The sequence below is a fragment of the Bos indicus x Bos taurus genome, chromosome 2 (genome assembly GCF_003369695.1).
Source record: "Bos indicus x Bos taurus breed Angus x Brahman F1 hybrid chromosome 2, Bos_hybrid_MaternalHap_v2.0, whole genome shotgun sequence".
NCBI lineage: Eukaryota > Metazoa > Chordata > Mammalia > Artiodactyla > Bovidae > Bos > Bos indicus x Bos taurus.
In genome coordinates this window covers 71,148,624-71,262,053 of record NC_040077.1, presented here as the reverse complement: position 1 = coordinate 71,262,053, position 113,430 = coordinate 71,148,624, and the positions used below count along the sequence as shown (strand labels likewise).

At 46.8% G+C, this 113,430-nt stretch overlaps 2 protein-coding genes across 2 annotated transcripts; one reads left to right on the top strand and one right to left on the bottom strand.

The window, feature by feature from the left end:
- Positions 1–16,638: 16,638 nt before the first annotated feature.
- On the top strand, positions 16,639–91,634 carry SCTR (secretin receptor). The gene is made up of 13 exons (XM_027562406.1): positions 16,639–16,979; positions 32,178–32,283; positions 53,723–53,830; positions 58,302–58,405; positions 64,214–64,311; positions 65,520–65,652; positions 67,699–67,852; positions 77,611–77,671; positions 78,839–78,908; positions 82,334–82,425; positions 84,320–84,446; positions 90,082–90,123; positions 91,228–91,634. The coding sequence occupies exons 1-13, from the start codon at positions 16,920–16,922 to the stop codon at positions 91,375–91,377; spliced, it is 1,305 nt and encodes a 434-aa protein (XP_027418207.1). The 5' UTR covers positions 16,639–16,919; the 3' UTR covers positions 91,378–91,634.
- A 2,376-nt stretch (positions 91,635–94,010) lies between these two features.
- Positions 94,011–100,153, bottom strand: TMEM37 (transmembrane protein 37). Its single transcript, XM_027562391.1, has 2 exons — positions 100,004–100,153; positions 94,011–94,985 (listed from the first exon to the last, which is right to left on the bottom strand). The coding sequence occupies exons 1-2, from the start codon at positions 100,022–100,024 to the stop codon at positions 94,395–94,397; spliced, it is 612 nt and encodes a 203-aa protein (XP_027418192.1). The 5' UTR covers positions 100,025–100,153; the 3' UTR covers positions 94,011–94,394.
- Between the last annotated feature and the right edge of the window lie 13,277 nt (positions 100,154–113,430).

Below are 113,430 nucleotides of genomic sequence, written 5' to 3'. Positions count from 1 at the left end.
AAAACATTATGTAATTTCTTAGTAACTTCAAATACTTGGTACTCAATTTTCATAAACGTATTTTTTGAGTTTGAATCACAGTTCAAATAAAATCCACACATTATAATAAACTGATGTGTCCTTTAGGTCTCTTTTTATCAGTAGATTCTCCCTCCATATCTTTTTATTGTTGTTGCAATTTATTCATTGAAGAAACTGTTTCTGTCCTGATAATGATACTTAGGGATGATAAACCATGAAACTGGACCAGCTCCCCAGACCTCCTGCTCTGTTTACTTCGCTCTGCTCACCCACGGACATTATTCCTTACACTGATAGCTCAGGTTTCTCTTCCTAGGATCGGTCCTTGTCTTGCTCCCTCCATGTATGAGGTGTCACTTGCTCGATGTTATTTGTTGCTTCATGGTGATACGAGATTGTCATACGAATCCAATAAGGATACCTGCCTTTCCCACACCTTCATCACCGTGCTGCATGTGCTTTTGTCCCAACCTCCAATATTCACCTTTCCCATCTTCCCATTCTCCAGCTCCTCCCTTCTACCTTCCATCATCCCTGATTAAAAATAAAAAAATCTACCCATCTTTCAGGGCTCTCACTAGAGATGGTGTATCTGCTATTGGCCCCTTAACCCTCCAGACCAGAAGGGCTGTTTCCTTTCTCTGGGCTCCCATTCAGTTTGTTCTGTCATTCTTGTCGCATTTTTTATATGCTAAACCCATCATTATATATGTGTTTTAAGCTCCAAAATTCTTAAGAGGAGAAGACCATGCCTTATCTTTGCATCTCCCACAGCCCTTAGAGCAGGCCTTTGTTCATAGTGATTACCCAGTAACTGTTGGCTAAGTGGGTAAAAAAAAATTCACTTGCTTATGTTGTAGATTGCTTTAGTTCTTTCTGTTTTGTTGCCCCCAAAAGGTTGTCAGTTTCAGAACAAGTATTGTTTCCCATATCCTTAACTTTTCCACCTGAGTTCATCAAATGCTTATCTTCATACACTTTTAAAAATATATATTTATTTTTTTGGCTGTGTCGGGTTTTAGTTGTGGCACATGGCATCTTTCATTTTAGCAGGTGGGCTTCTCTCCCGTTGTGGCGCACAGCCTTAGTTGCCCTGTGGTATGTGGGATCTTAGTTCCCCCACCAGGGATTGTACCCTCATCCCTTGCATTGGAAGGCAGATTCTTAACCACTGAGCCACCAGCAAACTCCCTCTATATACTTTTTAATGAGTATTGGATAACATTTTTTAAATTTCCCCTTGTTTTTAAATAAATTTGCCAAATTCTCTATTTTTTATGTTAAGATAGCTAGATGCAGATGTAGATATAACATATATTCTCTCTACAGTCAATTAGCCAAACTGCATATTATTGTGTAGTATTTACTACTGGTCATCTGCCTCCACTGTCTTAAAATCAGAACCCCAGCTTTGCTAAGGCTTCTCCTTAATCCCTACTTCCCTAGATCCCACTTAGATTCTTTTATTTTATTTTGTAATAAATTTATTATTATTATAATTTTTTTACTTTACAATATTGTATTGGTTTTGCCATACATCAACATGCATCCGCCACGGGTGTACACGTGTTCTCCATCCTGAACCCCCCTCCCACCTCCCTCCCCATACCATCCCTCTGGGTCATCCCAGTGCACCAGCCCCAAGCTTCCTGTATCCTACATTGAACCTGGACTGATGATTCATTTCTTATATGATATTATACATCTTTTAATGCCATTATCCCAAATCGTCCCCCCTTCCCTCTCCCACAGAGTCCAAAAGACTGTTCTATACATCTGTGTCTCTTTTGCTGTCCCACTTAGATTCTGATTAGTCTACACCAATCATGGAATTCCCAGTCCTCTTGCCCACGATTGATTTACGGTTGAAAATGTAACTCAATTCTGGCCACAGAGACATCAGGGGAGGGCTTCTGGGGGACTTTGGAAGAAGACATCGTTTCTCCTAAGAAAAGAGACATACAGCACCTTTCTCTTTCTGGACAGTGTGGTGTCCAGAAGTGAGTCCTTAGAAGTGCAGCAGCTTTGGGGCCATATGGAACCCGCACATGAGGGTGACAGTGAAGGTGGCGAGGAAGACAGCGGAATCGGAAGAAGAGAGTAAGACACCATGTGGAGGACATCATCTCATCTCTTGACCATTTGGCAACCAAATCACACTACTTTCTTTCCTTTTTTTAAAAAAGTTAATTCATTCATTTATTTTTGGCCACGCTGGATCTTCCTTGCTGCACGTAGGCTTTCTCTAGCTGTGGCGAGCCGGGCTACTCTTCAGTTGTAGTTGCGCAGGCTTCTCATGGTGGCAGCTTCTTTTGCAGCACAGTGTGGGCTCAGTAGTTGTGAGGCATGGGCTTAGTTGCCTTGCAGCATGTTGAAGCTTCCTGGACCAGGGATCAAACCGGCGTTTCCTGCATAGGCAGGCAGATAACCACTGGACCACCAGGGAGGTCCCCATTACCTCTTTCAGCTAAAAACATTCTGACACAATGATTTCTAAACACTCACTATTCAAAAGTGTAAGCAATAGCACAGAAACTTCCTAGAAATGCAGACTTTCAGGTCACCTCAGACCTTCCAAATCAGAATCTGCATTGTAATAAGACCCCCCCACCCACCCCGTGCCAAGAGATTCATGGACACATTCAAGTCTGAGAATCACTGAACTGATGCCCTACAATGCTGGCTTTTCTAGATCATCAATTATATAGTCAATTCATTTATGTGTTTCACATTTATTTCACTTAGCATTTGCAATGAGCAGAATACAAAGGTATCCCAGCCTCTGCCAAACTTGTTCAGTCGTTCAGTCGTTTAGCTGTGTCTGACTCTGTGACCCCATGGACTGCAACACACCAAGCCTCCCTGTCCTTCACAATCTCCTGGAGCTTGCTTAAACTCATGCAATGGAATAGGTATGACAGGAGGCACGGAAGATTTTGCACAGGGGAGCCATGAATTTCCTTTCCTGAAACTCCTTGGTGGCTTCACATTGTACAGAAAATAAAACTCAAAATCCTTAACACAAACTTCGAGGTTCTGCAGGCCCTAACTGCTCAGTCCAGTCCTGCCTGAATTTCTGACCTCAAAGTTCATAAAAACAGAATAAAATGGTTGTTGTTTCAAGCCTGCAAGCTCTGGAATGGATCAAGGTGCAGCAATAAATAGTCAAAAACTTGCTCAGTCCTGCTCAGCCTGAGAATCCCTTCCTTAGAGGGAGCTAAGCCAGCTTTTCCTGGCTTCCCTCACTTAATCAGGTCCCACCCCACCATCCTGTCTATCAGCTCAGGGCCTCCCTTCAGTGTTTTTCATAGTGTGTGATTCTAGACTGATGACTTTCCATTTCTGACATCTGTCTTCCTAGACGATAAGTTCAGTGAAGTTTGACTTGTTCACGACTGTATACTCATCACTTTGCACACTACCTGGTATATGGTGGGACCTCCACAATATTCAGAGAATTAAGTAATTAATGAGTTATGCCAAGAGAGTTCTAAACTTATATATAATATTCATTTAGAGCATACATATATGTTCGGAATATAGGCAATATATTCTTATGGTTCAAAATTCAAAAAATAAAAAATGTCCCTCTTACTCCTGTCCTTAAGCTACCAGTTTCCCTTTTCTAGAGGTAATCCATATTGCCAGATTCTTATTTATCTGTCAAGGCACATGCTATGCACGCATGCATGCTCAGTCACTCCGTTGTGTCTGACCTTTTGCTACCCTATGGACTGTAATCTGCCAGGCTCCTCCATCCATGGAATTTTCCAGGCAAGAATACTGGCACAGGTTGCCATTGCCTACACCAGGGGATCTTCTTGATCCAGGGATCGAACACGCGTCTCCTGAGTCTCCTGCATTAGCAGGCAGATTCTGTTCTACTGAGCCACCTGGGAAGCCCATGCTATGCATACACAACCAGTTATATGTATGCTTGTATTTGTAAGCAGTTCATTCCCTATTGAGAAGCCAAATTACTCATTCTTCTGTTTCCTTTTTTCCCCATTTACAAATAAATCTGAGTGATCATGAAACTGTATGCCACAGAGTTCGCAGAAGTTGATAAGTAACAGAAATCCTTGAACTTGTCTTACAGAACAACAGATAAGGGAACAGTCTGTTAAAACACTTTGCTTCTGCCTTCGTTATAATCAGCCTTCATTGTTTCTGTTTGCTTTAGTTTCTTTTTTTCTTCCTCCTCCTCTTTCTTCCTTCCTTCCCTTCTTCCCTCCCTTGCCTCCTCTTCCTTCCTCCCTTCCTTCCTTCCTCTCTTTAATCACCTGCATTCTCAGTGTCACTGCCGCAGTTACTGTACAAGACCTTGGAGTCAGCTCCTGTCCTGTGTGAGCCAGCTGGGGCTGCTTGGGACCACTGATCCTAAAACTGGGCCTGTGCAGATGTCCTATGAATGGCCTTTTGTTTCTTAATAAGTGTTGCAAAAAATTTCAGCCACTTGTCATTTGACTTTGCTGTTAATGGTTTTTGGTTTGAAGAATTAAAAAAAAATTTTTTTTATCTTGTATTCATTATGTATTGTGCATGAGTGCTAAGTCACCTCAGAAGTGTTAGATGTGGTAGTCACTTAAGTTGTGTCCAGCTCTGTGCGACCCCATGGACTGTAGCCTGCCAGGTTCCCCTGTCCATGGGATTCTCCAGGCAAGAATACTGGAGTGGGTTGCCATGCCCTCCTGCAGGGGATCTTCCCAACTCAGGGATTAAACCTGTGTCTCCTACAGGTCCTGTATTGGCTGGAGGGTTTTTACCACTAGCACCACTTGGGAAGCCCGCCATTAGATATTGCTCCATAACAAATTACCCCCAAACTTAGTGACTTAAAATAACTACAATCACTTACAATCTCTCATGATTTCTGTGGGATGGGAGTTTAGACAGGGCATAGCAGAGATGACTTGTTTTCTGCTCCATAAAGTCTGGGACTTCTGGAAGACCCCGAAATTGGGGAGGTGGAACAGTTGGAAGGCATCAGCTGGCAGTTGATGCTACAGCTGCCAGCTGCAAGGGTAGATGAGGATCTTGGCCATTATACCCACAAGTGGCCTTAACTTCCTCATGATACGGTCTCTGGATTCCAAGGGCATGTATCCCAAGAGAAAGCCAGGTTTAAGCTGTATTTCCTTTTAAAAACTTTAAAAATTGAAGTATAGTTAATTTACAATGTGTTAATTCAAGTGTATAGCACAGCAACTCAGATATATATGTGTATATATTATATACATACAGGCTTCCCAGGTTTCCCTGATAGCTCAGCTGGTAAAGAATCCACTTGCAATGCAGGAGACCCCAGTTCAATTCCTGGGTTGGGAAGATCCCCAGGAGAAGGGAAGGGCTACCCACTCCAGTATTCTTGGGCTTCCTTGGTGGCTCAGACAGTAAAAAATCCATCTGCAATGTGAGAGACCTGGATTCAGTCCCTGGGTTGGGAAGATCCCTTGGAGGAGGGCAACCCACTCTAGTATTCTTGCCTGGAGTATCCCCATGGACAGAGGGGCCTGAGGGGCTACAGTCCACCGGGTTGCAAAGAGTTGGACACGACTGAGCAACTACGCACAGCACAGTATAGGCTTCCCAGGTGGCGCTAGTGGTAAAGAACCACCTGCCAGTGTAGGAGATGTAAGAGACACAGTTTTGATCCCTGGGTCAGTAAGATCCCTGGAGGAGGACATGACAGCCCACTCCAGTACTCTTTTCTGGAGAATCCAATGGACAGGAACCTGGCAGGCTATAGTCCATTGGGTTGCAAAGAGTCAGACATGACTGAAGTGACTTAGCATACATATATAAAGAATGCTGCTGCTGATGCTAAGTCACTTAAGTCGTGTCCGAGTCTGTGTGACACCATAGACAGCAGCCCACCAGGCTCCCCTGTCCCTGGGATTCTCCAGGCAAGAACACTGGAGTGGGTTGCCATTTCCTTCTCCAATGCACGAACGTGAAAAGTGAAAGTGAAGTCGCTCAGTCGTGTCCAACTCTTTGCGACCCCATGGACTGCAGCCTACCAGGCTCCTCCACCCATGGGATTTTCCAGGCAAGAGTACCGGAGTGGGGTGCCATCGCCTTCTCCCATATAAAGAATATACATATATACATACTTTTTTAGATTTTTTTTCCTTATAGGTTATTACAATATATTGAGTATACTTCTCTGTACTATACAGTAGGTTCTTGTTGGTTATCTGTTTTATATTTAGTATCATATTTACTTTAATCTCAAATTCCTCATTTATCTATCCCCCACTCACTAGCCTTTTTGGTTACTATGTTTGTTTTCTATGTGGGTTTGTTTCTCTTTTGTAAATATGTTCATTTGTATCATTTTTTCATGTTCTGCATATGAGTGATATCATATGATATTTGCTTTTCTCTGACTTACTTCATTTAGCATGATTATCTCTAGGTCTATCCATATTGCTGTAAATGGCATTATTTCATTTTTTATGGCTAAATAATATTCCTCTATGTGTATATGTGTGTGTATATTTCACATCTTCTTTCTTCATTCATCTGTCAATGGATATTTAGATTGCTTCCATGTCTTGGCTATCATAAACAGTCCTGCAATGAACATAGGGGAGCATGTATATTTTCATTTTAATTTTGTCCAGATATATGCCCAGCAGTGAAATTTCTGGATCATATGGCAACTCTATTTTTAGCTTTTTTTTTTTACAGTAATTTAAAACCTTCAACTTTATTTTGAACAAAATACAAACAAAATTTATCAAAATCTTTTGCAGAAAGTTCAATACCATTGTACAACACACAGGTTGATTTTCAAAGGTTCGAGCAAACATGAACTATGGCTTATAGCTGGCAGCCGAGAGAGAAAGCATGTTTGATCATCTAAAATATTGTTTCATATTCATCAAATGCATCATTTTTTGATGAACACACACACAAAAATACTTTACCACAAAAATTTTGTCACTCAATTACAACAACTCTGATAATGTATAAATATTTGTAAATTTTGACAACTACGTCTTCTGTTTTGATTAGTAAGATATTACAGCTTATTTGGATGAAATTATAAAATATATGTGCATCACAATCAATCACAAATATGCTTATGCTCCATAAGCATCTTAATTTACTAAAAGCATTGTTCTTACATTACTTGGCCCCACCACAATTTGTATTTGTCATTAACACCATAAAAATAAAGCATTTTTCTCTAATGTTAAACATACATCTGAATTTATAATAGCATTAACAATCATGTTCCCTTCAACAGAATGAACTTCTAAAACCTTCATTTTAATACCATGGAGCAGATGAAAAAACACACACACTATTGGAAGTGATTTGTTTGAGGACTCTCATGCCATTAATATGAATCCATCTTTACTTAACTGTTTATGAATTTCCTCCAATACTGGCCGAAGATATCAACAGCTATTATTTCACTATCCATAAATAAAGAAGAAAATTTGAAATTGAAAATGAGCAAAATTCATTTAGAATAATAGTTATTTGATCTAAATGATAAGTCATGATTGGCAGAGTGATGTGTAGAAGCACCACCTACAGCTGCAGATGTTAGCTCATCATCTTCAATGGTCTTCTTTTTTTAATCAATTGTTTATTAGAGTTTAGGTGATTTACAATGTTGTGTTAGCTCCTGCTACACAGCAAAGTGAGTCAGCCATTCATATACATACAGCCACTCTCTTCTAGACTCCATTCCCATATAGGTCACTGCTGCTGCTAAGTCGCTTCAGTCGTGTCTGACTCTGTGCAGCACCATAGACAGCAGCCCACCAGGCTCCCCCGTCCCTGGGATTCTCCAGGCAAGAACACTGGAGTGGGTTGCCATTTCCTTCTCCAATGCATGCAAGTGAAAAGTGAAAGTGAAGTCGCTCAGTCGTGTCTGACTCTTAGCGACCCCATGGACTGCAGCCTACCAGGCTCCTCTCTCTGTCCATGGGATTCTCCAGGCAAGAGTACTGGAGTGGGTATATAGGTCACTACAGAGCACTAAATAGAATTCCCTGTGCTATACAATAGGTTCTTGCTAGTTATCTTTTATATATTTGTTGTTGTCATTGTTTAGTCGATAAGTTGTGTCCAACTCTTTGCAACCCCATGGACTGTAGCCCGCCAGGCTCCTCTGTCCATGGGATTTACCAGCCAAGAATACTGGAGTGGGTTGCCATTTCCTTCTCCTATTTTTAGCTTTTAAAGGAACCTTCATGCTGTTCTCCACAGTAGCTGCATCAATTTACATTCCCATCAACCATGTAGGAGGGTTCCCTTTTCTCCACACCCTCTCTAACATTTTTTATTAATAGATGTTTTAATGATGGCTATTCTGACTGGTATGAGGTGGTACTTCACTGTAGTTTTGATTTGCATTTCTCCAACAATTAGCCACATTGTATTTCCTTTTATGACCCAGCCTTGAAAGTTGTTCAGCATCACCTCCTTATTCTGTTGAGTCCATTACCAAGGTGCATTCAGGTAAGAAGAGGGAACATAGGTCGCCCCTTTCCATGGAGATGGACCAGCATCTTAAGATCATTCTCTGTTCCTCTGGCCGCAAATGTGAATATTAGCCTATAGAACTACTGCAGCTGGCTTGCTACCAGCTTGAGGTTTTCCAGATTAGAAGAGGGCAAAGCCAAGAGAACCACAGGCAAACAGAACCTGAGCAAGATTTGGTCCACCCTGAAGCAGGCCCTGTCTCTGAACTCAGTCATGGGAGCCAATACCCAGTCTTATTGCTGCTTTAGCCCCTTTGACCTGGTTTGACTATTATCTGCAGCCACATGCATCTTAATTGGTTGGTACATCTAGACAATTTAATTGTGCTGAACTATTTTCAACCTCATGGCAATGCTGAAAGATTGGTATTATTTTTTCCATGATACAAATGAGGAAATTGAGGCTTAAAGTGCTCAAGTAACTTGCCCAAGGTCACCCAGCTAATTGATGACTAAGTCAGGATTTGAATCCAAGTTTGTCTGTTGCCAACATTTTTTTTCTGTGTGCCAAGCCAAATTGCCTTAGTAGGCAGAAAAGTGGGGAAGCCTCTGGGAGGCCAGGTGTACCTGACCTTTATTCCATCCAGTGAAGATAAGGCTTGAAGAGCACTAGCAACACTGTCTTTCAGATGCGGTTTTATTTGTTCTCTTTTATTTGATCTGTTTTAATGCTAATATTTCATACAAATATTTAAAAGGATGCTGACAAATGGAGGAGGAAAACAAAAGTAAAGTAAAAACAGCTTTCTTGAAAAAGCCAGCCCCCATTTCCAGAGTAAACAATGAACCTGAGTCATAAAAACCTCATTAAAAAGTCAGTGTTATACCTTTGTACTTCAGCACTGAATAGGAAATCATGCTGGCCCCATTATTTATGGCTCATCAATAATGCATTAGCTTGACTCTCAGAAGAGCTCACACGCAGAAGAGAACAGACCTTTTTGTTTGGTTTATTGAGCAGCTGAAGGGGCAGAGCAAGTTAGTTTCATTGGTGTAGTCATTAGGGAAGGCTTAAACCTGGACCCCCAGGCGTAGTCAACTCCTCACCCTCTCATCCCACCCTCACCCCCGCCCCCAAAGCAGTCCTTGCAACTCATGCATCACATCCCTGGGAAGCTGCCATAAGTCCATGCAGGGCTCTTTTTGTTACAAGTGACAGAAAATAATTTAAAGGTTAAAGAAAGATTTTAAAAAATTATCCATCTAAGAGAACTACACTCAATACCCTGTGACAAACCAAAATGGAAAAGAATATGAAAAAGAAACTGAGTCACTTTGTTGTATAGCAGAGATTAACACAATATAAGTCAACTGTATTTCAATAAAATTTTAAAAATTAATGAAAATTATCTATGTAGCTCTCTATCTGCCTATCTGCTCATCTCTCTCTCTCTAGTTACCTATCTGTAATATTTATCTGTCTGCCTATCTATCTATGTATCTATTTATCTATCTGCATGTCTATCTATCCATTGAGGCTCCCATCATGGCTGCATGCATGCACAACAGGATGGTTTCTTTTTCCTTGGATCTCTTCACAACATTTGAAAGTCTGCCATCATGCCATGAGCTTCAGCATCTTCTGCCGTCATGTAAGTTTTGCTGGTGCCACTCCTAGTGGCCCCTCTTCAGTTGTGTGCCCATCCGCCAACCATTCACTGTGGTTAATTGGTGGGGGTGACTCTCTGGCCTGGGTCTGGGTCATGTGCTCACACCTGAGCTGTTGGTGGTGAAAGCCCCACCCAAACCACATGGTCTGAGTGGGGATAGATAAGGGAGCTCTTTGTCTCAGAAGAAGAGGTAATGGTGGCTGACCATATATAACCATAGGGTGAACCTTGTAAAATCATCAATATCCAAATGTATTGATAATTTACCTACAAAAATGATGACCGAAGGACTCGGCCTAATACATTAACCCTCAAGGCTTACTCTAGTCCCTGAGTATAGGCTCCCATAGAATTACCCCAATAGACCAAACCTACCATACATACGGACACAACTGAGTGACTGAGTAACAACAACCATGCAGTCTATGGTCGCTTACTTCAGTCAACCAGTAGGTTTGTTAAATGTGTGCTTGGGCGAACTTCTGAAGTCTTGACCACCTCAGTTGTCTTTCTGGGCCTCCTGGGAGGGGTGCAATCACAGGGCTTCATGCAAGCAATTTCCACAGGCCTGTATGGGTCCGGCATAGCACCTGAAACAGAGCAGGTGCTCAATAAATAAGCACTGAATGGATGTGCTTAATTACTTTCTCCAACAAGTGTTTATTGCTATTGGCAACATGCAGGTGATTATATATATATATGTATCCTAATTTCTTGTTGAAGTAGTAAACAATGTCTCCAGCCAACCAGGTAACCCCTCTCCACAAAATGAAAAAACTAATAATCAGTGTTTTTATTGAGTGTGCATGAAACCAGACTCTGATACACATCACTGGCTTCCGATGGCAAAGACAAGTAGAAATTTTACCCTTTCAGCCAGAAGCACACACAATCATTCACACACATGCTAATTGTCTTTACCAAAGGAAAAACAAAACTTCTCTGATCTTTTTGACAAGCTGGAAAATTACAACTTGGAGTCAAGCATATTGGCTGAACTCCCACAGTATTAGGAAGACAGGGCACCATTCTCCTGGACAATCATGTTTCAAAGAGGTTTCAAGATCTTCAAGAAAGACGGTCCTGGGATGCAAAACTGGCAAGAGGCTTATTTAGGTTTTATAAAGATTTACATACATTTCAGAGACAGAGGGGATTTACAAGTTTTCTAAGGGAAAAGCTGAAGGAAAAGGGAGAGAAGAAATGCTTTCTTTCTCTTTTGACACTAGGGAGATTTTTATATTTCATTTTGATGTGGGGTGGGGGAAAAATCTTATTCTTTCTCCTCTTCCAGGTTCAATGGCTGAAGCCTGAAATCAATCTGACAAGACAGATTAACAAGAGAAAAAGTTTTAATTGCCCAGATAGACACAAAATTTCACATGGAAATTTCACAGAGCCCAGGAAGCAGCAAATGACTGAGGTTTCTACACTGTTTTAGGCTAACAAAGGAGAAGTGGTTTGGGGGCTTCTGGGTGGGGGAGGCGAGCTGGAAAGGAGATGGGGGAGCTGGGTGGTAAAAGGGCTCCCCTTGTGTCCTGCTGTGCAGGTTAGACTCTCGAAGGTATAAAGAGCAGTTCTCTTCCTCTCCTCTCCTGTACAAATGAGTCCTTTTGTAAAGGAAATTTTCATTTCTTAAAAGTCTCCTTTACAAAGGGGCACTTTTGTACTTTACATTTTGGCATCTCTGGGGAGGTGAAGAGCTTTTCCTGTATCTGCTGGTTCTCAGTTGCCTTTGGCTCAAAACAATACTTATGCCAAAGTGGCATCTTTTGGCTAACATTCAGTATTTAGCCATATATTCTGCCTCTCTGGGGTGATAAAGACTATCTGTATGAAGCAGTAGAGAACAAGTTACCCTGGAACCAAATACATGATCTCTCATCCTTAAGGTAACTTAAAGTTTTTTATTGAAGTATAGTCCTGAATATTCATTGGAAGGGCTGATGCTGAAGCTGAAGCTCCAATACTTTGGCCACCTGATGCGAAGAACTGACTCAGGGGAAGACCCTGATGCTGGGAAAGATTGAGGGCAGGAGGAGAAGGGGACGACAGAGGATGAGATGGTTGGATGGCATTACCAACTCAATGGACACGAGTTTGAGCAAGCTCTGGGAGTTGGTGATGGACAGGGAAGCCTGGCATGCTGCAGTCCATGGGGTCACAAAGAGTCAGACACTGAGCGACTGAACCGAACTGATAGTTGATTTACAATGCTGTGTTATTAAACAGTTGCAAGTGTATACAAGGTGATTCAGCTGCATATATATATGTGTGTATATATATATATATAGTAGTTTGTATTTGCTAACCCCGAACTCCTAATTTATCCCTCCCCTACCGCTCTTTCCTTTTAGTAATCTTAAATTTGTTCTCTGTGTATGTGAGCCTTGTTTCTATTTTGTAAATAAGTTCATTTGTTTCATTTTTTTAGATGCCACATATAGTGATATCATATGATATTTGTCTTTCTCTGTTTGACTTATTTCACTTGGCATGATAATGTCTAGGTCCATCCATGTTGCTGCAAATGGCATTATTTCATTCTTCTTATGGTTGAGTAACATCCCATTATGTATATGTACCATATCGTCTTTATCCAATCCTTTGTCGATGGACATTTAGGATGCTTTCACATCTTTGCTATTGTGAATAGTGTTGCTGTGAGCATTAGGGTGCATTATCTTTTTGAATTAAAGTTTCAGGGTAACTTTTAAGTTACTGTTGTGAGGACATGACTTAGTGTTTGGGGATGGTCATGACTTAGGTTCCTATGCCCCACTACACCTACCTCTCCAGGGTAACTTGGAGAAAGGAATGAGGCTCAAGATCTGGAAAAGCATCAAAATCAAAGAGACACCCCTCTCTGTTGCTCCTGGGAGTTATAATGAATTTAGAGGGTGGACATAAAGTATTTCCCCACAGCCCCACTAACAGTACTGGTATTAGTACTAGTACTACTAGTACTAGGGGCCTCACGAGCTCCTCCGGATCTTCCTACTCTCTGTCAAGAGGCAGAGTCTATGTTGCCTCCCTTAGAGCCGGGACTCTTTTATGATTATCTGGACAACAAAAAGCAGTAGAAGCAGACGAGGCTGGGTCATAAATCACAGTGCGCCTTCCACCTGCTCTCTCTCAGGATAAGCACCTTTGGGATCACAGTTTAAGAAGCCCAGGCACCCTGAAGCTCCCTGGAGCTAGGGCCATGTGGAGCAAGCCCAGCCCCAGTCATCCAAGAGAGCATGTCTCCGGGGGACTCTGACGGCCACCACGTGAGATGTGCTAAACCAGGAGCTGTTGGCCGAGCCCAGCCAGCCCCCAGGACTGTGAAGTGATAGTAAATCACTGCTCTGATTTTCCAGGACTAGTTTCAGGTGTAACAGTCATAAGCATGATGGAGAACTCAGGCTGGGAATCAAAAAACCAGAGTTTCAGTGCAAACAGTCCTGTGTGATCTGCAGTTCAGGCCCCACCCATCTTCATCTGTTCAGGTTTCTTCATCTGTTAAATGGGTAGAATGATATATCCTAGTGGGGTTATTCTCCTTTTGCCTCATCCCTCTCAAATCTCTTTTCTGCCTTCTCCACCCAGGAGGGAGGTTAAACTCTATGGACGTAGAGAAATGCTATGGACAGTTTCTCCCCAATCGGTCTGTCTTGTCTCTGGCTTTGGGTTGGGTTCAGCCAATGGAAGACATAGCCAGGAGATTCAGAGGGCAGAAGAGAGGTCAGGGTATTTATCCCAAAACCTGACAGTTTTTTCATTTGTTTGGTTTTGGTTGTACTATGTAGCATGTGGGATCTTGGTTCCTAAACCAGGGATGGAACCTGCACCCTCTGCAGCGAAAACACAGAGTCTTAACCACTGGACCACCAGGGAAGTCCCAGACTGTGGTTTTGACAGAGGCTGCATTCCCCTCTTGTTAAGATCCTGTGGGTGGCTCCACTCCCAAGGATAGCTCTTGCCTGCTTCGGGAGACACTGCTTTCTCTCTTTGCTCCTTGTTAAAGGAAAATTATCCTAACACTTATTAAAATGGTAAAGAAGCCTTCATTCAAGACTGTTACAACAGGGGTGTTGCAATAGAGGAGAGACCCAGGGCTCAACTCAGAATATAACAAGAAACAAAGGGGATTCATAGCTATGGAGCACAGTGAGGGCGGCCATGGATGGACGATTACTAAGAGGAGACATCAAGACAGGGAGATTTCTGCTAAACTGACTTAACATCCTTCTTGCTGAAGGCAGGACAGGATTAGACATCAAAGGTGGGAGAGACAAGGAACTTGATGAGATATCAAGGGGGAAGATTCTCACTAACCCATGGCAGGAGTCTTGCTGAGGCAGGCCAAAGACAGGTGGGGCCAAGGTCAAAGCAGAAGAGGCACAGGGGAGTCTGACCAGGCCTATCGCTGCTGACCCGGGCACCTGCATGTCCTCTGCTGGTTCCCTGAGCCCCACCCACACCTCTGCATGGTATCTTCTCATTAAACTTTCAATGAAACCATGTGAGCAATGGAGTCTCCCTCTCCTGCAGCCCCTGATCGCCAGTCCTACAGACCCCATGGAGCTGTTTCAAGGATCAAATGAAATGCTGCATGCAAAAGAGCTTTGGAAAGACTGAGAGTAAGAACGTCATCTTCAGGATTGAGAGAAGTTCTAGTGCATGCAAAGGACATGGGCCTGGGCTTTGGACTCAGTCCTGGGTTCAATCCAGGCCCTGCCCCTTGTTGAGGCAAATGGTTACCTTTCCCAAGCTTCAAGTTCCCATCTGATTCATCAAGGAAAGTCAGTGTCTCTCAGACAGTCTTTGGAGGATTGTCTATGATGATACATCCAATTATTAAAAAACTCCCCAGCACATGGTGGGTATTAAATACATGGTTAGTTCCCCACATGCTCCCTTCCACCCTATTCTGAAACTGTGTTCTCAGGCAGGTTCTACAAAGCCATTGACGGCATCCATGGCTTTCCACAGAGCATTTCAGATCCTTTCCTCAATATTCTGAGAGACAGAGCCTCCTATTTAAGGAACAATGGCTTTCCACAGGCCAGAAATTGATTGAATTGCCCAGAACAAATGTCATTTTGCTTTTTCACTGGTGATCACGAGGCTCTAGTATAGACCACAGATTGCATTTTGGATTATTTTCTTTTTTTGTCTTTCCATCAAAAAAGCAATACATCCAGTCATTACAGAAACTATTCATGCAACACAAAAGTCTATATAGTAAAAACGGCATATCCTTACCGCATGCACTTTTTCTAAGGCACATTTATGATGTCAGAGAAACCAGTTCATAACATTTTTCCAGCCTGAATCTTGAACCAATTGAGAAATACAAGGAAGACAATGGGACCCAATATCACTTTTGTTGGTGATAATGGTCTCAAAGAATGTGATTTATACTTGTGGACCAGAGGGGAGAAACCACCACCTGCCACTGACCACACTTGATCAAGGCAGTCAATACCTTGACTTCCAAGGACAGCCTGGGCCAGGGCAATCCAGTTACTGGCTCTCGGCTGGTGGGGATGCTATGAAAGGAAAGGGGGTGTGTGTGTGTGTGTGTGTGTGTGTGTGTGCGTGTGCGCACACACACGCACATGCATGCACATATACATGTGCTCAGAATCTCATGCCAGTCCTTACCGCCAAAGACAGCAATCAGGTAGAGCTCAGCTCACTTTCATGTGTGGGGAAGAGGGTGAGCGAGAGGAGAAGTCAATGAGCTGACGGACTCCAAGTCCCTGAGAAAAAGATCTAGATAGAAGGAGACACAAAAGGAAAGGGGATGTGCACCAGAGAAGAAAAAGAAAAAACTGGGTCTACAAAAACCCTCTGAGGGTGCCTTGTACTGTACTGAGAGGCCAAAAGCCAACCTTCAGGAGAGCCGATGAAGATGGAAATGGCAACCCTTGCCAGTATTCTTGCCTGGAGAATCCCATGAACTGAGGAGCCTGGTGGGCTACAGTCCATGGCGTCACAAGGAGTTGTACACGACTGAGTGACTAAACAACAAGGAGATCTAAGCCCTCAGACTCAGGATGAGCAGCTGCTGGGCACACCTGCCTAATACTGAAATAGCTCCCGGGGGAACCAGAAAGCTCAAACGCTCCAGCACAGCCCCAAACGCTGGGGTGCCTCGATGGTCCTCCTTGGTCTCACCTGATCATCAAAGGCTTCTCAGTGTGATGGAACTCATGTGTGTGCAACTTTCTGGAAGGAGCATTAAATATCTAATAAGAAAGAAAAAAAAAAGTGGAAATGGAATAGCTGAAAGAAGGCAGGTATTTTTAGATGTACTGTTCGGATGAGAACGCTGAGGCTCCAAAAGGTGGCCTCCTGCCCACCCTCACGCAGCGCGGCGGTGTCGGCACTGACCCGGACCTTGGGGAGGGCTCTTTTAGTCCGTGGGGGTGTGGCAGCGGGGCCTGCAGACCGTAGCCTGCGGGAGCCTCTCTAGGCCTCGCGTCCTCCCTCCACCTCCTCCGCAGCTGGTCTCCGCGCTGGCCCCCGCGCTGGCCCCCGCCAGCCGGCCAGGCAGCAGGGGTGGGTGGAGGAGCGCACGCCGCGCCGCGTCCTTATCAACCGGCGGGGCGGCGTGGTACGGGGCCACCCTGTCAGGGGAGGCGCAGTCCCTGGGCCGCCGCGGGTGGGGCCATGGCTCCCCTGGGCGCGGCGGCCAGCCGGGGTCCGAGAGGCGGCAGGGAGCGCTGAGTGCTGAGCCGCGGTGCGCGCGGGCAGGCGGCCGTCGGGGCGCCAGGGGAGCGCACGCGGTACCATGCGCCCCCGCCTGCCGCCACTGCCCGGGCTGCTGCTGCTAGCCTGCGCCGTGCACGCGGTGAGTACGCGCCCTTCCGCGGGTCCCTCTAGGGGTGAGGGGTGGAGGGGCCCCACAAGATCTTCTGCTGGGCAGTGGGAGGCGTTTCTCACCATCCTTTCCCCGCAATTATGATTTTTGTCTGCTCCTCTCCGGAGGGTCCTCTCCTCCGAAATAAAGTCTGTATGTGCCCGGGCGCAGGCAGCGCTGAGATAACCCACCTTGCCCTTCGCCCAACCCGGGCGCTCCTGGGCGGAAATTGGGGAGCCGCCCCTGGCCGTGCCTTTTGTGTGCGGGCACTTTTCCTGCAGTATTTCCTTGAAACCTCATCATCGACTTTCGAAGTTGCTATTTTCACCCTCACTTTGCGGACAAGGAAAGCGAGACTTGTAAAGATCAAAAAAACTTGCCCCGAGAAAAGACAGCTGGAACCCAGCCTGCCTGCCCCAGAGCCTTGCCATTTGCACAGACAGCGGCTGCGGATGGGGAGACCTCCGAAAGCTTTGGCCGTAACTGCCGAAGCTGTAATGCCAGCGTTTGCAGCTTCCTCCTTGGTCTAGTGGGTTTGGCTCCGCAATGTCGGTGGGTCTGGGGACTTCTGGGAGCAGCTGGTCTCCCCAAACCAGGTCCAGGGAGGAACTGGCAGAGAAAAGGGAAGGCAGCAGAGTGAGTGGCTTATGTTGTTTTCTCACAAACTCCAGGGAGTCCTGGCCTCTGTCTGTGGGGTTTGTGAAAGAGGGTGGCTGCGCCCCGTGGGGAGAAGGAGCGGTAAGGAAGGGGCGCACAGATTCCAGAACTTCCCCTTTCCACCATCATTCCAAACAGGCCCCCCACCGCCTCTGTCCCAAGAAACTCCCCAGGGAAAGCACTTGGGAACTCAATTCTGAGCCTGAAGTCTCCGCCCTGGGCAAACCCTTCCTGCAGACCCATCAGTGGCCCTCCGGTGGTCCTCTCCTGGTTGGCTATAAGAAAGACCTGCTTCTGGAGCTGGTTGGGAGTGTTGACACGCAGGAGGCACAGCTCCTGTGGTATCCAGAGTGGGGTTTTCGGCTCTCCTGTGCAGCTCCCTCCTGTTAATAACTTGGAGCCTCCTGTCCTCAGCGCTGCAGTTGGAAGGGGCTAGGGCAACAGCACCTGCTTGCAATTCTGAGCTCCCGCTTTGGGGAAATGCCATCTGAGACATGGGGACAGTTCAAAGCCAAATTCAGCCTCCAAGTGTGTTGTTATTTGGTGCCTAGAGCTGGGAGGCAGCCCTTTTGGTGACCTCGCCCCATCCCCCGCCCGCCGCCAGCCTCCTTTTTAAGTACCTGCAGGAACACTACTGTTGTCAGAAGAAATCAACAAGTGGCTGGGTCTTCAGGACTAAGGTTCAACATACATTTTTAATCTCCAGCGTCATTTTAGGAATAAGCCCAGGGGAAAATGAGAACCTTCCCTTGGTTCAGGTCTTCTGTGTGCCTTGGAAGGATGCTTTATTATGCTCTGGTCCACTTTCCTCCTTTTACAGGGGAGCAAACTGATACCCACAGAGAGCAGGGACCTGCTCCTTATCAGTAAGTTTGTGGCAGCTCTGGGACTGGAGCCCAGATCTCACCTTTCTCAACTGCCCAGGGCTCTGTCTGGCTTGTCGCTTGTCTTTGCTCGCATCTTCATCTCCTCACACACTTTATGTTCCTGCCGGGTGGTTTCCTGTGTGCAAGTCTTGGCTCTCTGGTGGTTTTATGGGCTTATCCAGATCTGAGGTTCACACTTCTTGGCAGAGAACTCCTTCAACAAGGGATGGAATTGCCTGGCTTCAGTTGGAGGATTTCCCAGCCTATGGAACCCTGCTTTTTTTCTGTTTGAGTGGTCAGACATTTGATTTTGAAACTGAAGGGCATTCAAACAATTCCTTATTCATTTCATGCTTTGTCTTGAGGGAAATCATAGGCATCTTCCTAATTGGTGGTGGTGGGGGATTACTAAGGCTAAATTGCTTATTACTACTCCCCTCAACTCCCCACCTTTTCATACAGAGATGTAGGGAGGGTCCCTTGCAAGTGGACTGAAAAGTGCCGGTGGCTTGTGGGGCAGTTTTTTGAGACCCCCCATAAGAAACTCTGGCTTCACCTCCCCTTACTGTCCCCACCCATGTCTCTCATGAGGATTTTTACCTGGAACAGTATTGTCATTATTTACCAGCACACCTGACCTTCCTGTCCTCCCCAATACGTTCACTTAGAGCTTGAACCTTGAGACTTAGTCACACTCATTCTTTATCCTTAGAGCCTGTCATATCAGAAGAAAGAGTCAATGACTGTGTGTGGGCTGAATGAATGAATGAAGTGATGGTGCTATCCATAGTGGCTGCCCTCATGTGGGACACTTTCATATAACAACAGGTAGTGAAGAATGACATCTTACAAGCAATCATTGCTTACAAAATTGTGCATAAATCTGCCAGGCAAAGGTGTAGTCTCTCAGGGGAGGGCTTTTAAATCCAGGGCATCTGGCCAACTGCCCACCTGAGAACCTGAGTGAGTTAAGTGGGGTACAAGGGGCTACCTTTTCCTTCAAGCAGGGTTTCTTAACTTTGACACTGTAATTCTGGATATTAAATCTGAGCTTTCCACATGGGATGCTGGGACAAGAGCTAGGCCCTCCCCTGGCATGGGAGGGAACGAGAGGGTGGAGATAATGGTTAGAGAGAGGGGAGCAGGGGGTGGGGGGTGTCCTGTGCATTGTATGCTGTCAGCAGCGTCCCTGTACTCTGCCTACCAGAAGCTAGTATCGTCTCTCCAAGTTGTGCCAACAGAAAGTGTCTCCAGACATTACCAACTGTCCTCTGGGAGCAGGCAGGGCAAAACTGCCCTGGTTGAGAACTACTGCCTTAAAAGTTATTATGTCTCAGGGGAAATCTGTGAACAAGATTCGTAATAGGTGTCACTGGATGTTGGATTCAGGGTAGTGGGGTTGGTGACAGGGAATCTGAGCTGGAGACAGAAGAAGGTATACCAGTGAAAACCCATCTCTGGATGAAAAGACCTCTATAGAGCATGGGTTCCTTTGGCTTCTCCACCCTCCCTTCCCACTCCCCCATGTCTCTCTTCATTTCTTCTCGGCTCAGAAACACAAAAACTCTAAGGCGGGGGTCTGGCATGTGGTGGTCCCCACCCCTTTCTGGACTGCATCTGGACCCAGAGGTTGACAAGCTGGGTGAGCAGAATTTTAGGAAGGCCTGCAAGGTCACCAGAGGATCTGACTACTGATGCCTCTTAGAGAAAAGTCACTGGGAACTTTGTTTCCTTGAACAATATTCCGAGGTAGTATTGTAGATTTCTTTTTGAGTTTTTGCTGTTCCTAAAATTCATGTGACTGATGACCATGATAATGATGATGGTGAAGGCTTCCCTCACCGAGTGCCTACTTCACACCAGATACTCTGCTAAACTGTGCCTGGCACTACGTGACTTCTCCCACCAACAATCATTATCCTCACTGTGCATGTGAAGAAACTGACTCAGAAAGAGGTGAAACCATTGGTCAAGTCACCCAGCTGGGCATGATGGTATAAGGACCCAAACCCAGCTGTTCTTAGCCAGCACGTGCATCTGTTTCCAAAGAGAGGCCGCTCTGGTTTCTGGCTCCCAAGGCGCTGTCATGAAATCTTTCTCAAACCACAAAATGACAATAACTACAGTTTAATCTAATCACTTTATAAAAGACAAACCAAATATGGAATTACACACAGCATTTTATTGAGGGTGGCCAGAGATGAGCTTGGGGCCACAAATTCAAAAAAACAGGAGAGATGCTTCCTACACTGTTTAGGGGAGTCCTTTCAACTTTGGCACCCCCTTTAGGAATTGCTACAGAGCTCCCTTCCTGTCCCATCCCCCAAATCCCCTCCCTTGACACTGGAGGGCACAGGTCTCTTCCTGGCACCCCTTGTTGAAAGCCCAGATTCCACAACCAGGATTAGAGCTCTGCCCCCAGAGTGGCCTCTGGTTTGGCCCCTGCATCCCTGCCCTTAGCAAGCTGAGGTCACCATTGACCTTTGCTCGGGCTCTGGAACAACCTGCAGCCCCAGATAAGACCCACAACACTCAGATTCTATCTACTTGCTTACATGACAGAGTATGTAAGTATTCATGAGGATATGAGAAAGCAGGGATCTCTTGGGGCCCACCCAGCTTCAATATTCGATGTCTGAGAGAGTCCAAGTGGCGTCTGGGAAAGGGACCTCCCTGGTGGGTCATCTCCTGGTGGTTGTGCTTCCAGGATTCCCGAGTTTTCCAGATTTCTCCAGAATCACTGCATGCCCCACATCACTTCCCTCTCTCTTGGCTCCCCGAGGCTCCCCTTGGTGTTTTCTGAGATTTCTGACCTTACCACTGCCTTTCATTTTCAATAGATGGGTTTACCTCCTGTATCCTGAGAGTCGGAGAATGAACATCCTTTGAGCAGCATCTTGCCCTCATAGATGAATCTAAGTTGTACCCTCCTGTTCCTGTCCTCCTGCCCTCCCTTGAACATCATGCTGGGCTTGAACCGTGGAAATTTATCTTCTCGTAGGCCTGGAGGCTGGATATCCCAGATCATGGTTGGATTCTGGGAAGACCTCCATCCCTGGCTTGCTGTTGGCTGCCTGGTCCTCATGTAACCTTTCCTCTGACTTCTGAGAGAGTGAGTTCACTGATATCTCTTGTAAGGACGTTAATCCTATCAGATTTGGGCCCCCTATGACCTTATTTGACCTTAATGAACTCCTTCTGGGCCCTGTCTCCTAACAGAGCCACACCTGGGGTTAGGGAGTCAATGTATTCTTTGAGGGACACAGACATTCAGTCTGCATCACACCTGAGTGGAATAGAGGCTTTGCTCCAGCCCCATGCTCCTGATCTCTTCCCCCCACCATGCTCAGTGACTTTTGTCCTGAGATGACACAGAGGTAGCCTTCATCCTGCTCCTCTTGACTGGATTTTCCATCAGCTAGTCAACCTGCCCAAGCCCATCCAGCCAAGTGGCAAAGGAACTCTACAGCTCTGGCCGTGGTTCCTCTGCTACTGCTCATGGCCAGCATTTTGGCAGATGCATCTATAATCCCTGCCTCCACCTCTGTCTGTTCCTCAGCCTGCAGCACCCTGGCTCCCACCCGTTCCCCACTCGAATCAGTCTCACCAGGCCCTGCATTATCCCACTTTCCCTAGACACGGCGTGGTCTCTGTCCCACCCAAGGGGAACACATGGCTGATGAGAGTTTGGACGTTATGACTAATGACATCAAGGCAGTGAGCACACACCCTGACTGTTCTGGGCAAGATGGGCAGGGCACCCACGGGACTCCAGCCTTTTAGAGACATTTGATGCTGGGACACTCTGTCCCTCCCCCTCTTCCTCACCTTGGAGCCTCCCTTTCACAGGCTCGTGGTTCCCATTGCACCTCAGATGAGGTTTTCACTCTTTTGAGGTTTCCCCGTGTCACATAGTTCCTTCCTCTTGTGTGATCCCTCCTCTCGCGTGGTCCCTCCTTTTGCTCATCTTCCCAGCCTGTGAGGGTCACGGTCTCAGGCACTGTCTCTGGCCCTTGCTCTCCTTATGCTTGCTGCTCTCTCTTACTATGTGAGTTTCCTTGGCCATCTTAAGGTGACATAAGTCCAGCCTTAACAATGCTTATCTCACTTCAGCTGCTGCCAAACTCACATCTTTTGTCCTTGTTTTCCCTGCTGTTGGAGTTATTGAGGTACTCAAAGCAGAGACATAGGAACCACGCTGGCCCTGTCCTCAACTGGCCCTCAGCCCCTGCTGGCCCCTGTCACATCTGTGCACATCCCCTCTGCTATGGGGATGACTTCTCGCCTACGCAGTGCAGTGCCTCCCAGGGGTTTCCTGCCACTGCTTGTGGTCTATGGTGACCTGGCCACTACCTTCCCCACATGCTCCTGCCACAGGCGCCTCTGGACCCCTTGGAGCCTGTGAGCTACGGCAATAAGATCTGTGTCTGCTCACCTTCGATTGCTGGGCATCCTAGGGACCCAGTAAGTGTTAGATGACATTTTGGGTTTGGAACTGGTTGTAAGATCGAGTTCCCTCTTTATTTCTCACTGTATAAACTAGACTAATATCTCTCTTTTTTCCCCTGTGAAACTATTCTTTTCCAGTCTCAGGTTGGCAGTTGATGAGCAAAGTGTGTTGAGTTTCTTCCCCTCCTTTGGAATTCAGTAGTTTTTCACTGGAGAACCCACTCCAGTACTCTTGCCTGGAAAATCCCATGGACAGAGGAGCCTGGTAGGCTGCAGTCCATGGGGTCGCTTAGAGTCGGACATGACTGAGCGACTTCCCTTTCACTTTTCACTTTCATGCATTGGGGAAGGAAATGGCAACCCACTCCAGTGTTCTTGCCTGGAGAATCCCAGGGACAGGGGAGCCTGGTGGGCTGCCATCTATGGGGTTGCACACAGTCGGCCACGACTGAAGCGACTTAGCAGCAGCAGCAGGTGAATAAAAGCTTTTTCACCTGAAAAGATTCAAAAGTTGACCTCATTATATATGCTTTCCCAGGAAGTTACTGTAGAATGTGCTTCTGAAGAACAAGAAAGCAAAGCCAAGAAAAAACAGGGAATATAGGAAATGGAACTGTGACTGGGGGAGCTGGGGAGAGGCCCCCTAAAAGCACAGCCAGGTGTCAGGCCCCATTGGCAGAGGTCTGTGGGAGAGAGGGCTCCAAGGATTGAAAGAATAGACTGCTTGATAAATATCTATCAGGGCTGTTGGAGCATTTGGATAAATTAATCCTATCTACCTAGACAAACTAATCAAATGAAAACGCAAAGTAAATTGTTGACCACAGGAAAAACAAAATGTACAAGAAGAGACATAATCGTTTTACATGGCTAAACTCAGCAGTGAACAATATTTCATAGTCAAAGTAAGTCATTATATATACAGACCATTCATTTAACTAAAAATTAAGAGAAGGCTGTGTCAATATATTATATGGGGGGAGGGAAGTAAATGTAGGGAGGTTTAAAAACTTCTAAATCTTTCTCTTCCATAATAAAGAGCTTTGGATAATGTCTCAATTAGATAAACCAAGAAATAACAATATGAGATACTTTTGAAAGACAGAGATAAAATGAAAATATACATCTAAAGAAAAGGAAAGTGGTTTTCTCTGGAGAGCAGGAAAGGTTAAGTAAGGGAACTGCTGTTTTTTTGCTATAAGCACTTTAGTACTAGGATAAGTAAAAGAAAAAAAAATTACCTATCCAAACTTGATTTTTAAAAACTATTAAAAGGGACCTTTTCAAGACTAATAGCTCTTGCTTTAAGGAGTATTTTATATAAATTTTAGCAATACTTTCACCTTCACTTGTTTCTCCTGTGAATTTAGAGGAAAATTTTAAAGGGGTGCACTATATGACACCACCCTTATGGCAGAAAGTGAAGAGGAACTAAAAAGCCTCTTGATGAAAGTGAAAGTGGAGAGTGAAAAAGTGGGCTTAAAGCTCAACATTCAGAAAACGAAGATCATGGCATCCGGTCCCACCACTTCATGGGAAATAGATGGGGAAACAGTGGAAACAGTGTCAGACTTTATTTTTCTGGGCTCCAAAATCACTACAGATGGTGACTGCAGCCAAGAAATTAAAAGACGCTTACTCCTTGGAAGGAAAGTTATGACCAACCTAGATAGCATATTCAAAAGCAGAGACATTACTTTGCCAACAAAGGTTCGTCTAGTCAAGGCTATGGTTTTTTCTGTGGTCATGTATGGATGTGAGAGTTGGACTGTGAAGAAGGCTGAGCGCTGAAGAATTGATGCTTTTGAACTGTGGTATTGGAGAAGACTCTTGAGAGTCCCTTGGACTGCAAGGAGATCCAACCAGTCCATTCTGAAGGAGATCAGCCCTGGGATTTCTTTGGAAGGAATGATGCTAAAGCTGAAACTCCAGTACTTTGGCCACCTCATGCGAAGAGTTGACTCATTGGAAAAGACCCTGATGCTGGGAGGGATTGGGGGCAGGAGGAAAAGGGGACGACAGAGGATGAGATGGCTGGATGGCATCGCTGACTCGATGGATGTGAGTCTGAGTGAACTCCGGAAGTTGGTGATGGACAGGGAGGCCTGGCGTGCTGCGATTCATGGGGTTGCAAAGAGTTGGACACGACCGAGCGACTGATCTGATCTGATCTGATAGAGCATAGTCCATCTTTGTCTTAAAAAGATTTTTTTGGCTGTGCTGTCCAGCTTGTTCAATCTCTGACTAGGATTGAACCTGCCCATGCCCTTGGCAGTGAAAACACAGAGTCCTAAGCACTGGATTGCCAGGAAATTCCCAATATTTCTAAATTTATTGATTATATGGAAACATGCACAAGCATACATACATTTGACTTCTAAATATCAGCCTCTTTTTTCCTCTAGGAAAACTTAGATGATAAGGGGGCTTTTTTCCCCTTCATTCTCCCTCTGAAGCATCTAACAAACTGTTGCTCCATGAACACAATCTTCCCAGCCACTCCCAGCTACCCTAATGGCCCCACTCTGTCACTGAGACCACTGTCTGCAGGCTGCAGACTCATCCACAGACTCAGCCCTTTCAACAGAATACTGTTGCTGTCATACAAACAGTGGATGCATACGTTCCTGCAATTGACATGCCACCACACAAAATGATCTTGGTTTATTCAGTTTTAATGAAAGAATTAAGGGTGAAAGAAATGTGGAATGATCTACTTCACACCCACTAAGAAAGATATTGGAACTTGCCAGGTTACGCTAGTGGTAAAGAACCTGCCTGCCAATGCAGGAGATGGAAAAGATGAAGGTTTGATCCCCGGGATGGTAAGATCCCCCGGAGGAGGAAAAGGCAACCCATTCCAGTATTCTTGCCTGGAAAATCCCATGGACAGAGGAGCCTGTCAGGCTACAGTCCATAGGGTTGCAGAGAGTCAGACATGACTAAAATGACTTAGCACTGCATGGCACAGATATTATTAAAACAGAAGAATAAGGGTTGAGGATGAGGACGTAGAGAAATTAGAACTCTGTGCATTGTTGGCAGGAAGGTAAAATGGTACAGCTGATGTGGAAAACAGTGTGGTGATCCCTTAAAAAAGTAAACATAGAATTACCATATGATCCACCTTTTCCCTTCTGGATATGTACCTGCTGCTGCTAAGTCACTTCAGTCGTGTCCGACTCTGTCCAACTCCAGAGACGGCAGCCCACCAGGCTCCCCTGTCCCTGGGATTCTCCAGGCAAGAGTACTGGAGTGGGGTGCTATTGCCTTCTCTGGGATATGTACCTAGAAGAATTGAAAGTAGGGACTCGAAGAGATACTTGTACACCTCTGTTCTTGGCTGCATTATTCACAAAAGCCAAGAGGTGGAAACATCCAAGTGATGAGTAGATGAACAAAGTGTGATCTGTCCATACAATGGAATAGTATTCATCCATATAAAGGAATGAAATTCCAATAGATGCTACAACATGGATGTGAAATGAGACAGAGAAGAGCAAATATTGTATGATGGCACTTACCTGAAGTATCTAGAACAGACATATTCACAGAGTCAGGAAGTAGGACAGAGGTTGCTGTTTAATTGGTACAGAGTTTCTGTTGGGATGTAGAAGTCCTGGAAATGGATAGGAGTGATCACTGTACAACTTTTCATTTAATACCTCTGAATTGTACACTTAAACATGATTGAAATGGCAAATGGTATGTATATTTTGCTACAACTTAAGAAATTTAGAATTAAAAGAAGCTAAACTATCCTCTCGGAGAAGGCAATGGCACCCCACTCCAGTACTCTTGCCTGGAAAATCCCATGGACGGAGGAGCCTGGTAGGCTGCAGTCCATGGGGTCACTAACAGTCGGGCAGGACTTCACTTTCACTTTTCACTTTTATGCATTGGAGAAGGAAATGGCAACCCACTCCAGTGTTCTTGCCTGGAGAATCCGAGGGATGGGGGAGCCTGGTGGGCTGCCGTCTATGGGGTCTCACAGAGTTGGACATGACTGAAGCGACTTAGCAGCAAACTATCCTCTAATGATTATTTTTCCATTGTTGTTTAGTTGCTAAGTCACATCTGACTCTTTGTGACCCCATGGACTGCAGCGTCCTAGGCTTCCCTGTCCTTCACTATCTCCTGGAGTTTGCTCAAGCTTATATCCATTGAGTCAATGATGCTATTCAACCATCTTATCTTCTGTCACCCCCTTCTCCTCCTTCCCTCAATCTTTCACAGCCTCAGGGTCTTTTCCTGTGAGTCGGCTCTTCCAATCAGATGGCCAAAGCATTGGAGCTTCATCATCAGTCCTTCTGATGAATATTCAGGGTTGATTTCCTTTAAGGTTGACTGATTTGATCTCTTTGCTGTCCAAGGGACTCTCAAGAATCTTCTCCAGTACCACAATTTGAGGCACCAGCCTTTGGCGCTCAGCATTCTTTATGGTCCAATTCTCACATCTCACATCTAGTCAAAAACCATAGCTTTGACTAGACAGACTTTTGTTGGCAAAGTGATGTCTCTGCTTTTTAATACACTGTCTAGGTTTGCCATAGCTTTCCTTTTAAGGAGCAAGCATCTTTTAACTTCATGGCTGCAGTTACCATCTACAATGATTTTGGAGCCCAAGAAAAAACAAAATCTGTCACTGCTTCTGCTTTTTTCCCATCTATTTGCCATGAAGTGATGGAACTGGGTGCCATAATCTTAGTTTTTTGAATGTTAAGTTTTAAGCCAGCATTTTCACTCTCCTCTTTCACCCTCATCAAGAAGCTCTTTAGTTCCTCTTTACTTTCTGTCATTAGATTGTTATCATCTGCATATCTGAGATTGTTGATATTTCTCCCTGCAATCTTGATTCCAGCTTGTGATTCATTCAGCCCAGCATTGTGAGTGATATACTCTGCATAGAAGTTAAAAATAAGCAGGGTGACAATATACAGCCTTGATGTACTCCTTTCCCAATTTGGAACCAGTCTATTGTTCCCGAATGTCCAGTTCTAACAGTTGCTTCTTGACCTGCATATAGATTTCTCAGGAAACAGGTAAGGTGGTCTGGTATTCCCATCTCTAAGAATTTTCCAGTTTGTTGTGATCCACACAGTCAAAGGCTTTATTGTAGCCAGTGAAACAGAAATAGATGTTTTTCTGGAATTCCCTTGCTTTTTCGATCCAGTGAATGTTGGCAATTTGATCTGTGGTTCCCCTGCCTTTTCTAAATCTAGCTTGTGCATCTGGAAGTTCTTGGTTCATGTACTGCTGAAGCCTAGCTTGAAGGAGTTTGAGCATAACAACCTTGCTAGCATGTGAAATGAGTGCATATTTTCCCATAGTCCTAGGGAAAACCATGAAGGAAGTTGAACCTTTCTTGGAGAGGATTCCCACTGTAGGTGTTCCCCCATTCCTCATCTTGCTCCATCGCTTACAAGAGCCCTCTGTGCTAGAGTGCTGCTTTCTTCAACCTCTAAGAATGCACATCACCACCCACTTTCAGGAAATGCCACCCCCACCCAGTCATCTATGCTGTGTAACAATCACAAGAACTCAGTGGCATGTAGCAATGCATGTTTCTTCCTTTCTTGGTGTTTGCAAGTGAGCTAGGGCTTGACTGACCGACTATGATACTGACATTGATCCAGACACTGTGCGGAACAAGTCTGCGACCCTGAAGACCCATCATGGTGCACTGTTACAGTCATACCTTTCTCCCTCCCACCCTCAGCTTTCCTTCTCAGCTGACACATTAATGTCTCAAGCTCTACAATTTTACCACTGCAAGAATGTTATGTAAATGATGTGGAATCTAAAAAATCATGCAAGTGAATGTATTTACAGGACAGAAACAGACTCACAGACATAGAAAACAAACTTATGGTTACCAAAGGGGAAATGTTGGTAGTGGTGGGGGTGATAATTAAGAATTTGGGATTAAAATATACACACTACCATATATAAAATAGATAATCAATGAGGACCTACTGTGTAGCACAGGGAACTGTACTTAATACTGTGTTGTAGTAACCATATGGGAAAAGAATCAGAAAAATAATGGATACAGGTATATGGATAATGGAATCACTTTGCTGTATACCTGAAACTAACACAACATTGTAAATCAGCTATACTCCAATATAAAATAAAAATTAAATTTAAAAAGAACATTATATAAAGGAAATCATACTGTAACTGTTTGGGATGGGCTTTTTTTCACTGAGCATACTTCTCTGGAGATTCATATAGGCTGGTCCATTTATCACCACTTTGTTCCTTTTTATTGCTGAGGGCTTCCCTGCTGGCTCAGATGGTAAAAGAATCCTCCTGCAATGTGGGAGACCTGGGTTTGATCCCTGGGTTCCCTTGGAGGAGGGCATGGCAACCCACTCCAGTATTCTTGCTTAGAGAATCCTCAGGGACAGAGGAGCCTGGCAGGCTACAGTCCATGGGGTCACAAAGAGTCGGACCTGACTGAGAGACTAAGCACAGAATTTCATGGTATGGATGAAATAGCTCACCACTTACACATTGAAAGGCATCTGGATTGTTTTAGTTTTGAGGTATTAGGAATAAAGCTACTGTAAATATTAGTATACAGATATTTGTGTGTGTGTGAACATAAGCTTTCACTTCTCCAGGATAAATGCCCAGGAGTGCAATGGTTGGGTCACGTAATACTAATAGTTGCATGTTTAGCTTTTCTTAAGACCCTGCCAACTTGTTTTCCAGAATGGTTGTCTCATTTTACAATCCCACCAGCAATATGTGAGTGACCTAGTTTCACCACAGCCTTGCCATTGTTGTTGTGATTTTTTATTTTAGATCTTCTAATAAGCATGTAATGATATCACATTGCGATTTCAGTTTGCATTTACAATCAACTGTGGAAAATTCTGAAAGAGATGGGAATACCAGACCACCTGATCTGCCTCTTGAGAAATCTGTATGCAGGTTAGGAAGCAACAGTTAGAACTGGACATGGAACAACAGACTGGTTCCAAATAGGAAAAGGAGTACGTCAAGGCTGTGTATTGTCATCCTGCTTATTTAACTTATATGCAGAGTACATCATGGAAAACGCTGGACTGGAAGAAACACAAGCTGGAATCAAGATTGCCAGGAGAAATATCAATAACCTTAGACATGCAGATGACACCACCCTTATGGCAGAAAGTGAAGAGGAACTCAAAAGCCTCTTGATGAAAGTGAAAGTGGAGAGTGAAAAAGTGGGCTTAAAGCTCAACATTCAGAAAACGAAGATCATGGCATCCGGTCCCATCACTTCATGGGAAATAGATAGGGAAACAGCAGAAACAGTGTCAGACTTTATTTTTTTGGACTCCAAAATCACTGCAGACAGTGATTGCAGCTATGAAATTAAAAGACGCTTACTCCTTGGAAGGAAAGTTATGACCAACCTAGATAGCATATTCAAAAGCAGAGACATTACTTTGCCAACAAAGATTCGTCTAGTCAAGGCTATGGTTTTTCCTGTGGTCATGTATGGATGTGAGAGTTGGACTGTGAAGAAGGCTGAGTGCCGAAGAATTGATGCTTTTGAACTGTGGTGTTGGAGAAGACTCTTGAGAGTCCCTTGGACTGCAAGGAGATCCAACCAGTCCATTCTGAAGGAGATCAGCCCTGGGATTTCTTTGGAGGGAATGATGCTGAAGCTGAAACTCCAGTACTTTGGCCACCTCATGCAAAGAGTTGACTCATTGGAAAAGACTCTGATGCTGAGAGGGATTGGGGGCAGGAGGAGAAGGGGACGCCAGAGGATGAGATGGCTGGATGGCATCACTGACTCGATGGACTTGAGTCTGAGTGAACTCCGGAAGTTGGTGCTGGACAGGGAGGCCTGGCGTGCTGTGATTCATGGGGTCGCAAAGAGGTGGACATGACTGAGCGACTGAACTGAACTGAACTGAATAGCTAATAATGTTGAACAGCTTTTCATGTTCTTGTTTGCCATCTGTATATCTTCTTCTGTGAAATGTCTCTTCATGCATTTTTCCTATCTTCTAGTTAGATTTTTAAAATTTGTTTACTATTAGGTTTTGAATATTCTTTATATATTCTAGATGTTAATCCTAATTTGTTAATTGCAGATATTTTCTCCTAGTCTATAGCTTGTCTTTTCATCCTCTTAACATGGTTTTTCATGGAGCAAAAGTTTTTAGTTTTGATAAAGTCCAGTTTATCAGTTTTTCTTTTTATGGATCTTGCTTTTGGTGTCAAGTATAAAGAATCTTTATCTTGCTCTGCATTTTGAAGGTGTTCTCCTGTGTTTTTTCTAAAAGTTTTAGTTGAATTTTTTGCACTCAAGTCCATCATTATTTTGAGGTAATTTTTATATTAGGTATGAGTCTTAGGTTTATTTTGTTATCTATAGATGTCCAATTATTATAACACTGTTGCCTATTCTTCTGCTAATACCAAGTTCTTTTGACTACTATAGCTATGCATCAAGTCTTTAAATTAGGTGAACTGATTTCTCCCAGTTATTTTTTTAATTAATAGAACTTATTTTGTTGAGAGGACTTAAGTTTATAGAAAAATTGTGCAGAAACAAAGAATGACCACATAGCCCTCTCAATCCCTCCTCCCCAGTGTCTCTTGTTATTAATGTTTTGCATTAATTAAAGTGGCACATTGATTACAGTTGCTGTACCAATATTGATACATTAACTAAAGTCTATAGCTTAAATTACTTTTTCTTTCAAGTCTATTGTTATTGAAGTATGGTTGATGTATAATATTATATAGGTTACAGATGTATACAATTAGTGAGTCACAATTTTTAAAGGTTATGCTCCACTTACAGTTATTATAAAATATGGGCTATATTCCCTGTGTTGTACAATGTATCCTTGTGGCTTATTTATACCTAACAACTTGTGCTCTTACTCCCCTGCCCCTATTTTGTCCATCTCCCATTCCCTCTTCCCACTGGTAACTACTAGTTTGTTTCTGTATCTGTGGGACTTCCTTGATAGCTCAGTTGGTAAAGAACCCACCTGCAATGCAGGACACCCGGGTTCGATTCCTGGGTCAGGAAGATCCCCTGGAGAAGGGATAGAAGTCCGCTTCTTTTTTATTACTTTCGCTATTCTGTCTTCCTCCTTTTGAATCTCTGCTGTCTGGCCCCAGTCTTGCCACAGAGAGGCCTTATGTGCTAGAATCAGCTTTGTGATGCTGACTAGTGCTCTTGGCTTTGGCTTTTCAGGTTGGTACCCCCCCTCGACTGTGTGATGTGCTGCGGGTGCTGCGGGTGGAGAGGGACCAGTGCCTGCAGGAGCTCTCCCGGGAGAGCGTGGAGCATCCAGCCCCAGGTACGTGCCTACCTGCATCCACTCTGGGATATGCTCATGTCCAGGTCCAGTGGGTTGGTGGGAGGTAGGGGCTGGGCCAGCTGTATTTTTTCAGAGAATAAGCAGAGGGGAAGGGTCTAGAGTGACCCTGGTGAGCTGTCTACACGTGCTGAAAACCACATCATCACCCCTCTTTGTTTCTCTGAGTTTATGGGTACAACCAGGGTTTTTGAATCATTAGCTTCTGCATGATGACTTCACCCAGGTGAGTGTTTTGGTGAGAGTTACTTGTCTTGGTGGTGTACCTCTTATCCATTCTGTCACCTCCATTGCTAGTATGACGGGGGAGGTAACAGAAAGGCAGTGTGGGGTCTGGGAAACTCAGGGTCCATTGCTGGCTGACCCTCACTGGCTGTGTGAATGTGAACAAATTATTTAATGTTCTGAGCCTCACTGTCCTGATCTATAAAACAGAGGTGATAAAGTATATTAGAATTATAAATATATGTAAGATAAAGATGTTAAATATAGGTGCTTCTTAAAGATTATTAATTTAAATATTAATTATTATTATTAGTCAAGACAGTCAATATTATTAATTTGCTCTTTACATATTAATTTTATTTCTACTCCCTTCCTTCACTTATCTTCTTAGCTTTTACTCATCTAAAGGTAGCGGAGGATGTGGCATTAAGAAAAGAATCCTTCACAAATAGTCAAACAAAGATTTGTACAGACGAGGTCTTCACTGTACTGGCTACAGTTACCGACAGGTAGAAACAACCCAAGTGTCTGTCAGCTGATGAAAGATGAAGATGTGGTCTGTACATACAATAGAATAGTGTTCAGCCTTAAAAAGGAGTGAAGTACTGGTACATGCAGCAATGTGGATAAATCTTAGGTGGTGCTATTGGTAAAGAATCTGCCTGCCAGTATAGGAGAGGCAAGAGACAAGGGGTTTGACCCCGAGTTGGAAGATCCCTTGGAGTAGGAAATGGCAACCAACTCCAGTATCCTTGCCTGGGAAATTCCATGTACAGAGGAACCTGGTGGGCTACAGTCCATGGGGCTCCAAAGAGTCAGACACGACTGAGTGACCAAGCACACACGCACATGATATGATTCTACTTATAGGAAACGTCTAGATCAGACAAATTCACAGAGACAAAAGTTAGATCAGTGGCTGTCAGGGGCCCAGGGGAAAGGGCACGCGGAGCACCTGTGTAGGCACTGCCTCTTGGTGGCGGCGAAATGTGTACAACTAGGTAGAGGTGCTGGCCACACACGACTGTCCTAAATGCCACTGACTACATTTTAAAATGCTTTCACTTTCCTGCACTGGAGAAGGAAATGGCAACCCACTCCAGTGTTCTTGCCTGGAGAATCCCAGGGACGGGGGAGCCTGGTGGGCTGCTGTCTATGAGGTTGCACAGAGTCAGACATGACTGAAGCAACTTAGCAGCAGCAGCAGCAGTGGTTAATTTTATGTTATATGAATTTCTTTTCAATAGACTTTATTGAAAAGTCTCTTCCAAGTGTCTGCACCATTTAAATTTCTACCAGCGATGAATGATCATTCCTGTTGTTGTGTATCCTCGCCAGCATTTGATATTGTCAGTGTTTTGTTTTTTTAATTGTAGTAAAATACCTACAACAAATTTTACTATTTTAACCATTTTCATCTATTTATTTTTCTTCCAGTTTTATTGAGATATAGTTGACATACAGCATTGCAAAAGTTTAAGGTATATAGCATAATGATTTGACTTACATACATAATGAAAGTATTATCACCATAAGTTAAGTGAACATCTGTCATCTTATATAGGTACAAAGTTAAGAAATGGAAAAAAATTGTATGATGCGAACTCTTCGGATTATTCTAACAATTTTCATACATACCATACAGCAGTGTTAATTGTCTTTATCATGGTATACATTACATCCCTAGTACTTATAACTGGAAGTTTGTACCTTTTGACCACGTTCATCCAATTCTCCCTAACTCTGCCTCTGGTAACCACAAATCTGATCTCTTTTTCTATGAATTTGTTTTTGATGTACAATTGACCTATAAAACTATTTAATTTCTGTTACACAATTAGTAATTTAATATTCTATACATTTCAGAATGATCACCATTGATGAATCTAGTTATGATATGTGACCATACAAAGATACTACATAGTTATTAACTATGATACTACATAGTTATTAACTATATTCCCCTCTCTGTACATTTCATACCTGTTCAGTTCAGTCAGTTCAGTCGCTCAGTTGTGTCTGACTCTTTGTGACCCCATGAATCACAGCACGCTAGGGCTCCCTGTCCATCACCAGCTCCCAGAGTTCACCCAAACTCATGTCCGTCGAGTCGGTGATGCCACCCAGCCATCTCATCCTCCGTCGTCGCCTTCTCCTCTTGCCTCCAATCCCTCCCAGCATCCGAGTCTTTTCCAATGAGTCAACTCTTTGCATGAGGTGGCCAAAGTACTGGTGTTTCAGCTTTAGCATCATTCCTTCCAAAGAAATCCCAGGGCTGATCTCCTTCAGAATGGACTGGTTGGATCTCCTTGCAGTCCAAGGGACTCTCAAGAGTCTTCTCCAACACCACAGTTCAAAAGCATCAATTCTTCAGCGCTCAGCTTTCTTCACAGTCCAACTCTCACATCCATACATGACTACTGGAAAAACCATAGCCTTGACTAGACGGACCTTTGTTGGCAAAGTAATGTCTCTGCTTTTCAATATGCTGTCTAGGTTGGTCATAACTTTCCTTCCAAGGAGTAAGTGTCTTTTAATTTCATGGTTGCAGTCACCATCTGCAGTGATTTTGGAGCCCCCCAAAAATAAAGTCTGACACTGTTTCCACTGTTTCCCTATCTATTTCCCATGGAGTGATGGGGCCAGATGCCATGATCTTCGTTTTCTGAATGTTGAGCTTTAAGCCCACTTTTTCACTCTCCACTTTCACTTTCATCAAGAGGCTTTTTAGTTCCTCTTCACTTTCTGCCATAAGGGTGGTGTCATCTGCATGTCTGAGGTTATTGATATTTCTCCCGGCAATCTTGATTCCAGCTTGTGCTTCTTCCAGTCCAGTGTTTCTCATGATGTACTCTGCATATAAGTTAAATAAGCAGGGTGACAATATTCAGCCTTGACGTACTCCTTTTCCTATTTGGAACCAGTCTGTTGTTCCATGTCCAGTTCTAACTGTTGCTTCCTGACCTGCATACAGGTTTCTCAAGAGGCAGGTCAGGTGGTCTGGTATTCCCATCTCTTTCAGAATTTTCCACAGTTTGTTGTGATCCACACAGTCAAAGGCTTTGGCATAGTCAATAAAGCAGAAAGAAATGTTTTTCTGGAACTCTCTTGCTTTTTCAACGATCCAGCGGGTGTTGGCAATTTGATCTCTGGTTCCTCTGCCTTTTCTAAAACCAGCTTGAACATCAGGAAGTTCACGGTTCACATATTGATGAAGCCTGGCTTGGAGAATTTTGAGCATTACTTTACTAGCATGTGAGATGAGTGCAATTGTGTGGTAGTTTGGGCATGCTTTGGCATTGCCTTTCTTTGGGATTGGAATGAAAACTGACGTTTTCCAGTCCTGTGGCCACTGCTGAGTTTTCCAAATTTGCTGGCATATTGAGTGCAGCACTTTCACAGCATCATCTTTCAGGATTTGAAATAGCTCAACTGGAATTCCATCACCTCCACTAGCTTTGTTCGTAGTGATGCTAAGATCCACTTGACTTCACATTCCAGAATGTCTGCCTCTAGGTGAGTGATCACACCATCGTTATTATCTTGGTCGTGAAGATCTTTTTTGTACAGTTCTGTGTATTCTTGCCACCTCTTTTCATACCTGTAGCTCATATATTTTTGCAACTGGAACATTTGTATCTCTTAATGTCCCTCATCTATTTCTTTCCTCCTCCACCCAACTTCCCTCTGGCAACTACCTGTTTGTTCTCTGTATCTGTAACTCTGTTTCTGTTTAGTTTTGTTTATTCATATGTTTTGTTTTAGAGATTTCACATATAAGTGAAGTCATACAGTATTTATCTTTATCTGACTTATTTCACTTATCATAATACCCTCTAGGTCCATGCATGTTGCCACAACTGTTAAGATTTCATTCTTTTATATGACTAATATTCCATTGTGTATATATACCACATCTGCTTTATCCATTCATCTACTGATGTGTACTTGAGTTGCTTCCATATCCTGACTATTGTAAATAATGCTCCAATGAACATTATCTTTTCTAATTAGTGTTTTTGTTTTCTTTGGATAAATACCCGGGAGTGGAATTGCTGGATCACGTGATAATTATATTTTTAACTTTTTGAGGACTTTCCGTAGTTTTTCCAGAGTGGCTGTACCAATCTACATTCCCACCAACAGTGCATGAGGGTTCCATTTTCTCCACATCTTTGTCAACACTTGTTATTTCTTGTCTTTTTGATAATTGTCATTCTGAGAGGTGTGAGATTACATCTCATTGTGGTTTTGATTTGCATTTGGCTGATGATTAGTGATGCTGAGCATCTTTTCATGTGCCTGTTGGCCATCTGTATGTTTACTTTAAAGAAATATAATCTAAAAAAATACATAAATTTCATCATCTTAACCATTTCTCAATGTGCAGTTGTGTTAAATTCACATTATTGAGCACCCAATCTCTAAAAACCTTTTATATTGCAGAACTGGAGCTCTGTACCCATTAAACAGAAACTGCTTTTCCCTCTTCCATTATCCACTGGGAACCATCATTCTACTTTATATTTCTATGAATGAAATGGTTCTAGGTACTTCAAATAACTGGAATCATACAGTTTTTGTCTTTTTGTGATTGCCTTATGGTATCTCATTGTGGTTTTGATCTTCATTTCATGATGATTAGTGATGTTAAGCATGTTTTCCTGTGTTTCTTGGCTATTTGTATGTCTTATTTAAAGAAATGTTCTCTCAAGTCCTTTGACCATTTTTAAGTAGGGTTGTTTAGTTTTTAATTATTGAGTTACAGGAGCTCTTTATATATTCTGGATATTAGCCCCTTATCAGTATATGATTTGAAAATAATTTCTGTCATTCTGTAGTTTACCTTTTCATTCTCTTGATTGTATCCTTTGATGCTGCTGCTGCTGCTGCTAAGTCGCTTCAGTTGTGTCCGACTCTGTGCGACCCCATAGATAGCAGCCCACCAGGCTCCCCCATCCCTGGGATTCTCCAGGCAAGAATACTGGAGTGGGTTGCTATTTCCTTCTCCAATGCATGAAAGTGAAAAGTGAAAGTGAAGCCGCTCAGTCGTGTCTGACTCTTTGCGACCCCATGGACTGCAGCCTACCAGGCTGCTCCATCCATGGGATTTGCCAGGCAAGAGTCCTTTGATGCACAAAAGTTTTAAAGTTTGACTTACTATAATCTACCTAATTTTACTTGTGTTATCAGATCTTTTGGTATCATAGCCAAGAAAGCATTGCCAAATCCAATCCCATAGAACTTTCTCCTAAGAATTTAAAAATTTTAGCTCTTACATTTAGGTTCTTGGTCCATTCCGGGACTTGGTGATGGACAGGGAGGCCTGACGTGCTGCGATTGGTGGGGTCGCGAAGAGTCGGACAGGACTGAGTGACTGAACTCAACTGAATCGTTCTTTTGCATTTAGACATTCAGTTTTCCCAGCACCATTTGTGGAAGGATAGTCTTTTTCTCATTGAATGGTCTTGGCATCTTGGTAAAAAAAATCACTTGACCATACATGTGAAGGTTTATCTGGGGGATGTTTATCCTATTCCATTGGCCTATTCTATATGTCTGTCTATATTCCATTGTCTATATTCTATATGTCTGTCTTTATGCCAGTACCACACTGTTTTGATTACTGTAGCTTTCAAATAGGTTTTGAAATCAGGAATTATGAGATCCTCAACTTTGTTGTTTCTCAAGATGGTTTTAACTATTCCAAGATCCTTGGATATTCCATTAGGAATTTTAGGATGAAAATTTCTATTTCTGAAAAGGAAAGTGTTAGTCACTCAGTCATGTCCAGTTCTTTGCAACCTCATGGACTGTAGCCTGCCAGGCTCCTCTGTCCATGGAATTCTCCAGGCAAGAATGCTAGAGTGGGTAACCATTCCCTTCTCCAGGGGATCTTCCCAATGCAGGGATGGAACCCAGACTCCTGCATTGCAGGCAGATTCTTTACTGTCTGAGCCACCAGGGAAGACTGATAATTTTAAATAAATTCTAAATAAATAAATATTAAAATATTTCTGTCATTTGGATTTTTTTTTTTTATGGCCATGCTATGTGGCTTGTAGGATCTCAGTTCCCTGACCTGGGCCCCTGAAGTGAAAGCAGTGGGTCCTTACCACTGGGCCACCAGGGAACTCCTTGTCATTGGAATTTTAATACAGATTGTATTAAATCTGTAGATCACTTAGGGTAGTATTGACATCTTAAAAATATTAAGTTATCCAATCCATGAACACAGAATGTCTTTCCATTTATTTGTGTTTTTAGTTTCTTTCAGCAACATTTGGTAGTTTTCAGTGTGTAAGTCTTTCATCTTGTTGGTTAGGTTTATTCCTAAGTATTTTATTCTTTTTAATGCTATTATAAATGGATTTGTTTCTTAATTTCCTTTGTAGGTTGTTTCTCATTAGTTCATAGGAATGCAACTAATTTTTGTGTGTTGATTTTTTAAAAAATTTTTACAATCTTGTGTTCACTTCCACCTCACAACAATGCAATCAGCTACAACTACACACATATCCCCTCTCTCTTGAGCCTCCCAACCCCACCCTACCTCTCTAGATCATCACAGAGCACCAGACTGAACTCCCTGTGTTATACAGGAACTTCTCACCAGCTATCCATTTTACACATGATAGTGTACATATGTTGATGCTAGTTTCTGCATTCATCCCCCTCTCTCCTTCCCCCACTGTGGCCACAAGTCCATTCTCTACATCTGCATCTCCATTCCTTCCCTGCAAATAGGTTCATCAGTACCACTTTTCTAGGTTCCATATGTGTGTATTAATATACAATATTTGTTTTACTTCATTCTATATAACAGGCTCTAGGTTCACCCACCTCAGAACTGACTTAAATTCATTCTTTTTATGGCTGAGTAATATTCCACTATATATATGTACCACATCTTCTTTATCCATTCATCTGTTGATGGACATCTAGGTTGCTTCCATTGTCTTGGCTGTTGTAAATAGTGCTGCAGTAAACACGGGGGTACAGGTGTATTTTAGAATTGTGGTTTTCTCAGGGTATATGCCCAGTAGTGGGTTTGCTGGATCGTATAGTAGAGTTATTCCTAGTTTTTTAAGGACTCTCCATACTGTTCTCCATAATGGCTATATCAGTTTATATTCCTACTAGCAGTGTAGGACGGTCCCCTTTTCCTCACACCCTCTCCAGCATTTATTGTTTGTAGATTTTTTGATGATGGCCATTCTGACTGGTGTGAGATGATGCCTCATTATAGTTTTGATTTGCATTTCTCTGATAATTAGTAATGTTTGTATATTGCTTTTATATCTGCCCTGTCACTTTGCTGAATCCACTTCAGAAATCATTAGGGCTTTCTACATGTAAGATCACATTGTCTAAAAACAGATAATTTTACTTTTTTCCTTCCTTCTTTTATTTATTTTTCTTGCCTAACTGTTGTAGACTAGAGCTTCCAGTGGGCTTCCCTGGTAGCTTAGCTGGTAAAAAATCCGCCTGCAATACAGGAGACCCTGGTTCAATTCCTGGGTTCAGGAAGATCCCCTGGAGAAGGCACAGACTTCCCACTCCAGATTCTTGGGCTTCCCTGGTGGCTCAGATGGTAAAGAATCCAACTGCAATGTGGGAGACCTGGGTTCAATCCCTGGGTTTGGAAGATCTCCTGGAGGGCATGGCAACCCACTCCAGTATTCTTGCCTGGAGAATCCCCATGGACAGAAGATCCTGGCGGGCTACAGTCCATGGGGTTGCAAGGAGTCGGACATGACTGAGCAGTTAAGCACAGCACAGTACAGGGCTTCCAGTACTACGCTGAATATAAGTGGCAAAAGTGAGTATCCTTGTCTTGTTCCTGATCTTACAGGAAAAGCTTTCGGGCTTCATCACTGAATGTGATGTTCACTGTGGCCTTTACATATATGACCTTTATTTTATTGAGATAGTTTCCTCCTATTTCTAGTTTAAGTGTTTCTATCATGAAAGGATGTTGATTCTTCACCGGTTGAGATGATAATGTGTTTTTTGTTCTTCTGTTAATGTGGTGCATCACACAAAGCAATCTTCATATGTTGAACCATCCTTGCATCCCAAAGATAGATCCCACTTGGTTATCGTGTATAATTCTTTTAATGTGCTGTTCAATTCAGTTGCTAGTATTTTGTTGAGAATTTTTGTATCATTGTTCATCAGGGATATTTGTCTGTAGTTTTCTTTTCTTGTAGAGTCTTTATGTGTGTTTGGTATCAGATAATCCTGGCCTCATAGAATGATTTTACAAGTGTTTCCTCCTTTTCAGTATCTTGGGAGTGTTTGATGAGGCTTGGTGTTAATTATTCTTTAAATGTTTGTTAGACTTCATGAGTGTGGCCATCTGGCCTTTCCTTTGTTGGGAGATTTTTTGTTACAGATTAAGTCTCCTGACTAGTTAGAGGTCTGTTCTGATTTTTGTTTGCTCCTGCCTCCGTCTTAGTAGTTTGAGTGTTTCTGGAAAATGATCCTTTTCATCTAACTTATTCACCAGGCATATTCTTTTGTAGTACTCTTCTCTCCAGGTCATGGTCTTTGTTCAGGAACTTCTTGAGCTGTTGGTTATCTGCTTTCTTGTTGTCCCCCGTGGCCAGGCCCGTGACCCCTTTCCCACCCAACCCCACACACTCCCAGGAACCAGCCACCACCCGAGCTGCTGTTCCTGCTGTGTTGTAGCCTCCTTGTCCTCTTAGCTGTGTCTGTGATGCTCCCCTCTCTTCTCCCTTCCTGTCTGCTTCCTTGCTCCAGGGAAGACAACTGTTTGACATCTAGTCTATTTGTGATGGTGGCTGTAAGGTGGAGGCAATCCCATCTATGTATGTGAATTTCATTTCAATTTTTGAAAGGAAAGAAAAAGGAAGAGGAGTGGAGGTGAGGAGAGGGGAAAGGAGAGGCCCAGGCTTTTAAATTAGACTGTGTGATCTTAAACAAGTCCTTAATGTCTCTGGACCTCAATTTCCACATCTGTTTTATGGGATTTGTGTGAAAATAAAAGCATTCATTCAAAAATATTTTTTTTTAATTTTATTTTATTTTTAAACTTTACATAATTGTATTAGTTTTGCCAAATATCAAAATGAATCCATCACAGGTATACATGTGCTCCCCATCCTGAACCCTCCTCCCTCCTCCCTCCCCACACCATCCCTCTGGGTCATCCCAGTGCACTAGCCCCAAGCATCCAGTATTGTGCATTGAACCTGGACTGGCATCTCATTTCATACATGATATTTTACATGTTTCAATGCCATTCTCCCAAATCTTCCCTCCCTCTCCTTCTCCCACAGAGTCCATAAGACTGTTCTATACATCAGTGTCTCTTTTGCTGTCTCGTACACTGGGTTATTGTTATCATCTTTCTAAATTCCATATATATGCATTAGTATACTGTATTGATGTTTTTCCTTCTGGCTTACTTCACTCTGTATAATAGGCTCCAGTTTCATCCACCTCATTAGAACTGATTCAAATGTATTCTTTTTAATGGCTGAGTAATACTCCATTGTGTATATGTACCACAGCTTTCTTATCCATTCATCTGCTGATGGACATCTAGGTTGCTTCCATGTCCTGGCTATTATAAACAGTGTTGCGATGAACATTGGGGTACAGGTGTCTCTTTCAGTTCTGGTTTCCTCAGTGTGTATGCCCAGCAGTGGGATTGCTGGATCATAAGGCAGTTCTATTTCCAGTTTTTTAAGGAATCTCCACACTGTTCTCCATAGTGGCTGTACTAGTTTGCATTCCCACCAACAGTGTAAGAGGGTTCCCTTTTCTCCACACCCTCTCCAACATTTATTGCTTGTAGACTTTTGGATCGCAGCCATTCTGACTGGTGTGAAGTGGTACCTCATAGTGGTCTTGATTTGCATTTCTCTGATAATGAGTGATGTTGAGTATCTTTTCATGTGTTTGTTAGCCATCTGTATGTCTTCTTTGGAGAAATGTCTATTTAGTTCTTTGGCCCATTTTTTGATTGGGTCATTTATTTTTCTGGAGTTGAGCTGTAGGAGTTGCTTGTATATTTTTGAGATTAGTTGTTTGTCAGTTGCTTCATTTGCTATTATTTTCTCCCATTCTGAAGGCTGTCTTTTCACCTTGCTTATAGTTTCCTTTGATGTGCAGAAGCTTTTAAGGTTAATTAGGTCCCATTTGTTTATTTTTGCTTTTATTTCCGATATTCTGGGAGGTGGGTCATAGAGGATCCTGCTGTGATGTATGTCAGAGAATGTTTTGCCTATGTTCTCCTCTAGGAGTTTTATAGTTTCTGGTCTTATGTTTAGATCTTTAATCCATTTTGAGTTTATTTTTGTGTATGGTGTTAGAAAGTGTTCTAGTTTCATTCTTTTACAAGTGGTTGACCAGTTTTCCCAGCACCACTTGTTAAAGAGATTGTCTTTAATCCATTGTATATTCTTGCCTCCTTTGTCAAAGATAAGATGTCCATATGTGTGTGGATTTATCTCTGGGCTTTCTATTTTGTTCCATTGATCTATATTTCTGTCTTTGTGGCAGTACCATACTGTCTTGATAACTGTGGCTTTGTAGTAGAGCCTGAAGTCAGGTAGGTTGACTCCTCCAGTTCCATTCTTCTTTCTCAAGATCGCTTTGGCTATTCGAGGTTTTTTGTATTTCCATACAAATTGTGAAATTATTTGTTCTAGCTCTGTGAAGAATACGGTTGGTAGCTTGATAGGGATTGCATTGAATCTATAAATTGCTTTGGGTAGTATACTCATTTTCACTATATTGATTCTTCCAATCCATGAACGTGGTATATTTCTCCATCTATTAGTGTCCTCTTTGATTTCTTTCACCAGTGTTTTATAGTTTTCTATATATAGGTCTTTAGTTTCTTTAGGTGGATATATTCCTAAGTATTTTATTCTTTCTGTTGCAATGGTGAATGGAATTGTTTCCTTAATTTCTCTTTCTGTTTTCTCATTATTAGTGTATAGGAATGCAAGGGATTTCTGTGTGTTGATTTTATATCCTGCAACTTTACTATAGTCATTGATTAGTTCTAGTAATTTTCTGGTGGAGTCTTTAGGGTTTTCTATGTAGAGGATCATGTCATCTGCAAATAGTGAGAGTTTTATTTCTTCTTTTCCAATTTGGATTCCTTTTATTTCTTTTTCTGCTCTGATTGCTGTGGCCAAAACTTCCAAAACTATGTCATTCAAAAATATTTAACACTTCTTGTTTTGAGATGAAAACGGTAAGATTGATGGCATGTAGACTCCTCTCTTATGGCTTAGGAATATGTTTTTGTACACTTGGCAGAGACTTGATATGCAAGCTTCATCATATAGGGGTTGCTTTTTCACACATCACAAAAGATCAAGAGCTCATGCAGAGTTCCTGGGTGTTATCAGATCCCATATTCCTCCTCTCTTTCTGCTCACTGTGTGACATGCACCGCCAGGTTGTAAGGTGGCTGCAGCACCTTACGAGGAGGGGAGAGTATTTTGGGCGAAGAGAGATGAAAATCATGAGTTCAGATCAAGACACACATAATGGAGACTTCAGAGGAGGATTGGGCTGGGGAACACTTTTCTTTGGGTGGCAACTGAGACTGAGGTTGTAGGAAGAGTGGCCTTGAGATCCCTGCACTTACCCACCAGGTGCAGTGGAGGCAGGAGGAAGATGGTGCCATGGGAAGCAGAGGTCAAGCAGTGTGGATGCTGTGATGTGCTCTGGCCAAGTTACTAGCCTCTGCATGAGGGATGGGCAGGATGAGAACTTCCTTCCCCTATGCTGGCTATGGAAGGTGCTTTGGGGGAACCAAACTGGGACCTTATGGCTCAGAGGGGGCCCACCATTGAGTCACAGCCTCCTGAATTCTGGGGCACCCTCTGCCACCCCAGGAACAGCAGCTGCCTGCATGTCCACAAGGAAAATGTCTAAAATTCCAGTGACAGAGTGTGGGACTTATATTCAGGCCTTAGGGATAAAGCCCAGAATGTCAGGCCCCTGGGAGAGATGATGGTAAACTTCAGCTCACATCAAGAAGTTACAGATGGTTATTTTAAAAATTAGCATCTGAAGTGTTTAAATATGCCATTGTTCCCCAGGGCTCCAGGATGAGGTTCAGCTCCTGACTTGGCCCTTGTTCATGCATCCACTCCAAATATTTCCACTTGGCTCAACCAAATTGCTTACAACTTTCTGACCATGTCAGTTCTCTCATGCTTCCAGGCGTTTGCACGTACTGATCCCTCTGCTTCGGCTCCATTTCCTCTTCTCCAGTCCTGTCAGCCACTCCTCCAGGAGATGATTTCTGCTGGCATAGCTGGCCACCCTGACTTCTGCAGGACCACCCCACCTCCACCCCCAACATTTCTTTCCCTCCTGGCACATCTGCACTGCATCATGGAGATGTGTTTGCTGGACTGGGACAGACTGTGTCACTTTCCTGTAAGACCGAGCACTTGGTGTGTGTTTGTTGACTGACTTACAAGGTGAATGAGTGCAGACCCTTGACTGAGAGTAGACAGAGGAGACCTGAAGGAGACAGAGGGACATGAGGCAGAGCCTTTGTGGTAGAGGATGTGGTTGCTCCCAGCTTGCCCAGCTCATCACAGACCAGCCGAGGTGAGTGGTGTGGCCACGTTGCCCATGGCAGGTGCTTCCCAGAGCCTGACCTGGCCCATCACCCTGTGGGCGCTGACCTCAGATTGCAGGACCTGGGAGGCTGTGAATATACCCAGGTTGACTGACTTGCAGCAGGTCTGACTGTCTTCTATTCCCAGAGTCCTACTTGGGCATCCAGGGCTGAGAGGGCTCATTAGGGACTCCCGCCAGGTTCTGCTGTGAGCTCTTGGGGAGACCTTGCTCTCTCCATGCAGTGAGGCCGTCCTTTACTCGCAGTGTTTGCCACTATGTCCTGCCAGGCTGGTGAGCGAAGGGCCCAGGCTGACCCCACCCTAGCACAAAGGCTCAGACCTCTTCGATCTCTTTTGCATTTTGGCCTTCTGCAACTTTTATTTAGGAAAAAGTGTCTGTTGCTCTGAAAACCTGGTTTAAAAGCCCCTGAGGCAGAAGATGTGTGAGGACCCAGCCTCCTGGGAAAGTTTTCAGGCCTTTTCTGCTCAGAGGTTGAGAAAGCTGAGCCAGAAAAGCCATCATGGAATTTAGAATGGATGTGGTGGCTGCAGGGGAAGATTCCCTCAAAGAAAGAAAACAGGAGAAACAGCAAAGCCATGGAACCCTTGGGTAGGCTCAGCCCCAGTATCCCCATCAGAACCTGGTGGGTGGAGGGGCTGGGCTGAGGCTGCCTGGATGTGGGTCCAACCCTGTAACTCTGTTCAGGAGCATGACTCCTGAAGGCCCTTCCATCCCCAGGAAGGATCTGTCTGGTGCCTGAGGCCAGAGAGGGCTGGCAGATTCTCTGCTGGGGGTACAGGGTTAATGGTTAAGCTGACTGGTCTTCCCTGGGGAGGAGGTTAATGTTTGAATGCTAAGAGAGGCACAGGAAACGCCACTCACCAAGCTGTCACCAAACTCGGCACACTTATCACAGATAAAAAATTAACTCCTCAGCTATTCTGGGCTAGGTGACCAAGGCCTTCCCAGCATTTCCTGGGAGCATTTCAGGGTCACCCTAATAGCTGCATGGCCTGCCTTACTGGGCTATTTATTACTCTGTTTTCAGAAGCTGATACCCCCTCAGAGCTGGCTGGTGGCAGGGCTCTGCCTCACCCTAGGGAGGAATGTTCCAGAGACAGAGGGGTGGCAGGAAAGGTGTGGGCTTAGTGGTTGGACAGACCTGGGCAGGTGCACTGCTCTGTCACTTAGGGGCTGTGTGACCTTGGGCAAGACCCTGATCCTCTCTGGGTCTTCATGTCCTTGCCTTCAGAGTGGGGACTCACCATCCCCTTTTCCTCTTCTCTTTGCCAGTGGGCTCCCCACTCCCAAAGAACATGGGCTGCCTTCTAAAGGGTTAGGGGGTCAGTGTGCCTTTTTATTGAGGTGAAATTCACATGATATTAACCGTCTTATTGAACAGTTCAATAGCATTTGGTGCATTCACAGGGCAACCACCACCTCTATATAGCCCCGAGCATTCTCATCTCATCACCCCAAAATAAAACCTGTACCCATCGCTCCTCATCTCCCTCCTCCCTCTGCCCTACCCCTGGCAACCGTACATCCACTCCCTGTCTCTGTGCATTCACTGACTCTGTTCATTGCGTACGAATGGAGTCCGTGACCTTTGAGTCTGTCTCCTTTCACTAATGTTTCCAAGGTTCATTCATGTAGTGGCATGTATCAGTGTGTCTTACATGCTGGCCTTTAATGCAGTTTCTCTAACAAACGTTCCAGGTCCTTTTCTGGATTCTCCTGGCCCCTGATGGCCTCTGGCAGACAAACACCCTGGGACAACCCTCACCCTACCCAGAGCTCACCTCTCCCTATCCTTTCTTTGCCACAGCTGACCTTGGCTCATTTTTCAGAAACAAGAAACTTAAATTTATGTAGCACTTTAGACATTTTTTTTTTTTTTTAGTTCTTAAAGCAACCCATGCAGTTAAGTATGATTACCATCCCACTTCACAGATGAGAAGTTGAGGCTCTTAGAGGCACAGGATCACCCAGTGCTGAAAGAGGACTCTCAGCCCACATCTTTTGACTGCAAATCCTGAGGATTGTTTATTTTGCGATCCAGACTGAACTGTGAGTGACTGATATTCTCACTCTCCCCAAGAAGATTTGCATTTGAGAAAAAAAAAGATAGAGGAAGAGAGAGACTGTTGGTGCCAATTAATGTCTAATTTGAGTGAGAGATAGCGTGAAAGGAAGCGTTTCAGCTGGAGGAGGAAGAGCTTGTGGGTGGTTGAGGAGGGCTCTGTGGGGCCAGTGCAGTCTGTACAGTCTGGGGAGGAGGAGGCTCAGGATCCGTGCTCACAAGCTCAGAAGCACTTGCTTGGGCAAGCCTCTTGGAGGGAGAAGAACCAACCTGCCCCAGGGAAGCAGCACCCAGCCTCCCACTCAGAGGGTCTGATTCTCATCCAGTGCAGCCTCCTAACTGCATGACCCTCTCTGCTTGGATTCTGCAGTAGTGGAGAGCTCACTACTCCCCAAGATAGTTCATCCCAAGGAACAAATAGCTTGTGCTTCTCGGTTTAAAGAGAAGCACCCCAGACACTCTGTTGTGCCTGCCTCCTGTGCTGTGCTTTTTAATGCCTTTGCCTCCTGGGCCTCCAGTTCCTCTGACCCCACCCTGACCACCTCTGTGTGTGGTCCAGCCATCACACGCAGGGCAAAACAGTTCCCGACCTAAATACTGTAGGTCAGGTCATTTGCACGGCCGAGGAGACCTCCTTAGGGTGCCCTTGGAGTGGGCTGAGGAAGGCAGAGGGAGCTTGATGAAGCCAGGAAACCGGCTGTTGGTTGTGCTTGTCTGGTTGTGTCCCCATAGCCATTTCCCCTCTGGGTTTTCCCACTGTCTGGGGCAAATGGGCAGCAGGGCCCTTGAGCCTCTTTCAGGAACCTTCTGTTCCCTTCTCATCACATCACTCTTGTCTCCCTAGTCTGAGTGAAGTCTTGCTCTGTTTCTGTTTTTTCAGAATTATGATTGCAAGGTTTTCTTGCAATCAAGAAAATCAAAATTATGATTTTCTCAAGAATTATGATTGCACCAGAATTCCTCTTTATCCTCCTGCCCTGGGGGCCCTTTGGAAACAGGTCAGGGAGATTGTAAGTTTTCCTCCTTCTGGGAGGCTGTGAACCAGTAGTCTGAGAAGGAAGGAGAGAAAAAAGGGAAAAAAATGCCAGGAGGAAAAAAAGATCCACTGCACACACACATCATTTACTTCCCACCAAAATTCTAAGGGGGCATTATTTTATAAATGAGACCAATTTTATAGATGACGAAGGTGGGGATCATACATGTAAGTGGTGTGTTCAGAGCTCACTCTATCCCCACCACACTTCACCTCAGCCCAGGACCCCACGCTCTGCCGCGGGCACTGGGCAGGCACCCCCTGCTGCCCACATGGCGTTAGTGGCCTGATGCTTTGTTTCCCTACTTGAACTTTCCCCAGTCTTCCCTCCCATCCCCTCCAGCCAGGTGGTCAGTGTTGACAGGTGACCTCAGAGATGGTAGAGGGTCAGGGGAGTCCCTGGGCCCTGCTTGCCTCACAGCAGCCCTGCCCTCCCTAGTGGCTCAGTGACAGTAGATCTACTTACAAAACTCCTCCATCTCTTACCTCATGGGTCTCCCTCAACCCCGACTCAGGCACTGAGCTTTGCAGCTCTGGGTCTAAAACTCCTAGCCCTCCCCTAACCCGGTGACCCCAGTTTTGTGCTAGAGCCCAGGGGAGGCCAGACCAGGATGCCATGCCACCTCTCTTTCATGCTCCACCTGTGCAGCCATCCCTCACTCGGAGCAGGAGCCTGTAGGGTGTGGGGTCCAAGGCCCTCCATTCACACCCTGGAGCAGTGCAAACGGGGTCCCTGCAAGCAGCCAGGAGGCCACTCTGTTCCCTGCTCCCCCGGCCATAGGCCTTCCAGCCCACCTGCACCAGGCACCATCTGTACTGTGGTCTCCATAGTATTTTTTTCCTTTATATCAATGGGTTGACTCTTTTTTTTCATCATGCTGTGCATTAGATCTTAGACTTACTCATCATATATGGCTTCCCTGGTGTCTCAGTCAGTAAAGAATCTGCCTGCAATGCAGGAGACCTGAGTTCAATCCCTGGGTCAGGAAGATCCCCTGGAGAAGGAAATGGCAACCCACTCCAGTGTTCTTGCTTGGAGAACTCCATGGATAGAAGAGCCTGGTAGGCTACGGTCCATGGGGGTTGCAAGAGTCAGACACGACTTAGCAACTAAACCACCACCATCATATATAACTCCAACTCTGTAATCTTTGACCAACCTCTCCGTCTTCCCCCCAGCACCCGCCCCTGGTAACCACCGGTTCTATTCTCTGCTTCTATGAGGTTAACTTTTTTGGATTCCGCATACCAGTGAGATGATAACAGTATTTGTCTTTCTGTGTCTAGCTTTTTTCACTGAGCACAATGTCTTCTAAGTTCATCTGTGTTTTCACACGTGGCAGGATTTCCTTTTTAAAGAATTTAAAATATTTCGGCTGAATGATATTTCATCGTGATTTTCTTTATCCGATTCATCCTTTGATGGGCACTAAGGTTGCTTCCATGCTTGGGCTGTGGCAACAGTGCTGCAGTGAACATGGGCTGCAGATAGCTCTTGAGACAGGGATTTCATTTCCTTCGGATGTGTATCCAGTAGTGAGATTGCTGGATCATTTGGTGGCTCTATTTTAATTTTTTTGAGGAAGCTCCACTGTTTTCCCCAGTGGCTATACCAACTTACATTCCCACCAACAGTGCATGAGGGTTCTCTTTTTTAAACTGACTTTTTTTTTTAACTTCAGTCAGTTCAGTTCAGTCGCTCAGTCGTGTCCGACTCTTTGCGACCCCATAAATCGCAGCGTGCCAGGCCTCCCTGTCCATCACCAACTCCCGGAGTTCACTCAAACTCACGTCCATTGAGTCGGTGATGCCATCCAGCCATCTCATCCTCTGGTGTCCCCTTCTCCTCCTGCCCCCAATCCCTCCCAGCATCAGAGTCTTTTCCAATGAGTCAACTCTTCGCATGAGGTGGCCAAAGTATTGGAGTTTCAGCTTTAGCATCAGTCCTTTCAATGAACACCCAGGACTGAACTTAGCCTCATCCTAAACAGCAATAACTACAAAATCATGGCTGTGATATACTTGTTGTATAACCTTTTAATGCATATTAACTTGTTTTTTAAAAGGTGTAACTATTAAAATTAAAAGTGTTCAACCGTGTACCAGCCACCAGAGCCTACCAGTGAGACGGGCTCCTCACATGTGGGACCAGGTCTGTTCCAGTGCTGAACCTGTCCTGACAGCAAGGCCAAGGCTGGGAGAGGATGGCCATGTCACAGGGCTTGGGACATGAGCAGTACCATGTGGAGTTAGCGTCCAGGCCTGCTGCCACCAACGGTCAGCCTGGAGGTGGGATCCTAGCTGCTGTCACCCTGTCTGTCACTTTGCCTCTTGGGGCCTGGGTTCCTCATCTCTGCTTTGGGGCAGTGACCCTACTTGACCCCTGCATTGTACAGCGCCAGCCTGGACAGCCCCTTCCCAGCCTTTTCTTCCCCCTGGCCAATAGGAAGGATATGGGCATAAGCCAGCTGTGGGGGGACCTGTGTCCCTCTCGCTCCACCCTCCCCCCCACCAGCTGCTCCTCCCTTGCTTTCTGTCAGCACCAGGCCATTGTCCCTGTGGGCCAGACCTGACATGACCCAGCTCAGGAAGCCTGCCAGATGCCCTGGCACCCTTCCCATCTGTCTGGCTAGCCGGACGTGGGTTGGGTTGTCCGGCCTCAGGGACTCGGGCCAGTTCCCTGGCTGACCTGATCAGCCTCAGTCCTGAAGCCACTTCTCCCAAAGGGAAGGAAGAGGCTCCTTCGTGTTCCCGCAGCGGGCAGCGCCCCCTGTGCTTCTAGGAGGAAGGGCGGCTGCGTTGTAATTCTGCAGAAGTCAGAATTTGGGCGGGGCTCACCCTCCAGCCTCCAGGTGCTGTGCCGGAGTGGAGGCACACCATGCCCCTCTGTCCAGGGCCTCTCAGGACCATGTCACTGTCCCAAGGGCATCTGGGGAGGTGAGAGTCACTCAGGGGCCTGGTGAGCCACGTCCATGGTGGGAACCTGGAGGACCGGTGCCCAGACAGTGCAGAACCTTCCTGTGTACCCTGGGGAGGTTCAAGAAGAAAGAAGGTCCAGCCCGCCCTCTTTCAGTGCACACTGTGAGAGTTGGGGTGAAGGCTCTGGAACATCCAGGGGGCGTTGATATGGCCCACTTTCCTCAAAAAACTCAGACACTGGTGCTTGGCCCCTGGAAGCTTCCACTGTCACTGTGGGAGCTCCATTAAGCCCCACTCAGTTCCTGTGGCATTCTCCTCCTCTGTCCTCTCCCCTCTTGCTCAGGGCCACAACCTCCCAGGGCTGCTCTGCCTCAGCCAGGCATCTTTCCCTAAGATACTGGGGCTGGTGCCTCTGGAGACAAGCAGGTAGGCAGAACCCATGAGGTGGCACCTGGGAGCCTGGCTGAACAGTTACCTCACAGCCCTTCCGTTTCCTGGCTGGGTGACTCCAGGTACCCACCTCCTTGCTTTATTGCTTCAGTTGTAAATGAGGGCAGATTTGGGTGCCTTGCAGCACTGTTGTGGGTTGAATGCTCTCCTGTGTGTACAGCACAGAGCGACTCCTGCTGGCATCAAGCAGAGCTGGCAAGCAGAGGATGTGGGATTCAGAAATCATGTGTGGCATCACAGCGAAAGCCCATTTACAAGGAGTGGGTGATGAGGAGGGGAACAGGGGCCAGAGACTTGGGCATTCATCCTTTCCTTAGACACTTGTTGAGTGCCTGTGCCTTGCGCAGTCCTTGTGGGCACAGGCCTCTGGCGGTCATGAATCAGACTGGATCCTGCTCTTTATATCAACTGCCTGGGGTGGGGAGCCATTTGCACCCAGGCACCAGGAGGAGCCCTGACCCCTCCAGCCATGACCTCCCCTGGCCTCTCACAATCATCTTGGATGGGTTCCCGGAGCCCAAGGCTGGTGTGAGCCCAGAAGAAGGGGCTTCTGCAGCAGGAAGGGAGGGATGCAGTATGAAGATTCTCAAAGCAAAGCCTAATGACCACGTACAGAACACCTGTAGGGAGGTCTTAGCCTGTAGATTCCTGGGACTCAGGACTACCAGAACCTCCCCAGTGACACAGATGTCCACTGCAGGATCAGTACCTCTAAAGTGGGGCAGATCGCCAGGGGGGCTTCACGTGGAGGGAACAAAAGTGTCCAGGAGGATGCTGGAACTTTGAGCCTGGTTTTATTCATGCCTGAAAAGAGACTCTTGCTCTTTATAAAAACTGGGAATTAGCCAGCTGGGTAATCCAGGGACCCCTTCAGACTGCACCTATCCGCCAGTCCCTGGAGCTAAAAATTGCCCTGCAGTTCAGAGGACCCAGCTGGGTCCCCCCTCCCAATGCCAGGATGAAACAGAAAAGGACTTGGTGAGGAAGAGGATTGGGGAGGATGGCGGGAGGGAGCTGCCATTCCCTGGCACCAGTGAGTGCCAGGCTTTCCACGTGGAGATTATCTCTTCCCCTGGACAACCTCAAAAGGAAGCCATCTGTTTCCCCAAAAGAGCTGAGGGCTTGGGCAGCGAGGTGTGGTGAGGAGGATTGGAACCCAGGTCTCTGGGACTCAAGAATCTTGAGTTCTTTCTGAAGGTTGTGGGCTCCAGGGTGGTGTGTTCTGCTTTGTGTTCCCCAAACTGGGTGCAAGGTGACTGCGGACCTCACGGTTCACCTCTCTTTCCAGTGTGCTCCAGACCTTCCTGGGTGATATCCTCCCAGGTGGCATGGGCCCCCAGAAGTCTGTCACAGGAGCAGTTTCTCTGATTTTCTTCCCCTGGGATCTACTGTGGAAGAATTGTTATGTTAAATGATAATTTTTAACAGAGTATACCTGCCAAGCATCGTACTTAAGTAATGAGAGAACCAGTAATACATTAACCACTGGTTCACAGGAGAATTCAAAGTACTGTATATATAAGGCAAATAGATGCAAAACTGGCTGAAAACAATTTCATTTAAATTTTAGAGAATTGATAGTCATGCAAATGCAAAGAAAATGACAGAAATGTGGATCCCAAATGCCTTTGGACAGGACTCATTAGCATGGCCATCAGTTAGCTACAATTTATAGAGTTGTGAAATAGCTCAAAGACACAAAAGGCCAGAGAACCTCAGAATCAGGTAAACCAGAAGGCCGTGCTTAAGACAGCGCCTAGTTTTGCATTATAGACATCCAGTAATTTTTTCACGTCAGAGTCTTTCAGTTACCTGAAGTGGGCCACTGATCTGGCTCTGAGCTTCCTAGCAGCCAAACAAAACAAAGAGGAAACAACCTCAAATTCAGTGTCTATAAGGACAGATATATACTAGCTGTTCACCATAAGTTCAGCTTTGTGTTGCATTGAGACCAGATTATCCTTGGGAGGGATGTGGGGGGGGGGGCGACACCAGGCACAGGTGCTGGGGATGTGCCAGGCTGTGGGGGTGGGGGGCTGTGTCCACGTTGAGACGCTGTCTGATGCTGCTGCTCTTCTCGGCAGGCTGCAGGGGGCTATGGGACAACACCAGCTGCTGGCCGTCCTCTGCACTGGGACAGACAGTGGAAGTGGCATGCCCGCGGTTCCTCTGGATGCTCGTGGGCAGGAATGGTAACAACTCAGCCCGGGGGCCCAACTGGGCAGCTGTGGGGCAGCCCTCCGGGTGGGCCTTGGCCTGGAGGCACCAGGCCAAGACATCTCTGGGGACGAGAGTGAAAGGAAGGATGGGAGTGGTCCTTGCTGGCGACTGGAAGCCTTGCTTGGGGGTGTGTGGGGTGGGCTGAGTTGTCAGTGCCAAGCAAGGGTCCAGGGGGCCAAGTACCAGGGAAGGGGTAAAGGGGGCCAGGCCTGTTCCTTTCTGCCCTGTGTTCCCATTGAGGGGCTACCCTCCTTCCTTGCACATTTCTGGTCCCTTAGCACCCAGGGCCTTCACTCCAGCCCTCGTGTCTGGGTCCCACTTAGCCTGGGCTAGCCTTCCAGGACACTTACTTCCTCTGTGCCCTCTCTACTAGGCTCTAATGATGAACTCTGCCCTCTCTGGAAGCTTCTGGTCTCCTGGGGGATCTCTCACCCGAGCAAAGCTGCAGTTTATAAGGATTTCCTTAATTTCAGACCAGGAAGTGAGGAAGTTGTCTCAGATACGGAACACTTAGGGACTAACAGGGACTAACGCTGGACAAAACCCTGTCATGTACTAGGCATTTTTACAGATTTAAACTTCAGTTGTCACAAAACCCCTGCAAACCACAGACCTTTTCTCTCCACTTGGCTTAAAGAGTGAGAATAACAAGGTCTGAGAGCAGTTTAGCCTTGGCTTCAGGTTCACAGCTGGGAGGCGGAGAGACAGGGGCTGCAGTTTCTTCTCTTGGCCACCCAGTGTCGCTGTGGGGCTGCAGGATCCTCCCACCTGCACGGTCTCACAGAGGCGCTGCCCCGAGTTCCATGCTAGGGAGCCAGGGCACGGTTGGGGGATGAGGGTCAGCAGGGATCATCTCAGCCTGGGGCCTACTGTGCTCGTACCCAGCTGCGGGCCCAGGGAATTGGCCAGCCCAGAACCATAGGTCAGGACCAGTCCAGCCTCAAGTTACCGAGAACATTTTGTCCTCTACCTGCTCTCTGCCCATAAATCCACCTTGGGTCTGGAGTCTGAAGAAAGTCTCTTCAATAGTGTCTCGAGGGTTCCAGGGCACCCCACCCCAAGAAAGGAAGGTGTCCAGTGAGAACAAGCTGGTGCTTCAGACTCTTCCTTTTGAAAGAAGAAAAAAAGTAGAATAAACAACTGTTTCTCAGGGCACCTAATACATGGGCCCAGGCAGAATGGGTGTCTGTGTGGCTGGGAAACCACAGGCTAGATTATGTACCCAGATACTTGTGTGTCTGTGCTGGAGCCTAGAATATTCCATCTAGGATGCATTCCTTTGATTCTTAAGAGGGCCCTGGTCTTCCAGTATTTCTTCTTTAAAAGCACACTTCCTGAGTGGGGTCAGGCCTTGGCTTTCTTTCCCTTCTGTCTTGATGGGGGATGGGAGCCTTATAGCAGCAGAGATTCCTAACCTGATGAGGCTTTTGAGAGTCAGATAAAAGCTTTGACCTGGCTCTTCCCTGGACTGCTGGCGTGTGCATGCACACACAAACACACATTTGCACAAAAATACTGACTGTACTTTTGGGGACCCTTGAAGTGTTTACTGACCTGAACCTGGGTCAGAACCCCTGACATATTAGGAATTAAACTCAGGGGGAGTGGATGGGAGCCCGTGGGAGCCCACCCTTTGTCTCCTCTGTGGTTCTACTAAGAACCATGTCAGCAGAGGGCACCTGGCCTGCATCTCATGCAGTGTTGTCGTGGGAATCCTGCTGGGTCAGTGAAGAGAGGCGTCCAGACAGACAGTCCAGCCTCCAGGGATACACTGTCTGATAACCACTTCTGGATTCCAGGGAGTAAGTGTGCTTTTATTTCAGTTTCTTGTCCAACCAGCCGCCCTTTGACCACCATTTTTTTCTCTCTGACAACCTAGCTTGCTTGATTTAATAACAGAAAGCTTCCACTCATCTCCTGAATTCCAAGACTCCAGGCCCCACCATTTCTGGTCTAATTTAGAAAGGCCAGAGGCAGAAGGGAAGTAGCCCTATGGCGCCCTCTCTGTGTCCAGCACCAGCCTGGGTTTCCTGCCCCGTCCTGCAGTGTAGGTGGTTATTCCTATTTGGTACAGAAAAGTGACGCACATAAGGGCATGCAGCAACCAAGAGCCAGTGCTGGGTTTCAAACTCAGATTCTTGACCCGTGCTCCAGGTTTCCTGAGCTGTCATAGACCTGGCATGCCTAGAGCCCAAATGCCACGGTCTCCTGCTAGAGTTGCCTCTGGGATCTCAGGGAGGGGGCAGGAAGGAGGGTGGGACAATGACGGCCCACATTGTGGCTGGGCTCTGTTGCCCAATTCTGGGCCTTGGTTTTCTTATCTGTGAGATAGGCCAGCAAAACCTCCCTCAGAGGAGTGCCATTAGGATCAGCAGTTTAACATAGTGGCTAGTTCTAGAAATGGCCACCATGTTTCTCCAGCTGAGTGGAATCTGTTTGGTCCTAAACCCTGAGAGACAGTGGCCTAGACCATGGGGCCAGTCAGAGAGAAACACACCAGGCCCAGCTCGGGTGGCTGGGGAGCCTGACAGGATATTGACTGGCGCAAAAGGAGCAGCAGGACTCCTTTGTTCAGAGCTGGGGTCAGCCCCCTGCAGCGGCCAGACCTGGGGACTGGAACTTGGCCCCCCTTGGTAGCCCAACGTGGAGGATGCAGCCGAGCCAGTCACTGCAGGCAGGGAAGCTCCCCGCACAGCTTCCCCAGACTTCTGTCTTGGCTTGGCAGCTCTTCTACCCCAGTCTTCAGGCTCTTGCTCTAAAAAGCTCCTCCTGGGTAAGCTCTTCCCTCTTCCCTTGTGAAAACGTTTAGAGCGGGCTCTTCCTCCTCCCTCATTTGTTCTCCTAGCCAGCCAGCCTACAGATGTTTGATGAGCAAGGGCTCTGGGGAGGCAGGCTCTAGGGAGCCCCTGGAATCTCTGGGAGGGGAGGCAGGGGAGCCACGGTCACTTCCGTGTGAGAGGTGCACACTGCAGGCTTGAGAGACAGAGAGGGCTGCAGTGATCTTGTGGTTTATAGTACAGAGAAGCACCGAAGAGAGGCTCCCTGGGAGGTTATGTGTGTTAGCTCTGCTGATTTTCAGACACTGGGGAGCAGGGTGTGAAGTTATATATAAAGTAGAACTTCTGGGACTTCCCTGGAACGGGTTTGATCCCTGGTTAGGAAACGAAGATCCTGCATGCTGCACGGCCAAATAAATAAATAAATAGAACTTCTTAGCGCAGGAGTAGAACCAGGAGCCTGTAAAAAGTTACCAACCGGGCAGATTTCTCTGGCGCACTCACCCATTAGATGGCTGTCCCTGATAGCTCAGTTAGTAAAGAATCCGCCTGCAATGCAGGAGACCTGGGTTTGATCCCTGGGTTGGGAAGATCCCCTGGAGAAGGGAAAGGCTACCCACTCCAGTATTCTGTCCTGGAGAATTCCAACCCATGGGGTTGCAAAGAGTCAGCTGCAAAGACTGAGTGACTTTCACTTTTCAGGGCCTGGGAGCAGAAGAGCAGAGTAAGAAAGGGATTAGCACAAAGCCTGCAGCTAAGAATATAGGCCTGAGCCCCGGGGGTCAAATCCTGTGTTCTACGTTAATGGGAGTGTGGTCTTGAGCAAGTTCTTTAACCACCGCGTGCCTCAGTTCTCCTAGCTATAAAACAGGTGTAGGATTTTCATGTCACAATACCTTTTACTATAAAAGTAACAGTGCCGACCTCATAGTCTTGTTAGGATTGAATGAGTTAATACCGCTCACATGCTTAGAGCAGTGCCTGGCATATAGCAACAACTGTGTATTGTTATAGTAGAACATGAGGTTTTATAACTGAATAAACACACGGTCATTAGTGTGAGGTCAGTGTTGTTTGGTTTGGGGTGTGTAACCTGCTGTTCTTAAGCACTGCATACGGCCTCTCTCATCATTGGAGGCATTGCCATGCCTGCCAGAGGAAGGTTTTATTATTCTCTGAGGGGCACCCAGGTAGCTGAGCAGTGACCCTGGAAGTTGTGCTGGGCCTGGGGCCTGGGACATGTGTCAGTCACCTCCCTTGTTGTGGAGCCTGGTGCCTGGCACAGGGCGTGTGGGGCACGGGGTGTGGGTGAGGCAGTGGGGACCCCGGGGGAGATAAGCAGTGCTCAGAGGCAGGGGGGCTAACGGTTCAGGGCCCACCAGGTTTGCAGGTCAAGTGATTCAGAACCGCGGCTCTGTGTCTCGCGTGCACACGTGCATCCCCACTCGGGCTGTCTGCCTACACCTTTCCTGCCACTTTTCCGGACTGACTCTTTCAAAGCCTTCAAGGGTGAACTGAGCAACTGGAGCTGCCCTGTGTGGTTTGGAGAAACGGACAGAGTGACAGAAGGAAGCTCCCTCCACCTGTAACTAAGGTGGGCAAGGCACCCAGAAACCTGGCCATCAGTCCGTCCCTCCGCTCACCACAGGATGCTTGGTCCCCACAGGTTCCATGTTCCGGAACTGCACACAGGGCGGCTGGTCAGAAACCTTCCCCAGACCTGACCTGGCCTGTGGGGTCAATGTGAATGACTCCTCCAACGAGAAGCGGGTAAGCCTGCCATGCCTCCCTGTGGGGTGGAGGTGCCTGGGGAGATAGAGTGAAGCTGGCCCAGGGCTAGGTCAGGTGACCCGGGGCTGCCCTTCTTAGCCCCACACCCTCCCAGCTCTCTGTCCTGGCCCACCAGCCTCGAGGGGATGTCCCTGAGGACCGTGGCACAGTGAGAACTGCCATGTACCGTGGGGACGCCGCGGCCAGGTTGGCATGAAACCCAAAACGCAGTGACTGGGGCTAACTGCTTGGGCCAGTAATGAGTCTGAACTTGCCCTGTGGCCTTGGTGGGGGTGGGGAGGATGTAGCCTCTCTGTGGGTCAGTTTCTTCATCTGGAAAATGGGGTGAGTAATAGTCCTGAGCTCGTCAGGAGGAGCAGAGTGAGCCCTGGAAGTGCTGGGAAGGGTGAGAAGCCACAGCACCTGCTCACAAAGGTCCCTTCTCAGAGGAGACTCAGGCTCCAGGAGGCAGGAGCATGCAGCTGCAGGCAGACCTGGTTTAAGAGAGGAGGCTGGCGTGTGGGCACCCTGAAGAGGCCATTCGGTTCAGAGTCCTTCCTGAAGGAGATTGGATGGGGGATGGTAGTGGGGGATGGAGTTCCTTCTCTCCCAGGGCTTATCATCCAATTAGGGAAGATATGCGAGGTCTTCAGATCCAGGTGGAATAATTTAATAGGGATTACGCATGGTCTTAGAGGGCCAGTGGATGGGCCCAGACCTTTGTAGACTTCCGTCTCTGTCTCTGACCTATGTGAAGACAGGAGGCTTATGTGGATCACATTTGTAAAGTCCATAAGATTCAGAAGGATCACATGTATAATGGATGGCAGGATGGAGGTTCAGAAGGATGCGTAGGCTGCAAGTGACAGAAACTTCCAAGGGGCTTCATAAGCTAATGTGGCTCATATAACTAGGATGCAGGGGATGGGCATTGGGCGCTTGTAATGAAGCAGCACCCCAAAGCCACTCAGGACGAGGATTTTTCTATCTCTCTTCCTGCTAGCCTGGTGACTTATCCCGGGGCTGGGATCCTGTTGTCATGTGTGTGCCGATGACGGCAGCCGCAGATTCCCAGGCCTGCTTGTCCAGGAGGAGGGACAGCCTGACCTCTCTGGCTAACTTCAAGAAAGCTTCATATGCAAACAGCCCGTAAGCCCGTTCTCACATCTCACTGACCCAATGTGACTTGAGCCTGTCCACCTCTGCACCTTTCCTGGCAGAGGGATGGGACACATGCATGGCTTGAACCAGCAGTTCTCAAATTTTTTGGCCTCAGAACCCTTTTATACCCTTAGGAATTACTGAGAACCCTAAAGAGCTTTTGGATTTGTGAGTTTTCTCTGTTGAAGCCACACTTAAGAACTGTTGGCTAACATTAGTCAGCTGGATAAAAACAAAGGCCAGGGCCAGAACTATGATATTCATGGCTGGGTTGAAACTCTAAAATGCCAGAGAAGGCGCAGAGATTTAACCAAGATAAATGCAAAGTTCTGGACTTAACTGAGAAAATTAATTGCCCAAAAATAGTAAAAAAAAAAAAAAAAAAAAAGACCTACTATAACTTTAGCTCATGTAAAAAAATATTAGAATCCCTAAGATTGGTATAAGTTTTTCCAGACCATGGGATATACTGGTCCCTGATGCCAGACCACAGACAAGCACAGGCTTTGTCTTTTTTCTTTTTGGCTGTGTGGCTTGTGGGATCTTAGTTCCTCAACCAGAAATTGAACCTGGGCCCTTGGCAGTGAAAGTGTGGAGTCCTAACCACTGCCCTGCCAAGGAGTTCCCCACAAACTTAGTCTTTTATGCTGAGAATTGAATCATCCTTTCTGAGTGTGAAAATGTCTTTTTATCTTTTAATCAAATGATTGTGAAAGTATGTATTTACTGATTGTCTTTTTGCAACTTCCTGACTTGGCATGCACCAGTTGCGAACAGTGGACTCAGATTAGCAGAAAGACCAGGCAAAGCTGCCATGTGGGTACATAAAGCTGACTTTCTTTACCCGGAGCAGAGGTTCGAAAACTACGGCCCTTGGGCCAAATCCAGCCTACCACCTGCTTTTGCAAGTAAAGTTTTATTGAAACACAGCCACATCCATTTGCATTGCAGGGGCTGAATTGAATAGTTGCAAAAGAGATGGAATGTTTAAGCTTACATGTTTGCTGTGTGTCCCTTTATGGGAAATGTCTGCTGTCTCCTAATGTAGAGGATGGAGAAGGACAGGACCCAGTCAGGACACACAGCAAAGAGACAGGTAGCCTCATCCAGGACTGATGGCAGCAAGGCTTCCTTCTGGACCCCTAGCCCTCTGGGGGCAGGTGTTACAGAGGTTGAGGGCACTGAGGTCATGTCTGGCTTCGGGGGAACAGGGCTCTTTTGGGGTCAGATCTTGAAGACAAAGGCAGAGCTGGCTGGGATGTCCGGAGGGTCACCTGGCAGACAGTAACCCAGCCACAGGACAGCATGGGATACTCAACTTGGACCCTCCACACTTGTCATCCATGCCTCCTCGCGCTGCCACAGGGTGACCCACTGCTCCTGACCCAGGACTGCAAAACCAGGTGTCTCCTGAGTGAGCTGATACCCTCAGCTCTGAGGTGTGTCCCGCACATGGCAAGATCCTAGGGATGGCACATCAGTCTCCAGATTTTTGACATTTCACTACTCTTTGAAATCCTAAAGGCTAGGAACCATTAACCCAATGCAACCTGCTGCCCTCTTGCTTCCCCGCACTCATTCCTGAGAGGTGGCTCCTGGCTTCTGGAATTGCAGTCACCTCAGTGGGGAAGGGCAGTGTCACATGGTAGCTAACCTGTAAAAAGTCCCCTTTGCTGTCAGAAGAATTTTGGTCCCTCTGAGTCAAATCTACTTTCTGATAACTTCTGCCCTTTCTGGAGCTTACGATTCAGTCTTACTCTTTTATACATCAATCATTTTAATACCCTTCTTCCCTAAGTTTGTTTCCTTCAGGATGTGGTGCACTCAAGTATTTTAATGCACTCTTCAGATGACATGGCCACCCCCCTCCGGAAATGCTCCAGTTCATTAATGTTCCTCTTCAAATAACATACCCAGGCCTGGAACACTCCAGACATTCCAATGTGGCTTGCTGTTCCACAGCACTCCATTAATGAAACCGAGAAGAGGCCTAATTGTTCTAGCAGCTACCTCATGCCTCATACTTCATAGTATGGAACAGTCTCAGACTGCTGACTCAGGCTGAACAGTGGATAGTGGGGTAGAGGGTGAAGACGGAGAAAATTAACAAGGACTGAGTGTCTTCTAAGGGCCAGGCATTGTCTAGATACTCTACCTAATACCACATCTGCTCTTCCAAAAAGCCTGCACGGTGGATATTATCTCCATTTTACAGATGAGGAATCTGAAGCTCCCAGAGAAGTTTAGTGATTTGCCTAGGGTCACACAGAACTCAAGTGATTTGCCCAGGACTGGTGAGTAGTAGCAGTCCTAGGTTTGGAACCCTTGTCTCTTGACTCTGAAGCCTTTCTGTGTTCCCTCTGCATACACTTCTTTAACACCATGGAGTGTGGGCCACTCAAACCTCAAGGTCATTTTTGTATAAACGCCTGTCAGATTTCCTCAATAGTATCTGTGTGCTGGTGTTTTCTTGTTACCCTTTCCTTCTGGTTACAAAACAATACTTAACACTGAAGAAAAGTGAGAAGTACAGAAAAAAGTACAAATGAAAATAATGACTGTATCCACCAGTTTGTAATCCAAAGTTAATCACTAATAATATCTAACACAACTCCTTACAATCTTGTTTCTGTGAATGTGTGAGATTGAACCACCTGAGATGACCAATATTCAATCTTTTTTGGTCTTCAAAAAAGGGAAGAGTCATACAATTCAACAACACTTTTCTTTGCATAAAGCAGAAATCACACTGTACCTGTAAAATGTGTATTCTGCCTTTTCACTTAGCATTATGTTATGTCCTGACATCTTTTGAAACTCTTGATAAGTAGCATTTTAATATAGCCTAATTTTGAAATAATTTGAATTTAAAAGAATTTAGTTAACTATTCTGTTGTTGGGCATTTGCATGCTTTTCATTAAAAATAGTTCTGTGATAAACATCTCTCTCTATATATATGTTTTTATATTTCTGATAATTCTTAGAATTAATTCCTAGAGGTAGAAGGGAAATCAGAAGGAATGCTTGTGGTTTTTGATCTGTACTACTTTCCAGAGAGACTGAGCCAATTTTCACTCCCACTGTACCCTCATCTGAGGCTTCCCTGGTGGCTCAGTAGTAAAGAATCTGCCTGCAATGCAGGAGACCAACTGCAATGCAGAAGACATGGGTTCGATCCCTGGATCAGGAAGATCCCCTGGAGGAGGAAATAGCAGTCCACTCCAGTATTCCTGCCTGGGAAACTCAATGGGCAGAGGAGCCTGGTGGGCTACAGTCCATGGGGTCACAAGAGTCAGACATGACTTAGCAACTAAACCACCACCACCATGTAAGTTCACCTACATAGAATATTAGTACTTTTGAATATTAGTTAATTTGGTTGGTAAGAAGAAAAAAATGGTATGGCATTATTGCTTTACTCTTTATTTGTTTGGTTCTTTTAGAGACTGTTGTACAATTTATTTTTTGAACCTAAAAAATATAGGTCTTTACATTTATTCCTATGTACATCATTCCACTCCATTGAGATGTTGAGTCAAAGCTGAGCCAGTAGTGTGTAGTGGCTGCTGAATAAGCCAACGACTGCCTGGCTGCATTAACAGGAGTGCAGTGTGTAGAAGAGGGATTGCCGTGTATAAACCGGGTCCCACTCTACTTCTCCCTGGTCAGACAGTACATCTGTAGCTTTTCAAGTGTCTGGTTCAGGGTGTCTTGTTTAAGAAGGACATTCACAAACTGTAGCGTATTAATTGGGGGAAATGGTGGTGGGTAATGGAAAGAGATTAAAGACAGGGAATACTGAATGCTGAGTAAGCGGGGAACAGTTGGGCAGAAGAGCTGTATTCCGAAAGGACAAACCTCTCTGTAGCATCTTTGTCACTCTCCTATAAGTCTAAAGCTATTCTACCGTGAAAAAGTTATTTTTAAAATAATGATGAAAAAAATGGGATTTCCCTGGTGGCTCAATGGTTAAGACTCTGTGCTTCCACTGCAGGGGGCACAGGTTTGACCCCTGATCTGGGAACTAAGATCCCACATGCCGCACAGTACGATCTAAATAAATTAAATAAAGATACTTAAAAAAATGATGAAAAAAATAAAATAATGATAGGCTTTAGGTATAAGACAGATTCACTTTATTTGCAGTGACTCCAGAAGCAGAAAAGTGACCAACAGGTACAATTTAAAAGTAATAGATTTTAGATTCATTTGAGAAAAAAAATCTAATACTTTGCACTATTGTATACCCAGTGAATTCCTCAAGAACCAGTGAAGACACCATCCAAAGCAGAAAAGGGACCAATAGGTACAATTTAAAAGTAATGGGTTTTAGATTCATTTGAGAAAAAAAATCTAATACTTTGCACTGTTGTATACCCAGTAAAGACACCATCCCTGGAGGTATTCAAGCAAAGACTTGAATTCAGGGTGGCAATCAGAGGCCTTGTGTGTGGGGTAGAAGTTTGAACTAGCATCAGGTAATGCCCAAAGTCTTTTCCCAAGCCAAGATATCATGCATCTATGAACTTGTGTCCTTGGGGTATGAACAGAATAGCAGTCAGAGTTGAAGGGGTTCCAGCCGCCTGGAGCAGGTGAAAGGGCAGATTCAGCCGGTGGTAGGTGCTGACACAGGCCTCTCTCTGCAGTACGAGTACCTGCTGAAGCTGAAGATCATGTACACCGTGGGCTACAGCTCCTCCCTGGTGATGCTCCTGGTTGCCCTAAGCATCCTCTGTGCCTTTCGGTAAGAACAGGTACCAGCTCCCCATCTCCCTAGCCTTCCCCAGGCACAGCACTTTGGGTCTCTTTTATTTGCTCAGACCAGAGAAGGGAAGGTCTGGTGGGCCACTTTGTCTTCTCTAGATCTAAAGCTTGCCTGTGGCAAAACACTGAAGTTTCTGTGACCTCCTTCATCCCTTCATTCATTTGACATTTACTGAACATCACTAAGAACTTACGGTGCTGGTTGCTTTAAATGTATTATTTCTAATGTTCACACAATGTAAGAGATAGGTATCACCCTCATTTTACAGATATACTAGCCAGACTCATGTTTGCAAGAAACAGAAATCCATCTTAAAACATCTTAAGAAAAGCAAAGGTGACCTGAAGCATTTAACTGACAATTTCAGGGGCATCTGGCTTCAGGTGTGTCTAGGTGCTCAAAGGTATGAGCAGAACTAGGTCTGTCTCCTACCATTGCTTTGCCCTGCATTGGCTTCAGGCAGGCTTTATGCAGGGACAGTAGAGACAACCACCAGCAGCTGCAGAGGCACATTCTACTAGCTCAGCAACACCAGGGCAGGGAGACCCCTTTCTCCACTAGTTGCAATGAAAGTCCTGGGAGAGCAGGCTTGGGTCACGTGCCCAGCCCTGGGCCAATCACCACAGCCAGGTGAGGAGTGCTCTGATTAGTCAGGTCTCTCATGAGGGTGGGAGTGCAGTTGTCTGTACCCAGAGCTGGAATGGGTACCCCATATGAGAGCCTGGTTCCTGTAGGGAAGGAGGGGAACAGGTGACAGCCTTCTGCCCCTACCACAAGGGGACACCTAGGCTTTGGTTGGTGAAAGCCTTGCTGAACTAGGTCGTGTAGCTGAAAAGAGGTGGAGCCTGGATCTGATTTCTCCCCAAAGCCTGTGTACTTTCTGTGCCACATGCCCCCTTCCCCACCCTCCCTTCTAACAATTCTGGGAGCTGCAGGAGGTGGTCGAGGCAGAATCGAATCTCACTCTTATAATCTCAGCTTTTTTTTTTTTTTTTTTCAATTGCAGCATGAAACAGAGTAGGCTGGCCACTGGGGGTCTGGGCTCTCATTCAGTTCTGCCAACAGGGAAATTCATAGAGATGCCACGTCCAGTACCTGGGTTTCCCTGGTGCATGGGGTAGGGGGTGGGGGTGCTGAGCTGAACCCTCCGGCTCTGCCACCTATGGCCCTGCATTCTCTTTCTCCAGGAGGCTCCACTGCACCCGCAACTACATCCACATGCACCTCTTTGTGTCCTTCATCCTGCGCGCCCTGTCCAACTTCATCAAGGATGCTGTGCTCTTCTCTTCTGACGATGCCACCCACTGCGATGCCCACAGGGTAACATGCCCACATGGCCCATGGTGTGGCCAGGCCTGCCTGCTTCCCCCCAGCCCCATTCATTGAGGCTGGATTTAATGCCTAGAATCAAAGGGGCCAGCACTGGGGCTGGAATAGGAGGTTCAAGGAGTCCCATGTCCCCACACGTGCAGCCGGGGACTCCTATGAAGGCAGTTTGCTGAGAAGCCAATGGGGCTACTGTTCAACTTCCAGTGTCCCGGAGTGGATCAGCCTCTCTAGGTATTAGACACATAGCAAGGCTCCTCCTTCCTCTACTCCTGCCAAGTCCCAAATGTAGACAGATGACAGAAGTCTAGAGATGGTTGGGATTGTAGAAAGAAAAAGGTGGACAGGTCTGCATCTGCATGCCCAGATGTGCAGCAGAACATAATCTCACCCTCTTCCTCCTCCTGAACATGCAGAGGAGTCTTCATTCATTGCAATATCACTCTGTGTATCAGTTGAGAATCTCTTCTGCTGTACGTAACATAAAACTATACATCAGTGGCTTAAACAGCTGGGGGTTGTGCCCCACAAAAGCAGTCCACAGATGGGCAACCCAGAGCTGGCACAGTGGCTCCTTGCCACAATGAACACAGTCCTTTTCCCTGTCTGCTCTGCCAGTTTTGATCCCATGCTTTATACTGTGTGTTAGCAATATGCCTGCTGCAACCCCACACGTCACATCTATGTTTCAGGCTAAAAGGAGGGAAGTCAAGGTTAAACGTTTTTCTGTTTGGGAGGCTTTGGCTTTTCATTTGGAAAAGAATGTGCTTCCCAAGACTGTGTTCACATCTCACTGGCTAGAACTGTGTCATGTGACTATATCTAACTGCAGAAGAAGCTGGGAAGTTCAGTTTTTTACTATCATAGTCTCCATAGTGGAGGCAAGCAAGGGTAGAGGGGACTGGAAATTGAGATTGGTTTAATCAGCCCGCCTGTCGCTTCCCACCATTCACATCTGTAATTGCTTATAGTTCTGTTAAGTTTGTATACTGCTGTAGTTTTTCACACGCATATGTATGTGTGTGTGTTTTCTGACTCAAACTGAGAGGTCCCTCAAGCTTGTGTCAGGGAGATTTCCAGGATGAAAGAAGAGCACCAGCTTGGAGTTAGAAGATTCTAACCCCACCTCATCACTGACCAGTGAAGTCCAGCAATGCCCAGCAGGGAACCTTTTCAGGTTCTTCTAAACTGTAGACTCACCAGCCAGCCGTGGGCCATGCCTGGAATAAGAGTCTCTAGGAGACCACAGGCAGGAAGCACACCTAGCCAGCAGGGTGGCCCTGGGCGCCCCTCTGTGGCCGTGACCCTCCTGCACTTTGTCAGCAGCCCTCTGGCCATCCCAGGAGCCGTCATCCCTGAGCTGTCCTCAGGGAAAGAGTAGGAAGAGAAGATGAAAGGAAGGCAGACCCTCATAGGTTGCAAGTGGAAGCCGTGAGGGCATGGAAGCCTTGTGCCCCACAGTCCTGCAGGCATGGCTTCCTGGGACCCCGACAGGGGACATGGCTGTCATCTAAGTCATGGCGGCAGGCAAGGCCACCCTATGGCACCCCCTTGAATGTTTCAAGGTCTGGATTCCAGATGCAGTGCAGGCGGGGGTCCTGTGTTCTCTCATCAGTACCTGTCCCTTCTCCATCTATTTCTAGGAAACTTAACCAGGAAAGAAATTTATTAACCTTTTGCTCAGAAATCCATTTCCCTCTTTAGGCCTCAGGTTCCTCCTCTGAAAAATGCCCTCATTTGCTGTTGGGAATTGGGCAATATCTGACACAGTTTGATAACTGGTGGCCAGTTCCAGAATTTGAATGTCACACACCCATTGGCTATGCTGACAGAGCCTGCTGGCCTCTGGACTTGCATTCTAGAGACATCTATGAACCTGATCTTCTGATAGTGGAAGGCCAGAGGGGATGGCCGTGAGCCTGAAAGATGCTCTCTGTGGCCTGGCTGCCGACTCCTGGAGGGAAGTCAACCTCCTTCCCTCCTTCTCCTGGAGGGAAGCCCAGGATGGCTGGCCTGTGACTCAGCTGCCTGTCTTTGTAGGTGGGCTGTAAGCTGGTCATGGTCTTCTTCCAGTACTGCATCATGGCCAACTACTCCTGGCTGCTGGTGGAAGGCCTCTATCTTCACACGCTCCTTGTCATCTCCTTCTTCTCAGAACGGAAGTGGCTCCAGGGATTTGTGGCCCTCGGATGGGGTATGTTCTCCAGGGTATGGTGACTGTGTGACAGGTGGGAAAGGGCACTGAGGCAATAAGGGCTTGGGTTCCAGTTTCAGCTCCACACTTAGTTAAATTAGTGAACTTGTGTGCTCTTAGACAAGCTTCTTGATGGTTAACTCTCTGGCCTCAGTTTGTCTGTCAAATTGGAAATAATAGCTAAAACCTAGGTCTGATTTCTGGCATCCAAAGCCTTTTATGATTTGATACCCCCAACACCTGTTGCCTTATCTTCCCTAGACTTTCCATTCATATGTCCTCATTCTCACCTCCTTTCTGTATCAGGTAGGGTGCTTTAACTGTAGCTATCAGAAAACCTGACTTTGTGATGGATTCATTTTGATATTTGGCAAAACTAATACAATTATGTAAAGTTTAAAAATAAAATAAAATTTAAAAAAAGAAAAAAAAAAAAGAAAACCTGACTTAGATAGGCTTTAAACTTAAGAGGAATTCATTGGTTCATATAACTGACAAGTCCAGGGATCACCATTCAGGCAAGGCTGAATCCAGCAGCGCAACATCATTTCTTTTTGTTTTTCTACTTCACCTCCTGTAACATCAGTGTTATCATTAGGCTGGTGTTCCCAGTGTAACTGTCCGCAGCTTCTGGGCTTCCTCCTGGCTTCATTGCTACATCTAATGAAAGAAAGAGGCTGTGTCCCAGCATTCCAGCAAATACTCAGATTCACTTTGATTGTGTCATACACATCCTTGAACCAGTCACAGGGGCCTGAGGGAGTGGAATCCTCTGATTGGCTTCAGCTACTCAAACCACAGAGCTTCTCAAAGGAAATATTCAGGATTCAGTCCAGGCAGGAGAGGAAATGGTAGCAAGGCAGTCAACTGCAGGTCCCGTTGCTTCTCTTCCCCCTTTCCTTTCTGGCCAGTGAAGGTGATAACAATTCCGATTTCTTGAGCACCTACTGTATGCCAGGCATTGAGCTGAGCACTTTAATCATCACAACAACCTCCAGAGGCCTCTTAGGAACCTTGGCTCAGAGACGTGACATAACATGCTCAGCTCACACTGTGGACAAGAACAGAGTCAAGATTCAAACCAGGGCCTGTCTCTTTGCAAAGCCCCGTAACTCTTACTGTGCCACAAACAAACATCTATCCATCCTTCCAGGCATACACACGTCCATCAATCTGTCCACCTACCACCCATCCATCCATCCTTCAACTGTTCATTTGATAAACATATGTAAACTACCCACTGGGTTCTAGACGGAGTCAGATTTCTGTGAGTGACTCACAGGCTTACAGAGGTAGTCATGTGTACCAGCCATTAGCTTCATTTACTCTCCTCTTGGTGCCTTTAATTAAGAAGTGCCCCTGCCAGGAATGCCCTCCACTGTCTTTTCTGCTTGTCTAAATCATGTGCAAGGGTTCTGCCTCTATCAGACCATCAGGGAACTTGCCTGAACTGCCAGAGTTTGCCAAGCCCTCCTGCTTCTGAACTCTTGACAGTCTGATTAACACATGACCCTTGGCTAGCGGAAGCTGTAGGGCCCTGCTGATCTGGATTTCCACACTGGCCAGTAGTCCCAGAGGGCCTGGGACAAGGGACTTGCCTTATACAGCCAACTCTGCCCCAAACATCCCCAATATGGAGCCAGCTCCCTGAGCCTTGACTCCCAGATCTGGCAGGATTTTCCTGAATGAACATGGACGGTTTCATCATCTATAATATCAGGACTGTAATTTATTCAGCTTTCTTTGAGCACTTCTTTGTGCTCAGAAGGGCTTACAGAGATTCCAAAAATAAAAACGGTTCCATCACTCAAGGGGTTTGTAGTCTAGCAAGGAGACAAAATTACACTGTGATAATATCTCCATCACAGATTCTTAGGAGGTTTAATGAGATGAGAACCTTCTTTTCTTTCTCAAATATTTATTGAGCATCTACTATATACCAGGCCCTGGGGTTAGAGCCGCACATAAAACAGCACCAGTTCCTTCTCTCCCGGCCTTTTTGCCTGCACAACCCCAAGGGGACATGAAGGGACTCAGGAAGGTCTAAAGCTTTCCAACTGTGAAAGGCTTTTCTCTTGCAAAAGCAGCAGCCCCTGCCTCAGTTTGTACTTATTCCCTGCCCCAGGCCCTGAGATAAGTTGCTTAAATGAGTATGTGGTCAACCATAAAACTTCGCAAGAAAAATTTTTTTTTCAAATTAGAAAAAAAAAATTGCCATAGTCTCATCTATTGAACATTTTCTGGGGTTTCTTTTCAGACTTTTTTATACTCCTAGTTTTTCCCACTTGGTTACAATTATCCTGTATGTAGAATTTTGAATCTTGCCTCTTTCCTTGAACACAGAAGCATGCTCTATATTCTTTCAAATCTTCAATAAACATTTTTAATACTCTGTGGATGTATATAACCAAATATCTATTTTTTTGATGTTAAGATTGTTTCTCATTTTTTACTGTGACGAATAACACAGTGAGGAGTGCTTTTATGGGCAAAGCTTATTCCATATGTAATAGAAAATCCTGGAATTGGGGCCCCTGAGTCAGAAGGCATAGGCATCTAAAATTTTTAATACTTATCCAGAACTTTTACTTTTTCAAGGTGGCTGGAGTGTCAGTCTGTGCCCAGAAAAGTGTGACACCTCAGGCTTTCGTAGATGAATCAAGCTCCCTCCCACTCACATAGGGAACTCAAACCAGTGCTCCTCCAGCTGGAGCTGCATTGGAATCATGCAGAGGGCATGTCCTCCCAGAGTCTTGGTCTGGTGGGCAGGGGTGGAGCCTGAGATTCTGCATTTCTCACTGGGCCCCAGGTGATGCTGACACCACTGTCCCAAGGGCCACACTTAAAACCATAATTTAAGCAGTTATTTTCCACTGACTCACTATTAAAGATGTAAAACAAATAATAATAAACAAGTGGCCCTCAGAGTCCCTATTTGCCAAAAGTACCCAGCTCTTGAGAGTCCCTTGGACTGCAAGGAGATCCAACCAGTCCATTCTAAAAGAGATCAGTCCTGGGTGTTCTTTGGAAGGAATGATGCTAAAGCTGAAACTCCAGTACTTTGGCCACCCATGCGAAGAGTTGACTCATTGGAAAAGACTCTGATGCTGGGAGGGATTGGGGGCAGGAGGAAAAGGGGATGACAGAGGATGAGATGGCTGGATGGCATCACCGATTTGATGGACTTGAGTTTGAGTGAACTCTGGGAGTTGGTGATGGACAGAGAGGCCTGGCGTGCTGCGATTCATGGGGTCGCAAAGAGTCGGACACAACTGAGACTGAACTGAACTGAACTGACCTGACCCAGAATTTAGGTAAAGAAATTTTTTATCAATGTCATACATGCACTTGGTTTAGAGAATTAAATAGAAGTACAAGTCTAGGACTTCCCTGGTGGCACAGGGATAAGAATCTGCCTGCCAATGTAGGGGACATGGGTTTGATCCCTGGTCTGGGAAGATTCCATACACCATGGAGCAGTTAAGCCTGTGTGCCACAACCTCTGAGTCCAAGCTCTGGAGCCCCCAAGCCGCAACTACGGAGCCTATGTGCTGCAACTACTGAAGGCCGTGCGCCTGGAACAAGAGAAGGCACCACCGTGAGAAGCCCTGCACCACTACGAAGAGTAGCCCCAGCTCTCTGCAACTTGAGACGGTCTGCACAAAGCAACAAAGACCCAGCACAGCCAAAAATTTAAAAAATAAATTAAAATTTTTAAAAAGAGGATAAACTTCCTTAAAAAATAAAATGTCAGCCTAAAATGAAAAAGAAAAAAAGTTCCCTGAAAAGGCTCTCACTTCTGCCTCTCAGAGGTAATACCTTCCCATTTTTCAGTTCTTCCTCCTATTATTTACTCTCATATTTCTAAATGATATTCTACTATTTCTTGATTTGTCCATCTGAGATATTATTGGTTGACTCCTTGTGATGGAAGGGAAGGATATAAAATTCTTCATCTACCACCTCCATCTTCCCATTAGAGTTGTTCACATTTTGGGGCTAAATCATATTCAATGTATACATCATTATGTCTATATAAATATTCCTCATAGCTCAGATGATAGAGCAACTGCCTGTAATGTAGGAGACCCAGGTTCAGTCCCTGGGTTGGGAAGACCCCCTGGAGAAGGAAATGGCAACCCACTCCAGTATTCTTGCTTGGGAAATCCCATGGACAGAGGAGCCTGGTGGGCTACAGTCCATAGGGTCACAAAGCGTGAAACACGACTGAGCGACTAACACACACACAAATCATATTCAATATATACATCATTCAGTTCAGTTCAGTCGCTCAGTCGTGTCTGACTCTTTGCAACCCCATGAATTGCAGCATGCCAGGCCTCCCTGTCCATCACCAACTCCTGGAATTCACTCAGACTCATGTCCATCGAGTCAGTGATGCCATTCAGCCATCTCATCCTCTGTCGTCCCCTTCTCCTCCTGCTTGTCTTTCCCAGCATCAGGGTCTTTTCAAATGAGTCAGTTCTTTGCATCAGGTGGCCAAAGTATTAGAATTTCAGCTTCAGCATCAGTCCTTCAAATGACTATTCAGGACTGATTTCCTTTAGTATGGACTGGTATACATCATTATGTCTATATAAATACTGTTCACTACCAAGCCAAGTGGTGTAAAATCATTTTACTTCCAATATTTGATTTTTTATGTTTTATGGAGTCATTTTTTAAATTTAATTTTTATTTTGTATTGGAGTATAGTTGATTTACAGTGTCGCATTAGTTTCAGGTGTACAGCAAAGTGGATCAGCTGTACATACACATGTATCTACTTTTTTTCAGATTCTTTTCCCATATAGGTTATTACACAGTATTGAATAGAGTTCCCTGTGCTATACAGCCGGTCCTTGTTGATTGCTTTATATAATGTCATTGTTCAGTCTCTCAGTCATATCTGACTCTTTGCAACCCCATGGACTGTAGCATGCCAGGCTTCCCTGTCCTTCACCATCTCCAAGAGCTTGCTCAAACTCATATCCATTGACTCGGTGATGCCATCCAAGCATCTGGTCCTCTGTCACCCCCTTCTCCTATCTTCTATCTTTTCCAGCATCAGGGTCTTTTCAAATGAGTCAACTCTTCGCATTAGGTGGCCAAAGTATTGGAGTTTCAGCTTCAGCATCAGTCCTTCAAATGAATATTCAGGACTGATTTCCTTTAGGATGAACTGGTTGGATCTCCTTGCAGTCTAAGGAACTCTCAAGAGTCTTCTCCAACACCACAGTTTGAAAGCATCAATTGTGTGGCACTCAGCCTTCTTTATGGTCCAATTCTCACATCCATACATGACTACTGGAAAGACAGACAGCAAAGTAATGTCTCTGCATTTTAATATGCTGTCTAGGTTGGTCATAGCTTTTCTTCCAAGGAGCAAGTGTCTTTTAATTTCATAGCTGCAGACACCATCTGCAGTGATTTTGGAGCCCAAGAAAATAAAGTCTGTCACTGTTTCCATTGTTTCCCCATCTATTTGCCATGAAGTGATGGGACTAGATGCCACGATCTTAGTTTTTTAAATGTTGAGTTTTAAGCCAGCTTTTTCATTCTCCTCTTTCACCTTCATTAAGAGGCTCTTTAATTCCTCTTTGTTTTCTGCCATAAGGGTGGTATCATCTGCATATCAGGTTATTGATATTTCTTCCTGCAATCTTGATTCCAGGTTGTGCTTCATCTAACCCAGCATTTGCAAGATATACTCTGCAAATAAGTTAAATAAGTAGGGTGACAATATATAGTGGTATGTATATGTTAATCCCAAAATTATGGAGTCATTTTTAACTGACTCATTTTATGTTGTTGTCATTAATTCTCCCAAATTCTCAACAGAACTGGAAAACCATCCAGTGCCAGGTTTCCTATAATCAAAGGCAACAACATGTAATCTATCAGTCCTATTTGTTTGGTTTATTCCTGCTCTATCAGTGTCCTAGGGCTGCTATAACAAGTTGCCGCTGGCTTAAAACAACAGAAATTTATTCTTTCCCACTGTGGGGACCAGAAGTTCAAAGTCAGGCTTTGCCAGGGCCAATTCCTTCTAAGGTCTCTGAGGGGCAACATGCTCTATGCCTTTGCCCCAGTTTCTGGCAGTCCTTGGTCTTATTTACCTGGTAGGAGCGTCACTCCAATTTCTGCCTCCATCTCGACATGGTCTTCTTCCCTTGTGTCTCTTCTCTTTGTCTGGGTCTCAGTGCCTTCTTAAAAAAATAACAGTCGTATTGGATTAAGGCCCCTATAGATATGACCTCATCTTAACTAACGACACCTTAAAAGACCTTGTTTCCAGGAAAGGGTAAGCTCACACCTAAGGTTCTAAGGATATGAACCTTTGGGGTGGAGGGGGATATGCCATTTAACATAATCTACTATCCCGTGTTCTTTCTAAAGGAGCTTTCTGCCCTCTTGGTCTGCCCTCTGGTCGTTCTGTAGACTCACTCACTCTCTTAACCTTCACACTGAGTTTTTCTTCATCTCCTCCACAAATCCTATACCTTGACTTCTTGTTTCCCTATCTTTGGTTTACTCTTTGGTTGTGTTGGAGTTCATCCTCTGGTATCTGTCTAACAGAGAATGCATGGAAGCTACATTCTTTTGCACTCCATATCTAAACATACCTTTTTTATTTTAAGTATATTTACTTATTTGGCTGTCAGGTCTTAGTTGCGGCATGTGGGATCCAGTTCCCTGACCAGGGATTGAAGCCTGGCCCGCTGCATGGGGAGGGAGAGTCTTAGCCCCTGGACCACCAGCGAAGTCCCTAAACATATCTTTGTTCAGCTTTCACACCTAACTTACAGTTTTCCTGGGCATAGAAATTAGGTTGAAAATTGTTTCCCCAGAATTTTGAAGGTCTTCTATTTTGGCATCTGGTGTTTTGGGACTTGCCATGTCATTCTGTTTCCCAAGCTTTTACTCACCTCTCTGTATAAGCTGCAGAATCTTCCCTCTGTCCCCTGTGATTTTTTTTCTTTTTTTCTTACTCTTTGATTGTGCCATGCAGGATGTGGAATCTTAGTTCCTCAACCAGGAATGGAACCTGTACCCCTTGCAGTGTAAGTGCAGAGTCTTTTTTTTAAAACCCTTGCCTGAAATCGACATGTACACACTGCTTTATTTATCTTTGGCCGTGCTGGGTCTTTGCTGCCACAGGCTTTCTCTAGTTGTGGAGAACTGGGGCTACTCTCTAGTTGCCCTCTGCAGGCTTCTCATTGTGGTGGCGTCTCTCGTTGTGGAGCAGGGGTTCTAAGCACACGAGCTTCAGTAGTTTCATTAGTTCTAGGCTTGAGGGCCCTTGAGAGTGCAGGCTTCAGCAGCTGTGGCTCTCGGGGTCTAGAGCGCAGGCTCAGTCTGCAGCTCTCAGGCTTAGCTGCTCCTCTGCAGGTGGAATCTTTCTGGACCAGGGATCAAACCCAGGCCCCCTGCATTGGCAGGTGGATTCTTATCCACTGCACCACCAGGAAAGTCCAGAAGCATGGGGTCTTAATCGCTGGACTGTCAGGGAAGTCCCTGTCCCTTGCATTTTGAAATGTCATAGGAATGTGCCCCCATGCAAGTCTGTTTTCATCCTTTTTGCTGGTGAGTGGCGGTCCTTTGATCTGGAGACTCGCATCTGTCATTTCTTGGACAGTCTTCTTACACTGTCCCTTTGATCTTTTTTTTTCCCTTTGGTTTTTATCCTCTCTTTCTGAAACTTTTAATCAGATGGTTCACATCCTGGAATTGACTTCTAATTTTCTCCTTTCTCTCCTCCTATTAATACTTTTCATTCCACACTTTGTGTTCTGGGCAATTCCTGGTCTTTATCTTCCAGACAATCTATGAAATTTTTTAAAGTCTTGATCATCATATATTTAGTTTCCAAGCCCTCTTCCTTGTTCTCTGAATGCTCCCTGTTTTCAACATCCTGTTTGTGTCTTGTAGAGGTAATCTTCCCTCTAATCTCTCTGATGATATTCCTTAGAATTGTTTTGTTCAAGTTCCTCCTACAGCCTGTATGGTCTATTTCCTCTGAGTTCCTTTTCTCTGCTTGTTTTGGTCTTTGTCTTTTATGTAACCAGCCTTCCTCAGATGTTGGTGACCTTGACCATTCATAATTAAGAATGAGTCACTTCAGTGTTGACTGAAGGCTGTCTGTGTGTGTGTGTGTGTCTGTGTGTGTCTGTGTGGGGTGGTGGTGGTGCTTGGGGGTTGGGTCACATCTCTCGTGGGAGACTGGGCTGGAAATGGCCACTGTGTTGGGGGTCCTCAGCATGGCTATCTACAGGCCCTTTTTCTAAGGCCGTTTGCTTCCTCCGGGAGGAATCCTTTCATCTCCCACCTGGGGTGGAGGTTGGAGGGCTGGAGTAGTGTAGAATCCTGGCTGCTGGAGGTCTGAAAACTGAGCAGCCTGGGGATGGGACTCTTCTCAGTTAGGGGATAGATAGGCATGTCCGTTAGAAATAGAATCTGAGTTATATTTTATATAACTAAAAATTTTCTAGTAACCACAGTAAAAAAAATCTAGTTTCACTAATTAGTGAAATTCAATAGTGTATGTTATGTAACCCAATATAACCAAAATATCAACCTTTTAATGTATAATTTTTAAAATTGTTAATAACATATTTTACATTCTTTTATTCATGCCAGATCTTCCAAATCTGCTATATTGTGCTTTTAGCACATCTCATCTGAGAGCAGCCACGTAGCAAGGGCTCAGAAGCCACACGTGGTGAGAGACAGCAGTACTGGGCAGCACAGGCGTAGACCAGCTCAGCTGAGAACCCCTCCCACCCTCTGCTGGGCCAGAGCCCCAGTCCTCCTTGGCTCAGTTGCCCCTGAGGATTCATTTCTGTTAGAGATGAACAGCTGACTATTTGGCTGTGGGAGGGTGGTTCTGACCACCTGGAGTGGTTACCTGCCTCCTGTCCAGACTTCCAAACCATCCCGCTGCCCACCCCCAGGCACAGAACAAGTGCCTTCTCAGAGGCACGCCCATGCAGCACTCATGCTTCAGCTTTCTCTGCTCTGGGACATCAGTCAGTTACTGCTCCTCTGCCAGCTGCCAGCTTCCTAAGTGTATTGACATCTCTCATCTGCTGTACCCTCCTTTTCCATTCTTTGGGCTTATAGGCTTGTAGCATTTTAATTTTTTACTGTCATTTTGAAGGGGTGTCAGTGAGAAACAGATAAATGTGTAACTTCAACTTAACATGTTCAACTAGAAGTCAGGAAATGTTCTTGTATTTGTCTTTAAAATCCTTGTGTATTACAAGTCTCTAGTCTAAAATCTGTTTTTGTTTAAATGATGCCGATAGATTACATTATCAGTCAAATGGCTAAAGTTCTTACAAATCAATATTTGAATAGAACTGATTGTTCTCCTTTGGTCTTGTATCCCCTCCCCAAATACCTCAGTTTGATAAAGGGGCTCCACCAGTGGCCTCCACAAGCTCGTGGTCCCCTCCCTTCTGCCCTCCAGCAGTCCTTCAGAGTGTGGCCCAAGCTTCCAGGATACCCCTGCCCCGAAGTGGCCTTCAGGATCTATCTGATCCTGCGTCAGTTCCCAAGGATTCCATGGCACCCTTGAAGCATGAAGCTGCTTATTTACACAGGATGGCAAGGAGGTTTCCATGGCAACTGGACCTCAGCATCTGCTCACTATCTGGCCTAGAGTCACCGATTGTCCTGTTTCTCATAAGGGTGTGGAAAATTGAGTCATCTCCCTTCTGCCTACCCACCCCCCCACCTTTATTTTTAACCCTCAGGTTCCCCAGCCATCTTTGTTGCTTCATGGGCTGTCACCAGGCACTTTCTGGAAGATGTTGGGTAAGCTGTCGGATGGAGAGGTAACAGAGTATATTTTATATTGTCCAGTTCTTTCAATAGGATGGACCCTTCTCTGAAGCTGTTATCTAGGAGAGGCCTATGTCTCAGACCTGGAGCCGCAGGCGGGTTCTCTGCCGTGCAGGCTGCTGAGTACCCAGCTCTCCTGGATATGTGTTTTCAGATATGCTGAGCCACCCTTCTGCTGCCCGATCAGCTCTGTGCCTGACAAGAGCTGTGCTGCTCAGGGAGGAAGCTCTAAGGACCGACCTAGCTTTTCTCTTCCTGGCAGCTCCCTCCTCCTGTCCTCCCGACATGGGATGTCTGAGTCCTGCAGACTCAGGAGAGCAGGAGAGTAGAAGCAGCTTTCAAATCCCTGATGGGTACAAAGAGATCTAGTCTCATTCTCTAAAGATTTGGCTCAGGATGAGCCTGGGGGCTACTGTGAGTGGGCTCACGGAAGGAAAGCTTGAAGGAAGCTGGGGAGGTGGTGAGGCAGCATGGCCACATGGGAGGCCATGTTTCATCATGTAATGACACAGCCAGGCCATGACGGACGAGGTGTAAAAGTGTCTTGCTGTCCAAATTCAGTCTAAAATAATCCTTTAAAATGAATTAATTCTCTCTAAGAAAAATCTGGATTTTTAATTTTTCTAGAACAAATGGAAAGTTCTGTCAACATTCCCTAGGTCCCTTGTGGCAAAAATGAGCTGGACAGAGTTGTGGCCACCTTAGACCAAGCGCAGTCTGTCTATTTGCCAAGTCCCCCATGCTCCCAGCCCTGTGCCTGATGTCCCCAGGGCTGAGGTCACATGACACTCACCCAGGCGCTTCACTTCCTGACACTTCACCTGCCTGGCTGCTGTTGGCCACCACGCTCCCCAGTGATCTTGACCATGCACTTGGCTCTGGGGTCCAGAATCTTCCATCTCAGATCTGTGTGCTTTTGCTCCCTAGACACTCACTGGGCTTGCCTGGAGCCTGGACGCTCCCCAGCCCTGGCGGTGCTCTTGGCAGCAGAAGATGGTCAGTCCTAAGGGTGTTAAGCCCACTGTCTACAGGGGGCAGGACCACAACGTACTCCTTCCTGCAAAGGGCACCTCTGAGAACAGGTCTCTTCTAGTCAGCCCAGCTCCCCACTCCTAGTCATACCTGGCTGTCCCTCCCTAGGTGCTGGGACATCAATGCCAACGCGTCTATCTGGTGGGTCATCCGAGGGCCTGTGATCCTCTCCATCCTGGTAAGTAGCTAGCCCCCCTAATCTGGCTCCAATGGGAGAGACCAGAACAGTGACAGGCTTGCAGGGTGGAGGGCCTTGGCAAAGCCAGCATTGCTGCCTCCAGGTGTATGGAGGAATAAACCAGAGTTTCCAGAGTCTGGGCAGCAGCAGGAGAGTCTAGGAGCCCTGCCCCCAGAGACTGCCAGAGGGGAGGAGAGCGAGTCCAGAGCAAAAGCTTGCCTTGGCCTTGTCTGCTGGGAGCAGCTTCAGTGTACCAAGTAGAGCTCCTTACTCAGAGTGGCTAGCTCAGGTCTCTTGAGATTCTGCCTCCACTGTTTCAGATGGTTGGATCTTGATCATTTTTAAAGCATTCTGTGGTTGAACTGGGCAGACTCACTGAGCCAGGATCATAGAGCGGGTAGCACCTGGGGAAAGCCAAGGCTGCTGTGGTCTTGGCCTCTGTGGTGTGGTGATATGACAGGGCGGGAGGGCAGGCCTGAAGAGTTGGCCCCAGGGGCGAGATTCAGGAGTGACTCTTAGACAGAGCAGTTCAGGGTGTCTCCACCTTTGCTCTCCTGTCAACCTGGGAGCCTTTTAAAAATACCAGTAGCAGAGATTCAGGCTCTCCTTGTCCTGGGGAGGGGCCTGGGCACTAGGCTTGGTTTTACGTTCCAAGGTGATTCTGCTCTGCAGTCCAGAGCCCTGTAGCTGAGCCTGTGGGTGTGGCTAAGGATAAGGAAGATCCATGGGGGCGCGCCCTGGGGCAGCCCTTTTCCTAAGTAATGTGCACAGTCTCAGAGGGATGCCAAGACTACAGAACCAGGTGACAGAAAGTGTCCTTACTAGGCTCACAGGAGGGTTAGACTGGGCAACAGCCCCCTCTTCCACTAGCTCGCTGGCTTTCCTTGTGTGGCTGGTTGAAGGGGCCATCCCATAACCACTTTCCTTTTTTTTTTTTTCAAAAATAGTAGAATTGGGGGGGAAAAAATAGTAAAATTTGGGACTTCCCTCATGGTCCAGTGGTTAAGACTTGGCGCTCCAAATGCAGGGGTCATGGGTTCAATCCCTGGTCGAGGAACCGAATATCCTGCATGCTGCATGGTGTGGCCAAAAACCAAACAAACGAAAAAGAGTAGAATTTTACACCATCCTCCCTATTATCTCAACTCACAACAGGAGAGCTAGAAATTGTAGAGAAATCTGAGTAGCAGCCATGATAGGCCACTGAGTAGCTCAGGAGAGCATAATGACTTTTCCCTACTTCTGCTTCTCTTAGGGGGTGTGAAGGTCATTCATTAATTTGGAACCACTCAGGGTAGGAGTTAGGGTTAGAAACGTAGTGTCTGATACGGTTGTAATGCACAGTTATCACCAGTACAGAGGGTGTCTAGTGCTTTAAACACAACTTTATTTTTGCTGCCCTGATACATTGCTACCCAAAATCACTTTATGTTAATAAATAAATAATTTGATTATAATTTTGATTAGGCCAACTTTAGCATAGTGTTTTCTAATCTGACTAAATTAAACTTTAAGGGATAGTGAAAGATACTAGGCTTTCATTTCCTATATACAGTCTTAATACACTGAAAACTGTATACTGAAATCTGCTATTATTTATCAAAAGTTGTTTTTTGTCAGCTTGTCACATGTAAATAATGTCTGAACACTTTTTATTAGCATAATAATATGGCATAAAAATATTGACTATTCTATCACTAATTATGTTATACAAAGAATGTGCTTGTTTTATGTTAAATCAAAATATATTCTCGCTTCTAAAATAATAGTAATAGAATTCATATAAAAGTGCAAAAATACAAAATGTATTTTTAAAAAAGGACTAAAATCACCCATATTTGTAGCACCTAGATGGACATTATGATGCTGTGCTTTTCTGTCCTGTAATTTTCTTTGAGTGCATGTACTTTTTCAAAATGCTTATTATAGTTTTGTGTCCTGGTTTGTTTTTTTTCCCTTAGCAGTAGATGTAAACTTTCCAATGTCACTTGAAATTATATGATCAACTGCTGTGCTATAGCTGCTAAATACTGAGCCAGTTTCCTTGCTATAATTCTGGGACTTTGACAGGCCAGCCCAGGAGAGCCCCAGGGCCCAGGCTGATTTCATGAGACTGTGGTCTCTCTAGTGATTGAGGATATTGGTGGGGGTGGGGGCATTCCTGATGCCAAGTATCTCTCTCCCAGCCTGTCACGGGGCCCAGAATTCCACTATTTAAGGTTCATTCTTGGGATAGTTAAAATTTTCCCTTTTGCTTTCAAATGCTTCCTATTAAATACAACTCAAAGGCAAAAAATAAAAGAGCCTTTGTTAGTTTATACCATGTACAGCTTACAGCAAGATCCACAAAGAGTGAGCTGAGAAGTGTCCTGACCAGGGATGCTGAGCTGGGGTCCTAGACATGCCACTAATCCTGTGTCTTCTGGCAAGTGGCCGTAGGCCCCCAGGCTACTCGTCTGAACAATGAGGGTGCCCGCCCAGTCAGTTCCACTGATCCCTGCTTCTGCAAAATGATTCTGGAGCTGGTGGGTGAGGGGAGGACAGAGGGTGCTATATGGGCAACCTCGTAGTGTGGCTGGCACTGGGCACTACTGGAGTGGGGCAAATGATGCCAAAAGCAACAGACTCTGGTCCCTGTCCTTTAGAAAGGCAGGATTGAATTGGCAGTTAATGGACACATACAGATGCTTGCACTTGGCCCCTTGCAAGTATTTCAAGTGCCCTTACAAGTAGCATCATCCCTAACTACAATAAATCAGGAAAAGGAGGTGATCAAGAAGGCTTCCTGGAGCTGGTGATTGAGCTGCAGAACGACTGTAAGTCTCTGAAGCAGTGGTTCTCAAAATGTGGTCTCTAAACTGGCAGCTTCACTGGGGACCTTGTTAAGAATGCAAATTCCCCTGTGGTCCAGTGGTTAGGACTCTGGGCCTTCACTGCCGAGGGCCTGGTCCCTGGTGGGGAAACCAAGATTCTGCAAGCTGCAGATAAAAGAAAGAAAGAAAGAAAAAAAAGCAAATTAAACCATAACTGTTGGGGGCGGAGCCCAGCAATCTGCACCTTAAACTTTGAGAACCTCTGCTTGTAAAGCCTTTGCTACTTGGGCATAGTCCAAGGCCCAGCTTTGGCATTCATTCCCTGGAGCTTGGTAGAAATGCTGGATCTCAGGCCTGCATTTTAATAAGATTCCAAACCATTCCAATTGTGAGTGATCCACCCTGCGACTGAGCAGACCTCAGAGCTCCTGCAGCCCAGGAGTGGAGGCTGAGCCATGGAAGACAGTGTGTTTCTCCAGGACTGGGTGTGCTGGAGGGCGTGACATGCCGTCTTGCTGTGGCTACACTGCCTTCCCTGCCTGGGGCTGGAGCCAGGAGAGGTGGCCGGAAAGCAGATCATCTTTAGCCTCACCTCTGTCTTGTGTTTTACAGATTAATTTCATCCTTTTTATAAACATTCTAAGAATCCTGATGAGAAAACTTAGAACTCAAGAAACAAGAGGAAATGAAGTGAACCATTATAAGTAAGTGGAAGGCAAAGACAGGCACTCAGTCAGCAGGCATTTATGGAACACCTACTGTTTACCCAGCTGGTGCTCGACATTATAGAGGTAGAGGAGGAGGAAGAACTGGGACCTCATCCTGGGGAGTTTACAGTGGGGTGGAGGGAAGGAGGGGTGGGTCCTTTCCTCTGCATAGAACTGCCCTGGAGATGGGGAGAAAAGAAATCTAAGCAGGACCCCTGTAGGCAAATATCTCATCCTTGGCACAAGGCTAGGGAGTCAGGGGCCCAAATTCAAGTTTTTATGGGGACGGTGGCTCTCCTTATCTGTGCGTTTTGCATCCAAGGATTCAACCAACCTTGGATTGCAGATTGCAAATATTTGGGGAAAAAAATCCAAATCAAAACATTTTCATTGTATGAGGTATTATAAGTAATCTACCCACTCCAGTGTTCTTGCCTGGAGAATCCCAGGGATGGGGGAGCCTGGTGGGCTGCCGTCTCTGGGGTCGCACAGAGTCGGACACCACTGAAGCGACTTAGCAGCAGCAGCAGCAGCAGAGATTATTTAAATATATGGGGCATGTGCATAGATTTAAGCAAATACCCCATTTCATATAAGCGACTTGAGCATCCAAGGATTTCATTGTCTGCAGAGGGTCTGGAGCCAATCCCCATGGGTGCCAAGGGTCGACTGTGTATTTTCCAGCTTTCACTATACCTTCACCAGATTTTCAAGATAATGTGATTCAAAAATACTTTAAAACCTTTGAGATGGTCAAGAAAGATGATGTATTAGTCTACTCAGGCTACCATAGCAAGACACCACTAAAGTGGTGACTTAAGTGGCTGACTTAAATAAGAGAAACTTAATTCCTCACTATTCTGGAGGCTAGAAGCCTAGGAATAAGGTGTTGGCAGATTTGAATTCTCTGGAGGCCTCACTCCTTGGCTTGTATACAGCCACTTTCTTGATGAGTCCTCACATGACCTTTTCTCTATACATGTGCAATCCCCATATCTCTTCTTAAAAGGACACCAGTTGATTAGACTACAGTCCCACCCTGATGGCCTCATTTAAACTTCATCACCTCTTCATAGTCCCTATCTGCATATACAGTCACATTCTGAGGTAATAGGGGTTAGTTAGAGCTTCAACTTAAAATTTTTTTTGTGGGGAGGGGGATACAGTTCAGCCCATGACAAATGTTAAAGATAAATCAGTGTCCACCAGAGGCTTTCTCTGTGATGTTCTGGGTTCTCAGAATCTGGCAGAGGCATGGATGACTTGGTGACAGATTTTCCTATGGTATCTTTAGAGCAGTGGCTCTGAAGTAGGGTCATGCTGGGGATCAAGAATAAAGTTGCCAGATAAAATACAGGATGCCCAGTTTAATCCGAGGCTTGGATAAATAGCTAATAGTTTTTTTTGGTACCTACACCAAAAAAAAAAAAAAACCAACAACTATCTGTTGCTTATCTGAAATTCAAATTGAACTGGGCATCCTGTATTTTTGTTTGCTAAATTTGGCAACCTACCCTGGGAAGAAAATAAAAGAGCTTCTCCTTACAGATATTCATTATCCAACAAATGAGAATGGTGGCTTTGCTAATAATATGTTAGACAGTGTGTGATATCTTAATAGTAACATATGCACATATGTTATAGCGTTATTCCTGTGGCTATGGGTTCAAAGCATTTTACTGATAAGGTTGCATAATCCAAGAGTTTGGAGAGTGGCCATGGACTGATAAGTATTGAATCCAGGTACAGGGTATGTGGGAGCTGAAGATTTTCCATAATGAAAGTTAAACAAGCAGTGGGGACACCGTGGCAGAGCCTCCTGCAGTCAGGCAAGATGGGGGTGCTTGTGGGTGTGGGGTTGCCCGAGACTGCAGTGCCTCTGTGTCCCCAGGCGTCTGGCCAAGTCCACCCTCCTGCTGATCCCCCTCTTTGGAATCCACTACATCATCTTCGCCTTCTCCCCCGAGGATGCCATGGAGATCCAGCTGTTTTTTGAATTGGCCCTTGGCTCATTCCAGGTAAGCTCCAGGGACGGCAACTTTAAGGTGAAAGGAGGCATTCTTTCTCCTTAGAGAGGCCAAAACCCAGATCTTCCCGAAGGCAGAGGAGTGCCTCATCTGGCAGAGACCCAAGAGAGGCAGGGGCAGGACCTCACTGTGCTGTGTGACCCTCAGTGGGTCCCAAGTTCCCCACCAGTCACGTGTCATATGGGGGTGGGAGATGCAACTCAGGAGAGAGAGGCTGACTCCAGGGAGGATAGAAGGGAATGTAACCCTGGTGCACTAGCTCACACAGCTCTCGGTAGTTAGAGACAATGCAAGCACTGAGGGCTTGAGCTGAGCCATCACGGAGTGGAGGGGGCAAGAAGATGAGCATAGCGGAAGAGGAGGGTGGGGTGGAAGGCGGTGTAGAAGAATATCCTCATCTGCACACTGGGAAGTCCATAAAAAGCCCCAAGCTGAAAAATCCAGAAGTAACCACATCAGCACATTATGCCGAATCAGTCAGGAGAGTTCCAAGTCTGAGGAACAGGAAACAGGGGCAAGGAGGTCAGGAGGCTAGTTTTTTTTTCTTTTCTTTTTGTTTTGGCGACAAGAGACATTTGACTCTCTGAAACAAATTACATACACAATTTACTAAAAATAAAAACCAACTTTAAAAAAAGGGGAAAAAGGGGAGAGGAGAAACGACATACCTACTAATTCAACAAGATGGTGTAGTTAAAAAATATAGTAAACCTATTTGGTCAGAAGGGACTTTTAACATGAATCCCAAACTTCACAATGTTGTTTATTTACTCATAACTATCTCCTTCCAAAAATAATATGATGTAGCTTTCAGAGAAAACATACAAAGGACAAAAAATAAGCAGATGAGGGATCAGTGAATAAAGGAAGTAAAGCCAAAATTGAGTTCATACACAGAAACAAATTTGATGAAGTTCTCTAAAGAGGGGAGAAGTGTGTCATAAATTTTGGTCTGGAGCTTCCCAGTAGCCAAAGCAGAGGCAGAAACACACTCTGTTTCTGTTTCAAGACTTAGATGTAAGCAGCCTGGTTCCCAGGGAAAACCTAGAATTATAGTTTTGGGGCCTGAGAGAAATCTCTCCCAGTGGGTTTTCCTGAAGAAGCCAGCTTGTCATCAACACACAGACCATCCACAGAGACTTCCTCACCTGGGAAGGCCTTGACCTCAGGGTGAGGCTGGGTGCCTCCCTCATTCCTGGAGTTCTGTTCAGGACAGGGTGTGCCCAGGGTCATCTCCCCCTGTCCTGCTCAGGTTCCAGGGAAGACACATCACTGGGAACGCATTCCTGAGTGCAGTCTGGCCCTAACCCCTGCCTGCAGACCCCACCCCAGGGCTGTCCCGCTGCACTCTTCTGAGCCTCTTCTCTGCCCAAAGACTCTTGCCGGCACCCCAGACCCCTGGAGACCTAGTCTCTGTGTATAATCCATGAGCTTTTTCTCTGGATCAGGAAGTTTCCGTGTAACATGGGGGAAGGTTGGGCTCACTATGGCCCTTTTTATCAGGTGGGCGGGGCTGTCCAAAGATGGGTGGAAGGTCTTGACCCAGCTGACAGAATTGGGTAGTGACCCCAATGAGAACCTGGAGACCCAGGACTGCATAGATGAGGACTTCCTGTCTCTGGAACTAGGCTTGTGGCTAGGGCTGCAGACTACACCCAATGGAAGGCCATTTGGCTCCTCTCTGGGGACGTGCTTATTAACAGAAAACCAAAAGTACTTTCCTAAATGTTCCCATAGGAATGTTTTAGTTCAGTTCAGTTCAGTCGCTCAGTCATGTCTGACTATTTGTGACCCTACGGACTGCAGCATGCCAGGCTTCCCTGTCCATCACCAACTCCCAGAGCTTACTCAGACTCATGTCTATTGAGTCGGTGATGCCATCCAACCATCTCATCCTCTGTCATCCCCTTCTCCTCCTGCTTCAACCTTTTCCAGCATCAGGGTCTTTTCAGATGAGTCAGTTCTTCGCATCAGGTGGCCAATGTCTTAGAATTTCAGCTTCAGCATCAGTCCTTCCAATGAAAATTCAGGACTGATTTCCTTTAGGATTGACTGGTTGGATCTCCTTGCAGTCCAAGGGACTCTCAAGAGTCTTCTCCAATACCACAGTTCAAAAGCATCAATTCTTCGGCGCTCAGCTTTCTTCATAGTCCAACTCTCACATCCATACATGACTACTGGAAAAACCATAGCTTTGACTAGATGGACCTTTGTTGGAAAAGTAATGTCTATGCTTTTTAATATGCTGTCTAGGTTGGTCATAGCTTTTTTTCCAAGGAGCAAGCATCTTTTAATTTCATGGCTGCAGTTACCACCTGCAGTGATTTTGGATCCCCCCAAAATAAAGTCTGTCACTGTTTCCATTGTTTCCCCATCTATTTGCCATGAAATGATGGGACAGGATGCCATGATTTCAGTTTTCTGAATATTGAGTTTTAAGCCAGCTTTTAAACTCTCCGCTTTCACTTTCATCAAGAGGCTGTTTAGTTCTTCTTCGCTTTCTGCCAAAAGGGTGGTGTCATCTGCATATCTGAGGTTATTGATGTTTTTCCCAGAAATCTTGATTCCAGCTTGTGCTTTATTCCAGCCCATAGGAATGTTTACAAAGAAAAAAAAGATCTTTAAGGGTGTTTTTTTAAAAAAAAAAAAGAACCACTGTTCAAATACAAACATATATATCATTTTATTATATTTTATACATATATAGTGATATAATAAATATTTTTTAAATTCTGTATTATGGAAATTTTTTCCACATACAAAAGTCAAATGAGCAATATAATGAACCTGCATATAGCCCTTACCCTTCTGTGACCTGTCCTATTTCACCTCCATCCACTCCCCATCTCTCATCATTTTAAGCAAACTCAAGCCATCATGTTATTTCAAACGTAAACATTTTAGTATATACTTTCTGAAAGACAAGAACTTAAAGGACACACGCAGAACCACAATACCATTATCACCGTCATATATTTCTAAAGACTGAAGTTTATTAGGGGCTTCCCTGGTGGCTGACAGTAAAAAATCCGCCTGTAGTACAGTAGATCTGGGTTCGTTCCCTGAGTTGAGACAATCTTCTGAAGAAGGGAATGGCTACCCACTCTAACAGTGTTGCCTGGAGAACCCCATGGACAGAGGAGCCCGACAGGCTACAGTCCACGGGGTTGCAGAGTCAGTTCCTCCTAATTATAGAAATACTTGCTTACTGAGGAAAATTTGGAAGTAAGGAGAAGTTAAAATAGAAAGGCAAATTCATCCAAACTCTTACAACCCAATGTAATAACCTCTGTTAAAATGGTGTGTTTATTTCTAAGTCTCCTTTCTATCCAAGAAGACATATACATGTACACACACTTACACACATGTAATTGAGATCATGATGTATGGTTTTTTAACCCTCCTTGTTATATTTAATTCTCTATCATTCCATCATGAAGATTTTTCCAGCTCACTAAAATTCTTCAGAGACTGCATTTGTAATGACTGTATAAAACTGGTATTTCCTAAACTTGTTGGCTGTGGGAGGCCACCCTCTACTTACCTGGGGCACATCTAACCTGCCCTCACCCAGGGCTCCGGCCCTCACTTGAGCAGAGAGACTGTGTCTCAGCATCTCTGATGCTGGGCAACCCCGGTCCAGTGAGGGGCAGCAGCCTGACCTCCAGCTCCAGGCCCACCAAAACCTGTGACTCAAGTCCCTCACCTGGAAGCAGGGATCCTCCCTGCCTACCTTCCAGAGATCTGGCAAGAATTAAGTGAAGCACCTGGAACCCAGAAGCCATGATTACATAGGCTAAGCTGTGGCCCAAATCCAGCTCTGGTTTATTGCAAAGCCTGCCTTTCACACTCTCTGACAGCAACTCCTAGTCATTGATGCCCATTTGAACCATCTGAGGCTCTTTCAGAGCTGCTGCTGGCCCCACCCCAGACATTCGGATTTGGGGCACACAGTGCACCTGGGCCAGAACTCCCCAGTGATCCTCGTGTGCAGCCAAACGGAAACCACTGCCCTGAGTACATGTTCCTGCCCCACCCCCATAGTCCCCGTTTTGTGTGACATCATCCATGTCTGAGACAACAGAGCAGATCCTTCCAATTTGTCTCTAAAACTCTTGTTAGAATGCCGGGATCCCAGAGCAGTTCCGTGTATGAAACCCACTATAAAGGGGCTGGTTCATCCCTCTTTGGAGTCCCGTCCATGTCTTAAGTAGCCAGGAGCAGGCCTGGTTGGCACTGGGAGGAGGGGTTGGGCTACCTGCAGTCAGGGCTGTGGTACCCAGGCCTCTGTGGGGCAGGGTGCTCACCAGCCGAGGAGGCCTGAGGGCAGAGCCTATTAGGAAGGGCAGGCTGGCCTTCGAGGGTCCTTAGGTGAGCTGGACATCCAGACTGCTAGACCCTGTTCAAAGCTCATTGTTCCATACAAGACTTAGGCCTCAAATCCCGCATCTCAGCCTGGAGTCCCTGCCTGGGGGGCTCCATACCAGGATTCTGGGGATCCCATTGGGAAAAGAGGAGTCTGGATGCTGGAGAGGGAGGGTCCTGATAGGCACGATGCCCACCCCACCAGGGAACTTAAAAGCAAACGTAGCCCTGAGGCCTCTGACCTTGGAGATGTGAGTGGGGAGTCAGGCCTCCTGTTCGCTGGCTGAGACCTGCACTTGAGCTCTGTCAGACTTCAGTTGCATTAAGCAGAAGTTGCTAACTCAGCCGCAGGGACCAGGCAGGTCACTGGACTTAATAAGGGAGGCCTTCCAGGAGAAGCAGGGCTTGGTGACACCTGAGGCACGCCCATCCTGCCTGGAGCTGAGTAGGTGGAGCAGCCATGTGAACCCCTGGGCCTGGGTGGGCTCGTTTGCAGGACCAGCTGGAAATCTGGAGAGGTTTAAACAGGGATAGCTACTCAGATAGAAAGACAAATCTGTGACTGTGTGGTCAGAGCAGAGCTCTGGGCGGGATGGACAAGTCTCACATTCCACCGCTCCCTGCTTCTCCCAGATGGCCCACCTTACTAATTCCCATGACCTGCCTGGTCACCGAGGTTGAGTTAGCAGCCTCTATTCAGTGTAACGGAGAAGGCAATTGCAACCCACTCCAGTACTCTTGCCTGGAAAATCCCATGGACGGAGGAGCCTGGTAGGCTGCAGTCCATAGGGTCACTAAGAGTCGGACACGACTGAGCTACTTCACTTTTCACTTTCCTGCCTTGGAGAAGGAAATGGCAACCCACTCCAGTGTTCTTGCCTGGAGAATCCCAGGGATGGCAGAGCCTGGTGGGCTGCTGCTGTCTATGGGGTTGCACAGAGTCGGACACGACTGAAGCAACTTAGCAGCAGCAGCATTTAATGTAACTGACACCACCCTGGCGCAGGGCAACTCCCTGGACCTGGGGTCATTTTTGCCCCCAAGAGTCTCAGTCTGTGTGGGTGATGCCAGCACAGCTGGGTGCACTGCAAGGCCAGAAGAGGAAGCCCCTATTCCCTCTGGGGTAGCAGAAATGTGGGAAGGCTCTGGAATAGTCATGGGGAGAAGTGAGCCTGGGGCTGGTGATGAAAGGACCCCAGGGGACTAGGAGGCCGAATGCTGGAGCCCCGCACCAATCCCGTTGCCCCTGCTTCCTCCGCAGGGCCTGGTGGTGGCCGTCCTCTACTGCTTCCTCAATGGGGAGGTGAGTGTTCTAGGGTTGCTCTGCTGCCTGGGGAGCTCCCTTGTCATTGGATTGTGGTTCAGAAGGGCCACCTGGAAAGGGTGGCAGGGAGCGGGGTATGGTGTGGGTGGGGGAGACCAGGGCCTCCTGGCTCAAAATCTGTCTTCCAGGAGTCTGAGCTCACTTAACGGGAGCAACAGAATCACCCAGAGGCCTCGTTAAAACAACTGCTGGGTCCTACCTTGTTTCTAAACAGGCAAAAATGCATCCCTTAGGTCTGGGCTGGAGGCTGAGAATGTTTTAACAGGCACTCCAGGTGATTCTAACCCTCCAGCAAATTCAGGAAATGGAAAGTGCAGGCACCCCAACCCTAACAGAGGCTGCTGACTGCTGGTTGCCTGATAAGTGACCTCTGTCACTGCCCTGATCTGGGCCTCAGGCTTCCCATCTGTAAAGAGAGTAACTCTGGTGAAATGTCTGCCCCTCCGTCCTCAGAGACCTCCAAAGAGTGTGACTGCTGAGCAGGGTTGGGGGAGCTGCACACTTAACTTTCAGTCTCTGCGCTTGCCCAGAGCATCTGGGTCGGATCAGGAGGCTCCTGGCACAGAGGCCGTGCAGTTGACATTAGTTGAACATGGTACTGCATGCAAACAAACCCTTCCTGTGGCTGTCAATCATCTGGTTCACCCCACTTGAATGGGAGTAGCCTCTGATTTTTTTCCAAAAGTCAAGCATCAAACCTAGCCCCAAATGCTTTGCTGCTGCAGCTGGGGGTTGTAAAGGGAATTCCAAAGAGTAGCCCCCTGGTCCCTAGATGAGTTCTGAGCTACAGTGGCTTCATGTGGACGTGTCCAATTGTCCCAGGTGACCATCTGGAGATTGTGGAACGATCACAGGCCCCTTCTGCAGGATAGGTTTGCTGAGGTTGCTGGAGAAAGGTCCCAAGGGAAAGGGGCCCCTCAGTATCTATGGATGTCAGGGCTGAAAATGGTAAATCTGAGTGGAGGGGAAAGCATGCCCTCCGGGCAGGAGTGGCAGAGCCTGTGCTGAGGCCCCAGTGGAAAAAGCAGGACTCGGACAAAGATCGCCCTTCCCTCCTGACTGACTCCTGGTCTCCGGGGGCAGGTGCAGCTGGAAGTTCAGAAGAAGTGGCGGCAGTGGCACCTCCGTGAGCTCCCATTGCGGCCCGTGGCCCCCAGCTCCTCCTTCAGCAACGGCATCAAGGCCAGCACCTCGGAGCAGAGTCGGGCCACCCATAGGACCAGTGTCATCTGAGGCTGGTCACCCTAGGTCCTGAGGGCTGACCACTGCAGTAGGAGAGCCTGCCTTTCTGCCGGATGCCGTGTGGTCTCTCCAGTGACTATTACACCCCTCCTCCTGGCCTTGGGGTAGGGTTGTGGTGATGATTCCTCAGAACTGATTGGGCCTGGGACAGCAAAAGGGCCTGGGATTCAGATCTGTTGAGTTTCCTGGAAAGAGTAGTTCAGGGGTCCCAGGAGAGGGCAGGGAAATAAATGGTAACTGGGATGAGACTTGGTATTTGTCAGTCTTCTTGTCCTTGAGACGCAAGGTGGAGGATGATGTCCCTTGCTACTTTCTGGAGAAGGGGGCTTCCCTGACCTCCCTGCTCCAGTTTTCAGGAATAAGCTTAGAAGCCCAGTGAACCGGAAGATAGTGAGGAATAATGAAGCCTGGTGTGCTGCAGTCCATGGGGTCATAAAGAATCAGACATGACTTAGCAACTCAACAATAACCAGTGAACCAGAGAAATTGGCCTTGCCCTTGGCCTCCCCAGCCCTCATTGCAACTCACCCATCCAGCTCTTACCCCGGGGCCTTCAAGACAACTCGATGAAGTTGCAGGGAACCTTTTAATGACCCTAACAAGGGATGAGGCACCCTGTTATTCCTGCTTTCAGTTATCTTTGGTAATGGTGGTTTAGACACTAAGTCATGTCTGACTCTTGTGACCCCATGGACGGTAGCCCATCAGGCTCCTCTGTCCATGGGATTCTCCAGGCAAGAATACTGAAGTGGGTTGCCATTTCCTTCTCGAGGATCTTCCCGACCCAGGGATCGAACCCAGGTCTCCTGCATTGCAGGAAGATTCTTTACCGACTTAGCTATGAGGGAAGCCCTCAGTTATCTGTAGTACTGCAGCAAATGGGGCAGAAGAGAAACTGGTTCACCAAGGTCCTGTGACTTGACCAAGATACCCAGCTGGAAGTGGCAGCTCAGTGCAGGACTTTTGATTTTAAATCCCCAGGCTCGCTCCAAGGCTGTCTGTCTTCCCTGCTCCCAGGTCGGGATGAATGGGGGCCTGTCTCCCTGTCCTACTGGGAATTTTCATCTTATCCTTAACTCTCTGGATCTCAGTTCCCTCGCATATCAGCATTCCTTCTCTGCTGGACATGTGAAGATTAAAGGACTGAATATTTGAACCTTTTTACAAAGCACTGCCTACATGCTCAGGGAAAGCAGTGCTCAGGGAAAGCATTCGGGACAGAAGCAGAGGTGACCCCTCCCCCCAGAGTAGAGGGAAGGGCATCTTGCTGGTGGGTGGGCCCAGCTCTAGTCCTGGCTTTGGTTGACCTGGACAAGTGGCCCTGGCCCCCAACTTCTGCATCTCACCCCTGCAGACAAGGAGGTCACCCTCTCTCACCTCATAGACCACCCCTGGGGTGAAAAGGCCAGCTTGCCCATTTTCCAGGGCTAAGAATACATGTCAGCCTGTATGGTTGATATAACTTTCTCCAGAGACCCCTATGAACTCTGCATCTTCGAATCAAGAAAAAAAAATCACGAGGTATAGGCACCCAGAAAGAGGACCTGGCAGGCAGAAACCCAAACCTCATGAGGCCAGAATGAACCAGGGAAGGCCTGAGCTCATCAGGTCAGGGAGGGGCTCGGGGCTAGTATAGAATGAAATAGGCTGAGGGTGGGGAAAAAAAACCCCACCTACTGGGCAGAAAAGGGACTGAAAAGGGGGCAATTTAATGCACAAAAGTATAAAGCAGCCAGCAAGGGTGGAAATCTTCATTGGTTCCTGTCTCCTTCATCTGCAGGCCCCTGTATCTAGGCTGGTTGTTAATCATTATCCAAGGTTTGGCCAGTTCCCTGTACCCCGTGGAGTCCAGATACGTGCTCTCTGGAGTGTGTTCTAGGATCAAAAATGGTACTCTGAGGCTATCTGGCCCTGACCAAAGATGGATGCACATGCTATGTCAGAGATCCATTCATCACGTGCTCAGTTGTGTCCAACTCTTTGCAACACCATGGACTGTAGCTGCCAGGCTCCTCTGTCCATGAGGATTTTCCAGGCAAGAATACTGGAGTGGTTTACCATTTCCTCCTTCGGGAGATCTTCCCAACCCAAGGATCAAGTCTCCTGCATTGGCAGGTGGATTCTTTACTGCTTGAGCCATCGGGGAAGTCCCTACATCAAGAGGACATATTATAAGTTAGGCAGCTCTCCTGGAAGGGCTTCAGGCAGTACTCACAAGGAGAGTCCTCAGAGGGACAGCCAGCTGCTGGAAGCAGGGGGTTATCCTGGGATTTTGAGGCACCCCTAAAGGGCAGGGTTCAAATAAAGTCAAATGGTTTGAAAGCCTACTATATGCAAGCAATCCTGAACTCTGCTTCCCTGGCATGACCAAAGCTAAAGCAGGGAAAATGCAAAGGCCCTTTGAGCTGGTGGTAGAAAGTCTTAGGCACTAAGTGGACACCCTTTGCTGGAAGGATGATTCACTCTTAGTGTCCCAGGAGGCCCAGGGACCCTACAGCCCACATCCCAGCAGGTCAATAAAACAGGTGTGAACTGTGCTTCCCTGTGCAGCCGGCCTGGGCTGCAGTGACCTGCAGTGACCTGAGCTGCTTCCTGGTCTATTCCCATCCCAGGAAGGGTTCAAGTAAAGGTTTTCAAATATGTTTATTCTTGTAAAATCAACATCCTATATAACATGGCTGTGGATAAACTGGTGCAGCTGGTGGCATGGAGGCTCCCACCTGACCTCTGGGCTGCAGACCAGCTGCAAAGACCCCTGGACCACTGGCCCAAACATACCAAGGCCAAGAGGCATCAATTTGAATGTCACATGCTGGAATTAGAAAAGTCTCATCTTTTCCACCCCTCGCACTGCACAGCATTTGAGACTCAGTTCCCCAACCAGGGATCTAACCCGTGTCCCCTGCGTTGGAAGCCCAGAGAGTCTTAACCACTGGATCACCAGGGAAGTCTGGAAAAGTCCCTTCATAGGCAGGCTTTCCCGTAACTTGATGTCCTTGGAGGAGGTCCTAAACTTTTGTAGGCAGGCCCCAGGGATGCATGCTGTTGTTGATGTGGGTGATGCTGTTGATGTGCAGGCCACTGATACCATTCAGGAAGAGAAGGAAGGAAGCTGTGAAGTCGCTCCAGAACATCAGGGTGAGGCCCAAGAGCGTGACCTGGCTCCTGAGAAGGACCAGGAAGCTCAGGAGGCCCCCAAAGGAGAGAATGAATGAGATGAGTAGGAGGGTGGAGCCCATAGCCCACTTCCGCCAAGCGAGGGAGTCCTCGCACACCTGGGACACTATGAGAAACTCCAGGCCAAAGATGGCGACCACCACAGCCAAGGTGGCCACGATGCGGGCCACAACCAGGCCCGAGGCCAGCCAGGGCACCTGGGTCTGACTCAGGTCTCGGAGGCAGTGCAACTCCGTCTGGTTGGAGGCAGTGCAGAAGCGCCACAGTCCGAAGAGGTGGTCACCTGCCAGGAGCCATTCGCCATCGCAGATGGAGATGGAGGAGAGGACCACAGCCAGGGACGTACACAGGGTGATGAGGGCTCGGGTGAAGGACTCAAAGAAGGACCGGTGGGGCCCCCTTTGGCCCAGCAGCCTCTGTGCCTGGAAGACAGCATGGGGCAACATGTCAGGGAGGGCCCCCTGCCACACCCCACCAGCCTCTTCAGGGAGGACCCACAACATGCGGTTCAGATTCCCACTGCCACTGGAACCCTTCTCCCATCCAGCCTGCTCCCGGCCCACCCTCCATTCAAGACCTATAAGCATTGTCTGTGGATCCAGTTATTTATCAGGTAAAGAGTTCCCTGCCCTTTCTTTAATGATTTTATAATGAATAAAAAGCCCAAATTCCATTTGCCTGTCTATACTCTTTAGCCTGTCCTGAAGTCAGAAAACCTGTTTGACCTGGCTGTTGTGACCTTGAGCCAGCAGGCAGCCTTGGTTTCTTTATATGCAAAACAAGAACACTACACAGAGTTATTAGCACATCAGTGATGGTTTCCTCCCCTGGCTCCTGGTCTCCCCTAGTTTCATCCAAATCTGTACCTTCTGAACTTGCCAGGACCCAGGTGCTCAGTGATGTTTGCACTTTACCCTTTAGTCTGGCTTAGCCTGTACCCCACCCAGAACATGCCACCACTAAGTATTCCAGCAGCTTCTGGGGTTGGAAGGGGAGTCCCTGGGGCTCCCCTTCAGTCTCTGGTTTCAGCCCTGAAAAGTGCACTGTCCTCTCTCCTGGCAACCTGGGCCAAGCGCCCAGTGAGGTGTCTCTTGTTACAACCCCGAGGCACCCTCCAGTCACAGTCCCCCAACCCAGAAGCAAAAGGAATGCTTCAAAGAGTAGCAGGCCTTAGATGGCCCACAAGCCCTCCCAGAGCATCCTCCCCACCACCCTGTTCAGGCACAGGGCCCTCTTCCCATGCTGAGGACAAACCTAGAACTTTCTTCCTCACCTACTGGCTCTTCTACTTGAAAGGCTCTTCTGGCTGCCCCCCTTTCTCCATTCTTCATATCTCGACTGAAACAGCTCTGTAACCACCCAACGCAGAAGGGACTCCCTCTGGTCACTCTCAGAGGAACCGTTCTGGCAAGTTACCTATTTCTGTCTGAATAGTGGTTGTGTATTATTGACTGTCTCACTCAGAGACTGAGGTCTCCAGGAGGCCAGGGCCTTTCCCTAGCACCTGGCACTGTGCTCAAGAGCCATGAGATAAATGAACGTCAAGTTTGCAACCACTGCCACTTTCACCCGAAGCTCCCTTTAAACCATCCCCTGCCCAGTCCTAAATTATGTCCTTTACAGTGAGTGTGGAAGCAGCCCAGGTTACACCTTGGTTTGGGAGGTAAGCAAAGCAGAAAACTCAAAACTAGCGTGATGATCACTGCTAGGGAAACCAACCAAAAGGGGACTCTAGGGTCAGCCCTACCCACGTGCAAACGGAGGCTTCCAGAGGCAGGCCTGGGCCACCCCCTCAGTGAGGGGCAGAAAACAAGGCCACGCTCCTGGGAGACCCTGTGGTCAGAGCCCCAGCAGGAACATCAGGCTGCCTGCTAACCTGCCCACCTTAGCAGCCCCAGGGGTACAGGAAAGAATCCTGTTTGCTTTCAGCACTTTTGCCTAAGTTAGGATCCCATTTCACCCTTAAACCCAAGTCTGGACTTCCCTGGTGGTACAGTGGATAAGAATCTGCTTGCCAATGCAGGGGACAAGCATTCAATCCCTGGTCTTGGACAGTTCCACATGCCAGAAGAACTAAGCCCGAGTGCCACAATTAAGCCTAGAGCCTGTGCTCCACAAGAGAAGTTACTGCAATGAGATGCCTGGGCACCGCGATCAAGAGTAGCCTCTAGGCTCGCCACCACTTAAAAAAAGAAGGAATAGCTGCTTTTTCATTAAAAAAAAAAAAAAAAGGAACAAACTAGTCTGGTGGAGTAGGAAACTTCATGGGGGGTATGCAAAGATGGCAACTGTCACAGAGGCCAAGGGACCTGCCCAAGAGCATTGACCTATGTCACAGTAAAGCCTGGCATAGCGGCTCAACAGCTGTATCATGTGCGGGGGTTGGGGTGGGGATGCATGCTACCAATAAATACTGACTTGGGCCATCGTGTGAGGGGCTCAGCATGATGGTGAGGAAAAGGAGTGGGGGGGACTGAGGGACACCCAAGGACACTGATGCAGATCCAGACATAAAGGCAGCCTGGTGTGCTGTAAAGAGCATTCAGGAGGGAATCTAGGCTGTGGTTCTCAAACCATGTCTCCTTGTCTCTTAGCAGGGGGAGGGGGCCCCTCACTTCAATCCATCAGATCTCTTTTTCCTGCCAGAGCCACTGGGAATCTGAGTCTGTACTGGATTTCAATAGAAAATTTAGCTCTACTGCTAGGAAAACCAAGGGAGCTTTGAAACCTCTGATTACAAACCACAAAGGTGTTTGTCTTTGCAACAAGGTTTATTAGCCCCCTTGACTCTTGTTTCTCATCTACATTCTGTAGGGGTTAGTGACCGCTGCAGGAAAGCATAGCCATGAAGGCACCTCGCGAGGTTATAACACCCCTAGAGGTTGTTAAGTTTGTAGGATGGGAAAACCCCAGACGCAGGCAACAAGTCACAAGAATACAGCACCCAGAGGCCTTTTGACCTTGGACATCATACTGTCTGGAGAAAAAGCACATGCCGTCCTGTGCTCAGCCCCACCTGTCCTGGGCACAGATTGGACTTTAATCTTTAGGCTCTCAGACATTCAGAAAGACAGCTGACATCAGGTCATTTTCCCCCTCCCATCCCAAAGTAGGGCATCATTCAAACTCTGACACCAATAAAACTCCCAAGGATTAAATGAGATTATGTATATAAAGATGCTTGGCACATGAGCAGTCCTGATTTACCACAGCCTAGTCCTAATATTAGGAATAATAAGGTATCTTGAGTCCTCATTCCCTACCACTGCCCCCCACACCTGAGCTTTGAGCCATCTAAGGCCTGAAATCCTCTCCTGGAGGGCAGTTGAGCCTCACCATGGTCAGTGGAAGGTTTGTGGACCACCCAGGATGAGGGCAGTTGAGCCCTGTCCCTGATACTGCCCTGCCCAGCTCTGTGACCTTGGGCAAGTCACTTTAGTCTCAGGGCCTGGACTTGCTCCACTAAAAAAAAAAAAAAAGGAAGAGGCATTTTCCCTTTTCATCCAGCTCCCTGAATGTGACCTGTAGAACAGTGTCACTTGACACTCTTGGGCTGCTGAGTCCACTGCCAAGATCCTGTCTTCCTCTACAACTCAGGACCCCATCTGATTCCATCCACCCCTAAGTAGACACTCTGGGCTGCTCACTACTCATTCTTCACATTACCCCTCCCTCCTTATTTGCCCCAACCCCCGACTGCTCACTTAGCCCAAGGCCAGGTCAGGCCCTTCTCCTCATCAGCTGGAAATCCATCTGTGCTCAGCCACTGAGTCGCGTCCCACTCTTTGGGACCTCACTGATTGTAGCCAGGCTCCTCTGTCCCTGTGATTCTCTAGGCAAGAGTACTGGAATGGGTTGCCATTTCAGTACTGGAATGAGCTTCCCCCACCCGGGATCAACCTGGGTCTCCTGATGGGCAGGTGGATTTTTTTTTTTTTTTACCACTGAGCCACACAGAAAATCCCTTCTACAGCTTCCTAAACAGTAAGCCCATTCACGCCAGCATGACCCCAGGACACTGGTCAGAGAGGTACAGGAGCCAGTCTGCTTGGTTTTTAGCTCTTTGACAAGTTATTTATCCCTGGAGATAACTAGTCCTGCTTCTGCCCTCATGGTGGAGCTGAACCGAGTTCTGAACACCGCAACTGCATAGAACAGTCCCAAGCCTGTGGTTCAGTGTTAAGTTCTCCTAAGTGTCAGCGACTGTCTTCAAACACAGCCCGCGCCCCCAACCCCGCCCTGCCAGCCGACAGTAGCGCTCCAGGGTTTTAACTTCATCTTTTCCGCCCACCCCCAACCCCCTTCTCCATCCTTCGCTAAAAATCAAGTCCTTCAACCTGGCTACCAGTCTTCCTGCCCCTCCCAGCCCGGCAAGAAGCTCTCCCCCAGCCCTTAATCCTGTCGCAGTTTCTAATCTAGCACTCACTTCCCGGGACCCATCTAAATCCTGTTTGCAAGTTCTCTCCCCAGCTGGGCCGCCGGCTCTTCGAGGCGGGACCACACCAGATCCCACCCTCCACGCAGAAGGTCCGGAGGCAGACCGGTCGGGACTTCAGATTATGCCCAGAACAGTAGGGAGTAACTCGCTGCATCCCGCTCTCGGGCTGCTGAATCCCAGCCGCAGGAGGTTTGCGGGCGGCTTGTGGGTGGAGTTTCTCCTGTTCGGGCCAAGTCTGGCTCTCACTCGCTTCTGGGGCTGAGCTGGCCGCCACCTCCAGGTCACTTCACCTGAGCCTCAGTCTCCGCACCTGTAAACTGGGCGGAGCTCTGGGGTCAGTGCTGTGGCGCTCTGAGCGCTCGCGGGCTGAGTTTGCTGGGCTCTGACCGCCAGGACCATCAGGTCGGGACACGCGTGGGCGGGACGCGTCTGCTATGGAGGCTCGGCTGCCGGGTAGGAGAATTGTACTCCCGAGGGGCGGAGGGAGACGGGCAGGTTCTCCAGCAAACGCCTCGCATCACTGGGAAACCTCATCTCTGCAATGCCGGCCCCTCACCTCACTACAGTCTGTTTCCAGGTTTCCGCGCGTCCCAGCGAATCCACCCCCGTCCCCGTCCCCCCAAAAGTCAACTTTGCGGAGGGGAGATGGTATTTTTGGCCTGGGTTCAGGAAAGTTCTGGCTTCCTGAGACATGCCTTCTCCTCTGAGGAGCGAACCTCACTCTACAAGTGGATTCCGTCCATTCTCTGCCCCCAAAGCGCCCCCTTTTAAGAGGGACCCTTCTGTTAAACCTAACCGATGGAAACAGAGAACCCCAAAGAGAAGTAAGACAACCCCCCGACCCCGAGACTTTTGGGAGCCTCGGGTGTGCGAAGGACCCAAGCGACAAGACCGAGCCACAGAACAGTGCTGGGGTGGAAGAGTGGTCCGAGGTGGCTTCCTGACTATCCCTCGGACCCTGGCAGGGCACTCCTACCGCTCTCACCGCGGCCGCTCGCTCACCTGAACGCCGAGGGCTGTCATCCCGCACCCGGGCTCTTCGCGAACTCCCGCCAGCTGCCTCCACGATCCCTAGCGCAGATCTGCTGAGGCAGACCCTCGCGGCTTGGGAATTTTCTTCTCAGGGGGCGGCGCCGGGGCGCAGGGTGGGTCGGAGGGCGGGGCGGGAGAAGGGCGGAGCGGGGAAGGGAAGGGAGGGGAGGGGCGGCGAGGAGAGGGAGGGGCGGCGAGGAGACCCGGGACGGGGAGGAGAGGGAGGGGCGGCGAGGAGAGGGAGGGGCGGCGAGGAGAAGGGAGACGGGGAGGAGACGGGGGACGGGGAGGAGAGGGAGGGGCGGCGAGGAGACTGGGGACGGGGAGGAGACTGGGGACGGGGAGGAGACTGGGGACGGGGAGGAGAGGGAGGGGCGGCGAGGAGAGGGAGGGGCGGCGAGGAGACGGTGGATGGGGAGGAGAGGGAGGGGCGGGGAGGGGCCCTGGGTATCAGCAAGCTGCTGGCCGGGCTGCTGGCGGGGCTGCTGGCGGGGCTGCTCCCCCCCGCCGGGGCCCCTGGGTGGACGCTGAATCAGCAGGGCCGCGGGAAGGAGCCACCGGGGAGGTGTGGGAGGCCAGGACACGGCCTAGAAGCGTAGGCTGGGGCTGCGGACCCGCGAAGTCCAGGCCTGGAGTTATTCCCTCGCTCTGAGGATTGCTGTGCGCCCGCCACCGATTTCCCAACGGCCAGGACAGCGCAGGCGGAAGGCCAGAGACCCAGGACCGGATTCAGCCCCAGCGTGTCCACCTGAGCGTCAGGAGAGGCAGAGGCGTCTAGACCGCAGCGCCCGCCTGGGCTTTGCGGCTTCCAGCACCTTGTACTGTGTGATCCCGGGCTCTTGTTTTTGTCTCTGTTATTCAGTCGCTAAGTTGTGTTTGATTCTTTGCGACTGGACGGACTGCAGCACGGCAGGCTTCCCTGTCCATCACCATCTCCCAGAGTTTGCTCAAACTCATGTCCATTGAGTCGATGACTCCATCCAACCATCTCATCCTCTGTCGCCGCCTCCTTCTACCTTCAATCTTTCTTAGCATCAGGGTCTTTTCCAGTGAGTCGGCTTTTCTCATCAGATGGTCAAAGCATTGGAGCTTCCTCATCAGTCCTTCTAATGAATATTTAGGATTGATTTCCTTTAGTATTTGGACTTCCCTGGTGGCTCAGACGGTAAAGCGTCTGCCTACAATGCAGGAGACGTGGGTTCCATCCCTGGGTCGGGAAGATGCCCTGGGGAAGAAAATGGCAACCCACTCCAGTATTCTTGCCTGGAAAATCCCATGGACAGAGTAGTCTGGTGGGATATGGTTCATGGGGTCACAAAGAGTTGGACAGGACTGAACGACTTCACTTTCACTTTTCTTTCCTTTAGGATTGACTGGTTTGATCTCTTTGGTGTCCAAGGAACTCTCAAGAGTTTTCTCCAGCACCACAATCTGAAAGCATCAATTCTTTGGCACTCAGCCTTCTTCATGGTCCAACTCTCACACCTGAACGTGACTATTGGAAAAACCATAGCTTTGACAACAGACTGTTGTTGGTAAAATGATGTCTCTGATTTTTAATATGCTGTCTATGTTTTTCATAGCTTTTCTTCCAAGGAGCAAGAATCTCTGAGCCACGGTTAATAAATGAGATAATATTCATGAAAGATCAGAGTCTTGCCAGGCCCTCAGTTAAGTGTGAAAATAGTGGAATCTTCAGGGCAGTCTTTCCTGTGTCACTTTTGTCTCCCCCAAAGGGGTTTGTACAACCCTAACCCTAATATCCCCTCCCTTTCAAAGGGAGAATGTACAACCCTGCCTGCTTCCTTGCCACCTCCTGCATGCATGCTAAATTGCTTTAGTCATGTCTGACTCTTTGTGACCCTATGGACTGTAGCCCGCCAGGCTCCTCTGCATGGGATTCTCCAGGCAAGAATACTGGAGTGGGTTGCCATGCCTTCCTCCGAGGGATCTTCCTGACCCAGGGATCTTCCTGACCCAGGGATGGAACCTGCACTTCTTTTGTCTCCTGCATTGGCAGGTGGGTTATTTACCACTAGCACCATCTGGGAAGTCACCTTGCTGCCTCAGAGACCATCGAAAAGGCAAATGACAAGGATTTCCCTGGTGGTGCAGTGGTTAAGACTCTGCACTTCCATTGCAGTGGGCATGGATCCCTGGTTGGGGAATTAAGATCCCGCATGCCAGATGGTGGTCAAAAAAGTATTAAAAGAAAACAGCAAACAGGACAAAACAAAACTCATTGTTTTTCCTGGACTCTTGACAAGGCTAGAGTTCTCAAGTCCCTGCCCCCAAAAGGGTAAATTCCCACTAAGACCTTCCCCTCCCTTCTCAGTTGTAGGAAGGTGTGTGTTGATAAACAAGGAGGGGGTTTCTCCTTAAGGTAAGGCAAGATCTCCTTTCTCCTTAACTGAGTGAAGTGAAGTTGCTCAGTTGTGTCCGACTCTTTTCGACCCCATGGACTGTAGCCTACCAGGCTCTTCCATCCATGGAATTTTCCAGGCAAGAGTACTGGAGTGGGTTGCCATTTCCTTCTCCAGGGGATCTTCCTGACCCAGGGATCTAACCCGGATCTCCTGCATTGCAGGCAGACGCTTTACCATCTGAGCCATCAGGGAAGCCCCTTAACTAAGTACGGTGAATTAAATGATTTGGCTCATTCACACAGGCAGGTAGCCCCCAGTGACTTCACTCACGTTTTTAGTTGTTGTTCATTCACTAAGTTGTGTCCATCTCTTTGTGACCTCCATGGGCTGCAGCCTGCCAGGGTCCTCTGTCCATGGAATTCTCCAGGAAAGAATACAGGAGTGGGTAGCCATTCCCTTCTCCAGGGGATCTTCCCAACCCAGGGATGGAACCCAGGTCTCCTACATTGCAGGTGGATTCTTTACCATCTGAGCCACCAGGGAAGCCCCTATCTTGAGTTTACCCAAGGGTATTTTCACTTAATGCTCCCAACCCCCTTCTCCCTGTCGGATGTTCGTCTGATTCCAGTACTGCCTAAGACACCTTGTCAAATCCCTTAACCTATCGCCCACTTTGTGCTTGCTAAGATTCTGTGTGTGATCAGGCACATTTGTGTGTATGCTGCCTGTTATGCTTTTTTGGTAAGAATAGAAAGTCTTGAATCAGTGGAAATTAGAGTGACATGTCTTGTCAGCAAGATCTCTGGAGAAGCAGAAATGACTTAAGGATAATAATGAGGAAGTGATGGTCCCCTTCCAATCATTTTATGGTCATAAGAAAGCCCAGGTTCTTCACTGATGGTCCAGTGATTAAGACTCCATGCTTCCACTCCAGGGGGCACCAGTTCAGTCCCTGGTTGGAGAACTAGATCCCATATGCTGCATGCGGCCCAAGACACAGTCAAAGTCTAGGTGGAGCTTGTGCCAAGGACCAGGTATCCAGTCTGGTCACCTGGGTGGCCCTTCCTTTGAATTAGAGGGTACCAGGGTTTCCAAGATCCCTCCACGGCACCAGTGAAACAGAAGGGAAGGGGGTAGGGCAGCCTGAGAACATGACATAAACTGGTTAGAAGCAAATGGTTCCAAGATGGTGGACAAGTCCAACTTCCACTAGATTTTGAGCCTAGTATATGTTCACTGTAACACGTTAGTTAAATGACTTACCCACAGGTGCCATGACAGTTCCAAAGCCAACCATTAAAGACCAAAAAGTGGATGATAATCTAATTCCTGGAAATCTCTTCTCCAAAGTAGTTGCAATAATCCTCCCACTCATTAGCCTGTGAAATTACTCAGTCCATTAAAGCTAATCACACATTTTGAGGCTGCTCTCACCTTCTGGGATGGCCCATACACTCTGTCTTTGGATGTGTTTTTCTCTAAATAAATCCATTTCTAGAGGAAGAGATGTTTTGACAGAAGCAGAGGTCTGAGTGAGACCATTGCTGGCACTGAAGATGAAAGGGAGCCCTTAGCCAAGGAATGAGAGCAGTCTCTAGAAACTGGAAAAGAATTTCCAGGCTTCCAGTTCAAGATGGTGGAATAGAAGGATGTGTGCTCATCACCTGCGAGAGCACCAAAATCGCAACTAGCTGTTGAACAACCAAGGACAGGAGAATGCTGGAACCCACCAAGAAAAGATACCCCAGGTCCAGGACAAAATAGAGGCTGCAGCAAGATGGTAGGAGGGGCACAATTATGATAAAATCAAATCCTACACCCACCAGGTGGATGACCCACAAACTGGAGAACAATAATACCAAAGAAGTTCTCCCACTGTTGTGAAGATTTTGAACCCCATGTCAGGCTTCCTGGTCTGGGGCACCAACATAGGGACTGGGAATCCAAGGGAATCTGACCTTGAATGCCAGAGGGATTTGAATATAGGACTTCCACAGGACTGGGAGAACACAAACAAAATCTTGCATGCACCAAGACCCAGAAGAAAGGAGCAGTGATCCTACAGGAGACTAAAGCAAAACTACATGCTAGTGTTGGAGGGTCTCCTGTGGAGGTGTGGGTCGGCAGAGGTTCACCACAGGGATGGGACCACTGGCAGCAGCAGTCTGGGAAGGTTCCCCCTTGGCATAAATCCTCTTGGAGTTTGCCATTAAGTCTACCTTAGGGCTCATAGAACCCAGGGCTGGGTCACCTCAGGCCAAAGAACTACCAGGGAGGGAGTGCAACCCCACTCATTAGCAGATAATTGGATTACAGCTTTACTGAGCAAATCCCTGCCCACCAGAGCAAGACCCAGTCACTCCCATCAGGAAGCTTACACAAACCTCTTAGCTTCTTCCATCAGAGGGCAGACAGAAGAAGCAAAAAGAACCATAGTCCCACAGAGGCTAGAACAAAAGCCACATTACAGAAAGTAAGTCAGCATGAAAAAGAAAGTTCTGTCCCAGATGAAGGGACAAAGTAAACCCCCAGAAAAACAACCAAATGAAGTGGAGATAGGCCATGTTCTAGAAAAAGAAATCAGAATAATGATAGTGAAGATGATCCAGGATCTCAGGAAAACAATGGAGAATATACAAGAAATGTTTACCCAAGACCTAGAAGAACTAAAGAACAGAGATGAATAATACACTAGAAGGAATTGATAGCAGAGTGACTGGGGCAGAAGAGCAGATAAATGGCCCAGAGGACAGAATGATGGAAATCATTGCTGCGGAACAGAATATAGAAAAACGAATGAAAAGAAATGAAGACAGCCTAAGAGACCTCTCAGACAACAATAAACACACCAACATTTGCATTATAGGGGCCCTAGAAGGAAAATAAAGACAGAAAGAGCCTGAGAAAATATTTGAAGGGATAATAGCTGAAAACTTCCCTAACATGGGAAAAGAAATAGTCAACCACGTCCAGAAAGCACAGAGAGTCCCAGACAGGATAAACCCAAGGAGGAACACACCAAGACACATAGTAATAAAACTGGCAAAAATTAAAGACAAAGATAAAAGATTAAAAACAACAAAGGAAAAATGACAAATAACATACAAGAGAACTTCCATCAGGCTATCAACTGATTTCTCAACAGAAACTCTACAAGCCAGAAGGGAATGGCATGATATATTTAAAGTGGTGAAAGGGAAGAATCTACAACCAAGAACACTCTACCCAGCAAGACTCTAGTTCAGATTTGATGGAGAAACCAAAAGCTTTCCAGACAAGTAAAAGTTAAGAGAATTCAGCACCACCAAACCAGCTTTACAACAAAGGCTAAAGGAACTCCTCTGGCAGGAAACACAAGAGAAGGAAAAGACCTACAGAAAGTAAACCCCAATTAAGAAAATGGTAATAGGATCATACATATTGATAATTACCTTAAATGTAAATGGATTAAATGCACCAACCAAAAGACATAGCCTGGCTAAGTGGATGAAAACACGTGCATGTATACACTTCCACTTACCACATTACTCTGCTTGACCCCCCAAATTGTAGGTAATTATTTTATATTGTTAAGTTAATCATGTTCCCATTATGGCTTGCAATTGTAATTATCTTTTATGTTTTTGTCTGGCTGTTGATTGTGAGAGCTTCCCTGGTGGCTCAGGTGGTAAAGAATGTGTCTGCAATGCAGGAGACCTGGGCTTGATCCCTGGGTTGGGGAAGATCTCCTGGAGGAGGTCGTGGCAACCCACTCCACTATTCTTGCCTGGAGAATCCCTGTGAACAGAGAAGGGAGTCTGGTGGGCTACAGTTCATGGGGTTGCAAAGAATTGGACACGACTGAGTGACTAAGCAGAGCACACTGATTGTGAAAATTGATAAAGGTCTTTTACTATTGTGATTATGTAACTATTAGTCACTTAATACCATTGTTTCATGATTGGTCAACAGAAAAATAGTAGAACCCTATATAAACTATCATTTAATAGAAAAACCTGTAATCACTTTTTAAAATTCAGATGCATATCAGAATTATCTTGGAATTAAAAAAAAAAAAGCCAGAAAAAAAGAAAAAGCCCAGGTATTGCTTTTTCTCTCCAGAGCTCCAGATATGTTTCTAATGAGCAGCCAAGGACTGGACTATATGACACTTTTTTACTTTTATCTAGTTTCTTTCACTTTTTCTATTTCATATTCAGTGCTCCCATTTTGTTTAGTTTATGTTTTCTAGCTTCTCCATCTCTTTCTCTCTCTCTCTCTTTTGGATGTTCTTTCTCAAGACTTTATCAAGCATAGTATAAAAGCTTTTATATACATATATGTAAGTAGTATATATAATACATATTTTAGAAAGCTTATGAATTTTTGCCTGACTAAAAAATTATGTCATTTTGATTCCACTTGTTGGACAGTATGAATAGAATGCTGCTGCTGCTGCTGCTAAGTCAAATCAGTCATGTCCGACTCTGTGCGACCCCATAGATGGCAGCCCACCGGGCTCCCCCGTCCCTGGGATTCTCCAGGCAAGAACACTGGAATGGGTTGCCATTTCCTTCTCCAATGCATGAAAGTGAAAAGTGAAAGTGAAGTCGCTCAGTCGTGTCCGACTCTTAGCGATCCCATGGACTGCTGCCTACCAGGTTCCTCTATCCATGGAAGTTTCCAGGCAAGAGTACTGAAGTGGGTCGCCAGTGCCTTCTCCAATAGAATGCTAGATTTCTAATTAAAAAAATAGATATGCAGCAAGCGACAAACATTTACTGTATAGCATGGGGAACTATAGTCAATACCTATAATGGAAAATAAGCAGAAAAAAAATATATGTGTATATGTATAACTGAATCACCTTGCTGTACACCTGAAACATTGTAAGTCAGTTATACTTCAATAAAGAATATATATTAAGAAAGAAGAAATTAATCCACTTCTTTCCTATAACTTTGTCTCTCACCAAATTCTTTCTGTGATGAGACATGAAGAACTTTCATCAAATCCTGAAACCAGGTGTGTGACCTTAGTTGGGAGACTGGGTTTTGACTGGGTTCGAGTCCTGGCCACGTGGGTTCAAGTCCCAACCTGAGTTGCATGGTTTCACCAGGTCTGAGCAGAGCAGCTTGGCAGTGCCCACTGCATTCCCAGGTGAGACAGTGAGAGGCTGACAATCCACTCAGCAGGAGGTGACTGTCTGGAGGGGCAGTGTTTCCCAGTGCGGGGTGGAAGGAGGGAGTTGGCAGGGGCAGAGGTGCGGGGGAATGAGAGGGTGGGCCCTTCAGGGGTGAAATCCAGAACAGCCTGGCGTGAGTGGTGGGAGAGCAGAGAAGCTACCTTCTTGCTTGGCTCTCTCTGCCTTTTCTCCACCTGTCCTACTTCTAGGCCTGGCCAGTGTCAGGGAAAGAGGACTAGTATAAAGAAAGCAAGGATGTGGCCCCCACTTGCCCCTCTGACCACTCTTGTCTGATGAGAAAGACTCAGGCACTTGTCTTATAACAGAACATTCCAAGGCAAGGGCACAGGTATCATTTAATGACTCAACCGGTTCAGTCAGCAAGTACCGCCCACCTCCAGACCATCTTACTCTAGGCTGCTTCCTCTGCCGGAAATGTACTTCCTCAAAATCCTCACATCTAAGACCTACCACCTCACCCCCTGCCGTGATCACCTAGTCTGAAACAGAGCTCCTTTGTCCTCTTTTCGCTTCCCCCTTCCCACCCCCCTACCCCCCACACATGTCTCCTCTCCCTCCACTGTGTAAACTCCAAGAGGCCAAGGACTCTGCCGTGTTCACTATTGTATCCCTGGTGCCTAGGACAGAGCCAGGCACATGTGTTGTTGTTTAGTTGCTAAATCTTGTCTCTTTGTGACCCTGTGGACTATAGCATGCCAGGCTCCTCTGTCCTCCACTATCTCCCAGAGTTTTCTCAAATTTGTGTCCATTGAGTCTGTGATGCTGTCTAACCATCTCATCCTCTGCCACCCCCTTCTCCTTTTGCCTCCAATCTTTCCTAGCATCAAGGTCTTTTCCAATGAGTCAGTTCTTCACATCAGGTGGCCAAAGTACTGGAGCTTCAACTTTAGCAACAGGCACCTAGTAGGAGCTCAATAAATATTGAATATATGGATGAGTTAACTGTATACCTATTGTGTTTCCACTGTCCTGGCTAATCAGAGACAAAGAAGAAAAAGACAAAGTTCCTGTTGGGGTAAGATGCTTGGGTTTTAGGGTCAAAATCTGCCTCCCCTTCATTTCTGCTTCCTCCCCAGCCTCCCCAGTTCAGGCCCACATCCTCCTCCTGTCTGTTCCCTCATATCCTGGTCCATACCATCCTCTTATGTCTCCAGCTCTAGGCTCCAGCACTTCTAATGTGGATGATGTTTAACAGCCTCCAGCTGGACCTCCCTGCCTCCACTCTCGACCTCCCTGCCTCCCCTCTCAACCTCCTCTGTCCCTACATGCAGCTTCCCATTCCCTCCTTCCCAAGGCCCATGAGGCTGCTGGCTGCTCTACCCTCGGAGCCTCATGCTCCTGGCTGGCTCCAGGTGCATGTGCCCACCGGCACCCTGAGTGGGGAGCTCTGTCCAGTCTTAGGCTTCCTATGTTCATGGTCCCCTGGTGTAACAGGCCTTCCCTGGTGACAGCTGGACAGGCTGTCACCTCTTCAAGGACTTCCTTTGACTTCACCAGCCAGAGTAGCAGATTCCCCACTATTGCCTCTGGGTCTCCCTGGGTATCTGCCACACCTCATCTTGTAGACCCTGTGCCCCAGCTCCTCAAAGGAGAAAACCCCAGGGCAGGGGCCTACTAAATGTCAAAGTGGAGCCACCTGCCCCATCTAAGCTTCCTTGGGGTCAGGGGTCATTCCACACTCTGTGCCAGGCAGTTGGCTGGACTCTACACACCCACTGCTCCCGTCCACTCCCATGACCCTCGCAACACCAAGAAGGACCAACCCCCAACACTTGAGCCTGTTACTTTTGTATTTTTTTCTTTTCTTTTGTATATATTATCTCTCTCTTTAAAAAAATTTTTTTTATTGAAGTACTGTTGATTTACAATGCTGTAGACCTTCATATTCTCTTGATCATTAGCTAAACTTCCCTACTTGTCTGTTTCCCTCTCTAAAACACAACACACAACCTTAGCACTAGGTCTCTCTCTCACCCCTGCATGCCCATTGCAAGAGCAGGGACTGGTCCATACAGCTTGCTATTTGATGAAGCAGCCTCAGATGCACTGTGGGCAAATCACTTCTCTTCTGTGAGCCTCAGCTTTCTGTCAAATGGGAAAACACATCCTTCTTGGTATTGTGAGGGTCGTGGGAGTGGACGGGAGCAGTGGGTGTGCAGAGTCCAGCCAACTGCCTGGCACAGAGTGTGGAATGACCCCTGACCCCAAGGAAGCTTAGATGGGGCAGGCGGCTCCACTTTGACATTTAGTAGGCCCCTGCCCTGGGGTTTTCTCCTTTGAGGAGCTGGGGCACAGGGTCTACAAGATGAGGTGTGGCAGATACCCAGGGAGACCCAGAGGCAATACTGGGGAGTCTGTTAGGAGTTGCCTAGTTCACTGGACAGTGTCAAAGCTGATGACTATTTCTGCCTGCTTTAAGCCTGGATGTCGGGTCCCTCCAACTCTCACCTGCCTTAAGGGTCAGCCCCCTTGCCTGACCCCTGCCCTCCCCATCATCTCCCCACGACTCTGCCCTCACTCACCAGGTCTTCCTCTTCTCCTAGCCCCCTCCTCATCCCCTCCATGCCAGACCTCCCCTGCACTTTGCCTTCTCTTCCTCAAGCTCCAGCCCCACATTCTGGCCTCCTCCAGGGTGCCTGATTGCAACACAGACTTTGTTTACTGCATTCTAGTGGCCCAGGGGCTTCTCTGCCTGCCCTGGGGTTTTACTCTATAGCACGTACCCCATGGCCAGGAGGGCAGCAGGTGTGAGAGACCCAGGGCATCAGTGATGGTGACGGGAGGTGGGTGAGGGGACAGAACTGACCAGTGGAAGGGATGAATGAATGAAGCAGGAACCAGACATCTTACCTGAGCATCCCTGTATATCAGAACCACCTCTCTGCCATGTTGTCCGAAGGTGAAAGGGAGTGATGTAGGTGGGCTTGGAGGATGGTCTTTCTGTAGGGTCTCCCCTTTCTAAATTCAAGTCTGCCCTTAAAAATGGGTACCCCTTCAGGGCACCAGTACCTGCATATTTCCAGGCAGAGTGAGAGAGACTTCGAGCACCTTCTGTCTCTCTTTTTTTTTTTTTGGCTATACCGCAGGGCCTGGGGGATCTTAAGTTCCCAGACCAGGGATTGAACCCGTTTCCCTGAAGTGGAAGCGTAGAGTCTTAACCACAGGACCACCAGAGAAGTCCCTCTAGCATCTTCTTTGCAGGCTTGGACCTTGGACTTCTCAGCACACACGCTGAGACACTAGTCTCTAGGGGATGGTCTCCACTAACCAGACACACTAGACGTATCCAGGTGCTTATATAGAGCAGACTGCTGGCCCGTCCCTTCCCAAAATGCACTGGTGCTCTTTCCTAATTAGTGTACCTCACCTGTCACATCAAAGTGTCCAAAAAGCAAAATTAGATGCCAGGAATTGATCATGAGCACGAATGGTGACAAAAGAATTCAAATGGTTTGGACAGGGCTTCACCTAAATCCTGGGGAAGCCCAGGCAATATCCTACCACCCACTTTATAAGATTTGATGTTTACAAGGAAGGTAGACTTCCCTTCCCTCAGAAGGTCCAGAGGAGTGGTAAAGGAGAGAGGTATGGTCTCCCTGGGGGAGTAGAGGGATGGAGTGGGAGGTAGCTTCCAGACTTTGAGCCAGCATGGTCTGGGAGTCTGGCCACTTACCACCTCAGTCTGTAGACATGTTAAAAGCAAAAAAAGTTGTCAATTCAAAACTTGGGAGGTTTGGGGGACTTCCCCGGTGGACCAGGAGTTAAGAGTCTTCCTGCTAATGAAGGGCACACAGGTTCAGTCCCTGGTCTGGGAAGATCCTACATGCCTTGGAACAACTAAGCCGGTGCCTCACAACTACTGAGCCGAGCTGTAGAGCCCGAGCTCAGAAACAAGAGAAGCCACCACCAGTGAGAAGCACCGCAACTAGAGACTAGTTCCTGCTTGCCACAACTAGGGAAAGCCCATGTGTGCGTAACAAGGAAGACCCAGTGCAGCCATAAAAAAAAAAAAAAAAAAAAAAAAGGGCGGGGGGGAGGTTTGGAACATCCCTAAAGATCAGGGACTTCCCTGATGGTTTGGACTCCTTGCTCCCACTGCAGGGGGCACGGTTTCAGTCCCTGGCTGGTGAACTAAGATCCTATATGCTGTGCAGTGCAGCCAAAAAGAAAAGATGATTTGGACCCCCAAAGGTCCTTTTACTGTGTGAACAGTGGCCACTTTGGATGACTGCCCTTTGGATGGATGGCCTTCCCAGGAGGTGCTAGTGGTAAAGAACTCGCTTGCCAATGCAGGAAACATAAGAGATGCAGGTTTGGTTTCTGGGTCAGGAAGATGCCGTGGAGGAGGGCATGGCAACCCACTCCAGTATTCTTGCCTGGAAAATCCCATGGACAGAGGAGCCTGGCAGGTTACAGTCCATGGGATTGCAAAGGAGTTGGGCACAACTTATCAAATGAGCATGCAAACGCCTTTGGGTGGACTGTTCTTTCTGGGGCCCCCAATCTTACCATCAGCTCTGTTCACTCCACCATTTTGCCTGCCTGGCCCTTGTAGGATTTAAGTTGATAATCCCAGCCCTGTGTTGTCCTGGTAAATAACCCAGCCACACCTTTAGGATCTGTTTCCACCACTTCTTCCCTGACAGGCCCCAGATTTTGTTCTCTGTAACTGCTTGCTTGAGACCCAGCCATCTCTCTTGTTCAGATTTGAGACCTTCTGCTGCAGTTTCACCCCCAAGGCATTGATTGCCCCCTTCCTAGTTCAGGCTCCTGAGAGAGAATCTCCTTAGTCCAGAAAAGTGAGGTTGCTTGATGTAAAGGAAGCAGATGGCCTGAGTAGGTCATTCTGGGGCTAGGGGTCCAACCTTGTCCAAAAGAGCTGTAACCAAGAGCTGGGGGCAGGGCATCCTCCTGAGCAGCAGAGGCTCTGGGCAAGAAAGCAATGAGGCAAGGGCTGTACACTCAACAGAGAACCCCTCCCTGGAATAATGGTATCCCCCCATCCTAGGCTCCTCCCCTGAAGTGTGCTGAGGGTACGCTGTCCAGCCAGGCCTCTCAGACGCTCCTCTTTGCCAGCCTCCAAGCTGACTATCTCCTTTCCACCTGGTATCAACTCGTGCATGGTGAGGGGACCCTTCCTTCTCTCTTCAAGCTTTGTTCTGGGTGATATTTCGTCTCTGACCTCATGAACTGATCATTTATTTACATTTCAAGAATCTAAATGCAGCATTTTCCAACTCTGATATATTTCCTGGCTATTCATGTGATTCTCAAACTTCTCCTGTAAATGATGCACCCTCATCTTTTCGTTTTGTTGAACTGAGATTCAGAGCCTAGCCCATCATTCTTAGACCATAACACTTGAACATCCAGATCCTTCAGGAGTTTCCTTTTTTCATTTCCCCAGTGGGACTGCCTTTATGTGTTTGATTTATATCCTTAACCATTGTGTATCCTTGTGTGTGTGTGTGTGTGTGTGTGTGTATGTGTGTGATTTTTGCTTTCCTAAGTGGCATTATGCTATAAATCTTGTTCTGTTTCCCACTGTTCTCACCCAAAGGCATGATGAGAGGCCATCCTTATTGATAATATGTAAAAATTGGACTCAATGTTTTATACATAATAGGTTGGGTCCCAGTAGTAGCTGGTGAGATCAATTCTGCCAGGGCATAATCACCATATACAGGAAATGAATACAATATATAAGTCAATATCAGAGTGCCTCAAACATCATCAGGGTAAATATTGTTTCATGGGAGCTTCCCAGGTGGTTCAGTTGTAAAGAATCTACATACTATTGCGGGAGCCACAGGAGACCCAGGTTCAATCCCTGGGTGCGGAAGATC

Bases quoted from the DNA above. Each gene is read 5' to 3' on its own strand.
- SCTR (XM_027562406.1), top strand. From the start codon at position 16,920: ATGCGCCCCCGCCTGCCGCCACTGCCCGGGCTGCTGCTGCTAGCCTGC. The intron at 58,406-64,213 runs GTAAGCCTGCCA...CTCTCTCTGCAG, and splicing joins ACTCCTCCAACGAGAAGCGG to TACGAGTACCTGCTGAAGCT. The intron at 78,909-82,333 runs GTAAGTAGCTAG...TGTGTTTTACAG, and splicing joins CTGTGATCCTCTCCATCCTG to ATTAATTTCATCCTTTTTAT.
- TMEM37 (XM_027562391.1), bottom strand. From the start codon at position 100,024: ATGACAGCCCTCGGCGTTCAG. The intron at 94,986-100,003 runs GTGAGCGAGCGG...GCTGTCTTCCAG, and splicing joins TGACAGCCCTCGGCGTTCAG to GCACAGAGGCTGCTGGGCCA.